We start from the raw sequence: 142963 nt of genomic DNA on the forward strand, positions 1-142963 counted from the left end.
CACCACATCCAGCTGATCTCAGTCCTTGATGTACAGTTATGACTGGAGCTTTATTGGTTGCCTGTCAGACCCTTTGTGTGTTTTTTTTAAATATACATGGGTTAGTATGTTAAGTCCATCTTCCAGATTAGTCCAGAGGAAGAATTCTAATTCTGCCATCCATCCATCTTCCATCCCATCCCCCCAGCCATCCATCCCATCTTATCCATCCATCCACCCATTCATCCATTCATCCCATCTTATCCCCTCCCTCTCTCCCTCCCTCCCTCCCATCCCATTTATCTCATCCATCCACCCATCCATCCATCCATCCATCCCCCCACATACATACATACATCTCATCCATCTCTCAGTCCTGTCTTGGTCACTGTCCTATTGCTGTGAAGAAACACCATGACCAAAGCAACTCTTATTTAAAAAAAAAAAAAGAAAAGAAAAGAAAGAAAGGAAGAAAAGAAAAGAAAGCATTTGGTTGGGGCTTGTTTACAGTTTCAGAGGCTCAGTCTGCTATCGTGGAGGGTGTGGGGCAGGTGGGATGCTGGAGAAGTAGCTGAGAGAAAAAGAGAGAAACAGACTAGGCCTGGCATGGGTTTTTGAAACTCAAAGCCTACTCCCAGTTAACAAGGCCATTCCTCCTAATTCTTCTAATCCAGCCGAAGAGTTCCACTCTGTGCTGAGTAAGAATTCAAGTATATGAGCCTATGCATTCAAACCATCACACATCACACATACACCGACCCTTCCATCAGTTCTGGCGACCCTGATCTTGAGTTATTGTGTCACTGTGTGGATGTCTGTGATCTCAGGAACTGTTGAGCTAACAGTTCAGTTCTTCTTCAAGGTTGTGAGCTCCTACTTAGGACATAGTCTGAAAACTAATTATTCTAGAAAAGAATGTAAAGGAACATTACCTGATGTAATTCTTTTCTCTCTTCAGTACGTTTTGCCAACCTATGAAATGGCCGTGAAGATGCCTGAGAAAGAGCCACCGCCTCCTTACCTGCCTGCCTAAGGACATTGTGCCTTGTCAATAAAGCCTATACCAGCTTCTTGTCTTGTTTATTTTACAGAAAGCTGCAATGCAGGGCTCTCAGACTTGTTTGATATAAAGTGCACTGTCTTGTCTGAGCATTTATTTTCAAGCACTAAGGAGCTTTTGGACATTTATTAAAAACTTTTTGTTAAGTATCACATTTTAGAGACTTTCTGAAGACAATCTAGGTTAGCAAGAGCACAGTGCCATTGTTAGCCTTGAACTAAGGGGCAGGGAGGGAAGGGCATTCTCCATATTTTCTTTTTTAACTTTGCACTTTCATTGTATAATGGTTTGTGTTTCAGATGTTTGATGCCCTGGATAGTTTCGAGAGAATGAATCCAGTGTTTGGGATGAACGAGTTGGGTATACGGTCTGTAGTTCCCAGCTCTGTGGAGCAGGAAACAGCGTTGTGGCTTGTCTGTGGAAGAGGGTGGTTGCATGCTTCCATCTTTGTGACAAGATGCTTAATAAACTCTCAAGTTTTGCTGTTGTCGTTCTTCTTAAACGAGATAACCTTCTCTACTGCAGTGGATAGGCGCCCTCTCCCCTAGTGTTGGGGCTATGTTTGTTGTTGGGTAGTGTCCTCATTTTAAAATTGGTACTTGTTTTTGTTGTCTTACATAATGAGAAGTCCTGTACTGGATGGAGGGGTGGGTGATGGAGGAGTAAAGGCAAGGGAGGATCAGAGAGAAGTGAGGTGGGGCCCTTTGAACAGAGGAGAGGGCATGATTCCACTGTACAGGAGCAGTAGGGGTTTATATAACATCCTAGAATTCCAAGGAGAAGACAGGACAGGACATTTTAAGATGTTCAGTTAAGGTCCTTTCGAGCCTCTCTGTAGACAGTTTTTGGATTTTCAAGACAGGGTTTCTCTGTGGTTTTGGAGCCTGTCCTGGAACTAGCTCTTGTAGACCAGGCTGGCCTCGAACTCACAGAGATCCGTCTGCCTCTGCCTCCCAAGTTCTGGGATTAAAGGTGTGTGCCACCGCCCAGCTTTCTCTGTAGGCTCTTAAGAGTGTCTGTGCATGCCTGACTTTTTGGATGGTGCACTGTGGCCCCCCCACCCCCCCACCCCCGCTTTGGCCTCCATGGACGGACTTGAGGGTGATTAGCCCAGGATTCTATTCTAGGCACTGTGATTGTAGTATGAGGTCCCTTTCAGGTGGATTTGGAATCCGGAAATAGGACAATTAGAGTTGAGAGAAACAGGGCAAGCGAGCTGTAAATCTTGCAGCTGCCCATAGGAGGAGGATGGGAAAGAAGAAAAGTCCAGCTGTTTGTAAGCCCATGTGACGGGAAGGAATGGCGTGAAAATGAGAAAGCCTAGAATGTCCACAACAGCATGCCCAGGCTGTGGTCGGAAAGAAAAGGGGCAGTCCTAACTCAGAATATCCAGCAGGCTTGCATGGGTATGGCACTCAATGCTACTAGACGAAAGGTCTATGTGTAATTGCACCTTGACTGGGAGTTTCTGATAGATCTCATGGAACCCAGGCTGGTCTTAAACTCGTTTAGACACCGTTATGCAAGTGGTTGTTGAGAGGCATGGCTACTGCCAATGCAACATCTGTGAGGAATGCACTATTAAAGCACAGTAAATAAGCTGGGTGGTGGCGGCACAGGCTTTTAATCCAGAAGCAGGGGGATCTCTGTGAGTTTGAGGCCAGCCTGGTCTACAAGAGCTAGCTGTTAAATGGAGAAACCCTGTCTCGAAAAAACAAACAGAAAACCCGTAATAAATACAAATAGTAGTTGCTTATTAAGTTTGTGCCATGCATAACTGTGTGGTATACACATACACTATACTTTTGTATGGCGGTAAGTTCTACACAGCAATGCTGTGCACGTGTGATAATCTGTTGAACACTGTGATTTGATGTCTATGGCACAATACGAAGTGACTTTAACCCCAGCTCCTTTGAGGGTGGTTTTTGTTTTTAAGAATTTCATTATTTTGGAGCCTAGGCTGGCCTCAGCTGCCCAAATACTGGAATTTCTGGCCTACACCATAGCACCTGGGATCCTTGGATTCTTAGAACACAATTTTATGTGTCTTTCAGCTGAAATAGGCCTAGCTATTCAGGTTGCTGGGGCTGAATTTGAGAAGACAATTTGAAGGGCTTGGTGACTCAGGCCCCTAATTCTATTCTAGCCTTGGGTAGGGGCTCTTCAAGGCCAGCCTTGCAAAAAATGCCCAGCCAACTTGGACTACAGTGATCTCAAAACAAAAGAGTTTTTAGAAGTTACAGGACAGATTTGTGTGTGCAGCCATATGTGCTTGAGGCTAGAGGTGGAGATCAGCTAACTTCCTCAATGTCCTATTTTGAGGCAAAGTCTCTGAAGCTCTGGTGTGGGTAATCTGCCTGGCCTGCAAGGCCCAAGGATGCACCTATCTCCACTTTCCCTAGCACAGATTCCCCAAAGCCACCAAGACTGGCTTTTACAAGTCCTAGAGAGCAAACTCAGGCCTCAGTTCAAAACACACTTGATGAGTCAGCCATTTTCCCTACCCCCAGCCCTCAGAAATTTATCTTAGTACTTACTGTTGATGGCTTAATAGAAACATTGTTACTGTAGTAACCTGTTTTTATATTGTAGACAGGCAGTGTGCTTGTCTTAGGGTTTCTATTGCTGTGAAGAGACACCATGACAATGGCAGTCATTTAAAAGATGGGCACAAAGCTCAAGCAGCGAGGCATATACAGTTGACAATGTATACCTAAAAAGGAGGGTGATCTCTGGTGAGGGATAATTTGGGATAATCTTTTTGTACACTGGGTAAACCTGTGTCCCTGTCCTTCCTCACTTGCCTAAGGCACCTTCTGATGGCTTTAACAAAGAGCTGAACAGTCATTGGATAGGCGGGACTTGGGAGCAGAGGTAGGAACTCTGGGAGAGTCTGATGAAAGAGATTCTCCAGCCAGATGTTGAAGAATTTGGACGTGTGGTAGTGAGGAGAGGTAATGTGTCACGTGGCAGAATGCAGATTAATATAAACAGGTTAATTGAAGTCTTAAGAGCTAGTTGGGAACAAGCCTACACTAAGGACAAGCTTTCATAATTAATAAAAATGTCTCCGTGTCATTATTTGAGAGCTGGCAGTCCAAAGAAAGTCCGACAATAATGTAAACTACAATAACACACGACTACAACCAAATCTCTGCTTTGGGAGCATTGTAGTAAGGTTTGTCTGGCTTTGATGAGGACTCCTTGTGATACCAGATGTCAGTGTGAGCATTCTGTTGCTGTCCGAGTATGGCCAGGCTTCTTAGCCTCTGTGAGTTTTCCTCCCAGGGACTCCTTAGGAGGAGCACCCTGTGTAAACTGCACTGCAGTGATCAAGACAAATTATTGCTTAGCAGCTATTTAGCAAGTGAGGTGACTTCTGGAAAGTAGGTGGTGGTCAAACCACTTCTAGCAAGTTAGGTAAAGTGTAAATCGGGCATTGTCTCCGTTTGGCAAACTGACTTTTGTTGAAGAAGCCCTTTTTTTTTTTTTTTTTTTAGTCTGCCACCTTTCTCCCCTTTCAGCACCTGGGACACAGCTCCTTACAGCTCATGCCTTCTTAACCACAGGTCTTTAGTAGCGAACTATTTACTCATGTAGAAGTCTTACTTTTGTGTCTACAACACTTACCATAGTCAAAGCTGAGGGTGAATGGAAGTAGATGATCAAAAATAAAAACAGTTGTCTTTGCTGGTAGGTCGCTTTCTAAATAGATTGGGAATGGCTGGGCAGTGGTGGCACACCCCTTTAATCCCAGCGCTCGGGAGTCAGAGGCAGATGGATCTCTGTGAGTTTGGGGCCAGCCTGGTCTACTATTTCCAGGACAGGCAAGGGTGCATAAATTCAGAAACCCTGTCTTAAAACAAAACAAAATACCCCAAAAGGAGGCTGGAGAGATGGCTGATTGGGAGCACTGCCTGCTCTTCCAGAGGACGTGGGTTCAATTCCCAGCACCCACATGGCAGCACACAACTGTCTACAGCTCAATTCCAGGGATTCAGACACCTTCATACGATACACAGGCAAAATACCAATGCACACAAAAATAAATTATAAAAAAATAAATTTGGAATGTACCCAAGCATATACTACATTGACATTTAATGTTCTTGAAGCCTAAAACCAAAGGTCTTTCCATTGATAGTTACACATTTTTCTTTCCTCTGCTTGAGGAAGCAATGATCTTTTTTCCATCTGTGACTCAAAGGTCCACAGTCGTCATAGAAGTTACTTTGTTCTGAGTCTAATTGGTTCAATGTGCCCTGTAGGCAAAGGAAGCTGAGCGGTTTCCAAGACCCCTTCTGTTCTAAAGCAGTGGTTCTCAAACTTCCTAATGCTGCGACCCTTTAATACAGTTCCTCGTGTTTGTGGTAACCTCCGACCATAAAATCGATTCATTGCTACTTCATAACAGTAATTTTGCTACCGCTATGAATCGTAATGTAAATATCTGAGGTGCAGGATATCTAATATGAGACCCCTGTGAAAGGATCATTTGACCCCTCCCCCAGAAGGGTCTCGATCCCTGGTTGAGAGCCACTGCTTTAAAAGCTGACCTTACAAACTAGCCTGGGAACTGGCCTAAAGGCAAAGCTGCACCTCGTTTTCTAAGGTTGCTTTGTTTTCTCAAAAGTTATGATTTGGGTGTAAGAAAATAATTTAGACTCAAAATGAATGTCGCCAAATGATGTCAGATATTAAGCACATGAGGGAGGCAGCTTCCGGTTGGAAAGGTGAGCACAGGGTTTGGATGAGAAGGCTAAAATCAGTTCCTGTGTCACTGGGTCATTTCCTCTGACCCCCTGAAGTCTGTTTCGGAGGAGAGGCTTTAGTTCCTGCTTTTGTAAAACCAGGAAGATGTAAACTCTCAACTACGTACTTCTCTTCATTGCACTGAGGATTTGCTGAGGTAACAGACAGGAGGGTTGGCTGCCCATCCATCGCTCTGCAAATAGTGCCGTGAAGTGTGCGAGAGAGCAAGCCACGGTTGGGGAACAACCAAGATGGGGAAGAAAAGTATTTGACCTGGAAAGCAAAGAAAGAATGACTTTGTTTCTTGTCTGTCAGAAAGGCGCTTTGAGTCACGCTGTCACCGTTCATGTTGGTGGCCCCAGAAACCCCGTTTAAACTCATGACTAACTCAGACAGCAAGGAGTATCATCACAGGCTCCGCCCACCTCTGGTCTTCTGTGCCTCTTATTTTTGGTTAAATAGTTGCTTAAGGCTCTAAAAAAGCTGCAGAGAAACCCTGTCTCGAAAAACCAAAAAAAAAAAAAAAAAAAGATGAATCATAAAAACGGTGCGGGTGACTGTTGAGTTAGCCGACGCAGCACGGTGCATTCCTTTCCCATCTGGTAATAGTTTTCCTTTGCTGGAGAAAGTTTCTTTGCCATGTTTTTACAGGTGATTCTGCTGATGGTTGTGTGTGTGTGTGGGGGGGGGGGGGAGGCGTTGGTTTAGTTTTGTTTGGCTTTTGGCTTTTGAATGTCTTGCTATGTCTTTATTCTACCTTTGCGTTCTAAAGCTATGTTTGCAGGGTATAAAAGATGCTGCCTGCCTCACTGTCTTCTTGCACACATTGCTTCTAAAGAGAAATTTACTGACTTTTGTTCTACTCTCTATGGAACATCCCCACCCCCACCCCTGCCTTAGGCAATTCAAACATTTATTTCATAGCACTGATTTTTTGATCTATTTGTTTATGATGTTCCTTAAGGTTGACTTTGTGGTCTTCAGTGTTTCCATTGCCTGGAGTTTATTGAGGGCCTCGGATCTGTGTGTCTGTGGGTTTCACTATGTATGGAAATATTTTAGCCATTATTTCTGTTTTCTGTTCTCCCTGATTCCTTCTTCAGGCATCCTGTCTGGTTGGAAAAATAAGGATATATTTCCCATGGGGTAACTGAAATCATTCTTGAGAGATGGATTAAGCAGGAGATGTGGCTAGAAGATTTGGTAGCTTATTTAATTTGGTACCAGAGGGACCAGAGGATGTCAAGGTTTGTGTCATGTTGAAGGAAACGGCGGGGCTGTGTCCTGCCACCCGGCTAGCTTTACCCAAAATAATTAAACGGAAACTGTATTCTTTTAAATACTGCCTGGCCCATAGTTTCAGCCTCTTATTGGCAAATTCTCACATCTTCCTTTAACCCATATTTAGTAATCTGTGTAGCACCACGAGGTGTGGCTTACCAGGAGAGATCTTAACCTGCGTCCATCTCGGAGAGGAGAAGCATGGAGACTGCATATGGCGACTGCCTGAAGCGTCTCCCCAACTCTCCCAGAATTCTGTTCTGTCTACTCCACCTACCTAATTTTCTGTCTCTTAAAGGGCCAAGGCAGTTTTCTTTATTAATTAACCAATGAAAGTAACATAGACAGATAACTCTCCTCCATCAGTGTCATGCCTGAGTGCCCAGGACAATAGTGGTTATAGAGGAAGATTACCTGGGAAGATCTAGAGTTCTCTGTTGAATGTGTTGAGTTGAAAGTGCTTTTGCAATCTTTAACTAGAGACTTCCAAATTCACAGATTCGGGAATCAGTAATAGAGGGCAGTAGCTGAAGTCTACTCGTAGATAACAGTTCTAATATAGTTGATACATTATGAATCAGGGACATAGGAGCGAGCTGGAAAGATGGCTCAGCAGTTATGAGTGCATACTGCTCTTGCGGAGAACGAGAGTTTAGTTCTCAGCATCTAAGTGAAGGCTCACAACCATCAGTCACTCCAGTTCAGAGGGATCAGATGCTCTCGTCTTTTGCTCCTGAGGTTCTCTCTCTCTCTCTCTTACACACACACACACACACACACACACACGTATACATAAAATAAAAATAAAATAAATCTTAGCCAAGCATGGTGGCACATGCCTTTAGTCTCAGCACTTTGGAGGCAGAGATAGGCCTATCTTTGTGAGTTCAGGCTAGCCGGATCTATATAGCTAGACTCAGGCTAGCCATGACCACACAAACCCTATCTCAAAAAAACAAAACAACAACAAAAGCCAATACAGCAACATTAAAATGGTGTTTTTTTTTTAAAAAAGAAAAGCCACCCATATTTTATTCCTTAGTCTTGGTTAAATAATTCAGTTTTTTCCCCCCCACAGTTGCTCACAGGCCTCTGTAAATCAGACCATTCATTATCTTGCTTTACCCAGGGGGAGCCTGGTGGTGGCTGAAGAACGGGCACCTTGCTGGAGAAGGTCAAGGAAGGCTACTGTGGGGAGCTGATGCCCCACACACAGCAGTCTGTTGTCAGTCAGTGGAACAGAACACAGAAAAGCTTTCCTCTTAGAATGAGCAGGGCCAGGCTGTTTCTTCTGCAAACAGTCTACCGTGCCTGTTGACCACCCTGCCATAGTGAGTCTAAACACCAGCCAGGTCTGGACGCCTGTATCTTTCGATGCCTCAGTCCTTTCTTTGACCAAGAGCCTTCATGCAACTTGGTTTGTTTTCTGGAGCAACAATTCAGGCTTTGTCCTTGTGTTCCTGGTGCCTAGACTCAAGAAAGCCTCACAAGGCAAGGCACAACAAGTAGCCTCATCTCCTCATCTACTGCCTCTCTCCCTTGAGACACCCTGCTGACTTTGAACTTGATTTGTAGTAGAGGATGACATTTAAACTTCCGGTCTTCCTGCTTCCGTAAGTATTAGGATTATATTGCCCTGCTGTTTTATATGGTGTTGGGGATCAAACCCAGGACTTCATGCAGGCTAAGCAAATACTCTACTAACAGAGTTACATCCTCAGCCACTTATTTTTTCCTTCATGCATGTGTTTGTGTGCATGTTCATGTATGTAAGTAAAGCATGGGTTTGTTACATCATTGGGTGTGAAGGTCAGAGGACAACCTCTAGTGTGTTTCCTGACTATCAGTCTACTTGAGACAGACTCTCTTTGTTGTCTGTGAATGTGTCCCACTAGTAGGAATGCTGGGGTTACAGATGTGTGCTATTGAACCCAGCTCTGTGTGAATTCTGGGCTTCAAAATTCAGGTCTTTACACTAATGTGGCAAAACATCACCCACCAGAGCCATTTCCCCAGACCAACTCTTTTTTATATTTTTTTAAATATATTTTTTATTTTTTATTTTTATTTTTTGGTTTTTCGAGGCAGAGTTTCTCTGTGGCTTTGGAGCCTGTCCTGGAATTAGCTCTTGTAGACCAGGCTGGCCTCGAACTCACAGAGATCCGTCTGCCTCTGCCTCCCGAGTGCTGGGATTAAAGGCGTGCGCCACCACTGCCCGGCTAGACCAACTCTTTTTATAAAACCACTAATGCCATCAAGGCGATGTCTCCTCAAGACTTCTTTTAGGCATAATTATTTCCCAAATGCTCTACCCTTAAATACTATCAATACAGGACCTTGAAGATTAAGCTCTCAACTCTAAACTTGAGGAGTATACATTCAAACTACAGAAGTGTGTTCATGTTATTGTGGGATCAGATTCCATAACTTCTTGTTTTGCAACACTGAAATCTCATACCCATTATACAACTTCCACTGCCTACCTTCCCTGTCTCCCAGGGGCCGGCCACCTTCTACTGTTTCAGTGCAAACATGTTTTTACTACTTTAGATAACCCATGCGAACAGAATCATTCCAAACTTGCCTCCTTGTGACTGGCTTATTTCACCTTGCGGCATGTCCTCAAGGTTCCTTCAGTCTGAGAATTTCATTTTGGAAATTGAATTCGTATATGTACTCATATATGTAGTGTGCTCGTTAGTTTTATGTCAACTTGACACAAGCTAGGATCTTCAGAGGAGGGAGTGTCGATTGAGAAAATGCCTCTATAAGATCCGGCAGTAGGCAGGCGTGTAAGACATTTTCTTAATTGGTGAGTGATGGCCCATTGTGGGTGGGGCCACTCCTGAGCTGGTAGTCCCGAGTTCTGTGAGGAAACAGGCTGAGCAAGTCATGGTGAGTAAGCCAGTATGCAGCATTCCTCCATGGTTTCTGCATCAGCCCATGTCTCCCGGTTCCGGCCTTGGGTTCCTGTCCTGACTTCTTTCAGTGAACAATGATGTGGGAGCACAAGCCATAAACAAACCCTTTCCTTCCCAGATTGCTTTGTTCATGGTGTTTCATCAGAACAATTGTAACCCTAAGACATGTAGATACACATCTCCTGTGTGTTTGTCTGTCCAGAGGGCACTGGATTACTTCTGTCTCTTGGCTGTTGGACAATCTATAGGAGACACGTAGATGTGTAGGTTACATTGTAGGTGGATGGTAGGAGGGCAACAGTCACTGGCAGAAAGACTGGATAGGATCTGTTGGGATTCAAGCTCACTGCCTTGTTTGAAGACCAGGCTCATCCCTGTTCCCCTGCCTTTACAAGCCTTCCGATTTACCCAGGCCACTTTTCTAAGCCACCACTTCCCCTCAGCAGTACACACACCACCTGTGCGTCTTCTCTCTCGCAGTGAGTTGGGGGGTCCCCTGAGCAGTTTCCTGCCCTGTGATGCCTGCTTGTCTCGGTTTCAGAGAAGAAGCCTGTTATAAAAGACAGGGTGTTCTTCCAGCAAACTGGAGGCTCTCTGGAGAAGTGTATGTTTGATTTACTATTCCTGGTACTATAAGTTCAAATGTTGACGGATACATTGAAACTGGGATGAAAGCATCCTATTCATGATGCTAGAATGTGTGAGGCCTTTCCTATTTGAAAAACAAAATGACTTTCTTGGCTGGAGAAAGGTGTGTTGTGTGAGACTCTTGCTCTTAGGCTCTTAGCCGGGAGTCAGGCTCACCTGCTGGTGAGTGGGCACAGACCCCAGGCGTTTGTCAAACAGGAACTGGGATACAGAACTGGCTAGCACAAGAGGGTGGAGCAGGCGGCCCCCTAACCCCAGCCGGGTTTTACAAGGAGGCAATCGGCCAGGAGGCGCCCAGTCAGGCCCACCGGACTAGGCGGGCGGTGACCACCGTGCCGCTGGCCGCCTAGCCCCAGACATTCCGCTCCTGCCACACTGGAATGCTCAGACAGAGCTTCTTGTTGGCCTTTGGCGGCTCCAGGGCCCGGGTGGCAGGGCCTTCCAGGGGGCGGGGTGGGGCGGAGCCTCAGAAGCGGGACCTTTAAATTGACTGCCGAAGTGCGGCCCCACGCCTGCGCCTGACCTTGTGAGCCCAGGCCACCTCCCGGCTCACAGACCCCGGCAGTTCTTCTAGTCCATCATGTTGCTCCCAGCCCCCGCACGCCACCTCCCGGGACTTCTGCTGCTGCTCTGGCCCTTGCTGCTGTTGCTGCCCGCCGCCGCTCCAGGACCTTTGGCCCGCGCAAGCGTCCGCCGACTGGGGACACGTGTCCCTGGGGGCAGTCCGGGGCATCTCCCTGCTCTGGCGACTCCCACCCGAGCACCTTATTCTGGGGCCCGCGGTGCAGGTACAGTAAGGCAGACGGGGTACCGCTTCGTAGGAGAGGGAGTCATAGCCCAAGCTGGAGGCGGAAAGAGAGGCGGGGACCCCGGGACGCATGCCATATTCACCGAATGTTTCTTCATTCTAGCACCCCAAATGGTGTGCTAAAGGAGGCATGCTCCCGGCAATCCTATGCAAAAACTAAGGATCCGATAGCCAAGGGGCGGGGGTAGGAGTTGGAGGTGCAAGGTAATGCTCATGACCATGATAGCACCTGGTATCCTGAAATTCAGACTTCCTTGTGAGCTGGGAAGGGAGCACCGCGCACATGTGGGAGCTCCAGTCAGGGAATAAGATGAGGGCTCCCAGCTCTACCTGGCCCGGATTTCTTGGTTAGGGAGAGCAAACACTTCTTTGACACCCTGTTTGTCGTTATTTGGAAATCTCCATCTATTTTGCATTCGTTGTGTGAGCCTTTCTCCCTAAGGGTGGGGGTATAAATGGGGGGGGGGAGAGTCTAAAAGGAAGGCAAGATCTGGAAGAAGGGAGACTTAGAGGAGAATGCTGGAGGCAGGGTGGAGTGGGACTAGGAAGGAAAACCAAACTGTCATGTCCTGAAACTATATTGGTGCTTTACTCCGTTCTGCCCAAGACCCCAAGACCGAGTAATTCTGCTTATGCTTACTGGGCCCCCACTCCAACTCACGCTCTGCCAGATCGCCAAAGACACAGCCAGGTCTGGTCTTCGATGAACTATTCCATTAATTTTGCTCTGAGGAGAGCAAATCTACACGGAGAAGCTGATAGGTGTCCTTCATGTATGTCCACAGCACACACAGGGACCCCAAGACTTATCATGGTGAAATAACCCAGAATCAGCATCAGATCCCCTGGGGAAACTCAGAGCCCTAAGAAGTCAAGCAAGGGCTCCTTCCACTGTACAGCTTGCCAGGATCTCCTTAACATCTACAGGTTGTCTCTTCCTTACCCGAAGATCCAGCTCTAGTCTGTCTGGTCTTGAAAGAGGCTGTAGCAAATCCTGCTCCAGGTAACCAGGCTCATCTGGCCAGTGATGCTGTCAGACCAATTGGCATGGTTTGTCCCCTCCAGTGACTTGCTGGATATGCCAAGAATTGGCTCAGGAAACTCTTCCATCATCCATGATTTGGAGTTCCAGATTTAAAACAGCAAGAGCCAGCTACGTGTGGTCAAGCAGGGCTCGTGAGGGTTAAGTTGAGCCAGCTGGTTAGCTGGTTGCTTTAGGCTAGGGTAGAAGAGAAAGACTTTTCTATGGAAATAAACATGACTTGTTTTCTGCCCGGGGAGAATAGGACTGGGAGAAGGATGCTAGAATTTGCACACGGTGACCATGGCCCTTTATAGTCTGGCCTGCAAACCTGATCTCAGACAGCAATCTCTTGATAAATGCCACATTCTACTCGGCAAAATCACTTCAGCAACCAGGAATTGCTAAGCTTTATTGTTGGCTTTTACTGCTGACAAGACTGGCAAAGATGGGCAAAATTGTGGAATCTCTCCCTCTCTGTGTGTGTCTCTGTCTCTGTCTCTCCCTCGCTCTCTCCCCTCTGTCTTACATAGCCCAGGCTGGCCTCAAACTCACTATATAGCCAAAGATGACTTGAACTTCTGCTAGGATTAGGGGCAACGTGCCACCTCATCGTTGGTTTGAAGGACACCCGCTTGGGTGTTAGTGTAAGTGCTGTGTTACAAGGCTTGCACCATAGTGCTTTTTTCTTTCCACTTCCTCCGTGCAAAAATATACAGACCTATGTCCAGTGAAGATTTTCGACACGGATCCTCTTCCTTGCTCTCGATCCCTGAAAATCTTGAAGGAAATGGTGGCGCTGCTTAAAAAGGAGATTTGTAATTCCTCTTGACTTAAACAAATACATGACATATGGCATCTTTTGGGTGGTGGCTCAAAGTCAACGTGCAAACGTTGGCTGGGCACATGAGATGATGTTGATTTTTGTGGTGGAAAACATTGCCTCAGTGGGAGCAGCTGCTATGTACTGGAAAGGCCTTGGGACTAGGAGACAGGAGTCACGGAGGCCAGGCTTACTCCTCTGCTTATCAGGGTTTGCTCCCCTAAACCTCCACCAGATGTGTATGATGAAACCTCTGCACTGCCCAGTTCACAGGATCCTGTGTTGACATTCTACGATGCCTACAGGGCAATGTGGACTAGGAAAGAATAAATGGTGGTGAACATGTGTTGAGTGACTGGAGGGCACGAGATGCCTTGTGTAGAAAGGATGTCGGAGCTTTGAAGGTGAGGGTTCTTCTTTCCTGCCATTGCGGCAGATGTGTAGGCCAACCACAAGTAAAAAGAGGCAGAGAAGTGGCCGAGAGAGTCTAGGGGAGGAGGAGAGACGCCAGGTCATAGTCTGCGATCCTTAAAACAAGATACACTCCCAAAGATGGAAGGGCAGTAGCTGTGTGTTGTTACCCCATTGTCTCAGCTGTGACTCACATTTCAATGTGAATTCTCACTAGGGGATTCTGAAGGCCTGGTGTTTTCAACACTCAGAGCAAGGATGGCCTCCAGGAAGGAAGCAGGCAGTGATACTGCTGGGATTAAGGGATGTTACCAGACCTGGCTTCTCAGAATCCCAGAGTTCTCTGAGAGTGAGGTCTGTCCCATTTCTGATCGTGGTCTGACTGCCGCTTAGTCTTTTGTGTTCCTCACACCCTTCTTTGCAGGTGTTTGCAAGAGCAGGCCTTTGGACTTGGTGTTTATCATCGATAGTTCTCGTAGTGTCCGGCCTCTGGAATTCACCAAAGTGAAGACCTTTGTGGCCCGTATCATCGACACCCTGGACATCGGGGCAGCTGACACGAGGGTGGCTGTGGTGAATTATGCCAGCACTGTGAAGATAGAGTTCCAGCTCAACACCTACTCAAACAAGCAGGCCCTGAAACAGGCTGTGGCCCGGATCACACCCTTGTCAACAGGCACTATGTCAGGGCTGGCTATCCAGACAGCAATGGAGGAAGCCTTCACTGTGGAGGCAGGAGCTCGGGGGCCCATGTCTAACATCCCCAAGGTAGCTATTATTGTGACGGATGGGAGGCCCCAGGACCAGGTGAATGAGGTGGCTGCCAGAGCCCGGGCATCTGGTATTGAGTTGTATGCCGTGGGTGTGGACAGGGCAGATATGGAGTCCCTCAAGATGATGGCTAGCAAGCCCCTGGAAGATCATGTGTTCTATGTGGAGACCTATGGAGTCATCGAGAAGCTTTCTGCTAGATTCCAGGAGACTTTCTGTGGTAAGTTGGTAAGTCTTAGCTTCCAACTAACAAGGATGTTAGAGTTCATACATTGTGTACCTGGAAGTTGGTTTTGAAGGATTTATTTTTTTTAAGTTGTGTGTATGTGTGTGGGCATGTGCACATGAGGCAAGAAGCCTCAAATCCCCTGGAGTTGGAGGCAGTTAAAGTCACCCCAGATGGTCAATGGGCACCAAACTTGGGCCTTCTGCAAGGGAAGTATGTGCTCTTAACCGCTGAGCCAATGTTCCAGCCCCCTGGAAAAAGCAGTATATTCATTTTTTGGGAGAGGGTAGAAATTTTATGGAAGAATTAAACACATGCAATGCTTTTTTGGGAGGTCTCACTCTCTTTTTTTAACCAACCTAAACACATGGTGTTGGTTTAGAAATACAAGGCTGTACTATATGTAACTCGGTTTGTTCATAAAACCTTCATGTTTGCATTAAACATGTTAAGTTCTGGAAATAACCAGAATAAACAATCCTGCTGCTCCCTGATGGGGTCAGAAATAAAACCCCAAACCCAAAACCCAAACACTGAAACTCAAGACATCTCTTCAGAGCCCTCTTCTCCACCGTTAACACTCCTCCCCTCCCTCCAAATGTTTTCTTTAGCTTGACATCTCCAGATTTAACACTGCCTCTCTTGTTCTCCCTCAGAAGCCAGAGTGGTGTCTGCCCCTGGGAGGACCAGTGGGCTGGATCCCAATATCACTGTCCATGTATATGTAATGAAAGCTCATTTTCAGATTTGACTCTTTCTCTGCTTATTCTTTTGTGGAACAAACTGGATTATGGATGAGAAGGGTTGGGTTTTCTGATTCACTTAGATGCAAGGAACAGATTAAAAACAAATTATTTTGTTCATCTTCTATTCTTCCTTTTGGATGGAGTTTGAATATGATCATGCTAATTTTATTAGCATTTCTTTTTTTTAGCATGAATTAATCAGATGAAACTGTATGAATCTATTCTGTGCTGGAAGCCTTTTTATTTTGCTCAGGAAGTGACCTGGGTGTGATGGTAATGCCTGTAACCCCAGAACTTGAGAGGTGGAGTTCAAGGCCAGCTTCAGATATATCCTTAGTTTGAGGCCACCATGCACATGATGAGACCATGTCAAGAAAAAGAAAACAGAAATCTATTTTAAAAACTTTAGAAAAATAGAATTATGGTTTGTGGGTGTCACAATCTAAAAAATCATTTGGAGACGATCATTTGAAAGCCTCTGTGGGATTGTTGAAATGAGTGTGGACACTTGCAATTTAGGTGAACTCCTAAAACGACAGTTTGTGCCATGCGCATTCTGTATCTATTCATACTGACCACCACATACCAAGTCACAGAAACTGCTCTCAGTCTTCAGATACTATTATGGAACTGGTGAAAAAGACAAGCAAAGGAGCCAGTGGGTACAGTTGCAAACATCAATGAGACTCTATATCTAAATGAATGTGGAACTCAGGATCATCAGTGGGTCGGGAAATGGTAGATGAAATCTCAGCCTCATTGCGGTCATTCCTGGCTGAGATCCCCTTGCCTTCTGTGTCCCGGGACACTAGGCTTTCACAAGACACCATTGGCCATGATGGCAACTACTTGGCATTTAGTAGGCTCTAGAAAGAAAGTGCCTTTTTTTCTCTTTTTTTTCTTTTTCCCAGAAAACCCCCTTGAGCTGTGGGTGAGAGCTCTTCTGTCAGGGCTCTGGTCTGTGGCTAGGTTGGGTCTTAAAGTTAGCAACTAGGGGTGGGCTCCAAGGCTGTAATGTAGGGAGTGAGTGGCAATCTTTCCCTCACTTACAAAAGACCTGTTTGTTCTGGGGGCAGCAAGGCGGGGGGCTGTCCTCTCTGGAAAAAATGGCTGAGGGGCAGTTTGTTGTAGTCAACGGGCTGGAAAGATTATTGCATGAAAAGGCGCTCCTTGGGAAAATATTAGCCTTGTCCTATTGCCAAGGGCACCGGAGGCTGCGTTACCTGCTACAGGAGTGTTAAGTCTCCTCTAGCAGGCCTTGGCTTTATAGAAATGACTAAATTCATTGATTCATCTTTTAAAACACGTCACTGGACGCGCGTGTGTGTGGGAGGTGTCATTCCAATGAGATATAAATGTTTCCAGGAGCAAGGAGGTGGAGATATGATTTAGCCGACGTAATCTTCTACCTTTCTTTTTATCTCTTTGTGTTTATAATGTAAATCCATCATCTTTGAAGCTACTAAGAAGCCAAGTAGATATCTGGGCATTGGCCATGTGATGGGCATGCAGAAGGAAGCTGTTGGCTGGATGGCCTTGCACCATTTGTGTGCTCAAGCAGATCCACTGCCCAAGTGTGAGTTAGTTCCAGGCTGATAGGCTTGCTTGTGTTCCAGTGCCCTTTAGGCACAAAATGTGGAACTGTTGCAAGCAAGGTCCCAGCTACGCGGGGCCCTGTAGCTCATAGCACTCTTGAAGGTACGTTATTCTCCATAGCTCTTATGGTCGAGAGGCAGGAATCTGTCTCATGGGTATACAATCTGGCCAAATAAAACATCAAGTTGCCTGATTGTTTGATTCCAGCAACTCCAAATTCAGAACGTCCTTTCTCTTTTGAGAGATGGTATAGCCAGATCTATAATTCTAAATTTACAGCATCTCAAATCAAATATTTAATGCTCCCCCACCCCCTGTTTTAAATAGTGAAGTCAAAATGGAGTCAGAAAGAAACCTAGAGGCAGAAGGAAGTGACTAGAATGATCCTTTGGTATTGACGTAACTGCTGTGCCTGTTCTTTGACTAGCTCTGGACCCTTGTGTGCTTGGCACACACCAGTGTCAGCACGTGTGCATCAGTGATGGTGACGGCAGGCACCACTGTGAGTGCAGCCAAGGGTACACCTTGAACGCCGACCGCAAAACATGTTCAGGTGAGGCTTCCTTAGGGCGCAGTGGTGGAACAGGAGCTCTCTGACGCCTCTTCTCCAGGGGTGGGGTCTGTCTGAGCCTTTGACTTCAACCTCTTTCCTCCCGAGGGCCTTCTGGCAGATTTAGCACTGCTCAGCAGCTTTTCTTGATAGAGAACATGATAGAAAAGGGAGAACCTACTCAGGGCAGCCTAGCCTAGCACAGGCCTTGGTACTATTTTCTTTCTTTCTTTCTTTCTTTCTTTCTTTCTTTCTTTCTTTCTTTCTTCCTTCCTTCCTTCCTTCCTTCCTTCCTTCCTTCCTTCCTTTCTTTCTTTCTTTCTCTTTTTTGGTTTTTTTTTGTTGTTTGTTTGTTTTTTTTTTTTTGTTTTTTGTTTTTCGAGACAAGGTTTCTCTGTGTAGCTTTGATTTCTGTTTTGGAACTAGCTCTTGTAAACCAGGCTGGCCTCGAACTCACAGAGATTCCCCTGCCTCTGCTTCCTGAGTGCTGGGATTAAAGGCGTGCACCACCACCTCCCAGTTTGTTACTATTCTTAAAAAAAAAATTAAGCCAGGCAGTAGTGGCACATAACAGGGCTACACAGAGAAACCCTGTCTGAAAAAAACAAAAATCAAAACCAAACCAACCAACTAAACAAACAAACAAATAAAATAAAATAAATTTAAATTATATTTGTGTCCTTGTGTGGGTATGTGTGTGTGAGCGCAGGTACCCGAAGGTCTCCAGGTGTTGGGGTTCCCCTGCAGCTGGAGTTGCAGGTGGTGAGCCATTGCCTGTGCTGTTAGGAAGCAAACTTAGATTCTCTGCAAAAGCAGTATGCCTCCATAAACACTGAGCTGTCTCTTCAGCCCCTTCTTTTTCTAAAAATTAATATTTTAGGTTAGTATGCAGATCGGTTTGATCATAGCATCTTCATATGTGTGCGTCATTATACTTTGCTTTCATTTTTCTCTCCCTGCTGCCTTCCTCAGCCCTGCCTCTCTCCCCTTCTTCTCCCAGTTTAACACCCTTTCTGTTTCCCTAGGACACTCATCCCATTCCTCTCTCTCTGCTTCTCACCTCCCTCAAGATCTCTTCCTTTTCTCCCATGAACCCTTGGAGTTCTGTAACGTACAAACACACACGTCCAATTTTAGTAGATTCCTCATGAGAGAAAAGATGCAGTATCTTTCTGAATCTTTTTTCCCTCTTGTTTGACATAGTAATTTCCAGTTGCACCCATTTTCCTGCAAAAATCCTGGTTTCCGTTTTCCTTACGTCTGTGTAAGATCCCATTGTGTGTCTGTACCACATTTTCTTTTTTTTTTTTTGACATTTATAGCTTTTAATTGGTTAATCAGGATATGATTCTATCAGAAGATGAGGAACATCTGTTCTAAGTAGGTGACGTTTTTGATTTATTTGCATTTCCTAACATTTGCATTCAGTTGTGGTGGAAATATTTGCAGATAAATCATTAGCCAGAAGAAATCCCAGCAAAGCCGAAGCTTACTGAGAGGCCCTGAGCAAAGCATAGGCTAGCAGACGGGTAGGAGAGAGAGCTTTAATCCCAGGCAAGATGCTCTAAGGGGCTTCTCGTTTGTTACGTTAGGCTGTTTTTTTTTTTCCGTATATATATATTTTTTTTATTAAAAATTGCCATCTCCTCCCCTCTGTATCACATTTTCTTTATCTGTCCTTCTGCTGATGAACATTTTGGTGGGTTCCATTTCCTGGCTTCTGTGAACAGCTGTAAACGTGTTGTGTTGACTTAAGATCCTTACTCTGCTCGTTCTTCTCATTGTTATCGTTCTTAAAGAAGACACCGATAAAAGGAATGGTGGGAAATAAGGGATCCAAAACTCTTTAAATGTTTTCCTTTATTTTATTTTGTTGGTTTTTTGAGATAGGATTTCTTTATGTAACCCTGGCTGTCAAGGATTCACTTTGTAAACCAGATTGTCCTCGAACTCACAGAGATCTGCCTGCCTCAACTTCCCAGTCCTGGGATCAAAGGCATGCACGACCACCACCCTCTATTTTTCCAAATTTATATGCTAATTTATAAATTTATTTGAGTGTTATACACATAGACATCATCTTCATGCAGTGCTCATAGAGGCCAGAAGAGGGTGCCGGGTCTCTTGGTACTGGAGTTATAGACAGTTGTGAGCTGCCATTGGATGCTGGGAGTCGAACTTAGGTCCTTGGAAGCACAGCCAGTCTTCTTAGTCAGTGAACCAACAATTCAGCCCTGGGATCCAAAACTCTTGATACTTTTGGAGATTTGACACCTTTCCCTGGGTTTTATTTCATTAGACACAAGCACCCCAATTTTTCTCTAGGACAGTACACACTCATGGACACTAGAAGTAGAGAGAAAGGCTGAAGGCCCTGCTCAGTGGCATCTAAGTACCACACAGAGTCAATGAGGAACAGGAATTAGCCTTTTTACCCTTCTGTAAGCCTAGGAGAATTTTTGTGAAGAAAACCAACATCATTTAGTTCAAACTGCTAATTTTATAGTTAAGAAAATTGAGATGCAAAAAAAAGGAAGAGGTATATGTATCAGTGGGTCTACTGGTGAAGGAACAGGACCAGAGAGTAGGATCCAAATTCCATCAATGTCTGTGCTCACTCCCTCTGTTAGCGTGTGTGTGTGTGTGTGTGTGTGTGTGTGAGAGAGAGAGAGAGAGAGAGAGGAGAGAGAGAGGAGAGAGAGAGAGAGAGAGAGAGAGACTGCTAAGGGTTTGCTCACCTCATCCTTTCCATGTGTCCACATCTGCCATACTCATCTCTTGACAGCTATTGATAAGTGTGCCCTCAACACTCACAGATGCGAACAGATCTGTGTGAACGACAGAAACGGCTCCTACCACTGCGAGTGCTACGAAGGTTACACCTTGAATGCAGACAGGGCAACGTGTGCAGGTGAGTGGGCTGTGCACATGTTCACCTCTCAGCACGCCCAGTGTTGAAGGGGAAGCCTACGGCTGGAACTTGATCAGTTTTCCATTTTAGCCACCCTGGGGATTTTGTTTCTCTTCTTTTCTTTTCTTTTCTTTTCTTTTCTTTTTCTGGCTTTTCCCAGGCTGGCCTGGAACTCAGATATCCGCCTACCACCACTGCTCTGAAGGTCTGGAATTAAAAGTGTACACCACCTCTGCCCAGCTGTATAGTCTGTATAAAAAATCAGAAGTGGAGGGAGGGAAGGAGGAAAGGAGAGAGAGAGAGAGAGAGAGAGAGAGAGAGAGAGAGAGAGAGAGAGAGAGAGAGAGAGAGAGAACTCTGTAGTGGGGAACCTGGCCAATACCTTATCAAGTAATGAGAGATCAACATCACTAGAGATGACCTCATTGCTCTGGCAGCTTGGAAGTGGGGTGAGGGCTGCGGAATCACGGAGTCAGGATAAGTTAACCAGGAAGCAGATTCTGGAGACCAGCATGGGGTGCAGATCTAGCTTAATTCGGAAGTTCACTTGCACATATACATATATCATCCAATCAGCTAAGAACACACCGTGCTATTACCCAATGATCCCGAACAGCGTGTAGCCGGCATCATGGGATGGTGTACACGAGGAACAGCGTGTCCTGGCAGTGTGTAGTGGACAATGGGCAGGAAACAGGTAACACTCTGGGCTTGGTGCCGTTTTGTGGGTCTTCAATGTGCCCAGATCCCACTATGTGTCCTCTAGGATACTGGAGACCCTCCTCAGAGCAGCAGGAACCGTTTGCACTTCTCAGGTTCCCTGTCTTTTAGAGACACCAGCTGGACAGCAACTGTCCCCTCCCTCCCTGACAGTCTCACCTGATGTGGACAGCAACTGTCCCTCCCTCCCTGACAGTCTCACCTGATGTGGACAGGAACTGTCCCTCCCTCCCTGACAGTCTCACCTGATGTGGACAGGAACTGTCCCTCCCTCCCTGACAGTCTCACCTGATGTGGACAGCAACTGTCCCTCCCTCCCTGACAGTCTCACCTGATGTGGCAGCACAATTGGCATATTCTTGCTAAAGCTTTAGAAGCGTGAGGAGACCTCAGACAGACCCAAAGGGAGAGACTCTTAGTCCACCATGTTTTCCGGTCCTTCTCAAATGGGTCAAAGTCGTAAAAACAAAGGTAGACCAATGGAATGTCTCAGTATATGACAACTTCATGTCATGTGGGATCTTAGATTGGATCCTGGACCAGAAAATGGACATTAAGAGAAGAACTGGGAGCATCTGAATATTGAGTGATGATTAATCATCCTGTATCAGTGATTTTGGTTATCATACTAGACTTATCTAGATTATTGACATTTGGGAATAGAGGAAGTAAGTTTTTTAAAAAGCCTGAACTTGCCTTAAAAATGAAAATTTAAAAGTTAAAAAAAATAGATTAAAGCTGAATATGGTAGTTCATGGCTATCACCCCAGCACTTGGGTAGCAGAGGCAGGAGGGTCATTGTAAACTCCAGGTCTTCTTGGGCTATAGATGAGACTCTGTCTCAATCTTCCCCCACCAAAGTAGTTTAAAATATGTCAATACAAGTTTCTTCCCTTCTTTCTGGGTGTGGTGATCCATGACAGCAATCCCAATGTTCAAGAGGCTAAAGATTAGCCGGGCAGTGGTGGTGCATACCTTTGGTTCTAGCACTTGGGAGGCAGAGGCAGGCAATTCTCTGTGAGTTCGAGGCCAGCCTGGTCTACTGAGCAAGCTCCAGGACAGGCTCCAAAGCCACACAGGGAAACCCTGTCTTGGGGAAAAAAAGCTGAAGATTTCATGCCAGCCTTGGCTACATAGTAAGACCCTGTTGCAAAAACAAAAATGTATCTCTACTGTATCCATGCCTTTCTGTTGTGTATCTATATTTATCTGTATTTATTCTGTATTTATTTACCTACCTAACTATTGCCTATTCATTTATTTCTCACAGGTAAGTACACTGAATAAAGAATTAGGTCCCAGACTGTCATTCCACCCAAAATTACTTAGTCTCCTGGGACTCTTGTACCTTATTTATGAAACAAATGTTAAAATAGAATTTCTCCAAACTTTTTTTCCCCCTACTCCTGGATCTAGTGCAATTAGCTGCATAATTGACTGGTCTATTTCTGGGTTGGAATAAGTACAATAAACCTAAAAGGAATGCATTAAGTATTAATGAGATGCTTGAGTTATAAAACACTCAACACTGATGATATTGAAAGAAGAACTGAGTATAACGTCGGAGAATAATTATCATGTGTGAAAGATCTTATTAACTCTGCTAATTTCTAGTTAGAGCAAACAATGCTGACAGTTTTGCCTCGCTTCCAGCCAGCTTCCCTCTCCTATATTTCAAGCTGTTTTAAAGCAAGCATGTTTCTGTCTCTGGGTACTGAAAGACTCTTTGACTTCTAATTTTAAAATTTCCCTCTTGGACTCTCTTCTGGCAGCTCAGGATAAATGTGCTTTGGGTACACATGGTTGCCAACACATTTGTGTGAACGATGGAGCCGGGTCCCATCACTGTGAATGCTTTGAGGGCTATGCTCTGAATGCAGATAAGAAAACATGTTCAGGTAAGGTCCATTCCACAAACCCTTCCCAGCTTGACTCTTTCTATGGTGGTGAAATGAACCTGCACTTCGCAGGGAGAGAGGTTCTTGGGGGCAACTTAAAGACCCAGTCTCAGGAGTCTGGCCAGCTTACATGCTTAGAAGCATGTTGCCCAGGGGGTTGGTGAGTTCATTGGCTTTTCCAAACATAATAACTTCAGAAAATTACTGGGAAATGGGTAGGGAATGGGGGATATGAGAAACGCTAATGATATATGGGGTCCCCATCCAGGAAAAAATTTAGAACCCTGTACACTGGGCACTTTTTAAGCAAATAGAGGAAGTCAGATGGACAGTAATTATTTGCTATGATAGGCTGAACTGATCTTTTTCCAGTTAAAACTTGGCCCCGGGGACTTTGCTGTAGTGTTGATCTTTAAGCTGAATTCTTTTAGCAAAGGAGACTTTGTGAAGGGTTGACTTAGACCCACACAGGCCTTCCAAGGTGTTGGAAGCGGGGACATTCTTGACTGTTTCTAGCTGATCAATCTTAGTGACTCAGGCCTTGTGACTTGGCTAACGAGCCCCTGCCGGGACCATTAATCCTCATTAATTTGATTTAGGTTCGCTGGTGGAACAGGGCGGCATTTATACACATCAAAGCTGTCCATCTGGAGAGGCATTTCTTGCTCTCGAGGTGCTGCTGAGTTTGGCACATTAGCGCTTTCAGAACTGTTCCATCTGCTCCTCTTCCTCGGGGAACTAGATGCAGTGGGATCTTGTCAAGATAAATGAAGGGACGTGGCACATCGCTGGCTCTCTTGCTTTTTTGCTTTTTTTTAAAAAAAATTTTGTTTTTGTTTCTGTGAGACCATGATTCCTGCATCCCCAGCTGACCTGAAACTCACTGTGAAGCCCAGTTTGCCTCAATTTGCAGTAACCCTGAGTGCTGGGTTACCGTTTGTTGAGTGCATGGGTACCACACGCCTGGCTCTTCCCTCTTTAAGAAATGAAATCAGACATGGCTTCTAATCCTAGCCACTATGGAGATGGGAGCAGGAGGACTACGATCAATCAGTACAAGACAAGAAACAAGTACAGGGCTTTGGCCCTTGTAATGGCAGAGAAAGAATCTATGTCGGTCTGGAACCTTTCTGGGTTCAATAAACTCTTTTCACTTGTCCTAGGCCATTGGACACAGGACCCACAATGTGGTGCCTCCTTTGTTCCCCACTCAAGTTTGGGCATGCTACCTTTATCTCTGAAATGCTATTTATGTGATAAGTAGAGCACTTCAGGATTTAATTGAATATATCATCATTAATCTTATTAAGTTATTGTTTTTCTTTTTCCCTATGAGAAAAAGAGAGAGGAAGGGAGGGAAGAAGATAGATAGATAGATAGATAGATAGATAGATAGATAGATAGATAGATAGATAGATAGATAAAACGAACATTAGTGTTCAGGTCACCAATGTTTTTGTCCCACCTCGTAAGGTATCAGTGGTTGGTCTTTAGGCAATACAATCCTGTGTGTGTGTGTGTGTGTGTGTGTGTGTGTGTGTGTGTGTGTGTAGCATCAAACTTAGCTCCACAGACAATGATGTCTGAATTAGTGATTTCCTTCATGGCTGTGACAAAATGCCCAACCCAAGCACCTGAATGCAGGAAGGAAGGAAGGAAGGAAGGAAGGAAGGAGGGAGGGACGGAGGGAGGGAGGGAGGGAGGGAGAAATGGGAGGGAGGGAGAGATGGGAGGAAGGAAGGAAGGAAGGAAGGAAGGAAAGAAGGAAGGGAGGGAGGGAGGGAGGGACGGAGGGAAGGAGGGAGGGAGGAAGGAAGGAAGGAAGGAAGGAAGGAAGGAAGGAAGGAAGGAAGGAAGGGAGGGAGGGTTTATTCTCTCCACAGTTGGAGGGTGTAGTCTGTAATGTTGGGGAGGCCACAGCAGCAGGAGCTTGAAGCAGCTGGTCCCCCTGGAGCTGATAGTTAGGGAGCAGAGAGAGATGAAAGCTGGTGCCCAGTTAGCCTTTTTTTTTTTTTTTTTCTTCAGTTCAGTTCTGGACTCCAGCCCGTAGAAACGGTATCACCCATATCTCTAGTGACTCCTCTTATCTCAATTAGCACTCTCTAGAAACTCCTTCACAGACGTGACCCCAGGGATTCTAGATTCAGTCAAGCTGACTATCAGGGTTAACCACCACAGGCTTCTTAGTCTATTATTTTTTATGATGATCTATAAACAGCATTGATAGGTTTCAGAAATGCCTATGGTAAGCTCTGTATTACCATTAAGGCTCAGTGCCCTCCAGTATATTGGGAAGGAGAGAAGAGTAGTCCCCTCTGACAGCTGCCAGAGAGCAAAGGGGAAGGAACAGCCAGGCATAGCATGGGGAGGAAAGCCATTTCTTCTTCCTGGAACACAAATCCGGGTGACGACTCAAGGCTCCACTCTCAGCGCTGACTGGAACCAACAAAGCTTTGTATTCCAGAAGTTTGTGTTTAGGGTTCTATTTAACTAACAGGTAAACCTTTTCTTTCCTGCATGGCTTGGGTCAGTCCGAGACAAGTGTGCGCTGGGCACTCATGGCTGCCAGCACATCTGTGTGAGCGATGGGGCGGCATCCTACCACTGTGATTGTTTCCCTGGCTACTCCTTGAATGACGACAAGAAGACGTGCTCAGGTGAAGATGGGTCCTCTAAGTAGATTTCGTTCTAGGAAAAATCAATCTAGGAAGAACCACTTTTTTTTTTAAATTTATCATATTGAGTTGCTGTCCTCTTCTGCCACACAGTCTACTTTCTATAATTTGATCCCATTTTCTTCTCTCATTTTTCTTTCGAATTAATGTCTCAGTCTGCTTTTTATTGCTATTGTGATAAAATATGCATAACAGCAAATTTACTAGTCTGACCGTTTTCAAGTGTTGCATGTCAATGGTCGCCACGGTTCATCTTCAGAGTCTTTTACCCTCCTGTCTAATGCTCTGCAGTCACAGGAGCGTGACTGGGGACTTGCCAGTTTCCCCCAATGCAATGAGGGCTTTGATAGGCATCCTTAGATCAATTTAGGGGTGCACTGATTGCCTCTTTCACAGTCTTGCAGTGCACTCAATACTGCATTTTGCTCTTTCCACTTGTTTACGTCGCCTTTAATTTCTTCCAACAGTGTTTTGTAATTTCCAGTGTACAAGTCATATACCTGAAAACATTCCTAAGTGTTCCATTCTTTTTTTTAATCTTATTGTGAATGGATCTCTGTTGGAGGAGGCTGCTTGCTCATTTACCAGCTGCTCAGCCCCGAAATAATCACACAGAAACTGTATTAAGTTACTGCTTGGCCCATTAGCTCTAGCTTCTTATTGGGTAACTCTTACATCTTAATTTAACCCATTTCTGTAAATCTGTGTATCACCATGTGACTGTAGTTTACTGGCTAAAGTTTCAGCGTCTGTCTCCAGTGAGGCTACATGGCTTCTCTCTGTCTCCGCCTCCTTTCTCCCAGCATTAAGCTTATTTTCCCCACCTAACTCTTTTCCCCTATAGCTCTGCTATAGGCCCAAAGCAGTTCCTTTATTAACCAATGATAGTCACAACATACAGAGGGGACATAACCATATTGGGTGTACTGGAACTCACACTGTAGACCAGGTTGGCCTTCAACTTACAGAAATTCCCCTGTCTCTACCTCCTGAGTGCTGGGATTAAAGGCGTGCACCACTACCTTGTGGCTGTCTTGTTTCTTTGTCTCTGGCTTCACCAACCACCTTTAAAAGCTTTGGGTCATGGCTGATTTTGGACAAAGACAAAAGCATGAAGAAAAATACAATGAACTCTCATATAAGCCTAACCCAGTTTTAACAAATATAAACATTTCCCCAACCTTTCCTAATGGAGTCTTTTGTGAAATTAACTTTAATATTTTCTTTCTTATTTGTTTTTAGATGATTTTACCTCCTGAAAGATGCTTTTACATAGGTGGCAATGTTGAAGTGAATTACAGATTTCCTGATTTCTATCATTCCTTTGCTTTTCCTCTTATGCTAGGCAGGTGTTCTACACCCCCACCCCTACTTCGTTGTAATCACTGGTTAGCTGTAACATTTTGTACATTGTTATTGTCTTCAGACATTGAGGAAGCACGAAGCCTCATTTCCATAGAAGACGCTTGTGGCTGTGAAGCCACACTGGCTTTCCAGGAGAAGGTCAGCTCCCATCTCCAGAAGCTGAACACCAAACATATCCTTTCTGAGAGGTTTTCTTCCTCGCACTAGATGACTAAAAGCAAGGGGAGGAGGGGGGAGGAGGAGGAGGAGGAGGAGGACGGAGGAGGAGGAGGAGGAGGAGGAGGAGGAGGATCCGGAGAAGTACAGAAGGAAGAAGAAGAAGAAGAAGAAGAAGAAGAAGAAGAAGAAGAAGAAGAAGAAGAACGAAGAGGAGGAGGAGGGGGGAGGAGGAGGCGAGGGAGGAGGCGTTGCGGAGTGATGCTGGAGGGGGAGGAGGAAGAAGACTCGAATACCGAATCCGACTCCTTATTCTTATTCTTCTCTTGTCTCTTCCTCTTCCTCCTTTTCCTTCTCCTCCTTCTCTTCTTCTTCCTCCTTCTTCTCCCCTTTCCCTTCTCCTTTTTTCTTTTTTCTGAGACAAGGTCTCATATAGTCATGGATAGCTTCCAACTTGCTATGTAGATGAAGATGGCTTGAAACTTCTGGTTTTGCTAACTCCACCTCCCAAGTGCTGGGATTATAGGTGTGGTACCACCATGCCTGGTTTTATGAGGTACTGGGGATTAAACCCAGGGATTCAGGCAGGCTAAGCAAGCATTCTCTCTTATCAACTATGCTACAACTCAGGCCCTGTCTTCTTTTAAATTTTTGTTTATAAATTTCAATTTCTGACTTATACATTAACTGTACTGCAATAGACATTGTGCTAATGCCATGGCTGTGACTTCTAGAAGCCAACCTAGATACTACAACTGAGCCAAACATTTTAGGATACTCTACCAGCAAGTATCTTATTCATTAGTGTAAGTTAAGCAATGGTAATGTATTTGAAAAGAATTCAAGCCAGGTGGTGGTGGCACACACCTTTAATCCCAGCACTTGGGAGGAAGAGGCAGGCATATCTCTGTGAGTTCAAGACCAGCCTGGACTACACGAGCTAGTTCCATTCCAGGACAGGCTCCAAAGCCACAGAGAAACCCTGTCTTGAAAACCCCCCAAAAAAAAAGAAAAGAAAAGAAAAGAATTCAGAGTTCTTTTTCAATGGCACAATAGATCATTTTTACTCATTCAACAGTTTTTTTTGTTTTTTCTTTCTTTTCTATTATTACTTTAAAAAATACCAATCCAAGTTCTCACTCCCTCCCCTCCTCCCAGTCCCCTCCCTCTCCCTCCACAGACCCTCCCCCTCACCCCTCCAACCCTAAGGGAGTGCCATGCACCCCACCCTGTAGAAAGGCCTTCCCTACTACATCTAGGTTGAGCAAGGTTTGCATCCAAAGAGAATAGAATCCCATGAAGCCGGCATATGCAGTGGAGGCACATCCCAGTGTCAGTGTCAGTGCCCCCTCAGTCTGCCCCAGCTGTCAACCCCCTTCAGGAGGGCTTGGTTGTTTCCATGCTCGTTCACTCCCAGTCCGGTTGGAGTTGGTGAGCTCTCATTAGCTCAAGCAAACTGTCTCAGTGGATGAACCCCTCATGGTCTTGAATTTCTTGCTCATACTCTCATTCCTTCCACTCTTCAACTGGATCTTGGGAGCTCAGTCCAATGCTCCGGTGTGGGTCTCTGCCTGTTTCCATCTGTTTTTGGATGAAGGTTCTATGGTGATATTTAAGATAATCATCAGTCTGGCTACAGGGTAAGGTCAGTTCAGATACCCTCTCCTCTACTGCTTAGGGTCTTAGCTGGGGTCATCTCCGTGGGTTCTTGGACATTTTTCTAGAGCCAGGTTTCTTGCTAACTCCATAATGGCTCCCTCAATCAAGATATCTCTTTCCTTGCTCTCATATCTGTCCTTCCTCCATCTCGACTATCCCATTCCCTCAAGTTCTCCTCAACTCCCCCATTCTCTTCTCCCCTCCCTTCTACTCCCTGACCCCTGCTCCCCAATTTTTGTCTGATTCTAATTTCCAGGTGGGTCTATATATGTTTTTCTTTGGGTTCCCTTTATTACTTAGTTTCTCTAGCATCCTGAAGTATAGGCACGTTGCCTTTTGTTTATGACTAGTATCCACTATGAGTGAGTACATACCATATTTGTTTTTTTGGGGTCTGGGTTACCTCACTCAGGATAATGTTTTCAACATTTAAATGTAAAAACTGCATATTTCTTTCCCTAGTGCTTTTTTTCCCCCAGGGTTTCCCATGTAGCAGTGTAACAACAGTCCTGGCTGTTCTGGAATTCACTCTGTAGACTAGGCTGGTCTTGAATTTATGCAGATTTGCCTGCCTCTGCCTCCCAAGTGCTGGGATTAAAGGCTTGTGCTACCACTGCCCAGCTTCCTAGTACTTTTAAATAGCACTTTATGTGCCTAATTGAGCTCATACATAACTAAGTATGATTCCTTAAAGTAACATTTTTATTTTTTAATTTAATTTTTATTTCATGTGTGTTGGTGCTTTGCCTCTTTGCATATCTGTGTGAAGGTGCCGGATCCTCTAGAACTGGAGTTACAGACAGTTGTGAGCTGTTGTGTGGGTGCTGGGAATTGAACTTGGGTCCTCTGGAAGAGCAGCTAGTGCTCTTAATTGCAGAGCCATTTCTCCAGCCCATTTAAAAGTAACTCTTAGCTCAAAATCTTCCTATGTCCAGAAAAAAATCGGTCGATCTATTGGATGTTGAATCTCAGATGACACATGGTTATACAATTTGGTAAGCCAAGATGTCAAGAAATGGTTTTCAAAACGTAACATGACACCGTCTCGCATATTTCAAAGTTAGTACTCCAAGCACTAGCTCTGGAAAAGAACTTTATCTCAGCATTGCTCAACGTAACAACTCTATTCCCATACACCTCAGAGGAATGGAATTCAGATGGGGATGGGCACTTTGAAGGAGGTATGGGATGGGCAGCATGGCAGGAATCAGCTTCCAAGCCTTCCATATGCATACGATGGTGTTTGTCCTTAGCCAGTGTTCGCTTTCTCCAGAGTAGTATTGCCATTCTCCTCACCACACGTGGAAGAAATCTTTCTCTTCTCTCATCTATTGAAGGTTTTTCAGTAATGTAAAATCTAGAAGTGCAAAACTCCAGAGAGTCAAACCAAGGGATAGCTCAACAATTCCTTTAAATCAAGACTTCATAAGCATTACTCTCCACTGAGAGATATTGCTCCAATTCAGTTTTGGGTGAGAAAAAAAGAATTGAAGACCTCTGCAGGAGTGTAGTTTTATGATGAATTTTTGAATTTTAGATTAGGCTTTTGATGAGATAATTATTCTGTTCACTTATAGTGGGACATAATTTTCTTTTGTGTGGAAGTGTTTGAAGCACGCTTATATTTTCTAACGTGTTAAACATAAGTCACTTTGGCCTTAACGTCTAGCCACTTGACAGCATTTTAAAGAAGTTACAAGTTAACTGAATATGGACAAGTACATCGTCAAGCTGCTCAGAAATTCCCGCCTGGAAATGGGGAGTGCTTAGTATATGCAATATGTATTCTTTAATACACTTTATGTCCGACGTCCCTGCTAATAATCTGCCACTATAAATGCTTGCCTGTTATTCAGTAAACAGTATAAGGGTTTCCTGGAGGATCATTTTTCAAGGAAATAAATGTGCAGACCTTTATAAAGAGCTTTAATGCCTCTAAGCTATGACTGTGAAATCATTAATAAGATGAAAAGTGAAAAATTCAATGTTTTGTTATCAACTGATTGAGCCTTGTAAGTTTTAAATGTTTATATTAATAAGGTGATCACATTCACAAAACCTTGTCTCTTTTCTCTTGGTCATATTTATAATACAAACCAGCTTTACTATTGAGAGTGCAAATTTTATGAATATATAAAACGTTCGAATAATTAAACTGAGATGAATATATTTAGAGTTGTTTAATACTTTTGTTTTTTGATGAAATGTTATTGAAGGGATTATAATACAATAAATAATATAAAACAATCAAGGGATTATAATGCATGTATCTAAAAATAATTTACAGAGATTAAGTGACTGCTACATCACACTTTTAATTCATTAATGCCACAGAAATGAACAACTAAAGAGAACCGGATATAAACTTAGGGTGCTAAGATTTTTGTCAAGGGAAAAAAACCCTGAATTCTATCATTTTGTTTTAGCATGTAAATGACAAAATTAGGTATTTATAAAACTAGTGTAACAAGCAACAAGATCTAAGACTATCTTTTAAAAAATGTTGGTAATAAACCTAATTTTTTAAACTCAGAATATACCTAATACATGTACTTTTTAAGTGTAGCTTGTAACTTTTGGAATAAAACAATTCTCTAAACTTTGGGCTACTTGATCTGTTTTGGTTTGTATTGTTTTTAATATAATAAAAGTTCCTATCCTTCTATACTGATGTCATGGCTGATTTCTTTTGATGGTTCTTGTTATACTTTCTATTAAAAGTATGTGTGTTGAACTGAAGTAGTAATTCTTGAATATGTAACAGGTGAGAAACAGAAAGAACAAAATGAAGATACGCCTTCAATAATTTTATCTCACACTGTTTTGAGGCCTCAAATGTCAGTCAGTTCAGGGCAAATGGCAAGGAAGATCCTAAATAAACTCAGTGAAATATTTAATTATAAATTTCGGTGTTCCCTTGAGTGTGAGTGTCTATGGGTGCATCTGTGCCGTGCCACAGTGCACAAGTGGAAGTCTGAGAACTAATATTTGCTTCTCTCCTTCCAGCATCTGTGTCTGAGGAACCCAACTCAGGCCATCAGGCTTGGAGGTGGGTGCCTTTCCCTGATGAGCCGCCTTTGGCTAGCCCCTCACTGTGACAATTCTAGACACACATAGAATGAATGAACTTTGATCACACCCACCTCCATTTCCTGTTTCCACTCTTTTTTTTATGGTGAAAAAGTGTATATTTAGAATTAGCTGGCTGGGCTCAGTTTAGATGATTCCAATTTTGTTGGCAACATCCAGAGCATCATAATCAGGAGCCAACCGGATATACATACGCCTTCTTCTCTCCGTCGGGCCTTATGACTTTGTGACTTTGGCCACATCGATGTCATAGAGTTTCTTCACAGCCTGTTTGATCTGGTGCTTGTTGGCCTTGTCGTCCACAATGAACACAAGTGTGTTGTTGTCTTCTGTCTTCTTCATGGCTGACTCGGTGGTCAGGGGGAATTTGATGATGGCATAGTGGTCAAGCTTGTTCCTCCTGGGCACGCTCTTCCAGGGGTATTTAAGCTGCCTTCGTAGCCGCAGGGTCTTGGGCCGCCGAAAGGTGGGCGTTGTGCGGATCTTCTTCTTTTTGTGGCTGTGGACGCCTTTCAGCACTGCCTTCTTAGCTTTCAAGGCCTTCGCTTTAGCTTTGGCTTTGGGAGGGGCAAGAGCTTCCTTCTTCGCTTTCGGTGCCATCTTGACGAAAAGGCCTGTTTCCACTCTTGTATTCTCCTTCTGCTCTTTCTCTTCCTCTTATCTAAAACTCACTTTACTATTCTCTGCACCTCCCAACGAACAAGGAAAACCATGTGATACTTGTCTTCCTGACTTATTTTGCTTAACATGATTTTCACTTCTCTCTGCATTCCTGCAAATGATATTATCTTCTTGATGGCTGAATAATAATCCAGTGTGTATACACGCCACCTTTTTAATCCATTGATAGGCACCGAGTCTGACTGTTCTGCTTGTCTATTGTAAATGATGATGTGTTAAATACAAATGTATAGGCATTTCCTATTGTGTGTTGTCTTGGATCCTTTGGGTATGTACCCAATACTGGCATGGCTGGATAGTATGATGGATATATTTCTAGGGTTTTTTTTGTTGTTGTTGTTGTTTGTTTTTTAAGGAGCCTCCCTACGGAAGGCAAAACAACCAGGACTCTTACATTGTAGACGTGGTGAGACAACAGCATGAGGTCAAAGACTTCAAAGGTTGTGTGCTCTGGATGGGAAAAGACTCCAATGGGGAAATTAACACTTCTGTGTAAAGCACATGCTATACTATATAAGACAACGTTGATAGCTGCAGATTAAGATAAAGAGAAATCCATAAATAATAAAAAAAATAATGAGACCAAATAACTCTACAGGAGTGGTGGGGCTTTGTTAACATTCAGGTTTCCAAAAATGACAACAGGGGCATGGGAAATTGGCTCAGCGCATGAAGTGGTTGCTGCAGACATGAGAACCCACATTTGGATTCCCAGCAACTCCAAGAGCCTGGTTAGCTGTGGTTCAACTATCAGGATTGGGATTTGGGGGCAAGTGGTCCTGGGGTGCGTGGACTGGGCAGTCGAGCCCAAATGGTGAGTTCCAAGTTTATTGAGCGATGATCCCGCCGTAGGAGGGGGTTAGAAGATGGCACATGGTGTGAATTTCTGATCTCCACATGTGTGCCTCCACCCCTACTCATGGTGAGAAGATGTCTAAAAAAGTTAAGAAAACTATACAAAAGTCGCTCTCCAGACAGAAAAAGCCCAACAGCTCGATTTTTTAAAATGAGAGGGTATGCTTCAATGCAATTATAGCTTTAATGACTCACAGGTCCTTCGCCCTCCTTTTATAAGGGCTGTTGGGGTTTGTAAGGTGTTTTAGGTATTCTGTGCTGGCTAGTCTTATGTCAGCCTGACACACTAACTAGAGTGATCGGAAAGGAGAGAACCTTAACTGAGAAAAAGCCTCCATAAGATCCGGCTGTAAGGCATTTTTTAGTGATTGATGTGGGAAGACCCAGCCCACTGTGGGTGATGCCATCCCTAGGCTGGTGGTCCTGGGTTCTGTAAAAAAGCAGATTGAGCAAGCCATGGGAAGCAAGTCAGTAAGCAGCACCCATCCAAGGCCTCTGCATTTACTCCAGTCTCCAGTCTGCTGCCCAGTTTGAGTTCCTATCCTGACTTCCTTCAGTGATGGAATACAATGTGGATGTGTAAGCATAATAAACCCTTTCTTTCCCAACTTCCTTTTTGGTCAGTGTTTCATCCTAGCAACAGAAACCCTAAGGCAGATTCCAAAGCAAAATAAAATAGTACCTACTCCTAAATTGCTTTCGAAGGTTCTGCAGGTCCCTCCCTCAAAGGAGAAGGCAACCATCAAAATGCACATCTGCACGGCCATTTATTTGTTCAGTGGTGAAGCCTATCAAATGCAACAAAGCGTCTTTTCTTTTCAAAGATGTTGGGCCGGGGTGGGAGTTGGGGGATGAGATAGAAAACACAGACTTCTCAAGACCTTTTGGGAAGGGGCTCCATTCTTTAGCCTATACTGACACCTGATGCGCGCGCCTGTCCAGGTGTAGCGTGGCGGTGAAGCGTAGCGGCGCTGGTGATGGGGGCGAAGGCAGGGCGCTAAGCAGGTAGCTGGCCAACGGGGTACACATCCAACGGCACCGGCCGACCTCGCCCCAGACCGATTCCACAGCAATCCATCGCCCGCGCAGGCGCACGACAGCCAGAGCAGGCTAGAGGGCCACACCGGAAGTTCTCTTAGCGCCCCGGATGCGACTGGGTGGTGGCGGTTGCCAGGCGACGGGAGCTTCTCTGTGCCGCCGGTGCTCGCGAATGGAGGTGTAGAACCCGTTATACATTGCGGGCCTTGACCGCTGAGGATCGTCTTCTCCGAGTTCCCACGATGTTCTTCTATCTGAGCAAGAAAGTGAGTTTCCTCGGGGGCCCGCTGTCGCGCCACCTCCATTACCGCGGCCGCCGGTGCCCGCATCCTCCCGGGACTGCAGACGGCTGGCTCTCCTGGCTGCTTCTCCATCTCTCTCTCTGTCACCTATCTCTTCAAGTGGGTTTTTGAGCCCGATAGTCCTTGGCCGAGCCAGCAGCTTTTTTTTTTTTTTTTTTTTTTTTTTTTTGGATTCTTTCACATTCCTGTCCTGCCTAAACTCTTTTGAGTGACAGAACGTGACCACCAGTCGCTGGTGGGTTTTTTTCCTGCCACTTGTTGATCCAGATGATAGATAACCACAGGCTGCCCCGGCAGAGGAAAGAAATGATGTGTTGTGTAGGGAGAAAGGGAGTCAGAGCAGTGATGCGGGCTTAGGTCTCAGTTCCCGCGTTTTTGAATCCGTGAGGTGATCCCCTCCTCTTCTCCCCCCACCCCTTGTTTTCTTGGCAGTCACTCTCCTTCCCTTATGTGCACTTTTTATTTTTTATTTTTTTTTTTGGTTTTTCGAGACAGGGTTTCCCTGTAGTTTCTAGAGCCTGTCCTGGAACTAGCTCTTGTAGACCAGGCTGGCCTCGAACTCAGAGATCCGCCTGCCTCTGCCTCCCGAGTGCTGGGATTAAAGGCGTGCGCCACCACCGCCCGGCTCCTTATGTGACTTCTTTACCGAATACCAGAACCTGTGACTTTGGGGGGGGGGGGCACACCCATTTTCACAATAGCTCATTCTCCCCTCCTCCCCAGGGAGTTACTCGTTCTCTCTCCTTTCATCCTTTTTGAGGCAGGGTGTTGCTGTGGAGTCCAGGCTGGCAAACAACTTGAGATTCTCCTGCCTCGGTCTCCCAAGTGTTGGGATTGCCAGCATGGGCCACAACAGGTTTGTGCAGCTTCCTTCTTGGAAGAGATTCATCTGTCTACATCTCCTGGTTGGTGACCTTCCCAACTCCATCGTGAAAAGCGACTAGCGTCACTGCGATTCTTGTTACAGATTGCCGTTCCCAACAATGTGAAGCTGAAATGCATATCCTGGAACAAGGACCAAGGGTTCATAGCTTGTGGTGGTGAGGATGGGTTGCTCAAAGTGTTGAGATTAGAGACGCAGACAGGTAAGTGATTGTCAGCAGTCCATGTGTGAAGCTGGTAGAAAAAAAAAATGGCTGGTGTTATTTCTTCCGTGATTTTTTTTTTTTTTTTTTTTTTGGTTTTTCGAGACAGGGTTTCTCTGTAGCTTTTGGAGCCTGTCCTGGAACTAGCTCTTGTAGACCAGGCTGGTCTCGAACTCACAGAGATCCGCCTGCCTCTGCCTCCCGAGTGCTGGGATTAAAGGCGTGCGCCACCGCCGCCCGGCTCGTGATTTGTCACTATGAAGTTTTAACTCTTTCTGAAAAGAAACTCAAGTATTTGGTGGTGACTTTTCCCAGAGTACCTTTGCAATAAAGGCCAGAGAATGTGTAACGTAAATATCAGACAGTTTTTCCTGAAGCTGTCCTTTTCATGTTCTCTGAAATCACAGTTTTGCATTTCTAGAAACCTCTCTAGGGTTGCTCTAGATTAAAAAAAAAAAAAAACTTAAAAACTTTATTATTGCCGGGCGGTGGTGGCGCACGCCTTTAATCCCAGCACTCGGGAGGCAGAGGCAGGTGGATCTCTGTGAGTTCAAGGCCAGCCTGGTCTACAAGAGCTCGTTCCAGGACAGGCTCTAAAACTACAGTGAAACCCTGTCTCAAAAAACAAAAAAAAACTTTATTATTTATTGTGAGTGTGATGTGTATTGATAAGCATGCGCCACAGCCTGTGGGGTAGAGGTCAGAAGACAACTTTCGATAGTTGGCTTTCTCCTTCCTCTGTGGGATCTGGGGATTGAACGCAGGTTGTCTGGCTTGTATGGCAAGTGCTTATAGCTGTTGAGCCATCTCGGTGGTCCTAGGTTGAGGATCTCTATAGTACTAATGTAGTTTGGGGGTTAAGGCGGAGACATGCAAGGTGAAATAAATGTGTCACATGACTGGTGAATGACTTCCAGCAAGTTACTGATTGTCTTTGGATTTTCACTCCTCTGGGAAACGAGGGGGAGTAAGCTAAGCTACATTATTAGGCTTGGTATGACATCATCTCTCCAACTTCATCAGCCAGAAGAATTATGGAAGAGATAAGAACTGGGCTCCACGCTGCAGAGTAGATCTGGGAAGACATAAAAATTCGATCTTTTGTAATGCTAGTGCTGTGTACTTTGTACTAGGAGCAGTGGCTTGCACTGGCTTACAGCTTTTACTGCAGGATAAATCACATTTACTGAATATTTGCCATGTTTTTGGGTGGCAATTTGATGTTAAGTTGTTTTAAGAAGATGGTATTTGAGATGAGAAAATTGAAGCCCTGGTCAGTTAATAATTTGCTCAAGGTCATGTGGCTAGTAAGTGACAGGGATCAGATTTGAAAGGACTTTGTCTCACTTTTCAGTCCTTGTTTTCCGCCTTTTGTATAAATGGCTTCTGGATAGACTTAACCAAAAGGAGAATGCTAGCTTTGCTGTACTATATTCAATTATGTGAAATAAAATGTAGATCCCCTAAAACTCCCTGCAGTTTCTCCTGGTTTAGCCCTGGCTAGACCTTAAAATGTAGACAAGGTTGGCATTGAACTTGTTCTCCTGCTCATGGTCAGCAAAAGGCAGAGGTCTATTTGGAAGACAGATGCTCAGTACTAGTTAAAGCTTGGCTTCTGACTCGTATTGGGACCGCCCAGTTCTTTGATTTTCTTAACTGCGTATGAAAAGAAAGTGCTTTTTCTGTCTGTTGTTTCTTAAATGTATAAGTATGAAACTATGTATGTATGCATTATTTACTCTGCTTAAAATATATAACAAGTTTTAGTTATATCAAGAAATGCATTCATTGTGTTTACCCTTAAAGGGTTATTATGATATTGAGACAAAGTTTATGTTGCCCAGGTTGACTTTAAACTCTTAGGCTCAAGCCGTCTAAGCCGTCTTCTTGCTTCTACCTTCTGAGTAGCTGGGGACTGTATCTGCTTTGCAAGCTCGTTTAGGGAAAGTTAAAAAGAAACAGAATTCTTTTCCTTTTTTTTTTTGTAAACCTAGCAGATAAGAGGCAGAGGCAGGAGGATTATAAGATTAAGGTCAAATGCAGAAGCAAGGCATTGCTTCAATGAAACACCACCACCACCACCACCTTTGTTTTATGACTGAACTTTTGATGAGCTGCAGTTAGCATGTGGGAACCAGAGCAACCCATGAACTTACTGAGAAAGCTGGGAAGCAGATTCTTAGGAAGTTTGGAAATGAAGAAAAGTGTTTGTTTTGTAGTTTAATAATCATGGTGGATAGTGTTAAGACACGGATATAAGAAGTATGGTTGGGCGGTTGTCACTGCCATTGTATTATAGTTAATAGTAATAGTAGACACCCAACAGACCCGTGAGTAACAATCACCAGATATTGCATATGTACTGTGTACCAAGCTCTGAATTGTTCTGAAGTTATGACTTGTGATTATTGTGTCATAGCTCATCTAAAACAAAATATCTCACGGATCCATATCCTTCTCATAACCCACGATATGTTAAAATCTTGTAATCTTTTACGTTTATATATTTAACTATAGGTTTTTTTTTGCTTGTTTTAGATGACTCAAAATTGAGGGGCCTAGCAGCCCCTAGCAACCTTTCCATGAACCAGAATCTTGAAGGGCATAGTGGTAAGTCATTTAACTTTTTAATTTTGTCATGTTTGAACAGCATTTAGACATTTATGTCATCATCTACTTAATGTACATTTAATCAAATACTATTATTTAGACAATAATAGTATTGAAGTAATCATTTTTATTGAATCATAATTCATGTTCCAGAATAACTCATTTTGACAGAAATTAAATATCATCTCTGATAAACCTGACAAAAACCCCTGACTCTTAGTTTATACATTACAAACTTGTGTTATTTATCTGTGGGTTTTTAAATGTATATTATTCTCTTGAAGGATCTGTTCTGTGATTCCATCTTAAAGGAGACTAAAAGGATATAATACCTGAAAAACCTTGGAAGACACTAGTGTGAGAAAGACAAGTCCTATTCAGGACAGTGTCTTGAGAGCTGATGATGTTTAAATGGGCTGTATTAGATGGTGTCTCTCCAGTGTTAATTTCTTAATTTGTAATGTGGATTGTAAAGGGAATATCATTAGGAAATACACACTAAAGTGTTTAGGGATAAGAAAATGGAATCAGTCATACATAGAACATAGAGTAGTGGTTCCCAACCTTCCTAGCACTGTAACCCTTTAATATAGTTCCTCATGTTGTGGTGACCCCCAATCATAAGATTATTTTTGTTGCTACTTCATAGCTGCAATTTTGCTATTGTTATGAATTGTGATGTAAACATCTGATGTGCAGGATATCTGATATGTGACCCTGTGAAAGGGTCTTTGACCTCTAAAGGAGTTGCCATCCACAGGCTGAATACTACTGACACATACTATAGGTGGAGCAGTGGGCTGCGTCCCGCTGCCTAACTGGCTTACACCCGGGCTGGTGGGCTGCTTGTCGTCCCAGCCACCCGGATAGCTTATGCCCGAAATAATCACATGAAGATCTGTATTAATTAAATTGCTGCCTGGCTCATTAGCTCTAGCCTCTTATTGGCTAACTCTCACATCTTGATTCAACCCATTTCTAATGATCTGTATGTCACCACAAGGCCATAGCTTACCGGGAAAGATTCAGCATGTCTGACCTAGCAGCTTCATGGCGGGCAGCTCTCTGCCTGCCTTCTTCCTCCCAGAATTCTGTTCTGTCTACTTCACCCACCTAAGGGTTGCCCTATCAAAAGGCCAAGGTAGCTTCTTTATTCAACCAATGAAATCAACACAAATTCAGAAGGACCTCCTACACCAGACACAGAGGCTGAAGCTGTACCCAGGAGTGTGGAACAGAATGGAAACTGGGATGGAAGGAAAAGAGAGAATAAAGCATGGGACAGACCAACCAAGAGCAAACAAAATACCCCAGAGGACAGTTAGCATCCTTATGATGTTTTTATGCTTAGGAGTCAGGCCAGTTTGGTGCCTTTATCTGTTCCACATCAGCTCTATGGCAGCGCTGTCAGCTGGCTGTGAGAGGGGCCTTTGAAGGTGTGAGATGGGAACATATGAAAGAATATTTGCATTGTTCCAGACAGTAATATCAGCACTGTATCACATCAATATTTTTATATTTATATCTTAATACTAAAGACTGACTATGCTAATATATTGACATCCTCTTGGTTTTCATTTACACAAAGGTACAAACTTGAAATGAATTATAGACATTTTAGAGTTTCTGAATTGTTATTTTAATGTTCTAGGTGCTGTTCAAGTTGTAACATGGAATGAACAGTATCAGAAGCTGACTACCAGTGATCAGAATGGGCTTATCATTGTCTGGATGTTGTATAAAGGTATATTAGGAGAGATGCTTGAAAAATTATTTTGCTGTTGTGTGTGTGTATGCACATTTGTGTGCATGCTTGTGTTTGTGTGTTTGCACACTTGCGAATGGTTACCCTTGGAGGTCAGAAGAGGATGTTAGATCCCCTGAAGCTGGAGTTACTGGCTGTTGTGAACTGCCTGATGTGCGTGCTGGGGACTGAACTCTGGTCCTCTGCAAGAGCAGCAAATGCCCTTATCCACCGGGTCACATCTCCAGCCTGTGAGAGCTGCTTACATTTTTTAAAATCACATTTTATACATCTCTCGTATATGTGTATATGTGTGTGCATGCACATGTGCCACACATGTGGTGGTTGGAGGACAATTGGTGGCAGTTGGTTCTCTTTACCATGTGGGACCCCAGGATTGAACTAAGGTCGCCAGCCTTGACAGCAAGCACCTTTACCCTCTGAGCCATCTCGCTGGCTCAGGAGGGCTGCTTTGATTGTTCACAAAGCAGAGTCTGAACAGCGTTTGGATGGGGAAATAATATCTCTGAAATAGACTTGTAACCGGTAGAAAGAGTTCATCCTGTTCCTTTGATCTGTGACCCTGCATTAGGAAAATGAATCAGGTGACTGCTGACATCGCACAATGAGCCGAGACACTTAGAATAGTTTCCATATGAAGCAGTTCCTCCCCCTCGTTTCCAATAAGAGTTATGCCTGTGTGGTCAGCTGGAGTTAGTATCAGATAAAAACACATTTATGAAGAAGTCAAAGGCAAGACTGCCTTTATTGTATTTCCTGTATTGAGACTGTTAGCTTCCTTTTCTTTTGTGGATTCAATTCCTCTCATCTCTGATGAATGACTCACAGTTTCTGCCTCTTGTCTCAGAGAGAACTCCAGTGGAGGTGGGTGGGGTGGAGCGCATGGAGGTTAGGGGTCAGGGGATGGGAGAGGAAGAGAAGGATTAACTTAGATGGGTCTCTATTACTGGAAAAACAGCTCAATACTTGTTCTTTTGGAGACTGGGAAAGGCTTAGTTAAATATGTACAGTTGTAAAAAGATTCAGGACATCCCTTCTATAAATTATCATTAAAGATTTGTTTTTAATTATGTGCATGTGTGCCCACTGGGTGGGAGCATGTGCACGTGAGAGTAGGTGTCAGGTCCCTCTGGAGTTGGAGGTCTAGGTGGTTGTGAACTACCTAGCATGGGTGCTGGGACTTGAACTTGGGTCCTCTAGAAGAGCAGCTGTACATGCTGTAACTGCTGAGTCATCTCGCCAGCCTCCTATTTACGAATTCATTACTAAAGTAGGTTTTGCTTGAACTTTACTTTGAATTGTGTGCCTCTGCATGTGTGTGTGTGTGTGTGTAGGCACAATAGCTTTCGAAAGTCACTCTGTCTTGCTTTGTGAATTCCAGGGATGGAACACTGGTCCTCAGCCTTGGTGGCAAGCACCGTTACCTGCTGAGCTATCTCTCTGAAGTCATGTTTAAAAAATTTCAAAAGCAGGCCAGGTGGTGGTGGCCCATACCTTTAATCCCAGCACTCAGATAGCAGAGGCAGGTGGATCTCTGAGTTCGAGGCCAGCCCGGTCTACAAGAGCTAGTTCTATGACAGGTTCCAAACCTACAGAGAAACCCTGTCTCAAAAAACCAAAAAAAAAAAAAAAAAAAAAAAAAAGCAGGCTTAGAGTTTTAAACTAATAGTCTACATGCTTTAATGGAATATGCTTGTATTTTTAATCATTATTAATGATGAATCATAGAGAGCTTATGCATATGTGCAAAGCTGTAATTGTTACTTTTTTCCTCACTGTCTGAAATTTGTCATTCATGGGAAAACCTGAGCTTTCAGAAAAATCAGCTATTTTAGCCCTGAAAAAGCAAATGAAATTTCATTTTCTTTTTTAAAAATTATTTATTTTATGTGCGTTATTGTTTTTCCTGCATGTCTGTCTGTGAGGGTGTCGGATCCCCTGTAACTAAGGTTATAGGCAGTTGTGAGTTGCCACGTGGATGCTGGGGATTGAAGCAGGGTCCTCTGGAAGAGCAGTTAGTGCTCTTAACTGCTGAACCATCTCTCCAGCACCTGTAATTTCATTTTCTTAATTGACAAGAAGAGAGAAATAAAAAATAAAAGAGCAATATTTGTTGTATTTTCTATGGTAATTTTGCAGTAATTAGGAAAAATACCTAATCAAACTTTTAGTTTTGTTTACGGTGGGTTTGAATGCTTTAAAGTTAAATGCCTTATGTTATAGAAACCTTTACAATAATTTATCCAAAGTGAATTCTTTGAATGTTAGCGATTTTTTTCTTTTTTCTTGCTTAAACAGGGTCTTGCTATAGCCCAACCTAGCTTCAAACTTTTGATCCTCCTGCCTCAGCCTCTGAAATTCTGGGATTAATGGTATACAGGATAATACCCAGAAAATATTATCAACCCTTAAGTACCAAGTGATAAATGTGAAAGTTTTTTTTCTCCCTTTGATTTTTTTTCAAGACAGGGTTTCTCTGTGTAGCCCTGGCTATCTGGAACTCACTCTGTAGACCAGGCTGGCCTCAAACTCAGAAATCCTCCTGCTTCTGCCTCCCACGTGCCGAGAGATGTGCATCACCATGCCTGGCCCGTTAAGTGTGCAGGTTTTGACTTGTAGTTTTTTTTTGACTTGTGAACACAGGCTCTTGGTATGAGGAAATGATCAACAACCGCAATAAGTCTGTGGTTCGCAGTATGAGCTGGAACGCTGATGGCCAGAAGATCTGCATTGTGTATGAAGACGGAGCTGTGATAGTCGGCTCCGTGGACGGTAATGCAGCCACTGATTGGGAAATAGATACTGAAGAAGAAAGCACCTGTTATATTACTTGGTGATATTAGGAACCACCGTGCGGCTCTGACTACTCGCCTTTGTTTTCAGGACAAATTTATTGTTTCAGTGTCCTGCAGGGATATGGAAAGCAGGTGGATTAATTTCCCAGTATCATTTTAAATGTGATCTTCAATCAGTTAGATTGTTTAGAAATGTAGATTTTAGTTTCAGAGGGATAAAATTACAGAAATCTCTCCTTTCAGCTGAACAGCTTGCCGTTGGCATATTTTCTAGCCTTAGCCTCACTTCCTTTCACATATACATAACACTGGGCCTTCTGTGAGCCTGCAACTTGGTTTTAATATAAAAAAATTCTCACGGAAATTGTTTTAAAATAATTTTCATTCATTTATTTATTTGTGTGTGGTTATTGGAGTAGTCCAGTGCTGCTGAGCCTTGAAAGAAGTTGCTGTAGTTTGGGAATTAATGGCACAGCTGGGAGACGCATCCCTGACCGAGGTCAGAAGTGATCATAGGAAAACAGGCAGTCACGCATCAGCGGTCAGCGCCACAACAGGGAGCATTCATGAACGTGTGGGAAATCACCACACACAGATAGGGAGAGATCAGGGAGGGCTTCCTGGAGGAGGAGATGCATGCTGACGCATTCATTAGCCACAGGCAGATGAGTAGAATGTCTCAGGGCTAAGAAATAGCTTGGAAAAACAATTTCACCCAAGACACTGAAAATAGACATCTCAGAGACAAAGGCCCATGGAAGTAAAGACTATCAAGAAGGAAGGGTGTGGTCCAAAAGACAGAGAAAGCTTAGAATAAGACCCATTGCCTGTTGGCTTCAGCAACAGGCAGTCATGGCCTCCTCTACCGGAGGCATCAGTGGAGGTGTGGAGCAGAGGCAGACTGGGATGCAAAGGGGTTGAGAGGACTCTTAGGAAGGGAATCTGGCGGTACTCCATAAATAGTAAAAACTGTGGCTGGGAGGGGTTGGTAGGAATCGGGCCGTAGTAGAGAGGAAGTTGAGGGTTGAAGGAAGGGCTTTTTGTTTCGTTTTTATGTGAGATAATTAGGAGTTTGATGCGCATTTAAAAATTTGTAAGAAGGATCGGAGAGAAAATTGAAAGGAAAAAAGAGAAATGAGAGTAAACTAGAGGGAGTTCTTTGTAAACTCAGGAAGGGTTGACGGCCCAGGTGGAAGGATTGGCCACAGAAGAGACCATCTGAGGAGCTCCCTTCTCATTGTGTCGGCACGAACAGAAAGACAACCAGGTTGGGTTCTCTTAGCTCTGAGTGCTTGGGGATGCAAGCCGATGAAGATGTGCTTTTAAAGACTCGCATTTCTTCCTAGAGTAGATGGCTGATTTCATAGCTAGGAGTTAGGCCCTCCCTGCCTGGGAGTTTAGAGGAGATGGCAGAGAGTTTGAAACACCGCTGCTGTCTAAGGTCTCGGTGGTATCTCACTTACAGAAGTGCCAATAAATATCCCTTGACCAAATAAATCGAAAGGCTGCATGACTGACGGCTGTGAGGAAACGAGAACTCTTTAAGGAAACCAAGACTCCAAAGTGGGCTGGAAGAGCACAGCTCTGAGCTCGCGGTAACCGTGGCTGTGTTCCGTCCTAGGGAATCGGATTTGGGGAAAAGACCTGAAGGGTATACAGCTATGCCACGTGACCTGGTCTGCAGACAGTAAAATCTTACTTTTTGGAATGGCAAATGGAGAAATACATATTTATGATAATCAAGGAAATTTTATTGTAAGTATATATATATATTCATTATTCTATTAGTATAATTTTATATGGTTATTTTATGTCATTTATATATGTGTGCTCTTACGATAGTTACAAAAATTTATAGACTTTTTCTTCAGTTTTAGTTTTCTAATCATTTTAAAAATTTCTAATAATTTTAAAAATTAGAAGACAATTCCTAGATTTTCTTGTGTGTGAGGTGTCGTGAAAGGGGCTGGCCCCACAGACTCATCTGTCTGAATGCTTTTGCCAGGGAGTGGAACTGTTTGGGAAAGATCAGGACATGTGGCCTTGTTGGAGGAGGTGTGTCGCTGGGAATGGACTTTGAGGTTTCCAAGCCTAGTGTGTCTCCCTCTGCCTGGTGCCTAGGGATCAGGATGCAAAACTCTTAGCTCCAGTACCACGCCTGTCTACTTCCGGCCATCATAACCATAAGAGCTGCTTTGGTCATGGTGCCTCCTCACAGCCGTAGGACAGTGGCCAGGGCAGGGTGGGGCTAGTCACTGTTGTTTTGAGAGGGTCTTACGTAGACCAGGCTGAGGTTTATTGCATCGCTGAATTTTGGATTGTCCTGCCTCCACCTCCTGAGTTCTCGGGTTTATAGGAGTGCCCTCCACCATGCTCAGTCTTTGCAGACATTGGCTATAACACAAGGCCTCTTGAATGGTAAGCGGGCATTCTATACTAAGCTACATTCCTAACCCAAGTGCAGTTCCCATAAGGCAAATTAACATAGCAGAGTGTAGACTTTAATCCTGATTTCCTGTTGCTGGATAGGACAAGATGACAGTGCATTGGTGCTGAAGGATAATGAGTAGGATGATATGCTGTGTTAAGTTTTTTTTTTTAAAGGCTTCTGGTGCCTGAATCAATGTTTATATGCAGGATGTTATAGGAGACTGTTTGTTCCTGGCTGCTCAGCCCTGAAATAACCACATAGAAACTGTATTAATTAAATTACTCCTTGGCCCATTTGCTCTAGCCTCTTATTGGCTAACTCTTACATCTTAATTTAACCCATTTCTATTAATCTGTGTATCTCCATGTGGCTGTGGCTTACTGACAAGGTTCTGGCGTCTGTCTCCGGTGGTGGCTCCATGGCTTCTCCTTACTTTGCCTTCTTTCTCCGAGCATTTAGTATAGTTTTTCCTGCCTAGCTCTGCTCTACCCTATCACAGGCCCCAAACAGCTTCCTTATTAACTTTATTAATGGTATTCACATCATACAGAGGGGAATCCCACATCAGTAGGTTACCACAGATATTTTTGTAGTAGCCAAAACTTGTTTGCTAAAAGAATGGTAACTGATTTACTACATAAAGGATAAAAATCAATTTCTAGGAATAAGGTAAAAGCAAGTTAGCTTTAGGTAAAATGGTTAGTGTGTGGGAATCCATTCAGCCAATTAGCTGTTGCAGGACTGGCCCTTTGGGCATGGTCTGAGTTGCTACATTCCAATGATAAGCTACAAGAGAAAGTGTGCTCACTCTGCTGTTCTGGCTCCCCTTCAGGGAATTGAACCCTGGTCTATGCAGACGACACCCAAAGGGCTGGTCCCCCAAAGCTAATTGGCTGAATGGAGTCCCACAATAGGTTAGCGTTGATTGTCAACCTGGAATGACCTAGATTCACATCGGAGACAAAGCTCAGGACATTTTGGAGAGGAATTATGGAGATTGAAGTTAGCCTCTGAGGGTGTCTGTGAGGAATTGGTTGTGTTCATTGATGTGGGATGGGCCATTCCTGGTACTGGCTTCCATCCCTCTCTGTTGCCCCATTGTAGACTGTAGATGCTTCGACTTCCCTCCCTCCCTCCCTCCCTCCCTCCCTCCCTCCCTCCCTCCCTCCCTCCCCTTTTCCTTCCTTCCTTCCTTCCTTCCTTCCTTCCTTCCTTCCTTCCTTTCTTTCTTTCTTTCTTTCTCTTTCTCTCTTTTTCTTCCTCTCTTCCCCTCCTCTCCCCTCCCCTCCCTTCCCCTCCTCTCCCCTTCCTTCCCCTCCCCTCCCTTCTCCCCTCCCCTCCCCTCCCCTCTCCTCTCCTCTCTTCTTCCCTCCCCTCCTCTCCCCTCTCCTCGCCTTTCCTTTTCTTTCTTTCTGTGACATGATCATCTCACTACATAATCTCTGGCTTTGAACTCATGATCTTCTACTATCATTTAAATCTTATTAAAAAACTTTAAATATTAGTGTAGATTTTTAAAAATATGTTTGAGCTTAGGTCTCCTATATTATTGAGACTGACCTTGTATTTGCTATGTAGCCCAGGTTGACCTCAAATTTGAGATCTTTTTTGCCTCAGCCTCTGGAGTGCTGAAATAGCATAAACCACCACACTCATCTCTTTGTTTTTGTTCTTATTTTATGCATGGGGAAAAATGGAGAGTCAGGTGAGTAGTTTATCTAGGTTTGGTGACCCAGTAAGTCACAAAGCTTGCATTTATAGCCAAATTTCACATCTTATTTTCATTGTTTTTCCTTCAATACTTCTGTAGATTAAATTACATATTTTAAAATGCAGTTATTAAGCCTAAGCTAACCACTTCTACCTAGATGAAAATGAAATTGAATTGTTTGGTGAATGTCACTGGAGCAATCAGTATCGCTGGGATTCACTGGTACCATGGCACAGAGGGCTATGTGGAGCCGGATTGCCCATGCCTGGCAATTTGTTTTGACAATGGGAGATGTCAAATAATGAGACATGAGAATGACCAAAGTAAGTAAATGTTTTTACGTTGGAGAAGTTTAAAAATATTTTAAAAAATTATTCTTATGATTATAAAGTTCCCTAGGCTAAGTGTGACCCCAGTTGCCACATTTGTCCTGTATTTTTTTTTTTTTTACTAGACCCGATTTTGATTGATACGGGCATGTATGTGGTTGGGATCCAGTGGAACCACATTGGCAGTGTGCTAGCTGTGGCAGGCTCTCAGAAAGTGGTCACTCAGGACAAGGATGTCAACATTGTGCAGTTTTACACGCCATTTGGTGAGGTAAATGTTTCTCAGCCTTACCTTCCCGTTTAAAACAGGCGCAGCAGTAAGTGGGGGAAATGAACAGAAAGTACAGCTTCCTTTTAGGGACATTTGAGTGGCAGCCTCCAGATGTCAAGTGTGTGTCTGAATAGTATCTTCTAAGTCTTTAATATAGTTACTATCTTATAATCTGTATTATAGTAGGTTTAGAAACCTACATATTTGATGTAGGAAATTGCCATGAAATAGCTAATTAGGATAGTCTCTCTGTGAGCCAAATAAATGTCTCTTTCTAATCATTGACTTTATTAGTATTTTAGGTTCATAGTTTTAATTGCAAAGGTGTTTTTTTTTTTTTTTTTTTTTTTTTTTTTTTTTTTTTTTTTTTTTTTGAGACAGGGCTTCAGAATGTAGCCCTGGCTATCCTGGAACTCGCTTTGTAGACCAGGCTGACTTCAGAGATCCTCTTGCCTTTGCTTTCTGAGTGCTAGGATTAAAGGCATATACTACTACATCTGGCATGATGATTTATTTGTAAAAGAAAAAATCTATTTTAATAATAAGTCACAAATGCTGAATACTAAAATGTCAGCATTGTTTTCATAAATATGTATTATCCTTCTCAGTGGTGTTATTAATATACTTAATTTTTAGAATATTCTGTAGCCGCATTGGCACACTCGAGTAGTAATTTGTTCACTCTAACTTTACATTTCGTTTTTCCGCAGCACCTGGGGACTTTGAAAGTCCCGGGAAAGCAGATGTGCTCGCTGTCCTGGGAAGGAGGCGGGCTGAAGATTGCTCTAGCTGTTGACTCCTTTATATATTTTGCAAATATTCGACCTGACTATAAGGTATGAAGAGCAGTTATAAAACTTTTTAAAAAACTAAATCCATTGCAACTTTTTAAGTAAGAAACTAGGAGAAAGGCAGCTTTTGTGTGTGAAGCTCTTAAAATTAGTAAATAACAACTTTCCCTGAATACCGCATACAGTTAAAATGACTTTAAGAGTCAAGACCTCGGCTGGAAACAGTTGGCTACTCACGGTAGTAATTGAAAGGCTGATTCCAGGGTATGACCGAGATGAAAGGGAACAGCGAAGGAGATAAAGCAGGCACCAGGTGGTATCTCCATGGGCTCAGGGATCAATAGGGGAAGAATGTTCCCGAAACCCATGAGCCAGGTCATTGCTGTCAGACAGGGACTGGGAACTAGACATTCCTCCTCTTCTCCTTTCTGGTGCCTTCTGGTGATCACCTCAAAGGGACCTTCCAGCAAGGGAGCCCACATGATGGAGTTCACAATAATCACCCTCCAGGCCTGGAACGGAGTGGAGAAGGGCAGAGTGGATCAGAAGAGAAAGTGAGATAAATAATATACCATCTAAAACAAGCTTGGGATAATTTATTTTATTTTTTTAAGGACTTATTTGTTTATTTATTATGCATACAGTGTTCTGCTTGCTTGTATGTCTACAGGCCAGAAGAGGGCACCAGGTCTTATTATAGATGGTTATGAGCCACCATGTGGTTGCTGGGAGTTGAACTCAAGACCTCTGGAAGAACAGCCGTGTTCTTAACCTCTGAGCCATCTCTCCAGCCCTTGGGATAATTTATTTTTTATGAAAAATATTATGCAATCTAGGTGTAGAGGCTCATGCCTATAATATCTCTTGGGAGATGAAGGAAGAGGAAGCGGGAGTTTGAAGGCAACCTGGGTTATATAGTGAGAGTCTATTAAAAACCCCAAAGGTCAGAGTGATGAGAATGTGGCTTAGAGGGCGAGCATATGCAGAAGACCTTGGGGTTTGATCAGTGTAGCACAGCACACAGCACACAACACCAGCACACAGTACACACAGCACAGCACAGTACAGGACAGCATAGTGCAGTACATACAGCACACACAGTACAGCACAGCAAAGTACACAGAACACAGAACAACACAGCGCAGTACACACAGTACACATAACACAGCACACATAGCACAGGACAGCACAGTGCAGTACACCCAGTACACCCAGTACACACAGCACAGTGCAATACAGCACACACAGCACACAAAACACACACAATACACACAGCACAGCATATAGCACACACAGCACAGCAATACAGCACACATAGCACACAACACGACATACACAGTACACACAGCACAGCATATAGCACACAGCACAGCAATACAGCACACACAACACAACACAACATACACAGTACACACAGCACAGTGTGCACAGCACAGCACACACAGTGTACAAAGCACAGCATGCACAGCACACACAGTATAGCACACAGTGCACACAGCACAGCATGCACAGCACACACAGCACAGCACACACAGTGCACACAGCACAGCATGCACAGCACAGTGAGCACACAGCACACACAGTGCACACAGCACTGTGTTTGAGTAGAATAAGTGGAAGAAAATAGATTTTTCTTACAGAAGTATTCCAGATTGCATACTGCCTCTCTTAGAGGTGGAGCCTCCCATCCTTATAGCTTAGAAAAGGAAAAGGAAGGGAGCTCTTCAGTGACAAAGCCTGGGAAAGCACTCTCTGCCAAGTGCTGAGGGTTAACATCCTCAGTGATGTCATGTGGAGATCATAAACCCTTCATGTGACATGAGAGGAGCAGGCATGTTCAGTTCTGGTCTTCCTACAAACCAGTAACTATGTAAGCATGAGAAAAATACCAGGCAGACCCAAACTGATGGGCGCTGGTTTCAGCTGAGATCATCAAATACAGGGGGACCAGGAAACCATCACAGCTCAAAGGAGCCCAGGAGACATGACAGCCGAGTATAATGTAGCCACCATGAGATTCTGGGATCTCAGAGGACATTAGGGAAAGCTAATGAAGAGTGTGGAGTCTAGTGATGCTGGGTTCTTAGCTCGGACAAATGTTTCACAGCCGTGTATCATGCTAACGACAGGGGAAATGTTTGAAGGCTTTTGGGAACTTTGTACCTTTTTAACTTTTTTGTAAATCTAAAGTCTTTTGAAGTCAAAGTTGATGTTAGTGAGTGGTATGAAAAGTCTACATGGCCGAACTTTCAGTAAATAAGCAGAGTGTTGGTGATGAGTATAATGTACCCAAGACTCCATATGAATGTCCAAGCATGTTAGAAGGAGGGAAAGCTGTGTGCACGCACGTTCTGTTTTCTGTGGGACTGTGGTGCAGACATTCAATGAATGGTTGTAACTACAAGATCCGTACGTGGTTACTACTCAAAAAGCTGGGGTGGTGCTTCTGAATTTTGTTTTGAATAAACAATGTAGAAGGATTTGGCTGTAAAAACGTTCTGTAAAATACATGGATGGGGAAAAGACAAAGTACCTACTTTCTGAGTTTTGTCTTGAAGACCCAGAATTCAAACTCTTGATAGCAGTTGATCACTTTCTGGGTCCATCCCCAAAGCAAGGATTAACTATTGAAAATTTTTAGCACTGGCCGGGCGGTGGTGGTGCACGCCTTTAATCCCAGCACTCAGGAGGCAGAGGCAGGCGGATCTCTGTGAGTTCGAGACCAGCCTGGTCTACAAGAGCTAGTTCCAGGACAGGCTCCAAAGCTGCAGAGAAACCCTGTCTCGAAAAACCAAAAAAAAAAAAAATTTTTTTTTAGCACTGAAGCTTAATATTTGGAAATTAAGGAAAGTTAGACAAGCTAAACTTATTTTTGTAGAACATTTTTAAAAAATGTCTTTTATTATGACTTAGATTTTTTGATAATAAGAAAGGATCTATTTTTCAACCCTGATACAGCAACTGTTACATTAATCTAAAGTAAAAATAAAATAATGGGACTTTCTCTCCCAAACTAAATAGTCTATCTTCCTTTTCTTTCCTCCCCACTTCTGTTCCTTCCCTTCCTCCATTCCTAGTGGGGCTATTGCTCAAATACTGTGGTTTATGCGTATACCAGACCCGATCGTCCTGAGTACTGTGTTGTCTTTTGGGACACAAAAAACAATGAGAAATACATTAAATATGTGAAGAGTCTCATTTCCATCACCACTTGTGGCGATTTCTGCATTTTGGCTACGAAAGCTGATGAAAATCACCCTCAGGTAGGGACCCCTTGGTGTCTTAAGATACGGATGTGTTCGCAATGGGCAGAACTGGTCTCAAGCGTGGGCACTGGCAAGGACAGAGCATCAACTCTCTTGGCCATGTCTGTCTGAACCTGTTTTGGAGAGCTGGATCCATGTTTCTGTGTTCTCTGATTCTTTTTCCTAGCAGCCGGGCATTGGCAGGTCATGGTCATGCTAACTGCTCCATACTGGAGCTCTTGCCTCTGAAATATGTCACAAGTGAAAAATGAATATCCGGATGTCTAGCAGAAATACCGATGAAATTACAAAAGCGTTTGGGTAGCTTTTTGACTTTGATAAATCTATTCTTAGTTGGAGATAGTTTCTTTAAAACTAATATCATAACATAAAATAAAGAATATAAGTGATGTGTTTTTGTAAAGCATGCCAACCATTTGAGTTTTCAAAAGCGTGTATTTGAAAAGAAGATGATCAGTGTCTTCGACTGGGTTATGATTTAAAAGCACAGAGATTTTATTAAAGGCAATTATTTGGACAGCCCCATGTGGCTTTGTTTTCTCCTGACACACACTAAAACAGCAGTACAAGTATTTTTCAAATAAGTGCAGACCCATAGGGGCCAGAAAAGGTAGGTGCTGACAGCGAAGTGTGGAGATGGGGGAGTGAGTGGACGGGGGGGGGGGGACTCTGGGACCTAAGGACGGCACTCTTGGACTCTGGCTAGAGGCGACTGCCTAGAGGATGCTGAAGAAGCCTAGGACTTGAGGCGCCTTGTTGGGCAAATATAATCTGGGAGGAGCAGAGATGATGTAAGAAACAAAACCTCCCAAACCACAAAAAGACATAGGAATAGGCAAGTTTCCTGATCTCCTCTAGACAGAGCCTACAGGCTGTGGTCTTGTTGCCATTTACCAAGAGTGAGGTTTGGTCATCAGGTAGACCAAAGTGAAAGTAAGGGCGGAGGGAGGGAAGGGAGGGCCAGTGGTTAAGCGCACTGGATGTTCTTCTGGAGGACCCGGGTGAGATTCTCAGCACCCACGAGGTGGCCAACAGTCTAACTCCAGTTCTAGGGGATCCAGTGCCCTCTTCTGGCTTCCATGGGTACTGCACAGACATACATGCAGACAAAGCATCCATACGTGTAAAATAAACAAATAAATATGCATGCATGCACGTAAAAGAGCAATTGATGAAGTAAAGGCCAGGAATTTGAAAGCAAGCAGGGACGGGGATATGGGAAGGTTTAGAGGGAAGGAAGAAATGATATAATCATCTCAAAAATAATAATAAATACAAACCTAAAAAACCATAACAGTTATAGAAAAAAATCTTTCTACATTTATTTGAGTTTGTGCTCTTGCCCTCCATTACACTTGTGGAAGTCAGAGAACAAGTTCCAGGAGTTTGTTCTCTCCACCATGCAGGTTTAAAGGTCTGGACTTAGGTCATCAGGCTGGGCAGCAAGCATTTCCACTCGCTGAGCCTTCTTACAAGCTACAAGTCCCAAGTAAAATCTCAAAGAGAAAAGGAATTTCTGTGCTGAATCCTCAGCATGGCTGCTGGGGACAGACAGGCGTTAGCGTTGTCCTGCAAGCACTGCCCTCCTAGTCCCACCATGCTCTCCTGCATGGCTCCCAGAGCACAGGCAGCTGAGCTTCCAGCCTTGAGGTTACAGCCTTTCCTGGGCAGGCTCGTTAGCTCAGGAGAAAGGACCACATACAGATTGAGAATCTCTCTCTCTCTCTCTCTCTCTCTCTCTCTCTCTCTCTCTCTTTTGAGACAGGGACAGGGTTTCTGTGTAGCTTTAGAGCCTGTCTTGGAACTTGCTCTGTAGACCAGGCCTGCCTTGAACTCATAGGGATCCACCTGCCTTTGCCTGGGATTAAAGGCGTGCGCCACCACCACTGGGCTAGATTGAGAATCTCTTAAGACAGACCTGCCCAGTCGTCTCACAGCAGCATCATGGTTGGTGAGGCCCACTGATGGAGTGGGTACCACATAGAGTTTTAGCATCCTACTCCTAAATACGGAAGATGGGAAGGCAGTACAGACATTGGGGATAATGTCCAAGGTAACAAGAGATGCTAAATATAGACACAAATAGAGGGAGAAGAATTTGGGGTAAACAAAGACTAGGAGGGGGAACAGTTCGGGTCATTTTTTGTTTTTGTTTTTGTTTTGTTTTGTTTTGTTTTGAGAGACAGGATCTCTCTATGTAGCCCTGGCTGTCCTGGAACTTGATATATAGGTCAGGCTGGCCTTGAACTCACAGACATACTCCTGCTTCTGCTTCCAGAGTGCTGGGATTAAAGGCACATGCCACCATGCCCAGTCATCATTTATTTATTTGTTTGTTTATTTATTCATGTGTGTGTCTGCTTGTCTGTGCAGCACATGAGTGCAGGTGCCCACAGAGTCCAGAAGAGGGTGTTTGAACCCTGGAACTGGAATTATGGATGGGTATTGAGAACTGAACTCTGGCCCTCTGCGAGAACAATAGCTGCTCCTAACCACTTAGCCATCGTTCTGGCCCAGGGAGAACAATTCAAAGGCACAGTTGACTCATAAGAACAGTTATTGGTATCCTTACATAGTACAGAAACATCCATCCATAAAACAAGAAAAGGATATGGAAATCACAAAGATGATAATCACATTGAAAAGTTTGCCAAGAAGGCTGAACAATGACAGACAAGGAAATGGGAAATAGTGAGGATGTTGTGAAGGTTTAACATTCGAATAATAGTGCTAAAAAGAGCGGACAGGCAAATGGAGGATGGGGATGAGGCTGGCCCAGTGGATAAAATCTTGTGCAAGTGTGAGGGCTGGACACTGGATCCTTGATACCCACATAAAAGCTGGGGGCATGGTAGTATATCTGTAGTTCCATCACAGGGAAGGCTGAGACAGGAAGTCCCTGGGGCAAGTTGGCTGACTACACTTTCAAATCAATCAGCTGAGTTCAGCAAGCAATCCTGCCCTGTAAGTCAAGTGCAGCATGATGAGGAAGTCAACTTCTGCCCTCCACATGCGTGATCACAAACAGGCTCTCCCACGTGTGAACACACATGCAGAGATGTACCCCAACTGGAGCAAAAATCCTTTGAGACTTTCAATTAGAAGTAATCTGGTTCAGTGACTGACAGTGTCTCCACATCAAGGAATGCTGCTGTGAATTTCAGAGCACTTGGGATGAAACCGGCACAACACAGCACAATGTACCCGTAAAACAACACCCTTACCCACAGTCCTACTGCTTTTCAAGAAAAAAGCAGACTTCACAAGATGAAAAGTTAGGCTGGCATTGAGCTAGTTAACAGCAAAGCTTTGGAGAATAGCCCTCAAAATTCTGAGAGGAAATGATTCCATGTTTAGGATTTCTCATCGAAACAAACTCCTGTGTGAGAGAGCAATACTGGTCTTTTTAAATGTGCAAGTTCGACAAAACTTTCCTCTCAAGCTGATCTGTATTAAGGAGTTATTTCCGGGTAAAGGTCACTAAAATGAACTATAGAAACCAAGAAGGAGAAAAACCAGAAGCCCAGCCCCTGTGGTAAAGAGTGTCCCAGCTGACTCAGGGCACACCCAGGGACTCCAGGCAGAGGACAGGCTCCAAGGGAAGGTCAGGTGGATCAGTCACTACATCGCCTCGTGTCAAATCCACTGAGAGAAGATGTACTTAATTGGGCATAACTGGAGAGTCAAGTTAGTAATTAATACATAGAAAGCCAATCATAGAGAGAGAAAAACCAAACACAGTTCCTGAACCTGTTTTTCTTAACAAGGGCAGTAAAGTATGCCAATAGAGAAGTCATGATGTTCTGGAGCCATCAGCTGCCAGAGTTTTTGTGTGGTGGAAATGATGTGATTGTTGAGTTTTGCACTTCAGAAACTCCTACCCCAAATATTCAGCCTCGAATTTGGATCCAAAATCCTAAAACGTTATGTTTAAAGCAGAAAGCTGTGGTCTGGACGTGTGGGGTAGACTTTTGTGCTATGCTGAGGCCACAGACAGCCTATCTGAAGTAGTAGAAGGGTAAAACTTTAGTGTTTTGTCATTTAAATATTTATAAAATTAAACAAGTTTTGAGACATTGATAGGAAAAACAATGCAGAATAATATGAAATTATTGAGCTGATTAAGAAAACATTTAAGTAGAACACTGCTGTTAGTGCACGATATAGTAGCTAATAGTTAAGATGAAATTACCAACTTAGAACATATAATGTAAAGGTACGTCGTGTTTCCCTAATATGAGTTATGATGATTGTTTGGATATGAGCCATTGTGCCTGAATTAATTGCATCTTTTTAATTTCTCATACTGTTCATATATTGCTTCAAAGGAGGAGGATGAAATGGAGACCTTTGGTGCAACGGTAACGAATCAACTCCTGTTCTGTGTGGCTGGATAGATGGGGATGGTGAGAACGAGTTAGGCCGCGGTCGTATCAGGAAGCTTAGCTGTAAATGACGGAGGCAGCTTCTCTCCATGTGTGTCTAAAGTGTTCTCTGAAACAGTAGTGCTCTGTTATAGTGAGAGTCAGCCTGGCTGCTAGTTCGTCTTTTTGAATAGTCAAGTGCTGAAGATGGCCTTTCTTTTTGTCTGCTCTTCTTTGTACTGAACCGTTTTATCAAAGATTCCCAGTTAGCGATGCTTGGAAAGGATAAGCATGATTTATCCTTTATTGCTCACAAGCAGGAGCTCACTTGTGATATTCTTTTTCTTCTGTCTGTTCACAGTTTGTGTTAGTTCTTTGCAATTCTATTGGCACACCCTTGGACCCGAAATACATTGATCTGGGTAAGCAAATGTTAGCTTTTACTTCCTTCCTGATCAGGTTTCGTTTCTAACACTAACTAAAAACATCCTAAAGGGCTGGAGGTGTGACTCATTGTGTCAGAGTGTTTGCTGTCCTAGCAAGAAGACCCGAGTTCAAATCCCTGACCACCCACACAATCTGGGCATGGCCACACGTGCTTGTAACCCCAGCATTGGGGATTGAGAAAGGTGGATCCCAGGAACTCGCCGTTCCAACAGCCTAACTGAAACAGCTTCTGGTTCAGTGAAAGTCCTTGTCTCAAAAGATAAGGTAGATAATGATAGAGAAGAGAGACACTCCACATCCTTCTTTGGCCTCTATATGCACACACATGAGTATGCACACTCACACACCAGGATCACACCTTCTTACCCATGCTGGAGATATTAATTATAATGATATTCTCTGAAATAAAAATGGCCGCCCCTCTGGTTGCCTTGGGCAGCAGCAGTTGATGCCTGTTCTCATGGCTGTTCTCAGCGCCCCCCCCCCCCCATCACTCTGGAAGCACAATGGCTAATACAGTACTTGTAAGACTCCTGTGCCTAAAGTATGTAGTGATTCCGTGATTGCCACCGTTTATCTACAGGGGATACAATTGTACAGGAATTGGTGTGCAATACAAATTAGTATGTAATAACAGGGTTATAGAAAGAATTTTGCTTTTAAAACACTTTTATTATTAATAAACTGCTTGTAAATACTTCTCTGCCATAAAAACACTTCAGCTGCTTATAAAATAAGCTTAATTTTTCCAGAGCTTTCTAATGAAGCCAGGCTATTGATAGAGAAAGTCTTAAAAAAAATTCCCCGTTATTTATTTCTGAGGACATTTGTCTACTTTAGTTTTACCCTTCCCTCCATCCAATAGATACAAAGGTAACACTCTGCCTAGTTTCAAGTCTCATCCTAAGAAATTTATTAAAAGCCATTAAAATATTTTTTTGCAATTTCAATTTCCAAAGTAAATATATCTTTTATAAAATGTACTTTCATGTATTGGAAATGGTGTGACAAGAATAATTCAGTCCAAAAAATGTTGAAAATCCATTGAGCTATTTTCTGACCCCGAGAAGCGGCCATTTATTTTCAGGTTAGATATTGGGTCTTAAAAAGCTTATCAGTGGGCTGGAGAGAGAACATGCATGTGAAGGCTAGAGGACAACTTTCAGGGGTGATTTTCTCCTCCCACTCTATGGGTTTTGGGAATTGAACTTAGTCTTGTAGGCTCAGTAGTGAGAGAGTCCTTACCCACTGAGCCATCTTGCTGAAGCAAAGTATTATGTCTTTAAGATGTGAATTCTGCTAATTTTGAGATTGTATTTTTTTTTCAATATCAAAAGTTTAAATGTTGACTCATTTGCTATAGGGTTAAACTCAAAGTATTTTTTAATGCCAGGTAGGCTGTTTTAAAAAAAAAACTAAATGTAAATCCTTCTGCCTCATAAAACGGTAAGTATTTGAGAACTTGACGATTTGTATTTCTGAGGTTCAAAACTTTCCGTCTTATAGTCTCACTGGATGAGACTAACCAACAGTTGGTTCACTGACCCGCAGCAAGCGGCAGCAAAGACACAACATTTTCTTCCACTTGTATCCTACACAGTTCCCTTTGAAGTTTCCATGAAGGTAGGACACCGAAACACACGATAACCGTGTTATGGGGCAGGCACTCATCTAGAATGCATTGTTTTGATTTGTTCTTTATCTTCCCTCTTGACAGTTTCCGTAGAAATCAAAGAACCTTGACATTATGCAAAGTCTGGTTGGCAGGGCTCCTCTGTGCTCAGTATGAGGAGTGCAGGTCCCTCTTTGGGTTCTGTCCCATGGAGCTCTCACTATCACTGTGTGTCCTTCCAAGGTACTTCCCACCCTGCCCTGTGCTTGCCGCTTTCTTTGTCTGACTTCTTAAAGATCTGTGTCTAGTTAACTTCATATCCCCAGTCCCTAACAGCGCTTGCCCTCACAAATGTATCTTGAGTGCATGGACAGTGTTCATGGCATCTAAGCTAAAAGTGATTATTTAGCAAACCACCAAAAGTATACTGTTTCAGACACTGTAATAGTCCCTGGGGAAATGATTAAAGAAATTATGACTTCTCTTATGGGCTGTATAAATATATAAGGCTCGGTTAATCAGGTGAGCAACAGTTTACTGCTTCTGTACTGTGTTCCATGTGCCAGGCATTGTATTGATGACTGAGCTAAATGGATGCTGGTGTGGAAGGATGCTGTGTAAGAAATACCTATACGTGCCAGGCCCAAGCATGGTGGTTTACGCCTTTAATCCTAGAACTCAGGAGGCAGAGGCAGATGGATCTCTGTGAGTTTGAGGCCAGCCTGGTCTATGGAGCAAGTTCCAGGACAGCCAGGGTGACACAGAGAAACCCTGTCTTGAAAAATAAGAGAGAGAGAGAGAGAGAGAGAGAGAGAGAGAGAGAGAGAGAGAGAGAGAGAGAGAGAGAGAGAGGAGAGAGAGGGAGAGAGAGAGAGAGAGAGAGAGAGAGAGAGAGAGAGAGAGAGAGAGAGAGAGAGAGAGAGGAGAGAAAGGGAAGAAGATGCCTGTATTTCTTCAGCTGGCATTTTAAGAGGAGAGGATAGCATTGAGAGAAGGCTAGAGGGGCAGAGTGACCAGAGAGGACCAGCTATGGGGCAGTCATTTTGGCAGGTTTCTAATGATGGTTCTCATGTATTCTGGAGAAAGTTAATTTGATGAAAACATTTCAGTTTACCAGCTCTTTAAAGTGCTAAGACATGAGTAAGTCACAAATTGGGAACAATTTTAGATGCAGGAATTTATTCAGCCCTCAGTATTAAAATATTACAAGCAATTTTTTCTTATATGTGAATTCCTAAATTGTTTTAAATTACTTTACATCCTGGCTTGGCTAATAATGACTGCCTATTACTGTTAAGGCTCAGTTGATAGAAGCATAATTTCTTAAAATTTTCCTTCAGTAATCTTTCTATGTATTGAAATTTGTTGCATGTGTATGTGGGTGTTGTATATGTGCCTGTGTATATGCATGCTCATGTGTGTTGGCACACATGTATATATGCATGTTGAAGTTTGAAATTGAAGTTGGGACTCTTCCTTGATACAGCTCTACTTTTACTTATTGAGGCCAAGCCTCTTGCTAAACTTGGAGTTTGCTAATATTGACTAGCTAGCATCTTGCTCCAGGGATCCCATCTCTGCCTCTTGAATTTGGGGATTATGGGTGGCTGGCATGCCTACCTGTCTTTTGTTACTGTGTGTTCTGGGGATATAAACTCAGTTCCTCATGTTTATGTGGGAATCTTAGCTTGTTGAGCCTTTTCTCTGGCACTGACTGATATTTTGAATTGTTTTCATCCTAAATTGACTTAAAAGGGGGATTGAGTATTTTTAGCTGAATAATGTTCCCCAGTCCTAAGAATTCTATTTCTTAAAAATTAATCTCTGGGGCTTGAGAGGTGGCTCAGCAGTTAAGAACACCGGATGCTTTTCCAGAGGACTTGGGTTCAGTTCCTTTCACCCGCATGGCAGCTCACAACCATCTGTGATACCTGTTCCAGGAGGTCTTATGCCTTCTTTTGGCCTTCAGGGGCACCAGGAACACAACTGGTGCGTAGACATACAAGAAGGCAAAAAAACATACTAATAAAATAAAAATCAGTAAATCTTTATCAAAGTTGGCCTTCATTTTCTTCTTAATGTAATATTTAATTAACTCCTTGAGAATTTCATATAATGTATTTTGATCAGATTTACTCTCCCCTAATGACTGCTAGCTTCACCCCTAGCTCTTACTTCCTCCCAAATTCATGCCATCTGTTTTTTTTAATAATCCACTAAGTCTAATTTGTGCTGTCCATGTGCTCATTGGTGTGAAGCTATTCACTGTAGTGTAGTTGACCTGCACTAATAATTGGCTCTCCCTCCCACAGAAGCTGTTAGTGCTCAAGCAACACAGGCTCCTGAGCCTCTCCCTCCATGCTAGAGTGTTGACTGGCTTGGTCTTGAGCGGGTCTTGTGCAGGCAACCACAGCTGCTGTGAGTTCACAGGTGCAATGGTCCTGTCACATCCTCTTCTGGCCTCTGGCTCTTGCTGTCTTCCTGCCCCCTTCTCTGCTGGTCCCTGAACCTTGGTGTTGGAATGATACCTGTCCCATGTGTAGCTGAGCCCTCCCTAGACACATTCTCTGTACTTTGGTCAGCTGTGGATTTCTGTCCACTGCACCAAGAAATTTCTCTGAAGATGGAGAACTGTTCTAGTTTGTGAGCATGAAGATAAGTGAGTGTCCTATGGGTATGAATTTCGAGGGCAATTTGATACCATGTCTATTTAGCAGGATAGTAGCATCAGGTCCATCGCTAGGCTACACACTTCCCTAACCAGATTTGTAGTACCAGGCATGTGTTTCCTTCTGTGGATCAGGCCTTAAATCCAACCAGGCAGCAGCTCGTTGTCCTTTTGACATTGGTGATACTGTTACATCCAGGATTATCTTGCCATGCCGGTCATTACTGTAGCATGCGGGGTTCATTACTGTAGCATGCACCTTCTAGTCCTGTGAAAACTTGCAAGAGTCAGGGGGCTTCTTGGTCAGTACCAGTTGACTTCTTCCATGACTTGTGAGCAAATTCTGTGACACATTTAGTAATATCAAATTGTGATGGGCCACCTCATCTTTGTTTTTTTTTTTTTTTATAAATTTAGTTGGGTTTAATTAATCTTTTAATAAAAAATCTATCAGAATTTACGTAGATAGCATTGTGTTCCTATGTGAATTTACTGAAAGTACTACTATATTAATTGAAACTATGTTTCAGATATAGTTGCATTTGTTCTGAGTACTTGGTTATATTATAAAAATCTCTGTAGAAAATAAAAATAAAAACGATGATAGCTACCATGCCTAATGTGTGGGAACGTTCATTGAGGGGCATCTGCTTCAGCAATTAAAAGACAGATTCGGGAGTAGTAGCTTACCTGGGTCTGTGTTCCACTTGCCCACTTCCTAGCTGTATAATACAGGCAAGTTATAACTGGATCTGCTAAGTGATGATAACAAAGTTGGCCTGATACACTGGCTGTGAGTTATACGCATAGTGTGTTTAGAAGAGTGCCTGACATGTATTTAAAATTACTAATTGTAAATTGGGCAGTGGTGTCGCACGCCTTTAATCCCAGCTCTCAGGAGGCAGAGGCAGGTGGATCCCTGAGTTCAAGGCCAGCCTGGTCTACAGGACAAGTTCCAGGACAGCCAGGGCTACACAGAGAAACCATGTCTTGAGAAACCAAGCCAAAACAAAACAGAAATTATTGTTTACTTCGGGTACTGTGTTATCCTTTATTTTCTCTTTCAATCCTTTAAATAGCTCTATAGGGCTGATATTGTTGCCTTCAATAGACAACAAGAAAACTGAGGTGTGGAGAGAGGAAATAATATATAACATTATAGTTATGAAGTGTTTGCAATTTGAATCCAAGAAGCCTGACTTGTCCTTTGAACCAATAACATTTTAATTTTGAATTAATTAGAATACCAATAAATTTTTATTTATGAAGTGCCAGGAATAAGCTACACAGAGGATGGGAAAGTATGGTCAGAATAAATTATGTGGGAAAAAGAATAAAAAGCAAGAATGTAACTTTTAATTGTAATTAAAACTTTGGTTGAGAAAATGCTTTTATTATATGTCTAGGAAAATTTATTTATATTTTTAACCAGGAAGCAGTAAATGTTTGTGATCCTCAAATCAGTAATAGCATAGTAATTACCAGAATTGGTATATTCATGGTGGATTTGCCATGTTTATTAGAATTTAGTAAAAGAAGTCAGTGAGAGAGCGCACCCAGGCGGAGGCTTAGCTTCCTTTCCCCGGGCCATGGTTTTGTGCCAGGCAATGAAGGCTTTGCGCTCCCTCTAGAGGTCATTAATAATATATCTTTTGTTTTGAATAGAAAAACTGTTATGGCCAGAATTTTAAAAAAAACAAAAACAAAAACGAAAAACTGACTCCATTGAAATACTTAGCATATAAAAAATCTAGAGCCGGGCGGTGGTGGCGCACGCCTTTAATCCCAGCACTTGGGAGGCAGAGGCAGGCGGATCTCTGTGAGTTCGAGACCAGCCTGGTCTACAAGAGCTAGTTCCAGGACAGGCTCCAAAGCCACAGAGAAACCTTGTCTCGAAAAACCAAAAAAAAAATAAATAAAAGAAAATAAAAAATCTAGAATTTAAATTCCCAAGCTGTTAATCCAGTCAGTTAGCACCACACTGCCAGGCCTTTTTTTTACCTTTGTGATACTGAGGATTGAATCCATGGCTTCTCACATGCTAGGCAAGTGCTCTCCCATCGACCTACAGCAACCGCTCATAGTCCTAAGTGTTCTCTAAAAGGTTTGGAGGTTTTAGCTCTTGGTCCATTAGATGGCCGATTCATTTTACTTAGTATTTTTGTATGATCCTATTAACTTCAGATTCTTTTCTGATTTGAGAGACTGTGTATTTCAAGACTGTGGGCTTATTATTTCTAAAATGAGGAGCTGGCCTTAGGGATGCTGAAGTCCTTTGAAGCACATTCTGTGTAACCATAGACTAATTGTCTTCTGTTTCTTTTGAATAGTACCACTATTTGTTGCCATGACTAAAACCCATGTGATAGCAGCTTCAAAAGAAGCCTTTTATACCTGGCAATATCGTGTAGCAAAGAAGCTCACAGCACTGGAGATTAATCAGATCTCACGGTCACGAAAAGAAGGGAGAGAAAGGTATGTATTTTGAGATACATATATATATATTTATATTACATATATATATATATATATATATATATATGTAACACAACCATATCACATTGAAGTCAGACATAGCTAATTATCCATTGCCGCTCTTGAGAAGTACACATAGCCTAGATTAATAGAAACACTTTTAACTAATCTGAATATCTTTTAAATGGATCTGTTTAAATTTGCCAAAGTCAAAGAAAGTTGGCATGGTGGAAAGAAAACAAAGACACTTATCGGAAAGGGCTAGAAATTTGTGGGGATATATTCGGTCAGGAAATGGCTATGTGACCTACTCTACATGTTAGTGTTCAACTGAAATTATTCAGTTAAGATCCGAGTGTCTAACTGAAGCTTCATTCCCATAGGTTAATAGCATGGATCTTTCTAGGAAGTGATCCTAGCATCCATCACCAGGGCAGATGCAGGTCCTTAGACACAAGTATAGTAAAGAGCTTTAGGTGGCTTCTTTCCCTGGCCCCAGATTCTAGGCAGTCTGAATTGGAGTGGTTTCTGGTAAGTGGGAGTGAAGAGCAAGCAAGCAAGCAAGCAAGCAAGCAAGCAAGCAAGCAAGCAAGCAAGCACTCGGATGAATGGCTAGGCAAACTATCTCACAGCTCAACACACATTGGGAATGCATGACTTGAGTGCTCACAGTGGGGCATGACGTTGCTGACAGATCACGTAGATAACTGGTAAAGAGTTGATGAATACTTTCTGCTTTTATGCGATTCAGCTGTATCAAGAACTCTTTAAACAATCAGAGTTTTTCTATTAAATAATAATGCTCATTGTTCTGAATTGCAAAGATTATGAAATAATGCAATCCTCACTTTCTTCAAAATTCTGATTTTTTTAAACAGAATTTATCATGTTGATGATGTTCCTTCTGGATCTGTGGATGGGGTGTTTGATTATAGTAAAGCCATTCAAGTAGGTGGTTTGATTTTTGTCTGTAAGTAGTAGTGTCTATAGATAAGGAAACACTGCCATTTTATCAGACAGCCAAACGAGTTTGTTTCTAGTGATAGGGTATCATTTTAACAGTTCCCTAAACATTGGCACGCCTACTTTTTACACACAGTTGCCAGGGATCCAATGCAGGTCCTACTGCTTATGTAGTAGGCACTTCACCTACTGAGCCCTCTTCGCAGCCCCAAACTCTTAATTAATGTCTCAACTAAGTTTATGGCTTCTCTTGGGCCACATAGCAGACATGTCTGTTAGTTGTGTTGACTGTAGAGTCTGTAAACTGTTACATAGTTTTTTCACTAGAAGGGAAGTTTCTCCAAGGTCTTTCATTTCTTATCTGTTCCCCAGCCTAGAGAACTGTCCCTGGCAAGTCTCCAGGTAGATGAGTTCTGTGTGATTGGTTTCTCAGTGATTACATATGAGTATCGTGTAACCTATATGGACGCGCTTTTCTCGCTGAGCACAATGCCCCTTAGATAGATCTATCCAGGTGGTTGAAGGGCACTCCTACTTTACCCTTCTGGTGGCATATGCTGGCCCCTCTGATCTCAGTTTGTCTTTAGGAGCTAAGTTTGGGCTTTTGCCTATCTAGTCTAAGTCAGATTTTTGAATAATCCCTTGGGGCTCAGGATTGGAGTATCTTTAGTATTTCCTTCAATGGTTGACACATAATAGGTACTGTAACTAAAATTGCTACGTTAACAAATGTTTTATTATATATTTTTAGTAATTGCATAATAGTTTGGACCTCCTTTGTCATTAAATAAATATTACATAAAATGATTGATTAATTTTAGGGTACAAGGGATCCAATTTGTGCCATTACTGCATCTGATAAGACATTAATTGTGGTAAGCTGAAAGAAACTTATTTTATGAATAATAACTGTTTAAATTTTAGACCCAGGGTAAAGCAAGACTTTTGGATTTAGGTTATCATCTTGTGGGTATCCAAAGTTTTCCCATGTCTGATAGGAGAAATAAGAAAATTCTCAGCCTGGAAGCTGAAGATCATCGTGCCTCGGTGTGTGTGGGGGGGAGGAAGCTGGGGGGAGGAAGTCTGTGTGGCTTGTCTCTTAAAGGGACAGAGCAGACCATTACAGCTTGGGCACATATTATTAAACATTTGCAAAAATGTGAACTCTTTATAAAACCGGTAGGGTGCTGGGCACGCCCATGGAGTTGGCCCTGAGCTGAAAGGCCCACAAAGAGTTGGTAGATGCAGAGACTTAGGATTTCCCCATGTGTAGCCTTGTTTCTATCCTGGCTCTGGTCGCATCTCTTTCCTGAAACTTAGAATGAAGTGTTGCACCTTCCGGCCAGCGAAGTGGAAGAGTCCCTGGCAATATTTTGCTAATGTTTTTTTTTTTCTTGAGCTCAGACATTTGAAAACGTCAGCTTCAGAAGTGACTGTGTTTGAGTCACATCAGCAGAGCTTAACTGTTTCCAGTTCAGTTCTCCAGCCGTCAGCTCATTTTGTGGGGAAGCGCTCCCGAGACCCTCCTGTCGTATGACTCTCACACCTTTCTATTAGGCCCCACTTGAGCCTCATGCTGAGGAAGCGTTGCTCTCTCGCTAAAGGCAGGAGGTAAAGATGAACTATGAGAGCATCTTCCCTTGCCCATCACCCCATGCAGCTCAGGCACAGAAGAGTTTTAAAGGCAGCCGCATCACCCTCCCGTCTGCTGCATTTGCTGCCCATCTGCACACCATCATGCTTGTCCAGGAAATGCATTTCCGGTGTCAGTTTTTAAATTTCCCCTTGTTAAAAGCTAGTGCTGTCGGATAAAGACGGTAGGGTTGAGGCCAGGCTTCTAGTGACCGTCATTTCTCATCAGCTCCTCCCATTTCATGCATGTAGGATGTAATTGAATGGCTACTTTGGTAACCTTTAGTCCACGCTAAATATTAACCTAGACAAGTAGAAGCAGCCTTAGATTATTTTTCTTGTCAGATAAGAATTTGTGTATTACCGAAGACCTAGGGACTTGACTTCTTTCTTGAATATTCTATGAGGAAAAATTAGACCACCAAGAGCTGCTATTAAAAGACTTAAATTAGGCGATAAACATGTACGTAATAACATGGCTTGGCAGCAGAATTAGGAACTTGCTAGGACAATTTTAAAACACTTTGGTTTAAAAAACATGGACATATAGAGACCTGTATTTACAGCTTGATGCTCTTATGGTAAATATGCTGTCGTAATCTAAGGCCATTTCTTTAGGGGCGTGAATCTGGCATCATCCAGAGGTACAGCTTTCCTAATGTTGCTCTGATTCAAAAATATTCTCTGGATTGCCGAGCCTGCCAGTTATCCTTGAACTGCAACTCTAGGTAAGCCCAAGGCTCCTCCTGGGGTGTGTTCTAAGGCTTCTCCTCTGGGGGGGGGATGTACCCTGAGGCTCCTCCTCTTGGCGGGGGTGGGGGTGGGGGTGGGTGGGAGGGGGAGCGTGTGCCCTGGGGCCAAAGCCCCTCCTCTTGGGGTATGCCCTGAGGCTCCTCCTCCTGGGGGATGTGCCCTGAGGCTCCTCCTCTGAGGTATGGCCTGAGGCTCCTCCTCTGGGGTATGGCCTGAGCCTTTTCCTCTTGGGTGTGGCCTGAGACACCTCCTCAGGGGTATATGGTTAGGCAATAAATTTGTTGACAGATATGTTTATTATGAACTTGTTCAGGATAGTTTTATCTTACTGTATTTTGTTTAAATGGAAATCCTGGTACTTTTTTTTTTTTAACTCTTGAAGCTTAGCATTAACTGTTTTATGTTTTGATACTAGCTGGTTTTGGATACATTTTTCTTACAAGGTAGCAAAGTGAAGAGTAGTTTCTATATTTATTTATTTATTTATTATGTGCATAGTGTTCAGCCTCCATGTATGCCTGCAGGCCAGAAGAGGGCACGAGATCTCATTACAGATGGTTGTGAGGCACCATGTGGTTGCTGGGAATTGAACTCAGGACCTCCGGAAGAGCAGTCAGTGCTCTTAACCTCTGAGCCATCTCTCCAACCTGTAGTTTCTATTTTCTGTTAAATTTGTTTAAAAAATTTAAAGGTGAGAAACCTTGTCTCAAAAAAAAACAAAAACAAAAACAAAAACCAAAAAAAAAGTTTTAGAGTCAGTTCCACCACGTTCCAGGTTTCTGATAAAGGAGTCTTGAAGAACAGTTGTAGGCAATTTGACTTTATGACCGCTGATAGTATTTTGCAATTTTCCCTTCTTCAATTGTATGACTTCTAGTCGTCTTGCAATCATCGACATCGCGGGAGTCTTGACATTCTTTGACTTGGATACTCGGGTGACAGACAGTACAGGGCAGCAAGTAGTCGGCGAACTGTTAAAATTGGAGCGCAAAGATGTCTGGGACATGAAGTGGGCCAAGGATAATCCTGATTTGTTTGCAATGATGGAGAAGACGAGAATGTATGTCTTCAGAAACTTGGATCCTGAGGTACAAACAAGAAATGAATGTTAACAGTTTAGAGTGAGCCAAATTTAAAGTCTGGATGTTCTCCTTTGAGAAATTTATTGACATTACTGCATACATTTGTGAAAATAAATTTAAAAATTTCTGTAGAGCTTAAAAATATTTGTTTCATAGCAGGAATGATACCTTTGAAATACCTTTGCTTTCTCTGAAAGACACGTCCCAGCTATTTAGTCTCTTAAAATATGGACTCATAGCTGGGCATGGAGGCATATGACTATAATCCTGGGACCTGAGAGGCAGAGGGAAGAGAACCATAATTTTTGAGACCAACTTGGGTTATCTAGGAAGTTCCAGGCCAAGTTGGACCATGTAGTGAGATCCTACCTGGAACCAAAACCAAGCTCACCAATATGGAATCATGGCCACTCAGTAGTCTTGTTTTCTCTCTTATCAAAGTTCAAACAGGAGTAAAGAAAATCACCAGGTTTGTTTGCCAAAATTTCTTGACGCATTCTAAATATGTATGTTTGGGATTGCCTCATCTTTTTAGTCTCTTGTGTTGATGTAACTAGTTTATGCTTACCTCATGTTTCTTTAGTTCTTTTTAATTCTATTTTACTTAATTAACATTTTCTCACTTATTTTACATACCAACCACAGTTTCCCATCCCTCCTCTCTTCCCGTTCCCCCCTCCCCATCCCGTCCCATCTACCCTACTCCCCATCCAACCATCCAGTCCTCCTCAGTCTCCTTTCAGAAAGGGGTAGGTCCCCTATGGACCTGAACAAAGCAGAGCATATCAAATTGAGGGGTGTTTGAGCTCCTCCCCCTGCAGCAAGGCTGGGCAAGGTAATCCAGCATGGGGAACAGGTTCTCAAAAGTCAGCTAAGCCACAGGGACAGGTTCTGATCTCACTACCAGAAACCTTAGAAATAGACCAAGCTACACAACTATCACTCACATGCAGAGGGCCTAGGTTGGTCCCATATAGGCTCCCTAACTGTTGGTCAAGAGTCTATGAGTTCAGGTTACAGCTGTCTCTATGGGTTCCCTGTCAAGAGCTTGACCTCCCTAATTGTACACTTCCTGCTCCCTTTCTTCAGGAGGACTCCCGAGTTTGGCCCAGTGCTTGGCTGAGGATCTCTGCATCTGTTCCCATCAGTTATTGTTATTCAGGCTCTCTGATGACAATTAGTCACCAATCTGATTACAGTCAGTTCAGGCACCCTCCCCACCATTGCTAGGAGTCTTATCTGAGGTCATCCTTGTGGATTCCTGGAATTTCCCTGGCACCAGGTTTCTCCCTAACCTCCAACTGGTCCCTCTATCAAGACTTCTTTTTTATTACTCTTCCCCTCTGTCCTGCCCCCAGCCCGCCTCCTACATCCAGTTTGCCCAACCTCTCTCCCTCAAGTTCTCGTCCTCTAATTCCCCCCACTCCACCCCCAGTTTACCCCAGAGATCTCTTTTATTTTCCCCTCCCAGGGAAATCCATGCATCCCTCTTTTGTAGTGATGAGGTGCGGGCAGGCTTGCTTTTCGTCCCGCCTGGCTCCTGCATGGTTAGCTTTATACCTGAAATAACAACACACAAATTGTATTCTTTTAAATACTGCCTGGCTCATTAGTTTCAGCCTCTTACTCACATCTTGATTAACTCATATCTAATAATCTGCGTAACACCACGAATGGTGTCTTACCGGGAAAGATTCAGCACGTCTGATCTGGTGGCTGGCTTCATTGTGTTTGTCTCCCTGAGAGGCACAGCAGTCTGGCTAACTTAGGAGAGGCGTGGCATCTGACTGAGCCATCTACCTCACTTCCTTTTTCCTGTTCTGTCTACTCCACCCACCTAAGGGCTGGCCAAGGCAGTTTCTTTATTAAAACAGAAGACCCTCCCACATCACTCTTTGAGCTCTCTTTGTTATCTAGCCTCTCTGGGTCTGTGGATTATAGGTTGATTATCCTGTATTTTAATCCTAATATCCACTTATGAGTGAGTACATACCATGATGATCTTTCTGGATCTGGATAACCTCACTCAGAATGATTTTTTTCTAGTTCCATCCATTTGCCTGTAAATTTCATGAGGTCATTGTTTTTTACAGCTGAGTAGTATTCCATTGTGTAAATATACCACATTTTTCTTATCTGTTCTTTGGTTTAGGGGCATCTAGGCTGTTTCCAGGTTCTGGTTATTATGAATAATGCTGTAATGAGCATAGTTGATCTAGTGTCTTTGTGGTGTGATTGAGCATCCTTTGGATTTATGCCCAAGAGTGATATAACTGGGTCTTGTGGTAGATTGATTCACACTTTCTGAGAAACTGCCATACTGATATCCAAAGCGGCTGTACAAGTTTGCACTCCCACCAGTAATGGAGGAGTATTCCCCTTACTCTGCATCCTCTTCAGTATAAGTTGTCATCAGTGATTTTGATCTTAGTCATTCTGACAGGTGTAAGAATGACTCAGAGTCGACTCAGAGTCATTTTGATTTGCATTTTCCTGATGACTAAAGATGTTGAACAATTCTGTAAGTGTATCTCAGCCATTTGAGAGTCTTAAGTTGAGAATTATCTGTTTAAATCTGTAACCCATTTTTAATTGGATTATTTGGTATTTTGATGTATTGTAGTGATGAGGCGAGCAGGCTATGTCCCGCTGCCCGGCTAGCTTTATCAGAAATAATTACACAGAAACTGCATTCATTTAAAACACTGTCTGGTCCATTATCTCTAGCCTCCTCTTGGCTAACTCTCACATCTTAATTAACTCATTTTTAATAAATCTGTGTATCACCACATGACTGTGGTTACCAGCAAGATTCTAGCCTAAGTCCATCTCAGGGCAGAGAGCCATGGCATCTGCCACACTGCTTTCTACCCAGCATCCTTTTCTGTCTACTTGGCCTACCTAAAATTTTGTCCTATCAAAAGGCCAAGGCAGTTTTTTTATTTAACCAATGAAATCAATAAAAAACAGAAGATCCTCCTACATCATTACCATGTATAGTTTTTTGAGTTCTTTATATATTTTGGAGGTCAGCCCTGTGTCAGATATGGGGTTGGTGAAGATCTGGTCCCATTCAGTAGGCTGCCATTTTGTCTTATTGACAGTGTCCTTCTCCTTACAGAAGCTTTTCAGTTTCAGGAGGTCCCATTTATTATTTATTAGTCTCAGTGTCTGTGCTACTGGTGTTGTATTCAGGGAGTAGTGTCTTGCACCAGTGCCTTCAAAGCTACTTCCCACTTTCTCTTCTCTTATGCCAGCACCATTTGTTGAAGATGCCTTCTTTTTTTATTGTATAATTTTGGCTTCTTTGTCAAAAATCAGGTGTTCATAGGTCTGTTGATTTAGGTGAGGGTCATTGATCCATGTGTTTGTTTTTATTGCCAATACCAAACTTTCTATTACTATAGCTCTATAGTAGAACTTGAAGTCAGGGATGGTGATACCTCTGGAAGTTCCTTTATTGTACAGGATTACTTTAGCTATCCTGTTTTTTTGTTGTTGTTGTTTTTCCTTATGAAGTTGAGTATTGTTTTTTTTTTTTTTTGAGGTTTGTGAAGAATTGTGTTGGGATTTTGATAGGGATTATATTGAATCTGTAAATTGCTTTGGTAAGATTACCATTTTTACTATATTCTACCTATCCATGAACATGGGAGGTCTTTCCATTTTCTGATACCTTCTTTAGTTTCTTTCTTCAAAGACTTAAAGCTCTTGCCATACAGATCTCTCACTTGTTTGGTTAGAATTACCCCAAGATATTTTGTACTGTTTGTGGCTATTGTAAAAGGGCATCATTTCTCTGATTTCTTTCTCAGCCCACATATCATTTGTATATAGGAGGGATAGTGATTTTCTTGAGTTAATCTTGTAAACCACCATATTACTGAAGGTAAGCCAGTTGTATTACATACGCTGTATGATCTCTGACTGTGCTGAGTGAGATCCCCAGGGTTTCTTGGTACAGCAATGCTTACCAAAGCTTAGATGCCTGTACCTTGCTTTTACCGCACATGTGAGTGTACCCTAGTTTGTCACTCGTTAGTGTGATGTGCCATGTCCGCTTGTATTTTGGAAAATAAAGTTGGTTGACATAATTTGGCCTAGTTAGCTTTATCTGTTCCCTTGATGCAGCCTAGATGAGAGTCTCAATTGAGGGCCTCTTCAGATCACATTGCCCTGAGACTCTATCTGTGCAGGATTATCTTGTTAATTGATGTAGAAGGGCCCAGCCTACTCTGGTTGACACTATTCCCTGAATAAATTATTCAGGCCTGTATAAGAACGTTGGTTAAGTATATGCCTGCAAGAGAGCCAGCAAGCAGCCTTCCTCCATGGTCTTTGCTTCAAGCTCCCTTGAGTTCTGTCCTGACTTCCCTCAGGGGTGGACTGTGACCTGGAAGTGTAAGCTTCCTTCCCTAAGTTGCATTTGGTCATGGTGTTTACTACAGCAACAGAAAGGACACCAGAGCATAACATAATACCAGCAGAAGCTGAGTTTTGGAAAAACGAGTTACTCCTAGATTTTTGCGTATTACTTATATGCCAACACTTATAAACTATAGTGAGAACTCTTCACTTCACCTTTCCCACTCTCTGTTTCTCTGTTTTTCATCATTTAAAGAACTTTTATTAAAACAATAATCTTATAATCCCAATTATGTTTTTCTGCATAGTTATCAGTTCTCTTTCATTAAGCAGAACTGACATTTTGAGGTATCCTGTTGTGAAGAATCACAAAATTAAAGGAATGGTTTACATTTTTATAACTTTATTTTTCCAGGGTAGTAGTATATTGTTTTAACCCATAGATTATCTTTGTTGAGTTCACCTTTTAACTACTTGCTTTGGTGTAGTATTTAATTAAAATTATTTCTAGTGGTAGACAGGTTTATACAAGTATATTTGGTTTATATGATAGTATCAAAATAATCAAAACATATAAAGATCCGATGAGAAGTGTCTGTCTCATTACATATTCCCTTTTCCAAATTAAATTTTGCTGTGATTCTGAGTATGCACAGATGTGGATGTGGTGGTGTTTCCAGAGACAGGGTCATGTTGTGTCTCAAAGGCCGGTCTCTTAACCTATAACTTTCCTACTTCCACATCCCGTGTGCTAGGATTACAGGTGTTACTGCCTGCCTGGCTCTGTTTATGTGAGCTTATTACTCATGAAAATATATTATCTGCCATATGCAATAAATCACCTTTTAAAGGTAATTAAAATATTTTATTAACCTTTCTCATATTATTTGATTTAACTAACAACTTGTGCTTTTTCAAAGAAAAGATATTTGAAACCCCATTTGGTACATCTACTGTGCATTTAAGAACCTCAATCTAGGCAGACTGAACCCAAACTGTGAATTTTTACCTTTCATTTTGTTCATTTGGCATCTTTCTTTTATCATAATTATGTAATTGTATAATTGTATTACATATATCACAAAAAATGTAATTTTGTTGATTCCATTACTAGCAGCTATTATCCTATTTCTTCTGTAGTATTCTTGGAGGTATTAAGTAGATTAGCAGTTTGTCTATTTTGTCTTATGTAATCTTATATTTATTGTTTTCTGCTAAGAATGTAGAACAACTGCCTTACCTTACAATATGTAAGGCCTATGCTTTTTTCTTTACAACTATCTATAGGATAAGAGACATACATGTAACATCTATATATTTACAAGTTAACAAATAAAATCTTATATAAGAAGTATATCAGGTGCAAAGAGGGCAGGCTTCAGTTTGCTGTGGGATTTGTATGCTAAGATGCACTTAATTAGATCCAAATACAATGTTGTTGGAGGAAGTTTCTTGTTTGTTTCCTGGCTGCCCAGACTCCTGAAATAATCACACAAAACTGTATTAATTGCAATACTGTTAGGCAAATAACTTCAGCATATTTATGTCTAACTCATATCTTAAATTATCTCATTTCTATTAGTCTGTGAATCGCCATGTGGCTATGGCTTACCGGCAAGGTCTTGGTGTGTCTGTCTCCTGCAGGTGGCTACATGGCTTCTTCTCTGACTCCATCTACTTCCTCCCAGCATTCAGTTTAGTTTTCCTGCCTAGCTCTATTCTGCCCTATCACAGGCAAAAGCAGCTTCTTTATTCATTAACCAATAAAAAGCAACATATATACAGAAGGACTTCCCACACTATTTCCCCTTTTCTGTCTAAATGAAAAGGAAGGTCTTAATTTTAACACAGTAAAATTATATATAACAAAACAGGTATCAAACAAGAATTACAGTTACTACTTTTTATTTTATCATAACTAAGGCAAACTATGATTATAATTATCTATTCTTCAACTCCATCAAAGACTCCAGAATGATATAATATTACTTAAGTAAACAGGAAGTGCATTGTCAGCAACTTCCAAAACTCTAGAAATGTCAGAGACATCTTGCTACCTGGACAGTCACCTAAAGTTCTCTGTAACATTGGGGCATCCAGTCTTCAACCTACAGGCCCATAGCATCCAGCAGACTTTTCCATGAAGCAGGAAGTTTGAAGATCTATTCTGCCTTTTAATGGCAAAGTCTATCAATTGTTTTCTTCCATGTCCTGCAGAATGTCTGGCAAACTCTTTCATGAAACAGGAACCCCGAAGGACTGTCTCACCTTTTTTTAGGCAACTTCAGCAACTATTTCTCTGTGGGTCCTGCATGTCCAGTTTATACAGCATACCATCAAGAAGTCTAAACAAGAGCAGTTTCTTGCCCAAATGGCTAACAAACTCCATGAGGAGCCTCTTCGAGGCCCATCTTCCTCTTGAAGTAGATTGGTGCTGCCAGGAGCAGATGTGTCACATCGCCATGAGAAGTCTAAGTTTTTAAAACATTTTAAATGTCATATTCTATAGTCTTTGAAAGATTTGAAGAATACCTATCTAACTGAAATATATCTCTATATATCTAGAAAATTGAACTAACATGACTACAAGCTTGACTATTATAGATAGATCTATTAATATATATTTTTAATTATACATTACATTTTAAAATGAACTACACAATCACAATACCTTAATCAAGAGCAGAAATATACATATAACAAAATTGACCTAAAGTTTCTATCAATAGTCCAAGATCCATACCAATACAAATCTCTATAGCATATCCCCATTTAAATGTACACAAATATTAATAAACAATATTTGGGGATTTGGGCATAGTTCTCTCCAAGCTTCTTCCTCCTTTTTGTTGGGTCAAGTAATTTTGGGGGGAGTTCATGACAACCTTTGGGAGGTGTCTTGGTCCATCAAACCACATTAGTCTGGAAGGAATCTACAGGTTCTCATCCTCTGTGGAAATAAAAGAAGAACCTCTTTTCCAAAACAACAAATCCTTAGACCCAAAATTTGAAGTCAAGATACCTTTAAAATATGTATGTTGGTTTAGCTTAGCAGCCCATACAATTAAATATCTGTCTGTATTTAGCTCCTTTACAGTCAAAAAAATTTAAAGAAAACACAATAATATCCATAATCCAAACTCTGTGTATATTCCATCTTTACATGGCTTATTTTTCTTATTCTATTACTTTTTCTACAAGTTTATTCCTTTAATTTATGACTGTAACTGTCTGTACTCTTTTATATTATAGTTGTCTATACACTTTTCTTTCTCTTTCCAAGCCTACATATATTTATCCAACACTGTGACCCATTCAGAGGTTTACTTCTGTCTGAATCTGTCTTTATTGCATATCTGTAATCCTTTTCTGACCAGGAGCACTTTTAAAACAGTAAGCAGCTTAGTCACAGTGACCCTGGATACTGGCTCCACCTCTCTCAGGCTTTCAATATGGTGGAGGTAGTACACTGTCTGCTCTGGGACTGCTGGATGGGAGCCATCCTCACTACCTCAACTCTGGGCATGCAGTACATGCAACCTTTTTATCTGAGTAAAAACTAAATCTGCCATGTAGTGCACTGTGCGCCATCTCTGTGTATGGCAGCAGGAATCCGCCATGCTCTCCTGCCTGTACACTCCTAGTAGACCTGATTTCACCACTTTCCCAGGTGGGGAGTGCTGAGCCATGTGCATGGTCTCAGCTACTTTCCTCCTGACCCTGAGGGGGCACAAAAGCATCTGGACCCGAAGTGGGTGGCAGGCATCAATCCCAAATGTTTCAGACCATGTTGGTTCGCCAATTTGTTGACATAGGCTGCTCATTCATTCCTGGCTGCCCAGACCCAAAATAATCACTCAGAAACTATATCATTTGCAATACTGTTTGACCAATAACTTAAGCATATTTCTAGCTAGCTCTTATATTTTAAATTAACCCATTTCTATTATTTTATATTTTACCATGAGGCTTGTGGCCTACCAGCAAAGTTATGACAGGCTCCAGTGGAGGCATCTGTCTCTGGCGTTGACTACATGGCTTCTCATTGACTCTACGTACTCTCTTTATATATCCTTTCCAGCCTGGCTATATTCTCTTAAGCCATTGGCTGAAAGCAGCTTCTTTATTCATTAACCAATAAAAGCAACACATATACAGAAGACTTCCCATACCACAATGTTTATCATATTATTTTTGAATTTGCTAGGAATTCAATTGAATTTGCTAGGAATTCAATTCATAATGTGGTCAGATAAAAAAGCATCCTTTTCTTTTAGAGAAATGTACAGAATTCTAGAGGTAAAATGTGGTACCAGCTAGAAATTTAGTGGTGTGTATGCAGGGGAATGTTAACTGTTTAGGTGTTGGGTATATGATATTACTGACATTCTTATTTTTTCTTAATTGAAAGTTTTGACAATATAGTTTTAAATCAGGATTCCTTAGGGGTGTTTTGTATGAGACATAACATTCACTTTTGTCTTTAAAGGAACCCATTCAGACGTCTGGATATATTTGCAACTTTGAAGATTTGGAAATTAAGTCTGTTCTGTTGGATGAAATTCTAAAGGTGACTAGCAACAGAATTGTACCTGGGGAAAAAGGAGCTGAGAGAAACCTGGGGGACCATTTATGCCTTTGTCTGCACCTCTGTGTAGGAAGCCTGACTGCCCGTGGAGAACCCAGTTTGTCTGTTTTCCAAAGAGCCCTTAAAATCCAAACATGGCAATTTCTTTTTCTTTGTTTTGTTCACAATATGATACTACTTTGTTTCATTTTATTATTATTTTTAATTGTAAGGAAGAAGTATACCCTACCGGCATCCTTTTGAATTCCTTTGTTTCATCTCCACTTTCAGAATCCAGAACAGCCTAGCAAGGATTATATAATGAACTTTGAGATCCGGTCCCTGCGAGATAGTCGAGCATTGATTGAGAAGGTTGGAATTGAAGACGCATCTCAATTCATAGAGGACAATCCTCATCCCCGACTTTGGTATTTTAAAAATCTCCAACATTCCCCAAAGTCAGTATGCTTTTAAAGTCCCAACTCTGTCACCCCCTATTCTCACACTAGTCTCCTACAGGGAACTGAAATTTCTTCTCTTTAAAGATGTTATATGAAAAATGTTTGCAGGTGCTAACACAATCATTTTCACCAGGATCCACCAGATTTTTTTAAACCATGCTTCACCAATTGATTTCTGACTTGTTTATTAGTGATATACAGTAGATTTTCTGTTTCTTTTTAACACCAAGGCGCCTATTGGCCGAGGCGGCCCTCCAGAAGCTGGACTTGTACATGGCACAGCAAGCGTTTGTGCGCTGCAAGGATTACCAAGGCATCAAGTTTGTGAAGCGCCTGGGGAATCTGCAGAGTGAGTCAATGAAGCAGGCCGAAATTATTGCCTACTTTGGCAGGTTTGAAGAAGCTGAGAGAATGTATCTAGCCATGGACAGAAGGTAAATTAATGAAGGCAGCCATCTCCAAGTATTCTTCAGTTCATAGTGTTTTACAAATAGAGACTATATATATATAAAGTAGACTAAATATAGCAAACCATTTCTTTTAGAAAATAATTTTCATTTTGGAATACCACTGGGCATTTCACATGCCTCATTAATTTATATTTTATAATTTGGGAGCAGCTTTCTTCTCTGATTTTATTTATTGTTTTTCAAAAGTTTTTTGTGTGTTTGTGTGTGTTTGTGTGTGTGTGTGTGTGTGCGCGCGCGCGTATGTGCGCGCATATGTGGTGTACATGTGTTTCACACGTGCACATTTGTGGAGACTGTAGGTAAATGTTGGGTGCCTTCCACTTCCATTTCCTCCTTATTGAGACAGGGTTTTCCACTGAATCTGGAAACTGATATTTTGGCTCCATTAGCTGGCTGGCAGGTCCCTGGGGCTGTCTGTCTGCTCAGTGCTGGGGTTGCAGATGTGGTGGCCACACCAAGCTTTCACGTGGTGCAAGGATCTGATCAGGTCTTCATGCTGTACCACTGAGCCAGTTCTCAGCCCCTTGCTCTGTTTACATATGTGTTCATACATGACTGTGGAGGTGTTGTTCATTGGTTAAAAAAACTGAGAGGTCTGTAGAGACTGGAGACTTTTCTTTTTGGCTTTTTGAGACAGGGTTTCTCTGTGTAGCCCTGGCTATCCTGGAACTCACTCTTTAGACCAGACTGGCCTTGATCTTGGAGATCCACCTGCCTGTGCCTCCACAGTGCAGGGATTAAAGGCTTGTGCCACCACCACCCAGCAAGACTGGAGACTTTTAATATTTATTATATAGGTCATAATTTGAGTTTTGATGGTTAAAGCCATTATTTAATTTTCTTCTCTCAGGACTCATAAAAATCAAAAGGGAAATTGTCTTATGGCTTACATGTAGCTTTTCTTTATAGAATGTATGAACTTCATTTCAGCAACAAGCATGTAATTTAATTTTCCCTAATTGGTATTTTACTCCCAGAAGTTTCCTGAGAAGAAATGCAAAACCAAGCATTTATACTGTATGTTTCATTCTGAAATAAGCCTTTTTGTGTCTAAGGAATAAATGAAAATATGTAATTATTACTTACAGAATTCATTTGCTTAGTAAGTTGGAGATCTAGGAAAAGAAGACTAGAAACAGGTTTTTACTCCAATATCTTTTCTGTTTGTACTGCTGTGATGGAAGTGTCCAGACTGGGTAATTTATAAAGGACAGAAGGTTGTTCCTCACAGTTCTGGAAGCTGAAGAATCCAAGGCCAAGGGTCTAGCAGATGTGATATCTGATAGGAACGCAGTCTGTGTTTCCAGGATGGTGCCCTGGATTTTCCCATGGTGAAAAGCAGTAGGCAAAGGACGTCAGCTTCTCTGGTGCCCTTTTTATGAAGGCTTTCATCATCTCACAAGAGAGGCTTCATGGCTTCCCCGAACATACCATGTCTCCATGCTGCCACAATTGGGATTAAGTGTCAACAAGCAGTTTTTGCGAGGACACCCTTTGAAGCCATAACTTTTGCCCCCTCTCAGTTGCCTCTTCTTGGCCAGGCTGTTTCTGGGGAGTGTTTGGAGATAATCTAAGTTCCGAGAACTGCATCTAGGACAGAGCAGGCAACTGACAAACGTTTTAGAATGGATTGGTGAATGAATGAGTGAATGAATGAATGCCTTTTTTTCCCTGTAGAGACCTCGCTATTGGTCTGAGGCTGAAACTGGGGGATTGGTTCAGAGTCCTGCAACTCCTGAAGACTGGGTCTGGGGATGCAGATGACAGCCTCCTCGAACAAGCCAACAATGCCATTGGAGACTACTTTGCCGATCGACAGAAGTGGTGAGTGGGCGACCTGAAGGACCCGAGGACCTGAGGCATTCTTGCATGCCTAGCATTAATATGTCGCCCAGACTGGGTTCCCAGAAAACAGCGCCATCAGAGCGAAGGCCTTCCCCTAAATCCTGAAATTCGAGTGGCCCCGATGCACTTGCTCTCCGGATGCACACTGGAGATCAAGCCATCCTTGAGCTGAGAGATGAGCGTGGTGTAATCTTGCCACCTGTACACACGAGTCTTATACTTAGCTTCAGAAAGCATTCCAGTGTTTGGAGATTCCACTGTTTTGTATGATTTATTTGTAAACACAGTAAAAACAAAAGTATGCTTACTTGTTTTGTTACAGATTGTTTTCAGAAAGCATCATTTTATTCTTAAGTTTTCATTGGGATCAATATGCTTATTTATGTCAATGATGCGAGTACTTCTATGATACTGTAAGCTAAAACAGTGTAAGAGCATTCAAAGAATATTACAAGGAGAATATGCTGCAGTCTTTATATTTATAAATAATTTGTGTTCTTTAAAGCTGTTGTGTAGCTAGAGACGATGAAGCACTTGTAATCTCAATGAAAGACTACTTTGGGGGAAGTTCCTGCTTATCTGGAGACTCACAGGCTGATTCTGAAGGTTTTCCTTTTTGTCCACAGGCTGAATGCTGTGCAGTATTATGTAAAAGGCAGGAATCAGGAACGCCTAGCCGAATGCTATTATATGCTAGAAGATTATGAGGGGTTAGAGAATCTTGCCAATTCGCTTCCAGAAAACCACAAGTTGCTTCCAGTAGGTATTCCAAATTTTAATTTTTGGTGTTGGGTTCTTTATAAAATATTGATTTTTAGTCACGAAATATCCTCTGCAGCATTGAAAACTGAAAGTTAGTCTATAATGTCATAGTTTCTTAGACATAGAGTGATGCTTTAATATTATTTTAGAGGCAATATGTTAGTATTACAGGTTCTTAAGCAGAGAGAAATAACTGAGATCCTTAGTACTTCACCAGAGCACAGCCTGTGTGGTTTCTCTGCCAGAGCACAGCCTGTGTGTTCCTCTGCCAGAGCGCAGCCTGTGTGGTTCCTTAAGTTCTTAAAATTGCTTACAAGACTCAGCTGAACACCTGGAACATTTCTGGTTATGCGTTGTCAGGGATTTGCTTCAGAAGAGTCCACGATCATTCAGAATTTGCTTCTCATTAAATTTGAAAGGTCAGCTCAACAGTGAAGTTCAACATTAAAAGAAAGGCTGGAAGCTATGTGTCCCTTCCTTGACTGTTACTTTTAGCCTCTGAGTTGATTGTTGGGTGCTGTTAGTGTCTGTAGCCACTCCCAGCCACAGGGTCCATACACATATGGGTTGAGGGTTCCATACTAAAAACTCTTTGTTTATTAATAGACAAGTCTAGAATTCTGGCAGTTCAGATCCCTTGTGAAGGGGCAGCTGGCTCCCCTCATCATCATTTGCCCCTCTTTACAACCCTGTGTGTTCCCTTAAGTAGGAGAGAAACTGGAGCGTCTTAGAGCCCAGGTATGAGAGCAGTAGAACTGCTCGTGTCCTCTCTGGCGAGGCAGAACAAATGGCCATATGGGATCCAGAGGCTGCAGCGAGTACGGTGAATCTGCGCTCTGAAGTCAGAGGGCTTTAGTAACGTGTGATGATGTGCACAAGGCGTGGTGGGACATATGACATGTGGTACACAGTCACAGTACACACACACGCATATGCGTGGGGGCTGACACAGAGGCTGGGAAACAGGGCTAGAAATTGAGAGATTGGTTTCTTACAGGTCACAAAATTTTGAGCAATCCTACTTTTTGTGCTTTTTTTTAGCTTTTTGAGAAATTAGAATGTACTTATAAGAAAAACGTAGGCATTATTTTTAAAATGTAGTTGGATATAAAGTAAGTATTTATATATCCAAAATTATTTATTAGTTACATGTGTGGATATTTTGCCTGCATGTAATGACTGTTCCACATGCATTCAGTGCTCTCAGAGGCCAGAAGGAGTTAAAGATGGTTGCGAGCCTTCATGTGGGTACTGGGAATCAAAACTCAAATCTCAGATCAGCTGGGAGAGCAACCAGTGCTCTTAACCACTGACCCATCTTGCTAGCACCCCACCCCAGGCCCCAGAGTATTTCTGAAGTGATGGGTGGGGTGAGAAAAACTCTTAGCTCGTAATGAAACCAAAGCACGGCAGTAAGGATTGTGGGAGTGGTCGATGCACTGGCCTCCTGCCACCCTAGGAGGAAGTTGTTTTGGGTTTGGCTTCTAAAACTGATGAAGGGGTTTAATTTTTTTTTTTTTTGCCATGCTAGGATTCAGACCTAACATTTGGATGTTAAACTGTCTCCCATCCCAGCCTGCGTTTTTCTTAAATTTATCTGTCCATCCATCCATCCATCCATCCATCCATCCTTCCATCATCCATCCATCCATCATCCATCCATCCATCCATCCTTCTATCTATCTATCTATCTATCTATCTATCTATCTATCTATCTATCTATCATCTATCTATCTATCTATCTATCTATCTATCTATCTATCTATCTATCTATCTATCATCTATCTATCTATCTATCTATCATCTATCTATCTATCTATCATCTATCTATCTATCTATCTATCTATCTATCTATCTATCTATCTATCTAGTTATTTTATTTTGAGAGGGATCTTGCTTTGTTGTCGAGGGCATCAGCTCCTGGACCCGACTGATCCTCTTTGTTTCAACCTCTTGTGTAATTGTGGTTAGAGATGTGGACCACAGGGGTGGCATGAGGTATTCCTTAGATTAGATGTAGCCAGGGGTGACTTTTGATGCTGCTGCCTCTAGACTCTGTGTACTGGGAATGCACCACCATGCTACTTATGTGGTACTGGGGACCAAACCCAGGGCTTTGTGCTTGCCAAGCAACATTCTGCCAACTGAGATTCACCCCCAAGTCCTGGGGTACTTTTAATATGATTGGGAGCTTGAACGTAGTAACACATCAGGTGCTTTACAGGTTATTATTGTGTTTAACACAGCCCAGTAGGATGCATGCTTCATTTTTTCCTTTTTAGTTTCTTTTCTGAGACAGTCTTACTATATATCTCAGGCTGGTCTTAAACTTACAGCAAGGCTCCTGGCCTCAGGCTGCTGATCTAAAGGAAGGCAGGGCAGTGTCTTCAGGGAAGCGCTAGTTCTGTGGAAGTAGGCACTGTGGCACCCATCCTGTCGTGTGGCCTCTGCCTCCGTCTGAAAGAAAAATCACTCTAACCACCGACATCCCCACCAGTTTATTGTTCATGCATCCCGGTGGAGTTTTGATAAATTAAAATCTAAATGATTTCCCAGGTCTGTGAAATCTGGTAATAGTGTTTGATACTTACAGGAAATAGCACAGATGTTTGTGAGAGTTGGAATGTGTGAACAAGCCGTGAGCGCGTTCTTGAGGTGTAACCAACCGAAGGCCGCGGTGGACACCTGTGTACACCTCAACCAAGTAAGGAGCGGACAGTGGCCGTTACGGGAGATTGTTGTCCTAGGGATTAAGTGAAAGTCACTTAAGTGGTCTCCGTGTGAGACATGGAGGGCTAGTTATGGATTTGGGGAAAGAAGCCTAGCTCGTGGGCGTTTGCACTTAGCCTCTTGTGTCCTGCTCACAACTTAGCCAACCAAGGAACACAGAACAGACCTGTGCTTTCAAGTCTTTGTCTGGAAGTAATTTCACAGTTTCCTGCATTTTGTTAGGGCTGGGTTTTGTTTCCAGGAAAGGACCAGGTTAATGGTCATTCATTGCTGAAGGACAGACCTGAGCCACTTGATCAATAGTTATTTTTACAAATCTATTTGCTTTCTCTTTTATAGAAAACATGTATTTGATATTTTTTTAAATCCTGAAATTTAACTAAAATAAGTGCAGAATTATTACAGAAACTGTTGGCTATCGGTGCATTCCTTTAAGCATTTCTTTGAAGTGTTTTTATAAAGATCTATTTGCCTTATAAACATAATCTGTAAATGTTAAATCTAATATGATATCTTTTTAAATGGAACTGTATATTTATTTTACATGAAAACTAAAAAATGGGTTCTTTTTCTGGCTTATAATATGTGCAAAAATAGAACCGTAAGATTAATGTGATTATAAAATTTGAGACTTTCATTTTCAAATGCACTTCTCCAAGAAATCCATCTTAGATGGTTCAGTTTGCTTGTATAACTTATGCTTGCTCTGATTGCAGATTACTTCTAGACTATGTACTGGTTTTGCTCTACTTTGAAGTAGTGTTAGCGTTCATTACAAGCTTCGGAGCTTATTGTGGGACTTTTAGGATGTAGCTATTGAAATATTGGATGACTGAGTGGTATAATGCTTTCCCAGTGGAACAAAGCTGTTGAATTGGCTAAAAGTCACAGCATGAAGGAAATCGGATCTCTGCTAGCTAGGTATGCAGCGCATCTGCTGGAGAAGAACAAGACCCTTGATGCCATAGAACTTTACAGGAAAGCCAGCTACTTTTTTGAAGCGGCCAAACTGATGTATAAGGTAATGCACAGTCCTGCTGGACATTTGCTTCATTCCAGTCACAGCTTGTTTTAACTTTAAACCTTATTATTTAAAAATTGCAAATAAACGACATGTACCAAAATCAAGCAACCCCAAAGCCTAATGTCTCAGTGGACTTCTGAAGTTAGAATAGCCATTCAAGTATATTTTTATGTACTTACTTACCACCACACCAGAGAAATCCACGGCAGAATTGGAACTAGAACAATTAGCTTTATATCTTCTTTTATAACATTACAAAAAAAGCATTCTCTGTTTTCTTTGTAAACAAGTGTTTATCACAGCAAACCCACTGCAAGTCTGCCTGTTGCTGCCATCTGCTAACAAGGGTAGTTATGGATGCCAGCAACTTGTCAGCTCGTAAACACCTGTGCATTTGGTACAGAAGCTAACCAAGAATTTAAGAATTTTCTGAGATGGCCAAAAACAAACTCTTTTAACTGGAATTAAATCCTATTGATAAGAAAGTTATAAGTCCTTGTAAAAATGTACACATTTTAAAACAACGTATTTCTTTAATATCCATTATTCAGTATACATAATTTTTACACTCTGTTATCCTCTTTTCTTGCTTGACTTCATAAAAAGAGAACGTTTTCCTCAAAATCATTTAAATAAACTTCTGAAGGACATGCCGCTCTTTCCACTCTGATTTAGTTATTTAATGGATGTTATTTTTAAGGTTGTTAGTTTCTATTCAAGTGACTGAATACTGAAGAAAAGACAATGGCCTTAAAGTCTAAAACATAATTGCATTTATATTCCGCCCTACCACTCTCCTTCATCTTTTAAGAATCAAATTTCAGTTAACTTTGGAAATGACTCTGTTTGTACAAATATACAGCAGGAAGTATGTGTCCCAATTTTTTGAAATGTTTAAAGATTGCCGATGAAGAGGCCAAGAAGAGAACAAAGCCTTTGCGTGTGAAGAAGCTCTATGTGCTGTCGGCCCTGCTCATCGAGCAGTATCACGAGCAGATGAAAAACGCCCAGCGAGGGAAAGTTAAAGGGAAGAACTCGGAGGTAACGGGGAACGTTTCCACGCTTAAATAGCAACAATGCCAGGTCCTCTCCCGCTTCTCTCCCTGGACAAGCCCTTTCCTTTGTAGGCTGTGTTCAGTTCTTTAAGGAGCTTAGAGAATAGCATTGCTGCATTCAGAGTAAGTATGCAGGCTGAGACATTTCTGTTTAGAGATGTGGAGAACCATTTTTCTTTAAGACTATCTTGTTGGATGCTTTAATTTACTTTTGTTAAAGTGTTTTTAGTCAGAGAATTAAAAAACAGAATATTCTATTTTTACTGTAAATGAATCTTATTACATTATGTAAATTAAACATTGGCTTAAAGTTTAATCAGATCTATTTTAAGCTTTGATCTTAATTTAGAAAGCTGTAGGTTGTGATAGAGAACTCGAACCTGTGACGACAGGAGAGATGCCGACATCTCCCGGGGAGCTGTGTTGATGTCTTAGTTTCAGACCTCACCTCCATAGTAACAGCTCTCTTGTGCTATGCGGGCTGAGACTGTCTGTGTTTGGGCTGACCCAGTGCGCTGGCTTCCCTCCCAGGCCACTTCTGCCTTGGCTGGCTTGCTAGAGGAGGAAGTTCTCTCCACAAGCAGTCGGTTCACAGATAACGCTTGGAGAGGAGCTGAGGCTTACCACTTCTTCATACTCGCCCAGCGGCAGCTCTACGAGGGATATGTGGACACAGCTTTGAAGACAGGTGGGCACCTCACATAATGTGTGGAGGACATCCTAAACTTTTTTAAAACTTGTTTTTATTGAGCTGTATATTTTTCCACTCCCTTCACTTCCTCTCCTCTCCCCTTCTACCCTCTCCCATGGTCCCCATGCTCCCAGTTTACTCAGGATATCTTTTCTTTTTCTATTTCCCATGTATTTAGATCCATGTACGTCTCTCTTAGTGTACTCATTGTTGTCTAGGTTCTCTGGGATTATGAATTGTAGGTTGGTTTTTCTTTGCTTTATGTCTAAAAGCCACTTATAAGTGAGTATATATATATGATAATTGTCTTTCTGGGTCTGGGTTACCTCACTCAATATGTTTTCTAGATCCATCCATTTGCCTGCAAATTTCAGGATGAATTTTTTTCTGCTGTGTAGTACTCCACTGTGTAAATGTACCACATTTTTCCTTATCTATACTTCAGTCGAGGGGCATTTAGTTTGTTTCCAGGTTCTGGTTATGACAAACAATGCTGCTATGAACATAGTTGAGCACATGTTCTTGTAATATGAATGAGCATCCTTTGGGTATATACCCAAAAGTGGTATTGCTGGGTCTTGAGGTAGGTTGTTTCCTAATTTTCTGAGAAATCGCCAGGTGACCTCCGTAGGAGCAGGCCCAGACGACCTCCGGAATTGCAGAGCTTCATCCTGAACTGAAACTGAACAGGAAGAGCCAGCGTCTCCGTGTGTCTTTATATTAATTTTACTCTTTCTCCCTCTGCTTTTAGCTATATGTGTCGAGACTGTGTATTTAGTTTATTTAGTGAATTCTTCTTTTTGAAGTCCTCCCACTTTAAAAACACAGTGCACAGTGTCCACAGTGATATCATATGCCTTAGATAACATGCAGACACACATGTGGTGTTCATATGTCCTCTGTTCAAAAGCCAGATACTTGGCTGCCCAGCCCATAGGACTGTAGAGATAGACACTGTGCCTGTGTGGAGGAGCTCTCTCCTCTCTCACAGTGTGGGGGAAGCTTGAATAGGCCCACTTCTGTGTGCTGTAGCAATGCTTGAAGATATTTTCATGACATACACATTTCTATAGTATATATCCTTTTTATAAAGTGATTCTTGTTTAGTAATTTCAACCAAAATAGAGAAATACAAAAAGACAAAATAATGGCATAAAAGAACTTATAGCTCAGAGATAACTGTTGTGAACATTTGAGTAACTTTTTTTTCTAATTAGAAAAATCACATTTATTCAGTTAGGTTCTTGTGTGTGTGTGAGTGTGAGTGTGTGTGTGTGTGTGTGTGTGTGTGTGTGTGGCCGGTGTGTGGAGGTCAGAGGACACCAGTGAGAGCTGGCTCTCTCCTTCCACCATGTGGATACAGGGAATCCACCTCAGGTCATCAGGCCTGATGGCATCATTTCCGTGAACTTCCTATGAGACATTTTTCCACATCAGAACTTAATTTTCCTCCTCAGGAGTGTGTTAGGGTTGTTCCTTCATTGCCCTCCTCAGGAGTGTGTTAGGGTTGCTCCCTCATTGCCCTCCACAGGAGTGTGTTAGGAGTCTGTCCCTCATCTCTAAACATTCTCTGACGGTTTTGACAGCTACAACATAGTCTATGGCTTTTATGTACTGTCATTCATACATTATTTACATACAGTATAAATGTACATTTCTTCTGGATTAATGATATCTGAGGGCTTAGATATTTCTTTGTATTTATTAACTCCAGTGAGTATAGTTTGTAAACTAAAGCATGTGCCTGCCTGCCTGACCCACGACTGCAGAGCCACCATTTACCCCATGCCTTTGCCTTTTCAAGCTCCAGGTTCATAGTAAGTGGGAGATGAGCTTCCCTGTCTTCTAGAGATGATCTCGTGGTGGGTTCTGTGAGCCTTTCCTGAGAGGGAGGTTTACTTAGAGAGCCTCTGTAAGCAGTAGCCGTGATGAAGGAATTGGTGGCAGTGCGCTCAGGCTTCAGTCTTTTTCTTTGTTCTTTTTAACACAGTGGAGTGATGCTGTGTCTTCACACTATTTAAAATGTAGCCTTGGGGCTGGAGAGATGGCTCAGCAGTAAGAACACTTGCTGCTCTGTCATGAAGACCAGAGTTCTGACCCTAGCACCCACATCTGGTAGCTCACAGATGCTTTTAACTATAGCTCTAGGGTAGCCAACAGCTTCCTCTGGCCTCTTCAGGCATGCACTCATATACATGTCCCTACCCTCCCCATACACACACAAATACAATAAAATTTTTAAAATGTATTTTCCCCTCACAGCTCGGAAATTCTATCTTTGTGTGTGTGTGTGTGTGTGAGATGAGATAGAACTTGCCGTCCTCTTGTCTCTCCCTGCCAAGTGATATAATTAGAGGCATGACCACCACTGTGGTTCAGCAGACACATTCTTCATTCTTCCCCAGCACTGTCCTCTTCCTACCTGTAACTGTTTAGCATTGTTATTATTATTATGATGATGATGTCTGTGTGATCGTATGCCATTTCTGTGCGAGTGCCAACAGAGGCCAACAGAGGGCGTCAGATCCCCTGGAGCTGAGGTTATGTACTCTGCTTCCTCCTGCTGGTGTGCCTGGCCCTCAGGAGTTTTTATTTTTTAACATTTGTCAAAGCTCATGTAGATTGCGGTAGAACAGCATCCATGGATCCTGTCCCACACGTGTTCATACTGTGCTTCTCTTTGCTGGTGCTCATTGCCCATCTCTTGTAGCCCTTCATCTGAGAGACTATGAAGACATCATTCCCTCGGTTGAGATCTACTCGTTACTAGCACTCTGTGCTTGTGCGAGCAGAGCTTTTGGTACCTGTTCCAAAGCTTTTATTAAACTGGAATCATTAGAGACACTGAGTGCAGAACAGAAACAGCAGTATGAAGACCTGGCTCTGGAAATCTTCACCAAACATACGCCAAAGGACAATAGGAAGTCAGAGTTGAACAGCCTTCTTGAAGGGTAGGTGCATCATAATTAGATGCCATTTACCTGATTAAAAGCTTGGATATAAGCACTGGATTTTGAAGGAGTTTATGTTAATATTAAAATCAATTTTATCCTAGAAGGGTATAGTAATGCTGTAGTTTTTTTCATTTAAACAAAAGGTTTTATTAAAAAAATTGAGATGGGGTATTTTATTTGAAGTTTGTCTTGGAATGCTTTTCATTCTTCAGTATTTAAAGTATATTAGATAGTTAGACTAATCACATATTGTAAAGTCTAATTGTTTTCTCTCTCACCTTTTGTAGCGGAGAAGGAAAACTGCCGACATGCATTGCCACTGGAAGCCCAATCATCGAGTATCAGTTCTGGGTGTGCAAAGTGTGCAAGCACTACGTTCTTGCTCAGGAAATCAGTAACTATAACTTCTGTCCTTTATGCCACAGTTCGGTAGAATAAAGGAAAGAACCTTGTGAATTGTAAAATACATGATATATATGTACTTATCCGCACATGTATATGAAATAATGCTTGAGTTCCGTAGGTTTCATATGAAAATCAATTTTATCATCTTGTAGTTGTATTTTTGTATAAAAGATGTATCAAACAATAAAATGAGGGCTGGAATGTAGCTCAGTGGTAAGGTGCTTTCCAAGCATGCACAAGGCCCTGGGTCCATTGTCAGTACTGGAAAAAAAAAAGATAATTCATGCATCACAGTTCAACTGTGAGATAATTTGACTAATTTTCACATAATACCTACAGATGTGAAGTTTATTTTTTCTATATTTCCTGTCTGTCCATTTATCATTTATATAGCTTATAGTTTGTGGCAAGTTACCACGGAAATACTCTCCACCAGGAATATTTTCCTCATATTGTCAAGGTTACTAGTTCATTAGAGAACCCTTGAGAGGCAGGTGGAGGAGGCAGGGGAGGGGCAAACCTGAAGTAGAGAGTTGACAGAGCCTGTATTTCAGGGAGGCTGAGCAGCTATTGTATGAAATGAGCTCTATTCCAGCTCTGTTTCTATCTATGGATTAAACTCGTCTATATTTTATTTTCATAAATGAGGAGATGGCATTTTAAGACTTTTTATTATTTGAAGTTTTAAAAAAAAAATTATCCTCATTCAAGAAGAGGGATTTGGCATCAATTTTTCTTGTAATAAACACGAATGAACTAATTTTGAGTAATGCTGTTGTTCCTTATCATCAAACGTATCCTCAGTTATGCTATGGTTCCAAGTACTCTGGAGGCTGAGATGCTGAAATGTGGAACCAGCAGGTAAGGCCACGCAGCGAGCAGTGAGCCTGAGCGCACATTCTGACCTGCCAGTCACGATACGAAGGTCGTTATATTTTGCTAAAATGAACTTTAAAATAACCTTTCTGTATTTTCAGAGTTCAGATCTTAGGTTTTTATGAGATTTTATTTGAAATAAACACTATAAATTCTGAAGGAAAAATGGCATGTTTACTCCCATGTTTTCCTTCTCTATAATGTATAAAAATGTACTTGTGTTGTCTTTGATATTTTGGTGGGATACACACACACACACACACACACACACACACTCACACTCACATCACATTTGTTATCACATGGGAGACAAACTTAACAGTTTTTAGGCAAATTTCCGGTGACTGTCCATAGCAGAGAATTATGAGAATTGTGTCCTCAGAGATCACACAAAGTTCACATTCAGAGACAAGTTAAAAATGGTTACAAAGACAACTTTGTTGACATAGCTTCATACTTTCATTCTGGGAATCCAAAATGAAAACAGCAATATTATGTTGCCCTCTACTGTCCATTTCTGTAATTAGTTTCTCAATGTTTTTAAGAAAGTATTTTAACTATGAAAGCAATATGCTCATAGTATTAAATTTTGGAAATATGTAAGAATATAGATGAGAAAGTAAAAATAGCCTTAACTTTTTAAGAAATAGTGTTCATTTATATTTTAGTTGAATTTCAAAAAAGAGGTGAAGTTGAAGAAATGTGTATATTACAAACAAGTGTTTCACAAGACATTTAGACATTTCTCTAAAATTAAAAATACACAAAAGACTAAACTTATTTATGGCACATAAATCTCATATTTCTTATATGGCACACATTAAATATCTGGTTAGTAAAATTTAGAGAAATTTGAGCCCGGGAAGATAGAAGTCGGGTTCTCACTACCCACACAAAAACAGATGTTAGTAGCCTGCCTGTCACTCCAGCAGTTGGGAGGTTAGGTGGGATCTCCTAGACAAGCTGGTTAGCTGGAGTAGGAGAATTGTTAGCAAGCACTGGGGTTTAGCATGAGACCCTGTCCAAGTAAAGTGCAGAGCAGCCGAGGGAGATACTCATCAACCTCTGGTCTCATACCCATGAACATGTGCACACACATGTGAAAAGAGACACACAGACCCGTTAAGAAATAAAAGCAGAAGTGAAAAGGGTGAGAAGAGATATGCCACATGAGTGATCAGGGCAAGAAAGCCCATATGGACTCACTAATAGCAGTTACAGTAAAAAGGGTTTCAGTTTTTCAAACGCTTTTCTGTGTGCAATTGAGAAGATCACACAGTTTTTCTTCTTTCATTCTGCTAATGTGCATGTTACACTGATTAGTTTTCACGGGTTGAGTTATCCTTGTAGTTCAGGAGTAATTCCCATTTGGTTACAGTCTATAATTCTTTCACTGTATTGCTGCATTTGATATGGTAGTCTTTTGTTAAGTTTTTTATTGATGCAGGCTGGAGAAATGGTTCAGCCATTAAAGGATAGGCTCACAACCAAAATGTCAAATTTGGCATTAATGTACTCACAGAGGATAAGGTCTGTAGTTTTCTTCTATTGAAATGGTTCTCAATCTGTGGGTTGCAATCCTTTGGAGTTGCCTAGGACCACCAGAAACACAGATATTTACATTATGATTCCTCACAGTAGCAAAATTACAGTTATTTTATGGTTGAAAAATGATTTTATGGTTGGGGGTCACCACAACATGAGGACCTGTATTAAAGGGTTACAGCATTAGGATGACTGAGAACTAGTCCTCTATTGTCTGCTAAGTATTGACATTGTAATTCCAAGCATTGCTTTACAGAATAATGTATGATGTGTTTTTTCCTGTTCTTTTTAGAATTTAAGGGCTGGTGTTGACTCTTCCTTAAATGCTTATAATCACTGGGGTGGCCAGCAGATCTAAAACATCAGTCTCTCTCAGTTAGAGGTCTGTTGGCATTTTCTAGTTCTTCATGAGTCAACATTGGTTTCTATTGACTTTCCCAGCCATCCTCTACAGAAAAAAACCATGATACTAACCATCATCTAACTTAAAAAGACTTTGGTGCCAGGCAGTGGTGGTACACACCTTTAATCCCAGCACTCAGGATCAGAGGCAGGCAGATCTCTGAGCTGGAGGCCATCCTGGTCTACAGAGTGAGTTCCAGGACATCCAGAGCTACACAGAGAAATCCTATCTTGAAAAAAAAAAAAAAAAACAAAAACCTTACACCAAATAAAAAACTAAAAAGATTTTGCTTTTCTGCTAAGCTGCAAGGTTCTGAGGACAAAAAGCTTTGTTCACTGTATTAATCCCACTTTTCAAATCTGTGTGCGCCACACTGTAGACTTAATATATACTTGTTCAACAGGAAGTTCTATGTTAAAGATTACAACTACTTTCCAAGTGATGTCTTTCTTCTCTGACCTTTACTTTTATACTTAATTCCACCAAATGCCTAGTAATATCTATTTTGTGTCACCGTGACCATGTTAGTCTGGGTCACTTAAAAATGGATTCATTCGATTCAGTTTTGGGGGCTGAGAAGTCCATGTATGTATAGGCCTTCTTGCCTCACCATAGCATGGTAAAAGCCATACAAAGAACAGGTGTGGTGCAGTGTGCCTTTTAAATGACTGGCACTAGTCCATTCCTGAGGGTGGAGCCCCCCGTACTGGGCCGCACATTAGCACATTATTCCGTTAAGATTCCCACTCAGGAGCTCGGGGTGGGGTGGACATGCAAACTACCGCACACCTTTCTACTTAACTACATTCTTTTTATTTTTGGAACTTACTGTTTTAAATATGTAGCTTTTAATTCACCCAGAATCAACACATAAGCACCGTATCTTAAGTGCTTTCTTAAAAACAAACGACCCTCTCTAGAACAATAGGAACTGACTTCAGGGCCAATCTCCTCCCTTCCTCGCATCAGGCTCCTCAAATAAATATATATGCACATATCTATAATCTCTATCATCTACCTACCTACCTACCTAATCATCTACCTACCCACCCATGCAACTAGTATGTACGTATACACGCATCAGCAAGATTTTAATTCTCTTATTTTCCCGCCAGCTTCGCTAGGCGCTGGCAGTTATCTCGCGATATGACGGGTCCTCAAATAGGACAAGCTTTCTCATAGTGGCGCGCTTCCGTTGGCTAATGAAGTCCGGTGTGCGGGCGGCTGTGGTTCCGCTTCCACCCGAGCGAGGCGGCCATGGCCGAGCCGCGGGACCGAGAGAGCCGGGAGACGCCGGCCGCTCTGGCGCTGGCCGAGGCTCGCTTCGCCAGGGGCGAGTTTGCGGAGGCGCAGGCGCTGTACTCGGCGTTCATTGGCCAGTGCGCGAGTCGTGGGAGGTAACTATCGCGAGACGGGGACCGCGCGGGGTGGTCCTCGCACGGACACGGTCTTCGGAGCCCTGGGCGGCGCCGCTGAGCCGGGACCGAGAATCAGGGGACCGGGAGACGCTGGTCTCCCCAGCGGCGAGGGGAAGCCGCGTCCCTGGGCCAGGAAGGTGGCTTTGCTGCGCCGCCGTCCTAATGATCCCGGCGAGGGTTTTGCGAAGGTTCCGGTTCAGAAGCTAAGGATTCTTAATAAGACAGCCTGTAGCACCCCAAGATAACTTTCTACCGAATTTCCAGCCGTCGGTGGCATTTTTATTGACCAATAAAGCTCTCTGTCATTTGGATGTTTGGGTTTGAGAAGTTTACCAAGATACACATCTGAGCGCCAGAACTGAGCCAGATGTCTGTGAAAGTCCGTCTACTAAAATTTTGACATCTAGGGGGTCTTGACTAGGTTCCTGTTGTCTGCCAGTTAAAGAAGAATTAAAGGGCAGTAAAAATCTCAAGTCAGGGCAGATAGCAACAGAGAAAACCTCAAGAACAGCTAATGAACGAAATGACAGCTAAGGACAGACATAACCAGCTAATGAGGAAGTGTTTACTAGGGATGAGGAAATTTGGAGCAGGCAGAGCAGTGGGGGATTTCAGGAATCCCCAAGTCCAGTGTTCTGGGGGTCTTAAGGGACTGAGGTGGGTTAGCTTGAACACTGGGTGGCTGAAAAAGTCCTCAACTTTGTCCTAAACATGCCCTGACCCAGCTTTGAACTTGTGTAGGAGAAGAGCAAATCTATCAGCAGGGGGCGCTACTCCTGGGAGAAAAGTCTCACCAGGCCTCCTTTTTAGGCTGCCAGGTTTTTGCTTTCAGGTTAGCAGGTTAAGGAAGAAGCAGGCCAGCTTGTGCTGGCTCCTTTGCTGATCTATCTACCTGTCACGGAATTCTTAACTCCCAGTCCCTCTGTGTTGGTTGTGAATTGGTCATTAAATCTAGAGGCTTGATCCAGCTCAGGAGAAACTTTCCATCTGCCGGTTCACACTTCTACTCTAAGCACTACTTGTAGTCCGGTCTTACTCTTTGTGATGTTAGCAGGCTCTTTAGCTTCTCTGCTGATGCCTGGGTTTGTAGCATTACTTATGTCAAACTTAGCCTTTGTGCTTGTGGATGGTGTGATGTGAACACAGACGTGAACACAGAAATAGGTTGGGCAATTTCTCGATGCTTGTGTGACCTGCAGCATCACACTTCTCTTTGTTTTTGTTTTTGTTTTTGAGACAGGGTTTCCCTGTGTAGTCCTGGCTGTCCTGGAACTCTCTCTGTAGACCAGGCTGGCCCCGAATTCAGAGATCCACCTGTCTCTGCCTCCCAGAGTGCTGGGATTAAAGGCATGCGCCACTATGCCTGGCTCATTCTAGAAGATTTCTTAATAGAATTCAAAGTTGTCTTTTGTGTGAGGTCTAATGCTGAAGGCGGCATTCTTACTTGTTCCTAAGACTCACATGGAATTAAGTCAGAAAGCTAAAATTGCTTTCTTATTTTAGCACTTTATTAACAGAATATCTACTAGAAATGCCTTTTAAAATTACAGTATTTTTATTAATTCTTTGAGAATTTCATACAATGTATTCTGATAATCTTCACACCCCGCCCCCCCATCTTAACTCCACGGAGCTCTGCTCACACTTCTTCACCTTTTTTGGGGGGGGGTAATCAGGCCCCATTTTGTGCTGCCCATTTACCTTAGGATGTGGGCCATCTAAGAGTTTGGTTGACCTATCAGGGGCCATACCCTTAAAGAAAACTGGCCTGCCTGCCCTCCCTCACTCCCTCCCTCCCTCCCTCCCTCCCTCCCTCCCTCCCTCTTCCTCTCTGATTCCCCTAGGGGTCTGTATCTCTTCTGGGGTAGGGACTGTGTCTGCCCCCCTCGTGCTGGAGTGTCAACCAGCTTGACGGTGTGCAGACAACCACAGCTTGTCTGAGTGATTAACAGGTGCAGTGGCCCTGCCATGCACAGAAATCACAGTTTCGCTGTTTCTCTTGCAGTTTTTCTGACCTCTCTTCCCCTCCCACCCCCACCAGCCTTGGGGCTGGGGGGAGAGGAGTGTGGATGTAGGCAGAGCACTCCACTGACACTTTATTAACGCAGAGATGCTAAAATGATGTTAGTATTCCTCTCTCCCCCCCCCCCCCCCCCCCACTCCCAGTGAAAAAGGCTGACAGACTCAGGGGACTTTGTTTATATTCTTGTCACTCATGAAGTTTTAGAAGCAGCAACAGGTATGTGGACACTCCTTGGGCTCGTTATTCTTCCCCTTTGCAGGTTTCAGCCCAAGGACCCATGTCCACCACAGCAAGCTGATCTCAGCCCCGTACAAACTGGAAAGGCTGCCTGGCGTAGGTAGGAGTTCAGCATGCTCATGTTCTAGTCCCAGCATCACTGTATTGCCGGCGCTTTTTCTCTGGCCAGTTTCTCGTCTGTAAAATCAGTTTCCTTAGAGTTCAGATTTTGAAGTCTGTCAGTTCAACTTGTACCCTTAAATATGCCTTTGGAAAGTTAAATTTATTTTTTAAAACATTGGGTGGCTGAATCATTTTGAAATAGTGTTTATAATCCTTGATTGCTTTTCCCTGTGACTTGTCATTTTTTTTTTAATAGCCAAGGTGCAGCTTTAGCCATAATTTGATTTTTCAAATAATTATCTTGTCCAATGTTATCGCATGCTAAAATTCCATATTTAGATTAGGTAAATGGGTTAGATGCAGTATAGATAATACTGTCATGGATACCCGTGGGTGAAGGTGCTTGCCATACAAGCCCGAGTCCCACCCTGGAATGCCTGTGAAGCTGGAAGAAGAGACCCGTTCTGCAGGACTGTCCTGGCCCTACAGTGCACGGTGGTGCGTGTCCTCCCACTATACACACACACAGTAAATAAATTCCCCAAAGAAATACTGTTTTTAAAAAATATCAGTATTACAACAATAAAAGTCAATGTGTTGGCCCATCTCCCATTCTCTTTAAAAAATGATTTCTTATAAATCGTATGGGTCTTTTGCCTACATGTGTGCCTGTGTACCAGGTACATGCAGTACCCACAGAGGCCAGGAGAGGTCGTTAGATTCTCTGGCACTGAAGTTACAGATGGTTGTGAGCCACCGTGTGGGCTGCTGGGACTCGAACCTGGGTCCTTTGGAAGAGCAACAAGTGCTCTTAACTGTTGAGACATCTCTTCAGCCCTTGCCCATGTCTTTAAGACTGCAAACAAAATGTCTGCTTTCATGAAAAGTAGGATTTTAGAATTTGCTTGAATGAAATTTAACATTCTGTGATTATCTGAGGATAAGAATTTATAACAAAGCTTTGAAACCTCACATGAATAATGAAAATTTTACAGAAGTCCCGAGGCGGCATTTTTTTTTTTTTTTTTTCTGAAGTCTGGGAGCATCAGGTCAGCTAGTGACCTAACAGGTAGAGGACACACCTTTCTGTCCTTTATCCTTTAAGGGTGGTGTTAGTGGTCTTCAGAGGCGGTCCCCCAGACTTTCTCAGGCAGAGCTGACAGAACAGAAAGTCTCTAAGTTGCAACAGCTCCTCCCACTGTTAGGAAGTCTGCACTGCAGGACCATGTGGGCGTGTGGGGCATCTTTGCACTAGGGAGGCAGAGGCCAGCCGGCTCAACAAAGTGAATTCCAGGCTGAAAAACCAAAACAGTCAAAATAAACTGCAGGAACCCCTGTGTGCGGCAGTAGCCGAGTTCTCAGGGATTGATATGTCATGAGAAACAGCAGATGGGCCAGCGATATGGCTCATCAGGTATAGGTGCTTGCTGTGCCCGCCTAGAAACTGTTCGATTCCTGGAGCCCATGTAAAGGTGGAGAGAGAGAGAACTGATGTCACAGAGGATTTACTTCATCCCGTGTGCCCACTGTGGAATGTGTGTTCCCACACACATATAACACATTTTTTTTTTCAGGAAAAAAACTAAATGACTACAGTTAACAATATTTTCTGAGGACTATACTTTGTACCAGCAGGTATAACAGAAGATGGGTTGAATGTGTAGTTCCTCTGTTTGGTTCAAATTTGACAGTCACTTTGGGCCAAAAAGAGAAAAGGAAGGAAGGAAGGAAACAAGGGTGGTAGGAAGGAAGCAAGGAACGCAGAAATACCCCTGGCTCGGAGCAGTGAAGATGGTTTGTTGTAGGTAGTGCTGGGGGAGGCTTTGACCTGATGGCTGCTCCCACAGGTCCACACCAGCTGCTGGGTGTCTGGGCTCTCACGGGAAGGACAGAACTGTGGAATATTCCACTGATGGTTAGCCACCACTTAACCAGTGTTTCTTTACTGGCAGAAAATGATTTCAGATCTCATTGTTTGAAGACCACTTACATTTTAGAGTAAATTAAAACTGACTGATACTTTTGTAGCACCCTGGTACCTTGGTGGGCTTTCCTTCATCAGCATGTATTTCTTCCCTCCAGTGTGGGCTCTAAAAATGTTCAACAATCATTTTAGTATTGGGCAAAACATGTTGGCAATGACCAGGGGCTTTGAAGACTCTAAAATGCACGGACTTCAAATCCATGTTGTGCTGTAGCCACAGGAGAGTCACCCATGGCCCTAAACAGAATTGATTTCCGTTTCTCAAGCGTGTTTTGCTTCTTCAGCTTGGCGGTTCAGCTTTCCCACAGTGTGTTGTAGGCTATGGAGTTTGACAGTGCCCTAAAGAACATGGGAGTGGAAGTGAAGGGAGTTGAACAATGTGCTTTTAATGTGGACTTTTTGTTTAAAGCAAATGCAACCCCGAGGATTTGGCCACCGCATATAACAACAGGGGGCAAACCAAGTACTTCAGTGTTGATTTTTATGAAGCCATGGACGACTACACATCTGCTATAGAAATCCTGCCCAACTTTGAAGTTCCGTATTACAACAGGGGTTTGATACGCTACAGGCTGGGTAAGGTTTCTCTCTCTCTCTCTCTCTCTCTCTCTCTCTCTCTCTCTCTTCTTTTTGCGTGGACTGTATTCTGTTGCTTCAGAGTGATCAATTCTTGTGAAGGAATCAAGTTTGACAATTAGGTGAAATTTAGATTTAGAGCTAAGGAACAAGGGAAGCGTTCCTGAGGGTTTTGGTTGTTTTGTTTTTAGGCATTTCCTGGGCATTATAGACCACAGTGGAGCCCTGCTGTGGGAATGGGACCTGGACGCAGGAGCAAGGGTGACCCCATTACTCTGCACCTGCGCATTCCCAGCCTCAAAAATTAGGGTAATGCTGAAGCGTGCCTGTGATTCTTTCTAGTTGAAAGGCAGGGGACAGTCCAAAGTGAAATTCTTAAAAACCGGTTTAATGGGGCTTTGGATATTGTTTCCCATTGAAAAGAAAAAAGAAAAAAAAATCTGTTTCTCAGTTTTACTGCAGCTACGTAAAACGGGTGATATAATTTTGTTGAAATTTTATGATGGCTTATATGCTGCCCACCTATGAAGTCTGATAGAAGCCATCGTGGTTTTGGTGTTTTGTTTTGTTAGAGGTTAAACCCAGGGCCTCATGTATGTTAGTCGAGTGCTGAGCACCCTTCCCTAACCTCCAGCGCTGATTTTAGACTCGCTTGTTCAGAAGGGCACACATTACTGTGACAGACCACCTTAGAGCACTGAGAGAGGCAGCTTCCTTTCAGAGGCAATTTCGAAAGCTCATAAATATAAAAATCTGTATATCCAAACTTCACTGAGCAGTTGTGGAAATCCTCAACTTTTTTTTTCCTTTTTGTCTCTGGGATTCTGATATAGGATATTTTGATGAAGCTTTGGAAGATTTCAAGAAGGCACTAGAACTCAATCCTGAGTTTCAAGATGCTGTTTTGAGCTTCAAACAGACTATTTTAGACAAAGAAGAAAAACAAAGAAGAAATGCTGAGAAAAGTACTGAAACTTTTAATTTATTGAAATTTTAACTCATGATCCTTAAACCTCAACTAAGATATGTGTGGAACGCTTTTAATTATATGTAAGAGACTGCATTTTAGAAGTGAAAGTAAAATAATATGTTTAACCAAAGTTATTCATTTCAAGGAGAGACCATGTTGGATAGATCTTTTAATAGAGTAAATAAATAATATCAATGTACATTATTATAGTAAAATATTTAAATCAGTATGTATTATTTTTACTAAAGGTTTTATTTTTTATCACATATTTGTATTCCCAACTTTTAATTTTTTTTCCTACCCAGAGAAAGGTTGCTGGTAAAAATACAGTCCAGATATAAATGCCTCACATAGGTTCACCAGAGAATGTACCACATTTGCTTTTTCTGTGTAGCTAAAACCAAAACCTTCCACTTCAAAGTCTGAGGCAGGAGGATTGCTGTGAGTCCGAGGCCAGCCTGGGCTATAGAGCCGTCAAACAAAACTGAACAAAATAAGACAAAACCGAGACAGTTTTTTTTTTTTTTTTTTTTTGCTGACCCACTTGAGAAAGAGATTCTGACGTCACAGTACTTCACCCCTAAACAGTTCCGCCTGCATCTTTGTAAGGACAATCCTCCGTGGCCACACGCCACTGTAACACCTGGTAAAAATAATACTCTAGCGTGCTCCATATCCAGGCCACGTTCACATTTCCCCCGTGACTTCAGATAATTGCATCATGTTCTCATCTCTCAGTTCTTTCTCTCTGGGGTCATTCCCTGCTCATTTTCTCTCCACACCTCTTTGAGAGCTCACTCCCTTTACATATGGTAATGGGCCGGGAGACCCGACTCCTGGGCTTCAAAACAAGCCCCTCGCTATGAGTGAGCAGTTGGAAACAATTCTTCCGCGCTGGATTTTTTTTTTAATAAAAATTATTAGATGGGCAAAGGTTTAAGTATCAAATATAGTTTCTGTCTCTGGATGACTATAATAATTGACACCAGCAGCGTTTCTCGAATACTTAGTACAAGCTAAATCCTGCTCAAAGTCTTCATGAAATCAGCAGGGTGGCGAGGGAGGCGAGAGAGAGCAACCGACGCACAAGTTAACGCAAAGCTCCAAAATCCTGTTCTGGGTTCTGCCAACAAACAGCAGGGCTCTCAGGACCTGGGAAGAGCCCGGAGGAAGCCAGCCGAAGCCAGCGTGTCCCTTCCACAGCTTTGTTTTTATTGTTGTGGTTTGGCATTCCAAGATACAGACCCTCAATTTAAGGTCTCCCAAACTGGTTTATTGCTGCTGTGGGAAAGCTGTTTTGGGTGGAAATTGCCCCCATTGGAGAGAGAGGAGCGCATTCGCCTGGCATCGCGGCGGCAGAGTTCCCTCGGTTTTAGATGTCACCACTATCATTACCCTTAACTGTATTTTTTTTTTTTCGTTTTCTTCTCTTCGTTTCGAAGTGGTCTCACGTAGGAGAGACAGCAAATACCCTCTTCGTCTTTTGTAAATAACATCAGGCGAAATCCTTGGAGAATCTGTGCAGGTGAATGAGTACACAGGGAAATTGGGTGTGAAGGCCAGAAATGAAAAGTTGTTTTATTTTGGTAATTGTTCACATTTTCCAAAATGATTTATCTCTGTTGGGAAGGGCATTAAAAGAATTTATAATGTTGCATGAGAGCAGAAAGCTCCCTTTAAAAACAGCTTTTCTGTTAAAAAATAAAAATAAAGGAACGCAAGCTGTCCTGACCTTGGGAGAGCTAAACACAATTCCACCCAGAGAATCAAGTAATACTTAAACAATTTTATTTTCTCTTGGCTCATGTTCTCTCTCCTTTTTACTCACGACTGGAATCAGATGTAGTATGAAAAAGAAAACTTGTTAAAACATTTTCATTTGCTTTGCTAGATTTTATCACTCAAAGTTTCTTCATTTCTCAGAAAAACAAAATCTCCGACGCTTAGGATCAGCCCTCGCCTCCACTTGGTTTCCCTTGTCTTTGACCGGACATAGCTAAACAGTATGTTTACCACGTTTATCTTCCCCAGAATTAGGCCTCTCACATCCATGGCCCATTTCTCATTGGCCGAGCGATACCTGGGGTGTTTAAATGTTGTTTATTCTCATGATTGTTCCAGTTCCCCCACATCCAGTCCACTGCTGCTAGAAAAGTGCCCAAACTATTACCCGGTATTCCCCCTCTGCAAAACAAAACAAAACAAAAACAAAAACAAAAAACAGAAAGGACTTGCAGTTCATTGCACAAATTGTTTCACAAAGGATAGTAAAATGGAATAAGTGGATTTCAATTACTTTCGAGTTTAGAAAAGTATTTGCAACACTGGCTGAGAACATGGAGCACTTTTCTCTCCAAGGCTGGAACTGAATGAAGCTTATGGACTGATCTGACAATAGTAAACTACAGGGAGAGAGCAAGCTAGATTCCCAGTCAGCCCCCAGTCACCATCTGATTGCTCCTTCTGGGCGGTCCTGGGCTCTCTGGCATTGGCTGGCATCTCTACCCTACAGGGTTAGCTGTATGCCATTTTCAATGTTGGAAACATTTTGGGGGGCATGATACACTTTATTCCCGTCACTAAGGGCAAACCACTATTTATACTGTGCTAAGACTCAGTCTTTTTCTGTTGAGTCTAGATGCCTGAAACTTTAACTCCAAGTCTCACCATAGTTAAATCTTTCTCTTACTTAAAGACTTCAGTTTGTCAACCAAAATGCTTCTGAGTGAAAGCTATTAACAATAAAGAAAACGTTTCTGTTATGTTTAATTGGAAATTTATACATTCTATTTTATGCCACCTACTTTCTTTTTTTTGTTTTTGTTTTTCGAGCTAGTGTGTGTGTGTGTGTGTGTGTGTGTGTGTGTCTAGCCCTGGTTGTCCTGGAACTTGCTTTGTAGACCAGGCTGGCCTCGAACTCAGAGATCTGCCTACTTCTGTCTCCCAAGTGCGGGAACTAAGCTGTCCGTATACCACCATACCCGGCTCACTGTCACAAATATAAAAATAAATCAGTGACAAGTGTCTAAAACAATGGAAGCAAGTAGTTTACATATATACTTACAGAATCAATGTTTACTTTTTTCCTGAATTATTATGAAGCAGTCTTATTGGGATATAATTTACATATTCAACTTGTCCATTTCAAGTTATATTTAAGAGGTTTGAATTATATTCTGAGTTTCTGCACTAGTTTTTATAAACCCTTTTCAGGCTTTGTTGGGATATCCCATGCTTTTGCCTGCAAAGAATACTTAGTCAGTGTAGAAAAACACCTTTAGTTGAATTTTAAAGACTAACCACAAACATGCTTCAAGTAGCACATACACAAGACAGGTCAAAGGCGCTGCCTCTCCTGGCCCCCTCTAAACATACCACATGGTTTAAGTCTTTTTAATCGTCTGTGGCTAGAAACCTGAGTTGAGAAAATGGGTTATATCTGCCTGGAATAATAATGTTAGAGTTACTTGGGTTGTTTGAGTTAACAAATGATTGTTTTGAGAAATTAGTTGTTGGGGCTGGAGTGATGTCTTAGATGCTAGGAGCATTGGATGCTCTTCCAGAGCACCCTGGTTTAATTCCTAACCCACATGGTGGCTCACAGTCACCTGTAACTCCACTTCCAGGGGATCCAGTGCCCCCTTCTGGCCTCCTCTGGCTCTTCATGCATTTGGTACACAGACATAGACGCAGACAAGACACCTATACATATGAAATAATAATAATAATAATAAAAATAATAACATTAAATCAGTGGTCGAGATGTGTGATGGGAGAACCCAGTGCAGTGCATAGAGAGCTGCTGCTGTGGGCACCTTGTACAATTTTAATGTCTGTGTAGGGTTAGATTGGTATTTCTAAAAAAAAAAAAAAAAAAAAAAAAAGCCAGTTAATCGGGGAAATGGTGTTCCAGTGTGAAATGGTAGTAGAGCACAGAGGGGAGAGAGGGTTACAGCATTTTTAGCCAGTGTTAGGGGCCCTCAAAAGAATCTTCTCTCCATGAAGATGAAAGGATGATAAATACAGTTATTTTTTTCCATGTAAGGTTTATCTTAGTAACCTTAAAAAGCAGCTCATGGTTTTTAAAATGATAGGAAAACAAAACACAGACTCAAGGGCGAAAGGCGAATGATGGAAACCGTAAGTGAGAAACCAGAAGGTTGGGCCTGGGAATATGCAGATGGCAATAAACAGAGGACAGCTGTGTCCTGCGTTCGTGATGCCAGTGTGGATCAGAGGACGAAGCTGAGGCCAAGACAGGAACTTCCCAAGTCCATACAGACATCTGCAACTACAGTTAGTATCAATTAAGTTTTGTTCTGGGACTGTCATCAATTCAAAGTAGATATGTAGATTTTTTTTGTCCCAATTAAAAAAAATAAGTTGCTTATAAAATGTGCCCATCAAGGTGAGTATCCATACAGTGTTACATTTATTTTTCCTTTTTATGTCAGAGCAGTATTGCAAGGCCACAGTTTGCTTGTGGCTCCTTTTCACTCCTGATTGAAAACAGACACAGGAGATGGTGAAAAGCAGATTAATATTAAGAGCAAACTCGACTTGGAAACTTGAAAGCCTCTGCTGCCAATATGTAGATTTGTGTCTTATGTTAAGGAAAGGCATCCAACGCTTAGAAAGAGCGAACCAGACGAGTACGTGCTGTTTCAGCAGCACGGGCAGCCCAGCCGAACAGACCCACCCAAGGGCTATTGCGTTCTGTTGACTGAGACCCAGGCTGAAGCTACAGGGACTTGTCTGGCTTTGTCCAGAGGGCAGGCAAATGAATCGTCTGGTAGGCAAGATAACCCCAAAGGTTCTGGTTTTATTGCCCTTTAGAACATCAGCCAGTTTTGCAGCTAAGAGGGCATTGTGAGTTCTTCATCTGACTTCTCCCTCCTTTGCCTGCCAATCTTCACTTCCTCTCAGCACCTCAGGGTTCTTTCCTTGAAGCCTCGATTTCATTCCGTATTCTTATGGGGTCATATTTCACTTATATTAAAAAAATAACACCTTAGATAGAACTCATTATTCATTCCTGTTATTTCTAGCAGGACCAAGGGTGTCGAGGGTCCCACCGTGTCTCTTTTCCTGTTGTCACTTGTGCAGAGGTTTAATTATGCACTGGCTGAAGCAGTGGACAGAGAGAGCTTCCACTGTAAAACACGCAGAAAAGTCAACTCCAGAAGAACATCTGTGAAATGCAAGGGCTCCCCGTGGCTTCCACTCCCACTTCACCACTTAGTTCCCATCTCCCAAGGTTGTTGCCTTTGCACAAACGCATGGCCTCTCTCACACATACAAGCAAAGAATCACGTTGTACACGTCATTAAGCAGCTCGAGTCATTTTAATATTGTGGCCTTGTTTACCTAGAGGAATATAAACCACCTTAAAAATGACCGTTTCTCTTCTGTTATGAAGTCAGTGCAGGGTAATAGGAATTGGACACTACAGGAGCTACACATAAAGCGAAGATGCCACCTATACATGCCCTTTACCAGGCAGTAACTTTGAATCACCGTAACTAGAAATCAAGGCTTCAGAATACCTCTGTTCTTGTTGCTCATGTCTTCAGAAAGTGCCGTTAGTTCTGCTTGGGTGTGGTGGTGCATGCCTGTGACCCCAGTGTTTAGGAGATGGATCTGGAGTTTAAGGTCATCCTTGGCTACATAGTGAGTTCAAGGCTAGCCTGGACTACATAAGACCTTTTCTCTAGACAAGAATTACTTTTGGTTCTGTCGGTATCTTAGTGGCTGTTCTTTCTAGACAGTTCTGGATGGTTTTGTACCAAGAATGCTACTGAAAGTGTTCTTCAGAGCATATTTCCACTTGGTGAAAAGGTCTTTGGAGGATTACTGAGTCGAGGAGGTACATACTTCCCTTGGCCCAAACTGATGTCTGGGTCCTGCTCCACGGCCGATAGAATACTGCTGTGTTTCCACCCCTGACTCCATCCTGCTCACCTCCCGCGGACCCAGGTTCCAGTAGTTTTCATCTCAGCCCTGGTAGCTGCGTGCCAGAATCCATCCCCTGCCTGTGCAGTACAAGTGTCCCGCGTGACCCTCACACAAAGTGTGCTTCTACACGGCTGTAGAGTGGGCTCCTCCGTGTGTGACGGTTCCGTCACAGGGAAAGCAGTTCTCACAGAGACCAGCACTACAGGGTCTTGTTGTCCCTGCCCCTCTGGGGACCCCTCACTCCCTGGCTTTGCCTTGCCCTTTCTGCTGCCACCTACTGAAAAACAGAAATCTCACCCCTCCATGCCTTATATTCGGTCTACATATACCACGTTTTATTTATTTTCATTTCTGCTCCTTACCGGCAGGTGAGTTCTGAGGGCAGTGATCTGTGTCTGTTTCGTTCACTGCTATACCCACAATCCCTAGAACTGCCATGTTTCTCAACTGTGTGGAGTGGATTAAGGAGCCAGTCTTCATATTCTGCTCATGCACCTGCTGTTTAATCTCTGGCTAATAGGGATGGGATGGACCAATGCTGGTCCTCCTTGGTTGACCTTGGAAGCTGGGCATCTAACAGTGATGTTTTCATTTTACCTAAAGCAATCGACTCTCGTGGTTTAATTTAGAAAAAGAAAGCCCCGGGAGCCAGTTAATCTCGGTGGCCGGTGCTTTCGTTTTAGTACAGCTTCCTAGCAGGTGCCTGGGGTGGGTTGAACTGTACATCTTTGTGAAAGATGGAAGAAGGTTTAACACAGACTCCTCGTCTGTGACCTTGCTTGGGACTGTGGAGGGTGCATATCTGATCAGTGAAGACAGGCTAGACGTAGAGGACGGGTCCTTAAACCCCTGACTGACTCGTTATACACAACACCACTTTAGAATAAGAAAGACATTTGTACAAAGACTCAGGGAAGGGCACTTGAGAGGCTTTTGTGAGTTAAGGTCCACAAGCCCAGGGTTGGCTGGGGCTGCCAGAAACTGAAGGAGGCCAGGAGAATCCTTTCCTGGAGGCTTTGGGAGGATCAGGACCCTGTCTACACCTTGGCTTTGTACTTCTCATCTCCAAAGTGTAAGAATACACAAGTTAGCGCTACTTTGCCATGGCAGACATTGTGAAAATCTGAACACACCCAATGAGTGTGAGTTCAGTTTTCAAGGGACAGGACTCTGGCACAAGTGCCTTTGTGTTTTTGTGCCCGTGGATGTAGCCCTGTTGAAGAGAAGGTGTGCTGTTGTTGGAGCAATCTTCCAAACAAAAGATTTCCAAGACAGGGCAGGAGAGAGAAAGGCCACATCTCTTTCTTTGATCGTGACCTTGACTGAGGAACCTCTGACTAAGCACTGTACAAAACACGCTGGTTTGCTCTGGCTGCCTGCTGAGAGACTCATAACCACCCCGTGTGGTTTCAAGACACTCTAGTCTTGGAGAGCTGAGGCCCTTCTGACTCGAGATTGGAAGAGTGGGAGTCACCCCAGGCTGCCAAAAACAAAGCCTCACTAGCAAGCCAGGTGAAAAAATATCCAAGTTGGCTGACAGGCAGGACTTGGGAGCTGTCAGTCTGGGGCTCGCAGAACGATAATTCTTTCCATCACAACTAGCTGCCGGTAGACTCGTTGGAATTGGACTAGCTTCTTGAACTGGGAGGTGCTTGCTTGCCTGTGGTACCCCAGCCTCCATCTGTCACTCCAGCGAGTGTTGGTTGTTTGTGGTCTCCTCGTCCCTCACTTCCTGCTTTTCTCAGTGTTCCGCCCAAAGAATACCGTCTTTCTCTTTTACGTAAATCTTTGCTTATCCTTCAAAGACCAACTCAACACCTACTATTAAATCTTTCCCGTCAGTATCACCCCCGCCCTGCCCCAGCTCACTCCTCATTTTCCATATCCCACGGCTCGGCTCTCATGGTCTAACCAGAGGCCTTCGGCTACTGGGCATGTGCTCAGAGAGTGGCCCGGTGTGACCTGGGCTCTGCTGGAAAGGCAGACTCTTGGAGCTGGATGTATAGCTCTGTGTTTAGCACGCGTGGGCCTCTGAGAATGAAGAGGATGGAGGGAGGCAAGGGGATAAAGGAAGGCAGGAAGAAAAGTTAGCAAAGAGGAAGTGAAGGAAATGTAGGTTCCTAACAACGTAGGTGGTTCTGACGAGAAACTAAAGGTTTGGCCGTCTGCTCTGCGGATGTGTCTAGACCAGTGGTTCCGGCGACACCCGGAAGCTTAGGAGAGATGAAGATGAGGTAGATTTACATCCCACCTCAAAGCAGTGAATTCGACGTCCTAGAACATAGGGCCCGGCCAGCTAAACAAGGTCCATGGAGTTTCTCCTGCACCCTGGAGTCTGAGAACCACGGATCTAATTAGCATCTGATCATGCGTTTTCATTCCACGTTTGTCTCTTCCACAAGATGGGACCGAGCTCAAGAGACAAGGTGGTTGTGGCTGGACGCTGACCCTCTTCTAAGCATGGGAAGATAGACATCCTAGGATCGCCTGTGAGTTTCTCTTCCCCCATCTGACTCTGAACAAGCTTGTGTGTACTGCCCAGGAGGGGTGGGCAGCTGGAGGAGCTGGGTCTCTGGTTAGTCTTGAGGGGAGGTGTGTTCCTACTCTTAAATCAGAGGTCATCTTTATCATATAATTTTGTTATCTTGTTCCAGCCTGACTTGATCTAGGACTGTCTCCAAAAGTGTTTTTTTTTTTTTTTTTTTTTGGTGGGTTTCCTCCCAGGGAAAAAAGTCATTTTTATTTGCTATTTAAATAAGCAATGCTGGCTCCCCTTGCTTTTTCTGGATCAATAAGTCCTTCATCTGGGCAGTGGCTGAGCTGGCTCCTAGGCCCACAATATCACTGAGAAGGAATCTCAGACATGACTAATGTATAGTCCTCCTCGGCTTCCTACCCATGAGCCCTCATAAATCGCTGCTGTGTTCCATCAGCCTCAATTACCCACCACAGCAGCATCCCAGGCTGGAGAGCAGCCTGTCCCTGCCCCAAGTGCTCTTCCTTCTCCGCCTGTCTGCTAGCTTTCTGATTGCCAGACTAATTCCTTTTGAATTGCTTAATGGTGCACAATTTTCATCAGGAGTCTTCGGATGCTGGAGCTGGAAGAAACTGAAGAAATCATCTGCTTATTTATTCTGCAGGTAGACAGAGAGGAGAGTAAATTCTGTGTTAAAGGTTATGCTGTTGGTTAACAACAGACTGAGGATCAGATTGAGTCCTTTAGCAGTAATGATTTCTGTTGAGTGAAGGTCCTCATTTTACACTGCTCCCATTAATCTTGACACCAAACTTTAGTTTGCCCCAGCCAGCGTCCAGTTCTCTCAGGACTGTTCTCCAGGGTAACTGCTTCTGTCTGATGTACTGGTATTTTTCCATTACTATGGCCAAATTATTCAACATAGACAACTCAAGGGAGCAACGATTTCTTTTGGCTCACAGTTCAGTGGGCTTAGTCCATACTTGTTTGGCTCCATGTGCTTAGGCTAAACTTCATGGTAGCAGAAGTACAGGGCAGAACACGGATGTTCCCATCATAGGTAGACAGGAGGCAGAGCCAGAAAGGAAGTACCAGAGGTGATGCGCTCCCAAGGACCCTTCCCTAGTGACCCACTTCCTTGAGCTAAGACCCACCTCCCCAGGACCCTAGAACCTCCCAAGATAGTGCCACCAGCTGAGGACCCAGCATTAAAATAGGAACCTATGGGGGAACATTCCAGAATCTAACTCAGGCCACTGGCACTTAAGTCAGGTTCTGAAGTCAGGCAGGAGGCTCACAGGGCAGAGCTGAGTTCTGGGGTGCACGTCCAAAACCAAAGATCACAACACAAGAAGCTGGAGTGGAGAATGCTGGGAGGAGGGGCTTCAAGGCCCCACTGCATTCCCATGTACTGAAAAATGCCTTTTGCGATTTGCTGTATAAGTATGGGATATACTATACCATATATTTATATTTCATGTAAAAGCTGAAACGGGGAGAAGGTGTGGGGAATAGAGTGGGGACTAGAGAGCCATACAGCAAGAAGGTGCTCACTGCTCTCCCCGGGTCCCCACTGAAGCTGCCTGGATTGCCTGCAAGGTTGACACTTCCGCTCTGGGAAGACAGGCAATCAAGGAGTTTGCTTAGGCTGCAGTAAGTTAGGAGACAGTCCAGTTTCCTTCCTTCTCCTTTCCTCCCTTCCTCCTCCTCCTCCTCCTCCTCCTCCTCCTCCTCCTCCTCCTCCTCCTCCTTCTCCTCCTCCTCCTGTACTTAAGCTCCTTCAAAGGTTACCAGCTTGCTCTGGTTGGCCCATCCCTTTTTATTCCAGACTCGGCCTTCTCTTTTGCCACACAGGCAACAAGAGTTCTTGCCAGGAGCCACCCGGCTTCATGGGTCCAGACTGAGGTCCTGTTATACTGAACTGATGGGCAGCTGGTGCCTGGGAAGACTGCTATCTCTGCAGCCTAGTGGGGGGTGGAGGGGTAGGATAAAGTGCACAGCCCTGGGACTGGTTGTGGCTTCGCCAGCTGCTGCCACGGTTGGCTTTACTGTGGAGCGTTGGTTACCACCAGGAACATGTGGCCTGCCTTCTTTTACTTCACTTCACAGCTTCAAGAAGCTAAACACGAGGGAAGGAAACAGGAAGATAAGTGAGCCAGCCTTGGGGGGAGCCAACTCTTGCTACTTCTGCTTTGGGATACACTTAGCAGTAAGGTTCAAAAACTGAGAATCAAGGCAAAAGGAATGCATGTCGCCAGGAAGTGAGTTGCTTCGTGATCAGGCTTAGATAACGGAGAATAGGAGCACCCATTCAGGGTCCTGCTAGGCTCAGCAGTGCTGGGGTTCTGAAGGCCTTTGAACCACTTGGACAAGCAGATCTCCAGGGGATGCTTGACTTCTCCTGGAGAAGTACTGGGTAGGAGGCTGTAGCTTGGAAGGGGCTGCTCACCCAACAATAGAGCTGCAGAACTAGGGTATGATCTGGAACTGGGACGGGGCCAGGGATGGGACAGGCATGGCCACAGTGGCCTTAGGGTGGGGGTAGGGGACACACTGCCCTCCTCTCAGGCAAGGAATAAGAGTGGCTAGTTAAGGTCCTTTGTAACTTTAGACAAATGACACAGAAGTCCCATCTCTTTAGTGCTCCTTTGAAGGAGGATTTCTCCCTAAACCACCCCTCTGCATGTAAACTTCAGCACTCTGCTCAATGTTCTAATTATTTTTTTTCCAAATCCCGATATGGAACTGGGTCCTCAGCAGGGGAGAATCCAGCATCTTGATGCTTTTAGGGCCCAGGAGAGATTTAGGCAGCCAGGGTTCTTCAACCCCAAGGAAAGCAGGCCCTCAACTCCCTTCAGCTAGCCAATACCTGCTGCTCAGCTAGGTTAACGAGATGGACCACCCATTTTTACAGGGAGAAACATGGCCCTTTTGAGACGTTGCCTGGGCCAGGAAAAGAGTGTGGGCTGAGCTGAGGGCTCCGTCCATTACAACATGATCAGGAATGGGGGCCAGCTTGGTAACTGGGCTCCAGGGGAACATTCTTACGACCTCCTTCAAGGCTTGCTTCAAGACCTGGCCAGTGAGGGCTCCAAATGAGAAGGCTACATTAAAGCCATTAGCTTGCCTACGTCATACGGTCTCATGTGAAACCTCAGAGTTGAGATAAACACTGACCCCGGAGGCGAAGATGGCTGTCACTGGTAAAAAGTCATGAGAAAGCTATACAAGCAATACCAAATAGGACAGCAGTGTGTCCCTAAGGAGATTGGCAGGCCCGATGGAAAGGGTCATCTGGCTACAGAATGGGGCTAAGAGCTCATAGGGAGAGGGGAGTTCCTCAGCACCCCATAGGACTAGATTGGTACCCCCAGGGCTAGGCTGATCTTCTCTGAACTCTTCTGGGGCTGGGCTGACTGTCTCGGGGCTGTGATGGTCCTTCAATTCTAGAATGGTTCTCTCTTCTCTGAGCTCCCTTTCTCAGGGCCCTGATGATCCTCTTAGGGTTGGGATGATCTTCTCTGGACAAGGCTGGTCCCCTCAGGGCTGGACTGACTTCCATAGTGTCTGATGCCCTATGGACTAAGGAAGTTCCCATCAGGCCTGGGCCAATCTCCTTGAGTAGGTGCTTCCAGGGCAGTCTTCTTCTCTACTTAACGACTCCAGATGGAATTAGAGCACTTGCAATGTTTCTTTCTGGCTGGTAGGTCAGTCAGTACCACGATAGTTACATAGTGTCCCCAGGTCAATCACTTCATTTTACTGAACCAATTATGAGCCAGTAGAGGCTTAAGGACCTCTGTGGAGCTCAATGACCGAGAGTTTTCCTAACTGGGGAGGGCCAAGGACTATGAAGCAGAATTCTGTTGATAAGAAAGTGGGGGTTTGTAGGTGATGGGGGTGGGGGCAGAATGTGTGCTTGGTTAAATATGTTTATTACATCTGTGAGATTTTGTATCTTCACAGGCTTACAATTAAGTTCCTCATGGATGGACCTCACTCCGGCTATCACTGTGTTTAGGGAGATGGCTAGGTTTTTCCTTCCCCCCTGCCAGGAAGGAAAATGACAGAATTTCCAGGTAGAAGGGAGATCAAGCAATAGGCTTACTTCAGAGTTCCCACCAAGGACCTGAACTTTTGGTTTGTGGGCACATAGTCCCATTGTCCCTGGGATCCAGGTTGGGAGACCTAGAAAAACATTTCCCTGGCTGGAGTTTAAGGTGAGCTCAGGGTGAGGGCATTGTAGAGGGGGTGAGACTAGGGCATCTGCACACATGAACCTTTGTCCAGGGCTTCTTCAAGGAGGCTAATCAGACTCGCTCAGTGTTCATAAAACGCCTGGAAACTAGCATAGCCAGACACTAGACAAGTTTGATGGGTGAAGGCCAGACGTTTTTGGCCACAGAACCTTTAGTACTCACCCAGCTCATCATACGAGGTCTCAGGCAAGAGTTCCTAGGGCGGAAGGAATGGACAGGGCCAAGCGACACACAGCTGAGCCCCAGGGGGCTGCTGAAGGCTCTAGGCAGAGAGAGCAGGGTGTTGTCATCTGGTCACCACTCAGTGTTCCGGGGTGTGGGTGGGGACAGCTCTCAGTCTACCCTGGGAGGCAAAGACAGAGGAGCAGATTTCTGCAGCCGTGGTGACTGACAGCTTGTGTCAAACTGAAGCAGCATAGGCTGAAGAAGAAAGTGCTGGTCCCCAAAGTTCTCAACTTTGAAGGTGGCTCTCTCTCTCTCTCCTCTCTCTCTCTCTCTCTCTCTCTCTCTCTCTCTCTCTCTCTCTCTCTCTCTCTCTCTCTCTCTCTCTCTTTCCCCCCTCTCTCTCTCTGGCTTGGGTTTTGGAGGCCTGCTTCTTGGGGGCATGGTAGAACCAGTCTCTCTGTGTAGCCCTGGATCTCCTGGAACTCACTCTGTAGACCAGGTTGATCCTGAACTCAGAGATCGGCCTGCCTCTGCCTCCTCAGTGCTGGGATTAAAGGTGTGCACCACCATTACGTGGCTGGGTCTTAAATTTTTTAAAGTCACATTTGTATTGATTGATTGACTGATTGAGTGTGTGTGGTGAGTGGGTAGGGGTGAGAAGACAACCCTCCTTCCCCTGAGTGTGTTCACAGAGATCATCAGATTGGTGGCAAGTGTCTTTACCTACTGAGCCATCTTGCCAGCCCTTCAGGGTCTTCAGACAATGCATAGCCACAGGGGGAGATCAGAGTCGGGGGTGGCAGACCCTCAAGAAGAGACACAGGATCACCTGTGACATCAGGTCAGGCTTGCTTCATAGGTGTGAAGGTAGGCGTGGCAATGGGGGAATAATGAATCCCCAAGAGCAGGCCCGCAGGCTGCACCAGGACCTCTCAAATCTCTGACTACCTTTCCCCTTCCCCAGGTCTTTTCCAGACTTGCTGGGTTACAAGGAAATTGTCCTGGGCACACTGGGCCAATGAAACGTCACAAAGGTCTTTTATTGCTACCCATAAGCTAGGGACAGGAGGAAGAGCTGTGTGTGTGTGTGTGTGTGTGTGTGTGTGTGTGTGTATGTGTGTGTGTGCGTGCGTGTGTGAGAACCTCATCCCTCAGACCACAGGAGCAGTTGCTCTGCATCCCCAGTGATCCATTAGCAAAAGCAGGGCTGGATCTCCCACTACCCTTGTAAGAACTTCGCTCCGACTCTTCCAACAGCACAGCTGTGGGCAATTTTGTAATAAATCTCTACTGACCTGGGAGAGCAGGGTCTCTTAGACACCTCCAGTCAGGCCCAGGGGAAAGTGCAGGGGAAGCAAGGAGAACCCTTAGACAGAGCGGATACACAGGCAAGGAAGATGGGCAGGGCAGTCAAGTCATCTAGGCCCACTGGGCAGTGCTGGGCATGCGTGCCTTCCTGTGGGGCTTTAGGCTATGCCCTACCCAGGTGTCAGCAGCTGGCACTTAGCTCTAAGGGACTATCCCCAGTTGTGTGGGGTTATGTAGGGCAACCATCATTGGTGACACACTGAGAGGCAGGGACAAGCTGTAAGCGACTGGGGGTTTTGTTCACGTGACTGTTGAACATTTAAAATCTTGCTAGTGCTAACAAAAAACTGAATTGCTAATTTTTATATTTAAATGTAAAAATGTCTAATTCAGGGGCTAGGGAGATGACTCAGTCAAAAAAATGTTTATTATGCAGACAGGGGTTGCTGGGCACCCAAAACAGTATCCAGGTAAAAGCTGGGTGGGATGTAGCTATCACCTCAGCGCCGGGGGCTGGTGTGGAGCCAGGCAAGTCTCCCAAGCACCCTGGCCAGTCAGACTAGCCAAATGGGTGGTTTCCAGGTTCAGTGTATTAAAGGATAAGGCCAATAGCAACCGAGGACTGGCGTTGACTTCTGCTTTTTGCATGCGTGTGTTTGCACGTACACATACCACATGTGTCTGCATTCACACATGCATTTACACGTGGACACGCACCCAGGCCTGCGCCACACACACGCACACTTCTAATTCAGCTGAACTCGGAATTGTTAAAGTGCATTTGGAACAACAAATTCACGTTTCAAGTTTGTGCAGCCCGTGCGAGCTGAATCAAATATTTCTGATGAAAGCGTCATGTTCACTGTAAGTGTTAAATAAATACCAGATTGTGGAGGCACTGTTAAAAAAGAAGAATGCAAACCATCTCTAACATTTTTATATTGATTATGTGTTGAAATGATAATATTTTGGATACATCGGATCAAATAAAATCATATTAAACTTAATGTCACTGGCTCCCGTCATTTTCTAACTCTGTGGTTTGGGCAGTTTTTCCCAAACTCTCTAGGCTTCAATTTCACCTTATCTACAGTTACAGAGGGAAAAGACCCTCCAGGATCATCGCAGATGGGGTTGGCTGAAGACGAGGACACTTGGAGGGAGGAGGTCTTCAGCCACACAGTGAGGCTGGCCTTGGGAGGGTCAGAGCCCCAAGGCAGGCAGGAAGCCTAGTTCAGGAAGGGCCCAGTAGAGGTTGCCCAGGCCTCGGGATTAGCACGTGTGGGACATCCTGCTGCAGTCTAAGAGGTCTATTCTGCCCTGGCTGGTCGACTCATGCTAATGGGCATGTTTTGGCACTTTCTAGAAAGCCTCCTGGCTGAGTGCTACTCATGTGGATACCTCCTCGTTCTTGTTCCTGCACCTGGGCTTCAGGCTCTACTTTGGGCTAGGCTCAGGGAGGAGAGAGCAGAGGGAGGACTGCCCTTTCTTCTTGAGCTGGTTCTAGTCTTTTCCAGGCAGCTGCAGCGGTTGGGACGAAGCTGTGGTGGATAGGAGTTCCTAGGAGGGGCGTATTGTGGTGTGCGTGTGTGCGTGCATGTGTGTGTGTGTGTGTGTGTGTGTGTGTGTGTGTGTGAGAGAGAGAGAGAGAGAGAGAGAGAGAGAGAGAGAGAGGGAGGGAGAGAGAGAGAGGTCTCCCTCTCTCCTGCTTCTCCCACTTCTCTCTCCTGCTCTCTTTGCATGCAGTCTGCCAGTCTGGGAAAGGGCCAAGGACTTCATGGCCCTTCATCTCCTTTGGTTGGCACCTCCACATACCTGAGGCCATTTCGGATCCATTAAGGCATTTATTTCGAGGACCCGCCGTAAGAAGGTCCCATGCGTGGGCGTTTTACAGCATAGCACCATATCTTTGAATTATCCAAGAAGGGGCAAAGGGCACAAAGACACTCAGTGGCCTGTTCAAGGCCACAGAACTGGGATGGGCAGAGGCAGGATTTTAACCGCTTTTGTCTGACAGTAAGAATCAGGGTCTTGAACATTGTTTACTGAGTCTCAGAGCCGCAGAGGCCCTGGAGGTAGTTTCTTAGAACCATGTCTCCTGTACAGCCATTCCCCTGAGTGAGAACGCTCCCATCTAGAGGCAGGAGGCAGAGTCCCAGGCCCAGGAAGCCAAGGAAACTGATCAGACGCAAGAACTCAGAAAGTTGCAAGATTCACAAGCACCCCCACTCCAACCCCTCCCGGTCCCATCACCCTAAATAGCTGCTGGCAGAGGAGACCCTCTTTGGTGGAACTACCTTCAAGTTGGGCAGGAGGTTCCAGGGACTCACGGGCAGGTGGACTTTTTAGTGGTGCCGCAGACACCATGGACCGGAACGAAACCCTACCCACTCTCCTGTAAGTAAACCCAATAAACTCACTGGGTCACCAAGGCAGACTTGGGTAAAATTATTTCTCTGGTCTGAGCTTGGTTCCCTAAGTAGACCTTTGTTCTGCCTCCTTGGGACAGGACCACACACGATTTCCTCTCCCCCACTTCAGGGTTAAGGAGCATGAGTCCAGTGTGGGATGGAACTTGTTTTAGGGTTCTGGGGCACAGCTCCAACCTAAGGCTCTGGTGGGCACCGAGTTCTTATTTCTTCCCTTCTGCAGGAGCCTGGAGACCTGAAATAAGTGATTTCAGGTGGAAGGAAGCCTGTTGGTGGGTTAGCCAGGTTCACATTCTTTCGCAAGTGTGTGTGTTAAAAATTACTTAGGTGTATGTCTATGTACCAAGTGCTAGCAGCGTCCATGGAGACCAGAAGAGGCGCTGGATTCCTCTAGAACTGGAGTTTCAGACTGTTGTGAGCCACCTTGTGGGTGCTGGTATTTGAACATGGGTCCCCTCCTGCGTTGTCTCTTCAGCTCCGTAAGGTATGTTCTTGAGATAGCTGTGCGTGTGGATGGCTATCCCTAAGGGTGAGGAGACTTTGCTGTCCCCTTAGGGTCTGGGGAGACCAGAAGAAGTGCTGCTCATATCTGGCATAGCTTCCGACACATACATGACCGAAGTTGGCAGAAGGTGGAGTTGGCCGAAGGTGGACTTCTGGTTCATAGACCCGCCTGCTACCCTAAGAGTGTCATTTCCAAGTTGGACACTAGGTGTCGCCATCACACCATGAGTGGGCCTTTGTTAACCCACACAAGAGAGACCTGTGTAGGACAGGGACAGATGTGAGCCCCTGGTTCAGGCTTTATTCTGAAGGCAGTGGGTCCGTCTGATTGGGTCGCAGCGCTGGTGCCGTTTATAACTGGGACTTTAGATGGTCTGTTTTCCCGTGGAGACCCTCAAGACTTACCCGCGGGATCCTGAGCCTTATCTTTGTATCTTGCAATGCCTAGGCACAGCACCCTTAGGTACCGAAACCGGAAGGCTGGTAACCATAGCCTTACTTGAGACTTATTTAAATCTCTGAGGCTGTGCGATCTGGATATTGCTGACACCTCTGGAAAAACCAGCTGCCTGGATCCTGCACCCCACAGATATGGGTCTGGCCTCTCGACCTGCTGGCACGTAGGGAGGCAGGTGGAAAAGGTCCCCCTCACTATAACCCCATGCGGCCCATCCATAGATAGGCTACTGGAGATGACAGGGGACTGATATATTATTTTTGAAATTATAGTTGCAACCTTTCTCTTTTCCCTTTCATCCCTCCAAGCTCTCCTATATCATCCACCCCACAAGCTCTCCTTCAAATTCATAGCCTCTTCCCCCCCACTGTTATTGAATGTAATATATATATGTATGTATACACACATATGTACACACACCCCACACACCCCCATCCTCCCCACCCCCTATACACACACACACACACACACACACACACACACACACACACACATACACACACACAGTGAATATAACCTACTCAGTCCATATAACGTTACTTGTATGTATGTTTTCAGGGTTGACCATTTGACAGTAGGCCACCAGTTGGTGTGCTCGTCCCTGGAAAAGACCACCTCGGAGAAAGATGTTTTAAAGGCTCACCTGGTCAAGGCAGAGCTCTGCAGTCCTTAGGTTATCCCGTTGTCACACCCTTTACAGAAGGCAAAATCGTGTCCCCCAGGTCCATATGTATTGAAGTCCTGACCCTCCTCTTCCAAGTGATACTTGATTCAGAAAAGGAAGCCAGTCATATTGGCTAGAGCAGGCCATGATCAAATGGCAGCTGTCCTTATACAAGGATGGCATTTACACACAGACAACCCCAGGGGATGCTAGGTGATCATTAGGCCAGACTAGGTGACTCCAAAAAGGGCTCTGGGCCCCCAGCAGCCAGAGAGGCTGGGTCAGAGAGAAGTGTCTGAGGACACCTTGACTGTTGCTTTCTAGGTCCCAGGCTGAGGCTGTAACCTCTGCTGCTTAGGGTCCTTGGCTTGTGGCTCTCTATGTATCAGCGTGGCAAACAGGACCGGTGCCCAACTCTGAGGAGCTGCTTCAGCTAATTGGTCCTCACTCCCTCCTGGACCTCAGCTGTGATCAGCCAGTTCTTTGTCTCCTTATTTGGCTCTCTGACTGAACAATTCCTCTTGATTTCTCATTCTTGTGAGCCTCATACTATACTCTCTGCCCCACCCTTTATTGGATTCAAATGGAATGCACTCTCTCAGAGATTTGAATTTCACCAGCCGGCAAGCACTCTTAACTAAACTGGTTTACACCAAAGGGTGAATGATTAACTCATATGTGGCATGGTTCCAGGGAAGTTCCTCCTTGACTCTCCCAAGGGAAACTTACCTGTTCCAAAAGGTGCTTATTAATACCAACCTTTTGTTGGAGGAAGAATGATCTTGTAATATGAACATTTATCCCCTTAGTAATCTGTTAAGTGTCTCAACACATCTTCCAAATGAGACCCACAGTAGGTCAGGCTTTATAGGTGAGGGTTCTCTGTGTAGGCCACCCCTGCCCCCAAACCAGTGGCGTCTAGGCCAGGCTTCCCTCTGCTCCTCTTAGGCATCTCTGGCCAGTTCTCAGCCTCTTCCCTGGCTCCACATGGCTCCATGCTCGCCTTGTAAAAGGGTGACTGCTTGCTAGGATTGGCTTTTTTTCAGGTTTTCTGACCAGACAGGTTGCCCTCAGGGATGGATGGTGCTGGCTGCCAGGCCCAGTTGGCCCCACGGGAACAATGCTGGCTGAAAGTGGTGGTGCCCAGAAAGAACTGGCACAGGGCAGGACTCATGTCTGGTTCTAATGAGCCATGACCTGTGACCTTCAGTTGTGGAGGGGGTACTATGGGGGGCTGCAGAGTGGCCTAGGAGGAGATAGATGTAGAAGGTAGAGCTTTCGGCTAAACAAGATGCCTGGAACTTCTCCAGGGACCTTGAGGAAAGGCCTGGCAGTGCGAGGGCTCCGGCACCAAGAGTGGGGAAGGACCGTTTGGCTGTGGAATGGGTAAGGGATGGGTTGTTCCGTTCCCCCCGGTCAGTCTCCCTGAGGTTCAGCTGGCCTCTCCATGAGTCCTCACAGGCTGTAGCCTAAGTGGAACTCACAGAGCAATGTATGGTCCCGCTTCCAGTGTCCCTCTGGTACTCTGCGGGGTCCTAAACCCGTGTCTGTCTCCAGGTGGCCCTGAACCAACCTGTCCAGATAGGAGCAGCAGTGACTATGCCGTGGACATTGGAGGAAGAAAGCTGTCACTTGTTAGGGGAATCCCAGGGATGCTTTCTGGAGAATGTGAAGGCCGGATGGGGTATCCTGGACCAGCCCCAGGTAGCAGGCAGCTGCTCTAGCATCCCTCCTCACTGCAGTGGGGTATCGCACAGCCAGCCCCCCTCTCCTCCCCATAGCCACACATGGCCTTTTTACTTCCAAAGCTCCATAGATGTCCCTCGGCTCTCCATGTCCTACTGTTCACCTTGGCTTTGCTCTTGAGGGTGCAGGGGGTGGGGTGGGGTGTCTCTGTTCCTGTAGCTCTCCCTGCCAAGGCTAGCTCAGAGCTCTGAAATCCCACCATCACATCATGTTGCCCTCTACCTGCCCTTCAAAATGCACGGTTCCCTTCTATGCCTCCTTAAACCAGCATCCCTGAATCTCCTCTGCTTGCTGCTCAGCAGGCAGAATGAGCCTCCAGCTTGCTGGGGACCACACCATAACCCACAAGGTGTCTGGGGACAGCCAAGGTCCAGAGCGAGGTCCACGCCAGCCACTTGAGAATCCCGAGTGTGTACTGAGTCCTTGGCTGTCTATTTTAGTGTCCCCAAGGTATTTGACCTTTTTGCCAGGGACTGGGCAGGGACAGGATGCCTGTTTTCTAAGAATAGTCAGCACATCCATCTTGCGTGGGTCTATTCCTGTCATTTCTTGAGGCATTAGCCACTTAGGCCGGCGGTGAGGGCCTTATTTGGAGAGCCTGGCTTCCTGCTATGAAGCTTCGGTTAAAGCAGTCATGGCCTGCCGGTCCAGGGACAACGCTGTCAGAAACAAACCCTCATTCTGTTTCACCGCAAGCGCTGGGAATTGAAGTATGCGCGGAAATACGATTCATAAATTGATGGACGTTGTTTGCACTGTCCCCCGGCTTTAATTTCCAGAAACAAAATGTCAGTGTTATGGCTGAAGTCCTCTTAGTTTTAGGAAACACATCATAACCCAGAGCTGTTTATGCATAGTTCATATATTATATGACAAGAGTGGGCTTGGGAGTAATGACGGGTCATGGCACTGCGGTTACATCGAAACAGGAAGATCTGAGTGTGGGATCCATCCCCTCTCTTGTTTATATTGCAAGCTCTGCCCTATGCTCCCTCCTAGAAAAATAGAAGGGAGTAATGTTTCTTCTGGAAGCTGGGGCTATGGGTAACCAGCTGCCAGGGTGCTCAAGGGTCTGCCGTGTGTGTGTGTGTGTGTGTGTGTGTGTGTGTGTGCGCGCGCGCGTGCGCGTGCATGTGTGCACAGAGATGTAAATGAATGTGTGTGACATCTTTGTGGTCAGTGAGAGGCAAACCCAGCTGAGATGGGAGAATCAGGCTCAGATTCTGTCTGTCCCCTCCAGCCAGAGAGACTTCCTCCCACAGACTCCTTATCTGTAACAAGGGCATACCAAGCCATTATCAAAGGCCACTTGAACATCCCTAGTCTGTGTGGAGTAAAGGAGACCTGGTCCCAGGGCAGTTTGGGATTCTGGAAATGCATTCTAGGACTCCAGGTGGGTTAGATTCTGAGCTGGGGTCTTGCTTCAAATGGAGCATGGGTTCTGGGGTCACTCAGGTCCTAGTGGCTTTTCCCCCTCCTTTCCTTCCTGCAGGTTGTGGAGATATTGCTTGTGGGTATCTATGGCAGTTGGGTGGGAAGGTGTGCATCTCTGGTCAAGATGCCAGAGAAGAGCTCCTTCAGGGCTTTTACAACCCTGTTTACGAGAGAACAGGAGTCTGATCCCATCTCTTGATAGGCTGATCCAAAAGTAAAAGCAAACCTTTCCCTAGTTCCCTTTCAGTAGCTGTGCAGGGTCACTGAGTGTGCTTCATAAGGAGGGGGAAGGCAACCGATCTGAAAAGTCCCATCAGGCCCTTCTGGCCTGGCTTGGGAAGCTTGGGCAGGGTCTGGGCCTGGGTCCAGCGTGCTTTGCTGGGGAAGGAGGCTGAGCTGGACTTCCTGGGGGGGGGTGGGACTAACTTTTCCCAGATGCTGGGCCCTTATTTTTCCTGTTCACATTAGAATCTACTCTTAAACCTCAGTAGGACTTCCAAAAAAGGAGTTACAACTGGAAATGGTCAAGAGTGACCTGCAGACCACGTGACTTAGAGCTTACTCCCACCAGGGTGACCTGCAGACCACGTGCTTAGAGCTTGCTCCCACCAGAGTGACCTGCAGACCACGTGACTTAGAGCTTGCTCCCACCAGGGTGACCTGAAGATCATGTGCTTAGAGCTTGCTCCCACCAGAGTGACCTGCAGACCATGTGACTTAGAGCTTGCTCCCACCAGAGTGACCTGCAGACCACGTGACTTAGAGCTTGCTCCCACCAGAGTGACCTGCAGACCACGTGACTTAGAGCTTGCTCCCACCAGAGTGACCTGCAGACCACGTGACTTAGAGCTTGCTCCCCCCAGGGTGACCTGCAGACCATGTGACTTAGAGCTTGCTCCCACCAGGGTGACCTGCAGACTACGTGCTTAGAGCTTGCTCCCACCAGAGTGACCTGTAGACCATGTGACTTAGAGCTTGCTCCCACCAGAGTAACCTGCAGACCACGTGATTTAGAGGTTGCTCCCTCTTAGGATCTGGAGGCTGCCTTCCTCGGGGGGGGGGGTGTCTTTGCTCATGGGAGAAGCTACAGGGAGCCACATTGGGAAGACAGGGTACATGGGTCCAGAAGATATAAAAGTTGCCTAAAGTTTATTTTACCCCCTTTACTATACAGCACAGGGGACTTAACTGTGTACACTGGAGTGGAGACCTCACTGTGGTAAGAACCTGTATGACCCCCTGACAGGTGTTGTGGGTGGACTTGGGTGGTATGCTATGCTTCTTCTAGAATCTTTCTTCATGTCCTAGATCCATGCCCATCTTTGAGCCACAAGCTTTGCAAATGGGAAGGGTAAGGACAACTCAACTATTCTTTCCAAGAGTCTTCTCTGCTAACCATATGTTAGGAAGATCCAACCTTGAGCCCTTTTATCTCCAGACATACTGGACTTGAGATGGAGGAATAGAGGAAGGGGACTCTGACGTCATGAAAGGCAAAGCGTGGGTCATGATGAAGAGCCTTCCCCGCCCCCCCCCACAAGCGTGCACTCTCCATGCTAGGCATAGTAGCATCTCTAACTGCTCCCTGGGCAGACACAGTTCCCTTTGAGAATGGAAAATGGAGCGTCCTTCCAGCAAAACTTGATTGTTTGTCTGTGGGTCACCGTGAGTGGTGCTTTGAAACTCGTGGTCATGTGATGATGGCCTGCTTTGCCCTGTGCCCCTGGATGTTGGAACACGCCTCTCCCAAAGCATGCAGATAACAAAGAGATGGAGAATGTTCACGCTGTTTCTGGGGAGACCAGGCTATGGTCAGCTTTTTGGACTCACTGTTAATTTGGGGGGGAATCTGGCTTTTTCTTTCTGGAGAAGCATGGGGCATGCATATTTTACCATCACAATTATGTCTTGCCATGATGTTGGATTTCTGGAACCCTGGGCATTGGGAAGCAGTTATTTGGCATTAAGAGATAAAAATGTTCTTGATACCAATCCTCCCTACCCCCCACACTGTGGCTAGAAGCTGGGTAGTAATGCTTCATTCACTTTTTTGGTGTGTGATACTAATTTAAAAAATTTATTAATTATTATTATCGTTTGTGTGCATTATGATGTGTGCATGCACATGCCATGGTGTATGTTTGAAGGCCAGAAGACTAAAGGGGTCAGTTCATTCTCTCCACCTTCAGGTGCCTCCAGAAATCAAATTCATGTTTCCATGCCTGTGCAGCAGGTACCTTTACCCTCGGCCCCATCTCACTGGTCTTGTTTTGTTTTTTGAGACAAGGTGCTGATATATAGGCCAAGCTTGCTTTGACCTCACTGTCTAAATCAGTCTGTCTTGTAACTCATGGGAATTCTCCTGCCTCAGTCTCCTAAATACTGGGATTGCAAGCATGCACTTCCACATCTAGCTCCTCACTACTCGTTCTTGGCTGTCTTTCTAGTGCTGGGGACTGTACACAGGGTCTTCTGCATGCTAGCCAAGTGCTAGAGCACCACTAAGCTGTACCGACAATGCTCTTCACTTTTCATTTTGGTACAGGGTCTCACTAAATTGCCCAGGCTAGCCATGAACTCATTCTGTTGCCTAGGCTTGCCTTGCTGTCCCACTGCAATCTCTGCAGCAGCTGAGATCACAGGACCCACAGCAAGAGCAGATTCTTTTTAGTCGTCTTTAAGGCTGTCTGGGGGCCCAGGGCAGAAGATGGCATGATGACCAGGCACTGACATGGAGCTTGGCTTGGGCACTTGGTGGTGATGTAGCCTCTGCCTTCCTGGTGCTGTTCTCATGGGACTTACTCTTGTAAACATGAGAACAGGGAGAGATAGGAGGGATGTTGGGGGGCACATCTGTGTTCTCTGAAGGCTGACCCCAAGTGGTCCCCATGCAGCAAGCTCTACCAGGGCAGTTTGTAGTGGGAGCTGAGCAGGGGCCACAGGTGGACTGAATTGGGTCACACACTCCTCTCCTCAGTGAGTATCGGAATGTCTGCCGCAGGGGGCTGCTGTGAGCCCGAAGAGCCAACTTTTAAAAAGCTAACATGAAGAGAGGAGACAGATGAAGAAAAGATCCCCCTCCCTTGTTTCTCCTTAAAAGGTAATCTGAAAAAAAGAAAATACAAAAAAAAAAATCACCCTTTGAAATGTTGCCAGCGGAGAACGAGCGAGGAGTGGAGTTCAGGAGAGCCCTACTCTGGTTTCAAGAAAGTTTCTTAACGATCCTTTCCCATCATTCAGCAGGAACACATATCCTCGCTGTGTCTCCAAATTCGATTTTGTTCTCTATTTTGGGGCAGGGGCAGGGGATGTTGTGAAAGCGCTTGGCCTGGTTTCCCTGGCCACGGCAATTTCTCAGGAAACCAACGCATCAAGTTGGATTTTCAAGCTGCCTTCAGAGAGGCCATGTGTCCCCACACCATGTGGGAACTGCCCATGGTGTGGGCTTCTGGGGCTGGGGTCTAGGAGGAACTGTATAGAAATTGGATCCAAATATAATCGATATTTAAATTTCTCCCTGGAAATTTAAACTTTTTGATAGTTTATATCTCTCCTTAATAGCATATTAAATCATTTTATAAGCCTTAACAACTGTTTAATCTTTTCATTGTTGAAAAATGAGGTAATTGATCTAAACCATGCTGGGATATGCCAGGAAAAACTTATTTAATATGCCACCCTCACCATGCATTATGGGCTTCCGGGGCGGGGGGGAGCATATGTGTTTAGGGTGGCCCATCTCTCCTGCAGTGGGGTCTCACATGGAGCCTGGGATTGTGGGCTGCTGGGGGTAATAGGGTGAAGACTGGAGTCTGGGATTTGGCCCTTAGGCTAGGGTACTGTCGCCATTTGGGTTTTGGCTTCCAATTGGGCACCGTTGAAAGCAAACTCTTCTGGCTGGTGGCAAATTCTATGGTTTCTTACTCTCGGGCAAGGTCGTTTGTGCTCACGGCTGGGAACGAGAGCTAGAGCCGGGAAGCTAGGGAGAGAGCGAGGAAACGGGAAGGAGGGAGCTTTGTTCTTCCAAAAAAACAAGTATGCCTTCTCCTTGGGCATGACACCAGAGAATATCTTCTCAATGAAGTATGCTTCCCTTCAGAGATTACAGCACGGTTGATCAAAGTCCCCTGGAAATAGCTTCTGGCAGCTCTGAGGTTTTCTGGAACTCTTATTCTGCTCAAGCAGGGCGGTCTTGTCCCCAGAGCAGCAACGAACTGGCTTGGGAGGCTGGAGGAGCCAGGGGTAGGGACAGATAGGTGTCCCATGTGTCCATGACAGCTTCACGACCACTGTGGCCTTGCATGGGCTTGGGGCACTGGGAGCAATTTCATTTCTCTGGAGAAGGTTGGTTGTGGTTCATAGCCTGGTATCTTCTGTCCACGTAACACAATACAGGCATCTTCTAAACTTAAACAAGGCTTTGGCAATCTTGGTGAAATGGATTGTCATCAGCTACGTGTCCTGATGTCCTCTGTAGAATTGAGAAATGCTTGAATCTTGGGCCCCGATCCCTTTCTGGTTTAAGTTTAGTGAAAGTCTAGGCATTCTAACTGCCTACCTGGCAGCAGGGACGAATGAACCCCTTCATGTTAATTACTGAAAAGTTAAACTGTCTCCTTCCAAGCCCTGTATACAGCCCTACACATTTGTATACATTTTATATGGTCTATTTCCATTATAAATTGCCTATAAATTAAATACAGATTTTCTCTGAACATCTTGAAAAAAGGGAACAATTTGTGTGATGCATATTTCTAGTATTGGAGGTGACATGAATTGCAAAGGGGAGGGGAGGGCGGCTCCGTACACCGACTGCCCAACATGGAGGTCATGTGTCTGGGTGAAGGCAACTCGAGTTGTGTGTGAGAGGATGTGAGGCGTGCCTTCTCTCGGTCCTTTACGCTGGAAGCTGCGCATCATGGTTTAACAAAGGACGGAGACTGATTGACGTAGGCAATCCGGAATGGAGCCAGAGGAGGACAAGAAGGACAGCGAGGAGCGCAAGTGCGTCCTTGCTGCCGGCGCTGGTCTCTGGGATGGTGCAAGGGCTTTCTTCCTGGTGAGGTATACCGTCAGTGTTGTGAACGAGAAAATAGCATGAACCTCAGGGGGATGCTGAGGCAGGTCCTGGTGCATTCCTGTGTCACTGTGAACGGACAGTGCTGGGTACAGTCGCACTTCACGGAACTGCCCGAATTGAAGCCTGCTCCATCTGTGACCTGGCTCTGTTCCTCCAAGGACTTTCTGCTCCTTCTTCTTGCCTCGCTCTTTCCCCAGGCTTCCGCATAGCTTCCTAGTTTCCTCTTAGGTTTTCATTCAATTTAATGATGCTCCCTTGACACTCTAATCAGGTATCCCAATACTCCCCCGTCTCTTCCCTGCTTTGTTTGCTCTTTACATTTATTACTTATTCTGTAACGTCGCCATTGCAAACAGTAGCCAACACAGGGCTCATGAGGTAGGAGTGTTTTTGCTCATCTGCTTCATGCTCTACCCTATTCTAGTGCATGGTACTGAGGTGGTCCTCAGTTTAATCTGTCAAATGAATACATGGGAAAATGCCCAGGGCGATGCATGCAGAGGCCCTCAGTTACTCATTGCAGGAGAGAAAGATGTTGCAAAAACCTGCTTAAAGTTGGACATAGTGTCACATGCCTGCCATCCCAGCACTCGGGAGGCAGAGGCAGGTGGCTCTTGGTGAGTTCAAGGCCAGTCTGATCTGTGTTACAAGTTCTAGGCCAGTCATGATTGTATTGTGAGGCTATCAAAAACACAGACACCAAAAAAAGGACTTTAAGACATAAATGTTGAACCAAGTAACAAGAATGACCAAAGGTAAAATAATAGAACCAATAGCAAAATGACTTTTAAAAAATTTTAATTGATTTTTTATTGAGTTCTACATTTTCCCTGGTTTCTTCTCTGCCTCTCCCCTCTCCTTAAACCCTCCCCCAAGGTCCCCATGCTCCCAATTTACTCAGGAGATCTTGTCTTTTTCTACTTTCTACTTCCCATGTAGAGTAGACCTATGTATGTCTCTCTTAGGGTTCTCATTGTTGTCTAGGTTCTCTGGGATTGTGAGTTGTGGGCTGGTTTTCTTTGCTTTATGTTTAAAAACCACTTATGAGTGAGTATATGTGATAATTGTCTTTCTGTGTCTGGGTTACCTCACTCAAAATGATGTTTTCTAGCGCCATCCACTTTTTGCATAATTCAAGATGTTGTTATTTTTTTCTGCTGTGCAGTACTCCATTGTGCAAATATACCACATTTTCCTTATCCATTTTTTGGTTGAGGGGCATTTAGGTTGTTTCCAGGTTCTGGCTATGACAAACAATGCTGCTATGAACATAGTTGAGCACATGTCCTTGTGGTATGATTGAGCATCTTTTGGATATATACCCCAAAGTGGTATTACTGGGTCTTGAGGAAGGTTGTTTCCTAATTTTCTGAGAAATTGCCACACTGACATCCAAACGGGACATACCAGCTTGCATTCCCACCAGCAATGCAGAAGTGTTCCCTTTCCCCACAACCTCTCCAGCATAAGATGTCATCAGTGTTTTTGATTTTGGCCATTCTTACAGGTGTAAGATGGAATCTCAGAGTTGTTTTGATTTGTGTTTCTCTGATGACTAAGGATGTTGAGCATTTCCTTAAGTGTCTTTCAGCCAGCAAAAATGAGTTTTTAAAGAAAATTTTTAAAACTGAAACTGACGTTCTTATTTTTATTATTTTATTATTTTTCTTCTTTTTTATTTTATTTTTATTATTTCTTTTATAGTTTTCCTTTGGGGGAACATACAAGGTTGAGGAGGGGGTGAATGCTGAGATGGGTGGAATTGGGATGCACAATATAAAATATCCAAAGAATAAAATAAAAGAACAAAAAATTCCATCCAAAGAAGGCTCTGTTGTCAGGGATGTAGGTGGCTGGGGGAAGTGTGACATAAGGGAGGGTACCATCTTGGCAAGGGACTAAGATGAACCGCTTCCTGCCTTGGGATGCAGAGGGTTTTAGCCTCACACCCACTCTCCCTTGCTTGTGGGTCTGTTTAAAGTCATAAAATGTTCTGTTTGGGCTCTTGACAATTCAGTGCCCAGGTCAGTAAGATGTCTCAATGGGTAAAGGTGCCTGCTGCCTGCTGCCAAGACTGACGACCTGAGTTCATCCCTGGAACCCCCATGGTGGAAGTTGAGAATCTACCTGTACAAGTTGTCTTATGACCTCCACAGGTGCTGTGGTGTACGCGCGCAGTACACACACACACACACACACACACACACCACACAGATACACACACCACACTCACGCACATGCACACATGCACACACACACACAGTACACACACATACACACATGCACAGTACACATACATGCACAGTACACCCACCACACTTACACACACATACGCGCACAGTAAACACACACATGCACAGTACACACACACACACATGAACTAAGTAAGTAAAATTAAAAAGTTAAGTATTTTAATGTCCTATAATCTAGTGTTCTCAGTGGCTGGAATATTCCAGAACTTGGATAACACAGTTCTCAGCAGAGGCAGAGAGACAGCACATCTCTTGCTCAGAATGTATGCCTTCAGCACACCATTGTTAAACTGACAGGACAGCTGCTCTGCCTCTAGTCCCAAGGGTCCCCAGCCTGTGATCTCCAGGCTCCCCTTCTCAGATGCTCCCGGTTGTCTTCTCCAGGAACCTGCAGTGCTCCGATCTTAGCTCATCCACACAGGAGGCCCACATCTACTTTTCTCCCAACACAGGCCGTCCTGTCATGCTGTGCTCTGTCCTCCAGTCTGCGCTGGTGGAAGGACAGGGTCCTCATCTCTTCCTGGTGGTTGGCCTATGTGTCTGCTACTCCATCCTAGCCTTCTAGCCCTGTTCACACCATTACAAGGAGGGCACTTGACGTTTGTCTGCAAACACACCCTCATGATGATTGGGAAGCCCGTGCCTGGCCTCTGTGGGTTAAGAGCCTCTGGGATGAATGTCACAGTTCCTAGTCTGACTTGACTGGGGAGCCCTGGGGAAACTGTCACCTTGGGGCAATTACTCTCTTCATGTAGAGCTGGGGCTTTGAGTCTATTGGTGGAGATGGCATTGAATTTTGGACTCTGGTACATAGGGAAAGCCAGAGTTACTTCCATCTTCACCTTTCTTTGGGGTTAGCAGGGTGTCAGGATTTGTTTAGGGCTTGGGACTTGAGCTGGTACACGATGGTCCATTTGTTGCTAGGATACATAGTGCAGACTAGCTGAGAGATCTTGGACTAGCCATCTGACCTCTTTTCCTGCATCTTTCTTGTCTAAAACACAGTGGTTAGACTCCCTCTTGGGACATCTTTTACTGCTCCCCAGAAGACATTTTCTACTCATTTCATAGCTTTCTGTGCTGTTTGATATTTTAAATTCTATGTAGCAATCACTTTGATTATAATGTAGAATAAGAGGCCTGGAGAGATAGCTCAGTTGGTGTAGGGTTTGTCACACAAGCAGGAGGAACTGAGTTTGATCTTCAGAATCCATGTAAAAAAACAAAAGCTGGGCATGGCAGCATGCGTTTGTAATTCCAGAGCTGGTAGGTGCATGCCTGGGGCTTACTAAGCTAGCCAACTTAGCCTAATCAACAAGCCCCAGGTCTTAGTGAGAGACCCTGATTCAGAAAACAAGAAGGTGATACTTGATAAATAACACCAGAGGTGGATATCTGGTCTTCACACAGATGCACAGGTCTGTATCTCAACACACACACACACACACACACACACACACACACGCACGCACGCACGCACGCACGCACGCACGCACACACATACACACATGCATGCAGGAACACATGCACATGTACATATGCATGGATTCACGCATGCATGCACTCACACATACACTCATACTCAGACACAGATAGACCACACACATGTGCCTATGTGTGCATGCACACACACATAGATGATGTAATTAAGAAAAGTTTGCGAAAGGCTAAGTTATAATCAGTGTCTGGGCTCCCTGCTGGGAATGGGGATGGTGATGGCGGTTGAAGGCACATGGTATTGGGGGTTCTGTGTCTTTGCCCAAACCCTCCACCTGAGACTTGCACCCAGCCTGGGCAGAGGAGAATCCTCCTGTCTGGGCTGGAGGCGGAAGGACAATGCAGCGAGCTCTGCTTTGCCAGGGTGGAGGTGGTAGGTGGCTGGGAGGGGGAATGGATGAGATCTTCCCCACTTGGGCTTTATAAACGGTTCAGTGGGGTTCATTAGATCTGGGTGGAGAGTAAGAGAGTAATTTTTATTGACAATTTACACAAAACTTTTGTTCAAGACCCCACCGAGTGCCAGCTGGACTGCAGGCTGCTAGCTGCTCCCAAGGCCAAGCTCTGGTCTGGAACAGCCCAGACTATGTGCGATTACACCCAGCCGTGGGGTGCTCACTGTGACTTGGGGCCTGGGAAGGGTGTCCCCAGACACCACAGGGAGTCCTACTCCCAAAAGTCCCAAGAAGAAAAGAAATTCTAGCACCCTGTCTCTCTCTGCTCCATGAGGACTTGGAATTCAGTTCCCTGAGGCTGACATGCTCTGTCTTTGAAGGAAAGTCATGGTTTGAGGGTGTTGTTTTGGACCTTATTGGGGAAGAACAAGGCTCCAAGAGAAAATCGTCTCTGAAGACCAACCATAGTTGGTCAGAGCGGGGCTGAGACCAGACGTTTTTCCTTACTGTCTGCTGCTGCTTTAGACCAGGGTCAGGAGGAGTCAGGATTGGGAGACCCTGGTTTTAGACATGTACATCTCTGTCCCCAGGAACCCTGTGTTTGCAGGGACAGGTTATTCTCCCCACGTATTGTATCTGGGCTATCAGTGATATCCATAGCCCATGAATCACCTGCAGCTGCCTCTGCCACACTGAGCCACCCTGGTATTACTGAGATGCCCCGGTACTGCCTCTGTGGTGCCTGGCATTGCTCTGGGACTGCTGGAGAGCCAGCTCTTGTGGCCTCTTTCTCAGTGTGTTGTGTGTTCTAGCTGCTGCATCAGAACACACAGGCTGGGTAATGATAAACAACAGGAGTTCATTGGTTTATAGTCTGGAGACCAGAAGTTCAAGGCCAAGGACCACATTTGGGATGGTCCTCTTGCTGAATTATTATATGGAAGCAGGCATATGGTAAGAGGTCTCTCTCTCTCTCTCTCTCTCTCTCTCTCTCTCTTTCTCATATGTGTGTGTATGTGTGTGTATGTGTGTGTGTGTATGTGTGTGTGTGTGTGTGAGAGAGAGAGAGAGAGAGAGAGAGAGAGAGAGAATCCAAACCCAGAGATAACACTCGCATCAAATCCCACCTCAGAAATAACAAACGGCCTCCCAAGAGAGTTCCATCAATCAATTCATCAGGAGGGCAGAGTCCTCATGACTTAATTCCCCTATCAAGAACCCCCTTCTCAACACCACTGCACTGGGGACTCAGTTTCCTACTCACAAGCTTTGGAGGATGGATACCTGTAGGGATACATCCCCATAGCAGTGTGTAGGTTCTTCCATCTTCTCACACATTTTACCAGTGAAAAGGGGGGGATGTTGGGTCTGAGACTCCTCTGGACTCCCTGGGCACCAGAGGGCAGAACTTACTGCTTCAGAATGGCTAGTGTCCTACAACATGATGTGAGGTACCTGGCTCGAAAAAGCCCGTTTTACTGGCTGTACAACCTTGAGAGAAGTCCTAGGAAGCCCTGTTTTTCCCCTGGGGCACTGAGGTGACAGCAGAGTGAGTCAGAGAGCTCTGCTTCTCCTGTGCTCTTGGTTTGCTGACCATGCCCTGAAGAGGAATTCTTTGAATTCTTGATCAGTTTTAAAAACAGGACACACACCCTGACACTTTCCACGGGGTACCTCCAATTGTGTGGCTGGCCCAGACCTCCATCTGACTGGGAACAGAGGAGGTGTTAATCTCATGATGCTAAAGTAGCTCTGCTGGCTGAAAGGAGACAAAATGGCTTCAGCATCCAGAGCCTGCACTTTCGGCAAAGCTTCACTGGACAGCCCCTAGGCCCTCCCTCCTTTCTGTTGTTTCTCTCCCTTTCTCTCCATCTAGGCTCTCCAGTTGGGGGAAAATTTTGTGGTATTGATCACTAGAGTGATCAGAAGAGGCTTGGTCAGTCAACAAGTTACTGCAGTAATTTCAGCAGTTTGAGAAACATTGAATCCTTTGCTCGCATCTCCTCTCCATCTGAGGGAGCAGGGATGAGAGAGAGAGAGAGAGAGAGGAGAGAGAGAGAGAGAGAGAGAGAGAGAGAGAGAGAGAGAGAGAGAGAGAGAGAGAGAGAGAGAGCAGGCGTTCTCCTCTGTCAGATCAGAGTTCCCAGTGATGGAGGCTTTATGATCTCGAAGCCATGCCGTCTGGACCATACTGTCTGCTTTGATGGTCCAGTAAGGGAGGAGAACAAAGGAAAGACTCTGAGTGCCCTTTAATGTTATCGCTTAGAAACAAAGCATATCTCTTCTGCTTGTCATCTATAGTTGGAACTGGCTCTAAGGACATATCTAACAAGAAAGGTCTCAGTGGGGTCTTCTATCCCCAGGAAAAAGGGAAGTGGCAAATGTTGTTGACCTTGGAATGTCTAACCTGTGTACTCTAGATACTTAAAGGTGAATACATGGAAAGGAGGTGTGGAGTGCTCACGCACATTCTGCTAAAGAGAGGGGTATTTGGTTTTGACTTTTGAGTATTGCAGGGTTTACTGATAAAACACCAAAGGCAAAGCCCTCAGGTGGGTCCGCAGTTTCCCTCCAGGTGGGGAAGACTCTTTTTATTCCCTCTCCCATACCGAGGGCCAATAAACTGGGCCTTCCCAGAGTGGGTTGGGGAACTGCTGCAGTGGAGTGCAGCATTGGGCAGCACAGACAAGGGCCAGGCTTAGTCAATGATGGCGTGCCACGACGGCTGGCTTTGAGTCTGGCGAAGGTAAAAGTTGTGTGATTAGTATGGGTTTGACGCCCGCCACTTTGCTGTGAGTCCTGTTACTTTTGTTTTCATGAGTCATATCTACCTTGGTCCCCAGCCATCCAGAATGTTCTCTCACGCTGCCCTCTGTATTGTTATTGTGTTGTCTCTCATTTCTGTAGAGTTAGACAGGGAATGTTCGCCTTCTTCCATTTCTCCTTGCCCAGGTCAGGTGGCCAATTCAGAAATGGTAAAATCACTGGCACTCACAAGACAGTGACCCCCAGTGCCCAGCACCACAATACCCATGAGACAAGCCCTTTCTCCTCCCTCCAGTTTCTGAAACCCCGTCCTTTGGACTCAAGCCTCTGGAACTGTGGGTCACTCGCTTGGAGGGCTTGCCTGCCTGTCTGTCTCTAGCCACCAGCTTGCCTCAGTGCAGCCAGTGACTGTGAGTTACCTCATCTCGCCCGCATTTACATGGCCAAAGCCCATCACAGACAAAACACCAATAAAACCCTGGGCCTGGGAAACAGGGCTGCAGAGCAGGGAAATAGGGTTGTTCTCATGCTCCAAACTTTGTGTTTTTTTTTTCTTTTTTTCTGGCAAAAGAGAAAACGAAATGTTTAAAAACAATGTACAGTCCACATTTGATGGCTGTAGAATATGTTCGGCCTTCAGCTGTTTCCAACACATTATTCACCATCTATTTGAGCACTAGCTAGACGCTTACGCCACGTCTCCGCAAAGTGACTCACCCACCTGGGGCTCTGCCTGGAGCCTGCTGGCCTGGGACCTCTGAAGGATTCCATACCTGAGTGTATGTGGAATGTATAGTCACCGTCCCAAGGGTGACCTACCTCTGTGCTCATTCCACAGATGGGCTCTGAAAGAGGAACGTTACCAAGCCTGCTCCTTCTTGGGAGCAATCTGTCTCAGGCACTCTAGGCAAACCTGACCTGCGTGTGGTTTCATCCAGGGAAGAATTCTGTGTCCTTGCATTTCTTAGCTTCACTGTCAGGGAGCACTTGCCTTGTATTTTGGAACTACTCCCCACCTTTCACCTTCCGTTCTCCTGGGTAGAAGATTTTTTACCTCCTTGCATTCCAGAAGGTTGGTTAAGTTGATGAAAAGCACTCTGTCTAGGCAGTCATGGGGTTCCTGCTTATTCTTTTCTCCCTAGCACGTGACTTTGTCTCTTTGCAAACTGAATATGGGAATTGCCGGTAGGGACTTCCTTTACATATAAGGCTCCATCTACACATAGATAAACTTAAAACAACCACTCTTTTAAAATGTTTCCACTTCTATTGAAAATAATTTCTTCTCTTATATATAGTTTACCCCCTATTCCTCCCAGTTCTTCCCAACCTCGCCTTCCTTCTGGATCCCTTCCCCTTGTGTATCTCATTAGTAAAGAATAAGTTTCTAATATATAGATTCCCCTGGGAAGGGAAAATAGATAATATCTCCTGAGAAAATTGGGAGCGTGGGGGTGGGGGGGAGAAGGGAGGGCAGAAATGGAGGAGGACGGTAGAAGGGGAGGGGGAGGGGGAGGAGAACTTGAGGGAATGGGATAGTCAAGATGGGGAAGGACAGAGAGGAAGAGCAAGGAAAGAGATATCTTGATTGAGGAGGCCATTATGGGGCTAGCAAAAACCTGGCTCTAGAGAAATTCCCAGGAATCCACAAGGATGACCCCAACTAAGACCCTAAGCAATAGTAGAAAAGGTGCCTGAACTGGCCTTGCCCTGTAGTCAGATTGATGACAATCTTAAATGTCACTGTAGAACCTTCATCCAGCAACTGATGGAAGCAGATGCAGGGACCCACAACTGAGCACTGGACTGAGTTCCCCAAGTCCAGTCAAAGAGTGGGAGGAGTGAGAATATGAACAAAGAGGTCAGGACCATGATGAGGATACCCACTGAAATAGCTTACCTGAGTTAATGGGCATTTACCAGCTCCTGTCGGACAGGGAAGGAACCAGCATATGGTGTAACTAGGCCTTCTGAATGTGGGTGACAATTGTATGGCTGGGGCAGACTGTGGGGTCCTTGGCAGTGGCACCAGGATTTATCCCTACTGCTTGTACTGGCTTTTTGGGAACCTATTCTCTTTGGAGGGATACCCCGCTCAGCCTAGCTGTAGTAGAGAGGGCCTTGAACCTTCCCAAAAGCAATGTGCCTTACCGTCTCTGAGGAGTGGATGGGGGGAGATGGAGGGAACAGGAAGAGGGGACAGAGTGGGAACTGGGATTGGTAAGTAAAAATGAAAAAGGTAGTTTTTTTTTTAAAGAAAAAGAATATGTTTCTAAGAAATAACAACCAAATATGGCAAAATCAAATATAACAAGATAAAGCAAAACCCATCATGTTGAAATCGAAGAGGATGGTGCTTGTTTCATTTCCTACTGCTTTCATAAAACACCTCGGTAAGAGCACCTTGAAGGAAAGAGGGTTTATTTGGCTCCTGAGTCTAGGTTATAATCCATTGCTGTGGGGAAGACAACGTGGCAGGAACTCGAGGCAGCTAGTCATGCTTCATCCACAGTGACATGTGAAGGGCAGAGAGTCAAGGCTTGCCTTCTTACTAATGCTCAACCTACTTTCTCCACTCCATATATAGTCTAGGATATCCTGCCTATGGAATGATGCCACCCATAGTGGTTGTGTTGTCCAAAATCAATGAACCCCCTCGAGGTACTCCCCAGCCCACAATGTGCCATTAGGCTACCCTGATCTCTCCACATTGTGTGAAGTTAAAAACACAAACTAACCATCATAGGTGGATCAGGGAGAACATGGCTAATGTCTTCTCTGCTTGATTCTGTAAGCCACTCCGCCAGTACTTCTTAAAGGGCTCAGTGCTGCCCAAAAAGCATAGCTGGAAAAAGTACCAAGGAGGCTTGCCTCTAAGAAAATGGCAGCTGTGGGAATTTTGATGCTCTCATACAGATCTCAAAAAACCAAACCAAGCTCCAAAGCTACAGAGAAACCCTGTCTCGAAAAACCAAAAAAAAAAAAAAAAAAAAAAAAAAAAAAAAAAAACCAAACCAAAACCCAAAATTCAACACCAAAACAAAACAAAACACCAGCATAAAACCAAGAAGGTAATAGAACGTTCACTCATAAAATGTAAGAAGGCAGGCAGGAGGATGGATAGTCTTCGTGGGAATATCCTCTTTCTTCTGGGCCATACAATGCACTGTGTGTTGACAACTTGGCTGCTTGCATCCCCTGACTTTCCTCAATAGCCAGGCAGTTTATTCAGGCCTGCAGAAGGCACACCTTCTTTGGGTCACCCTTCCAGGGAACCGAGGTAACCATGGGAACTAGGAGAGCCTTGGTTTCAATGATCTCATGACAGAACCACTTTGGTGGGTGAATTAGCAAGAACTTCCTCCTCTCTGTAGAGATCTCTAAACCTCTACCACACAGATGGCTGACCCAGGGAGATGGAAGCGGGGCAGCGAGGAGCTGCTGGCAGCTGGTACCCAGCAAGGTTTGGTAGTTCTCTGCAAATTCTAGGTTTATTGAACAGTGGTCGTTGTCTGATTAGTTCAAACTAGCTGACTAAGAGGTATTTGTGGAGATAATTGGAAGGTTGGTGGGTAAAATAGGAAAGAAGGTGTCCATACAATGGAACACTATTGCTAAATGGGAGCAATTTGCAAATCCTAGTTTATTGACAATATTGGCTTGGTGCTCCCTGGTTTTTGCTACCCAGGGGCTGATGATGTGATACTTTGGGTAGGGCTCAGACTAGAATGTCCTCTGCTTTTACCTCCTTCCATGACCTTATCATGTCCTCATCTCTGACCCTGGCATAGAGGTATCAGACTCTAGAGAAGAAATATGCCCCACTTTCGTTCTGAGGGGTTCCCCAGCAATGCAACTTTCTTTGTTTTAGGAGAACTACCTTCTTCCTGCACAATGAGCATGCTGAGGATCAGTCTGGGGAAATCTCCGCTGTTAATGGTGTGGAGATGGATTGGACAGAGATGTGTGCACCCTGGGAGGCCCAGCCCGGAATGCTTCACTTGCAGGCACCAATTGCAGGTGCCCCCTGCGGGTGGCCTAGTTTCCTCAGTGGGTCAGTGCTGTGGAGCCTGCCTTGTGGGGTTCACAATGGGAGTGAGTTCCCATTTCTGGGTTGGGGAGGGAGACCAGGTGTTTTTAGCTTGACTCTTCCTAGATGGAGAGATACAGCTAAGTTTTTGTTTTGTTTTGTTTTGTTTTTGATTATGGGGAATGGATGAAATTTACACTTGGTTCAAAGAAAGGACCCCCATAAAAATGCCAAGACTCAAGTGTGTGATGTAAAGGGTTATCTGCTTGGTGTCTGTCTGGTGGATTTGCAAACACTTGGGCTTTGAAAGGACCTGGAAGTATTTCATTCTTCCCCACCACAGCAATCTGTTGTCTTTGCCAGATTTCTATCCGCTGCTAGGATCTGACTTGAAATCACAGCCTTTTGAGCTAACTCACTCTGCGTCTAGAAACATCTACATGAAATATGGTGTAGGTATGATATTATGATATCCTTAGAACCTCCAGAGAGCTTGTACTGCCCCCAGTCCTGACTGTCCATGGGGATCCTTTTGGGACTACAAACAGTGGAGGTCCTTCCTAGTCCCCCCTCAGTCACATCTGGTGCCCCATAATGCTGTGAAACAGGATACTTCTGCTCCCTTCTCAGGCAGGACCACGACATATATTAGATGAAGAGGAATTTCCCATTGGTGTTGCTGTCTTGACAGGGTCAGGGTCTGCTGTGGAAGATCAAGTAGGTTTTGATTTCTGCTGGCAGTTATGAGTCTCCCTGCAGTCTCTGGCATGTTGGGTTCCATGGGAGCCAGGGGTCCCCCACAACACACTCACAGTCTCTGGATTGTCATTCAATTTTAGCCAGAATTCTAAAGAACTAACTGGGCCATGAATCTAGAAGCAGCAAAGACTGTGCACGGAGCAGCAGAAGAAGATGGGAGTGGAAGGGGGCAGAAGCTCCCATTCATGCTGGATTCTTTTATGTAGTGTCTCATTGGATTCTCACTTAGCCGCATGGGTTGTGGACTTTTTATTTTACCAGTAAGGTCTCTAGTCAGAGAAAAGTCTCTGTAGATTTTTGGCGTGGTGGACTTTGGGTTGGAATCAAGACTGCCAGTTTCCTGAGCTATGTTCTTTGTTGCTGGACCAGACGAGCATCGCATTGGACGTGTCTTCTGCTCTTTGAACCTTCACTTCCCACTTGAAAAATGAGGTATTGAACTCCATGCCTTATAGAGCATTCTCTGGTGACTCTCGCCCTGGGGAGTCCTGGAAGTGATTATGGCCGGGAAATGATCAGGGAAAGAGCAAGCCCCTCCCCCAACTTGGGACAGCAGTATATTCTAGAATTTACTGGTTTGTGTGTGTGGGAACAGGAACTTGGTTTGACTTTTGGTACTATCATCACTGATATGCTTTCCAATAAGAAAACGCACTCTGTCTTGCCTGTTGGCACAGTGCCCCCTCCCTGAGCAAAGTTTCTTTCAGGGATGCTCTACGGGGTTCCCCTTTAGTGCTCATACTGGGTCTCCCAGGTTTACAGTATGGGACTAAGACTCTAGGAGTCTCTAGGGAGTCCAGCAGTACCCTTTCAGTCAGCCACACTACATCCCTAGGACAGTCACTGAGCTGACTGAGAGTGTGCTAGGCTGGGCATCTGGGGTGAGGGGCTCCTGGCAAGAGCAGAAACTCATTGTTCTGTCAAAAGGTAGATAATGGCCTCTGATGGATTGGTGGGAAAAGACGTCAGTCAGTGGGCACTGTGTGGGGAAATGTGTCTTGGTGCTGGGCTCTGCTGGTTTCTGCCTTTGCTGTCTATCTGAGAGTGTCTGAAAAATGCCACCTATTAGGTAGGAGGTTGCCAGCTATTGGGCTCCAACCGCTTTTGGATCACAGAGTTAATTTCTCACTCACTAGTCACTCCCTGAGAGAAATTTCTGGGGCCCTCAAGGGACTTTACACCTTCTCCATGTGTCTGAGGGCTTTGGTTTCATGGCACATGCCTGATGTAGAGACATACATATGGTGCATATGTGCCCGCTTCAAACTCCAGCACAGTGCAGGGTCTCTGCAGGCTCAGACTGTCCCCAGCAAACAGATGTGCTGTGGTGAGCAGGTGCCATTGCTTTCACTCTGTATTTGCACTGGGAACAGGAAGGACATTACTTTTTAGCATAAATGTTTATTTAATGATGACAGATCCTAAGAGAAAGTGAGAATGTGGGGTGTGTGTGTGTGTGTGTGTGTGTGTGTGTGTGTGTGTGTGTGAGAGAGAGAGAGAGAGAGAGAGAGAGAGAGAGAGAGAGAGAGAGAATCAGGCTGTCCACGTTGCCATCTATACCTTTGGTCACACACGTATGCCCATCACTCCTGAGCTGAGTATGAGGCTTCCATTTGGATTTTGGCTGAAAATGTTGCATGTCACCACATCTGTCATGTGGGATCTTCTGTGGGAGATGGGACTAAGCCAAAGAGCTCTGTGGGGGGCCATATGCTGCTCCAGGGTGCCTCTCCTGGACTCTAGCCAGCCCAGAATCCAAGGGACAGGCCTTTGGAAAGGCTCTCACCCATTGGCTATCCAGGTTGTCTAAAAGGGCACCGGTAAATTAAGACCATGTGGCAGCTCCCCCTTGAAAGCTCCCACTAGATGCAATTGGAGGGAAGGAAACAAGCTGGCAATCAACCCGGCTGCATCTCTTACTTCTCTTTGCTCCTGGCTCTTTATCCCTCACATCACAGGGAGGCAGACAGTTCAATTTTAGCTATGGTTCCCTGACTCTAACAGCAAGAATATCTCTTTCCATCACTGGGAAGTAGAGTTATCCCTTGAGTGAGAAACGGAAGATTCAGTCCCGCAAGGATTGGGTCATAGGTCAGAGAAGAAATGATATTTAAAAATCTTTTTGCATTTTTAAAATTTAATATATGTGTGTGTGTGTGTGTGTGTGTGTGTGTGTGTGTGTGTATGCCAGGGTGTGCATATGGAAGACAGTGTACAGCTTGCAGGAGTTGGTTCCTTTTTTCTGCTATGTAGCTTCCGGACGTGCATTCAGGTCTTCAGACTTGGTAGCAAGCACCGTTTCCCACTGAGTTGTCTTTCTAGCCCCAGGACTATTTTTATGCTTGCACTGACTCATGATGTGAACCTTGGGATAAGCTCCTGAAACCCAGAAAAGCAAGAAAACTCAGCTTTCCTGCCACCAACTCAGTCCACCAGAGGAGGTTCCTGAGCCCGAGCCACCTACTTTCGACATGGGGCTCCTTTATTGAACAGTCTGAGATGTGATCCATTGTTGGATCAAGTTTAGTTTAAAGAACATTGGTATTAAAGAATGAGAAGAAAACCATACTATAGAACTAAGCAAGGGAATTCTGGGATGATGGGAGTGGCAGAAATAAATTTTTCTTTTTCTCTTTTCTTTTCTTCTTTTCTTCTCTTCTCTCTCTTTTCTCTCCTTCCTTCCTTCCTTCCTTCCTTCCTTCCTTCCTTCCTTCCTTCCTTCCTTCCTTCCTTCCTTCCAAAACAAGGTTGATGGAGGACTCTCATTGGTTAATAAAGAAACTTCCTTGGCTTTTTGATAGGGCAGGATTTAGATAGGTGGAGTAGACAGAACAGAATGCTGGGAAGAAGGCAGTGAGTCAGATGCCTTGGACAGACGCAATGGAGCCAGCCGCCAGATCAGAAATGCCGAATCTTTCCTCATGGTGCTACACAAATTACTAAATATGAGTTAAAACAAGATATGAGAATTAGTCAGTAAGAGGCTAGAGCTAATGGGCCAAGCAGTGTTTAAAAGAATACAATTTGTGTGTTCTTATTTCGGGTGTAAAGCTAGCCGTGTGGGATCTGAGCGGGATGAAAAGCAGGCCTGCCCACAGCTCCTCACTACACAAGGTCTCTATATTTAGCCCGAGTAGTCCTGGAACTCATTATATCCAGGCTGGCTTTGAACTAATAGAGATCCTCTTGTCTCTGCTTCCTGAGTGCTGGGATTAAATATGTGCACCACTTTACCCATAATCTTGATTATTAATTGATGAAAAAATACAGTACTCTATGAGAGGAATAGGCTTAAAGACATAAAAAGCTATAGAATCAAGATCCAGAGGTTGATGTATGTATGAGTCAGGAAGTCTATGAGTCTAAGCATATGGCTTGGTACCTGGGACACCAAGACTATATTTAAACCCTATAGCATGGCTAGTTCCTTCATTGCAGAGGAAGGCTGCAGTGGTGTAAGGGCCCTGTTCTATGCCAGTTCATATCTCAGCGACACTTGGAATCTAGTGCTAATGTCAGGCCATGGATGTTAACGCACAGATCTTGCCTCTTCACCGTTGTCTCGAAGCACAGTCAAACTTGAGAGTGCAGAGCTGGCATCGTGAACTTATAAACACGTCTGACTTTTCTACACTGTACCTAGTTCTCTAACAAAGGAAGTAGACTAGCAGGGAAGCACCCCAGACTTCTGAGTTTGAGTTTAAACCCTGGAACTTCCTCGCCATTGACCACGGATGCATTTCTTTTCCTCAGCAGGCCTTCACCTTACCAGTTGGCAGCAGCAGCACTCCCACGCTGCCTGCGTACCCATGGAAACCTCCTTTGTATTGACTTCCCAGCTTGCTCCCCCCCCCCCCCCCCCTTTTCTCCTGAGGTTTACTCTTTTCTTCTCTCCACACAGGTTTCTCTGTGCAGCCCTGGCTGTCCTGGAACTTGCACTGTAGACCAGGTTGGCTAGTTAGTAATAAGCCTAAGCAACAGGCCAAACAGTTTATAATTAATATAAGCCTCTGTGTGTTTCTTTGGGGACTGAATGACTGGAGACCAGGCAGTACAACATCTTCTATCTACACACCCTTATCAGTTTTAATTGTCAACTTGACAGCCTAGAATCACTGGGTGAAGCTGTGATGTCTGTGGTCTTGTCTTAATTATTGTTATTATTTTGGTTTTTTGAGACAGGGTTTCTCTGTAGTTTTGGAGCCCATCCTGCAACTAGCTCTTTTAGACCAGGCTGGCCTTGAACTCACAGAAATCTGCCTGCCTCTGCCTCCTGAGTGCTGGGATTAAGGGCGTGCGCCACCACTGCCCAGCTTTATCTGAATTATTAATTGATGAAAGTACAGTGTACTCTGAGTAGCAGGTGTTCCTGGACTGTCTAAGAAAACTAGCTATGTATAAATCAGGGAGTGAGCTAGTGAGCAGGCCACCTAGCTGGCAGTGTCCCCCATTTTTCTTGCTTGTCCTTGTCTGTGGGTAAGTTCCCTAGCCAGAGGTAATGCTGCATAGAATCAATCCTGGATTTGGGTTCCTCCCATGAATTCTTGTCCTGAATTCTTCCAACAATGGACTGAGACCTAGAAGTGTACGCAAATTGCATCTCCACCACAAATCACTTTTGGTCACAGCATTTTATCAGAGCAGCAGAAAGACACTAGAGCAACACCCAAGGCTCTCAACAATGATGTAAGTGAATTCTTCAAAGAAATAACCAAAGGAGAATTTGAAGGATGCCAAGTCTCTGTTAGCCCTTGGTCAGTGTGATCAGATGTCTGCACCCACCTGGTGAGGCTGGAGAGGGTATTGACATAACTGGAGTTGTATTCACTACAGACACACTTAGTCCTCCAATGGCAGGATCTCAGATCAAATTAGCATAAGCAGAGAAGGAACTGACTATGCGTCTTTTCTGGGAAGACAGAGTTTGACCTGGTTGAAGGCTTGCCTTTGCAAAGACTTCACTTGTCACTATTACAGAGGTCCAGCACGTGTCTGACTGTCTGTATAAGTTACTCTTCTGTTTCTGTGAGATGGCAGCATGACCAAAGGCAACTCAAGGAAGAGAGGGTTTATTTTGGCTTACAGTGACATGGAGAGTCGGTCACGGTGGGAGCAAGAGGCTGAAGGCACACATCTTCAAATGCAAGAACAAAGCAGACAACAAGAAATACAAACACACAAGGCTTTAAATTCTCAAAACCCATTTCAGACAGGAGCCTGTTAGGGACCTAAAATGTTAATATTCCCTCAGCTATGAGTCTGGCAGGACACAGCGGCCGTCTCTTTCCTAGATACTTTAGCCAATGTCTCATTGCCTCATTAGTTTAG

The 142963-nt window shown here is 44.1% G+C and overlaps 4 protein-coding genes across 5 annotated transcripts in view; all 4 read left to right on the top strand.

Moving 5' to 3' along the window:
- The window catches only part of Laptm4a (lysosomal protein transmembrane 4 alpha), a 21668-nt gene extending 20148 nt beyond the window's left edge, over positions 1 to 1520 (top strand). Inside the window, exon 7 of the mRNA XM_038320852.1 lies at positions 938 to 1520. Coding sequence (XP_038176780.1) covers positions 938 to 1012 — 75 coding nt within the window. The 3' untranslated portion in view covers positions 1013 to 1520. The remainder of the gene's footprint in view (positions 1 to 937) is intronic.
- Positions 1521 to 11224: 9704 nt separating this feature from the next.
- Positions 11225 to 30688, top strand: Matn3 (matrilin 3). Its single transcript, XM_038320855.1, has 8 exons — positions 11225 to 11432; positions 14132 to 14698; positions 17474 to 17599; positions 20382 to 20507; positions 23000 to 23125; positions 25657 to 25782; positions 27227 to 27337; positions 30654 to 30688. Exons 1-8 carry the CDS (start codon positions 11225 to 11227, stop codon positions 30686 to 30688), a joined length of 1425 nt encoding a protein of 474 aa, XP_038176783.1.
- A 4081-nt stretch (positions 30689 to 34769) lies between these two features.
- Wdr35 (WD repeat domain 35) lies at positions 34770 to 90085 on the top strand. 2 transcript variants are annotated; one of them, XM_038320573.1, is made up of 27 exons: positions 34770 to 34910; positions 35914 to 36031; positions 38570 to 38641; positions 40293 to 40385; positions 43050 to 43178; positions 44823 to 44956; positions 47501 to 47666; positions 47798 to 47943; positions 48654 to 48779; positions 51812 to 51997; positions 56726 to 56786; positions 63422 to 63566; positions 64445 to 64514; positions 65351 to 65404; positions 66780 to 66889; positions 67792 to 68002; positions 76851 to 76931; positions 77220 to 77356; positions 77620 to 77823; positions 79537 to 79683; positions 80331 to 80463; positions 83060 to 83170; positions 84053 to 84217; positions 85121 to 85261; positions 85807 to 85963; positions 88677 to 88917; positions 89208 to 90085. In XM_038320573.1, the coding sequence occupies exons 1-27, from the start codon at positions 34887 to 34889 to the stop codon at positions 89356 to 89358; spliced, it is 3513 nt and encodes a 1170-aa protein (XP_038176501.1). In that variant the 5' UTR covers positions 34770 to 34886; the 3' UTR covers positions 89359 to 90085. The 2 variants fall into 2 exon arrangements, with proteins under 2 accessions (XP_038176501.1, XP_038176503.1); XM_038320575.1 differs by lacking the exons at positions 85807 to 85963; positions 88677 to 88917; positions 89208 to 90085 and having other exon boundaries at positions 85083 to 85211.
- Positions 90086 to 93344: 3259 nt separating this feature from the next.
- Positions 93345 to 102235, top strand: Ttc32 (tetratricopeptide repeat domain 32). The gene is made up of 3 exons (XM_038321000.2): positions 93345 to 93546; positions 98323 to 98489; positions 99323 to 102235. The coding sequence occupies exons 1-3, from the start codon at positions 93407 to 93409 to the stop codon at positions 99484 to 99486; spliced, it is 471 nt and encodes a 156-aa protein (XP_038176928.1). The 5' UTR covers positions 93345 to 93406; the 3' UTR covers positions 99487 to 102235.
- The last annotated feature ends 40728 nt before the right edge of the window (positions 102236 to 142963 follow it).

Source organism: Arvicola amphibius, chromosome 2 (genome assembly GCF_903992535.2).
Source record: "Arvicola amphibius chromosome 2, mArvAmp1.2, whole genome shotgun sequence".
NCBI lineage: Eukaryota > Metazoa > Chordata > Mammalia > Rodentia > Cricetidae > Arvicola > Arvicola amphibius.

What these genes read in the sequence shown, in the direction of transcription:
- Wdr35 (XM_038320573.1), top strand. Translation starts at nt 34,887, where the DNA reads ATGTTCTTCTATCTGAGCAAGAAA. An exon ending in ATTATAGTAAAGCCATTCAA is followed by an intron (nt 64,515 to 65,350) that starts GTAGGTGGTTTG and finishes GATTAATTTTAG; the next exon opens with GGTACAAGGGATCCAATTTG. An exon ending in AAAACCACAAGTTGCTTCCA is followed by an intron (nt 80,464 to 83,059) that starts GTAGGTATTCCA and finishes TGATACTTACAG; the next exon opens with GAAATAGCACAGATGTTTGT.
- Matn3 (XM_038320855.1), top strand. Translation starts at nt 11,225, where the DNA reads ATGTTGCTCCCAGCCCCCGCACGCCACCTCCCGGGACTTCTGCTGCTG. An exon ending in TTCTGGGGCCCGCGGTGCAG is followed by an intron (nt 11,433 to 14,131) that starts GTACAGTAAGGC and finishes CCTTCTTTGCAG; the next exon opens with GTGTTTGCAAGAGCAGGCCT. An exon ending in AGACAGGGCAACGTGTGCAG is followed by an intron (nt 20,508 to 22,999) that starts GTGAGTGGGCTG and finishes CTCTTCTGGCAG; the next exon opens with CTCAGGATAAATGTGCTTTG.
- Ttc32 (XM_038321000.2), top strand. Translation starts at nt 93,407, where the DNA reads ATGGCCGAGCCGCGGGACCGAGAGAGCCGGGAGACGCCGGCCGCTCTG. An exon ending in CAGTGCGCGAGTCGTGGGAG is followed by an intron (nt 93,547 to 98,322) that starts GTAACTATCGCG and finishes TTTTGTTTAAAG; the next exon opens with CAAATGCAACCCCGAGGATT. An exon ending in TTTGATACGCTACAGGCTGG is followed by an intron (nt 98,490 to 99,322) that starts GTAAGGTTTCTC and finishes ATTCTGATATAG; the next exon opens with GATATTTTGATGAAGCTTTG.